The 121,896-nt window shown below is 35.5% G+C and overlaps 10 protein-coding genes and 1 long non-coding RNA gene across 13 annotated transcripts; 3 read left to right on the forward strand and 8 right to left on the reverse strand.

Moving 5' to 3' along the window:
• Positions 1-12,166: 12,166 nt before the first annotated feature.
• LOC118436943 (zinc finger protein OZF-like) lies at positions 12,167-17,030 on the reverse strand. The gene is made up of 7 exons (XM_035855656.1): positions 16,507-17,030; positions 15,838-16,005; positions 15,668-15,769; positions 15,486-15,587; positions 14,813-15,046; positions 13,420-14,043; positions 12,167-12,769 (listed from the first exon to the last, which is right to left on the reverse strand). Exons 1-6 carry the CDS (start codon positions 16,746-16,748, stop codon positions 13,920-13,922), a joined length of 972 nt encoding a protein of 323 aa, XP_035711549.1. The 5' UTR covers positions 16,749-17,030; the 3' UTR covers positions 12,167-12,769; positions 13,420-13,919.
• An 8,941-nt stretch (positions 17,031-25,971) lies between these two features.
• Positions 25,972-28,034, reverse strand: LOC110855143 (receptor-like tyrosine-protein kinase kin-16). The gene is made up of 6 exons (XM_035855655.1): positions 27,355-28,034; positions 27,158-27,290; positions 26,828-26,939; positions 26,634-26,759; positions 26,358-26,572; positions 25,972-26,238 (listed from the first exon to the last, which is right to left on the reverse strand). Exons 1-6 carry the CDS (start codon positions 27,656-27,658, stop codon positions 26,130-26,132), a joined length of 999 nt encoding a protein of 332 aa, XP_035711548.1. The 5' UTR covers positions 27,659-28,034; the 3' UTR covers positions 25,972-26,129.
• A 55-nt stretch (positions 28,035-28,089) lies between these two features.
• Positions 28,090-29,454, reverse strand: LOC118437050. Its single transcript, XM_035855821.1, has 5 exons — positions 29,359-29,454; positions 29,025-29,130; positions 28,863-28,948; positions 28,206-28,494; positions 28,090-28,112 (listed from the first exon to the last, which is right to left on the reverse strand). The coding sequence occupies exons 1-5, from the start codon at positions 29,452-29,454 to the stop codon at positions 28,090-28,092; spliced, it is 600 nt and encodes a 199-aa protein (XP_035711714.1).
• Positions 29,455-38,439: 8,985 nt separating this feature from the next.
• Positions 38,440-40,692, reverse strand: LOC110854994. Its single transcript, XR_002548396.2, has 4 exons — positions 40,420-40,692; positions 40,018-40,073; positions 38,781-38,807; positions 38,440-38,696 (listed from the first exon to the last, which is right to left on the reverse strand). It is a non-coding gene; the product is annotated as an uncharacterized LOC110854994 (long non-coding RNA).
• A 5,595-nt stretch (positions 40,693-46,287) lies between these two features.
• Positions 46,288-47,351, reverse strand: LOC118437051. The gene is made up of 3 exons (XM_035855822.1): positions 47,024-47,351; positions 46,869-46,963; positions 46,288-46,528 (listed from the first exon to the last, which is right to left on the reverse strand). Exons 1-3 carry the CDS (start codon positions 47,349-47,351, stop codon positions 46,310-46,312), a joined length of 642 nt encoding a protein of 213 aa, XP_035711715.1. The 3' UTR covers positions 46,288-46,309.
• Positions 47,352-61,861: 14,510 nt separating this feature from the next.
• Positions 61,862-76,592, reverse strand: LOC110855084. Of its 2 annotated transcripts, none has more exons than XM_035855622.1 (7): positions 76,226-76,592; positions 75,601-75,776; positions 74,955-75,142; positions 64,620-64,728; positions 63,128-64,076; positions 62,962-63,056; positions 61,862-62,621 (listed from the first exon to the last, which is right to left on the reverse strand). In XM_035855622.1, the coding sequence occupies exons 4-7, from the start codon at positions 64,704-64,706 to the stop codon at positions 62,589-62,591; spliced, it is 1,164 nt and encodes a 387-aa protein (XP_035711515.1). In that variant the 5' UTR covers positions 64,707-64,728; positions 74,955-75,142; positions 75,601-75,776; positions 76,226-76,592; the 3' UTR covers positions 61,862-62,588. The 2 variants fall into 2 exon arrangements, with proteins under 2 accessions (XP_035711515.1, XP_035711516.1); XM_035855623.1 differs by having other exon boundaries at positions 75,597-75,776.
• Positions 76,593-80,140: 3,548 nt separating this feature from the next.
• Positions 80,141-83,206, forward strand: LOC118436900. The gene is made up of 3 exons (XM_035855560.1): positions 80,141-80,408; positions 81,079-81,158; positions 81,910-83,206. Exons 2-3 carry the CDS (start codon positions 81,108-81,110, stop codon positions 82,696-82,698), a joined length of 840 nt encoding a protein of 279 aa, XP_035711453.1. The 5' UTR covers positions 80,141-80,408; positions 81,079-81,107; the 3' UTR covers positions 82,699-83,206.
• Positions 83,207-86,152: 2,946 nt separating this feature from the next.
• Positions 86,153-88,228, forward strand: LOC118436984. Its single transcript, XM_035855708.1, has 2 exons — positions 86,153-86,242; positions 86,727-88,228. Exons 1-2 carry the CDS (start codon positions 86,192-86,194, stop codon positions 88,182-88,184), a joined length of 1,509 nt encoding a protein of 502 aa, XP_035711601.1. The 5' UTR covers positions 86,153-86,191; the 3' UTR covers positions 88,185-88,228.
• Positions 88,229-96,114: 7,886 nt separating this feature from the next.
• On the reverse strand, positions 96,115-97,152 carry LOC110854964. Its single transcript, XM_022103391.2, has 3 exons — positions 96,756-97,152; positions 96,299-96,477; positions 96,115-96,223 (listed from the first exon to the last, which is right to left on the reverse strand). The coding sequence occupies exons 1-3, from the start codon at positions 97,077-97,079 to the stop codon at positions 96,184-96,186; spliced, it is 543 nt and encodes a 180-aa protein (XP_021959083.1). The 5' UTR covers positions 97,080-97,152; the 3' UTR covers positions 96,115-96,183.
• A 3,299-nt stretch (positions 97,153-100,451) lies between these two features.
• Positions 100,452-106,294, forward strand: LOC110854984. Its single transcript, XM_022103411.2, has 3 exons — positions 100,452-101,062; positions 104,765-105,063; positions 105,562-106,294. The coding sequence occupies exons 1-3, from the start codon at positions 100,904-100,906 to the stop codon at positions 105,872-105,874; spliced, it is 771 nt and encodes a 256-aa protein (XP_021959103.1). The 5' UTR covers positions 100,452-100,903; the 3' UTR covers positions 105,875-106,294.
• A 13,251-nt stretch (positions 106,295-119,545) lies between these two features.
• On the reverse strand, positions 119,546-121,638 carry LOC110855077. 2 transcript variants are annotated; one of them, XM_035855664.1, is made up of 4 exons: positions 121,578-121,638; positions 120,895-121,165; positions 119,792-120,037; positions 119,546-119,572 (listed from the first exon to the last, which is right to left on the reverse strand). In XM_035855664.1, the coding sequence occupies exons 2-4, from the start codon at positions 121,153-121,155 to the stop codon at positions 119,561-119,563; spliced, it is 519 nt and encodes a 172-aa protein (XP_035711557.1). In that variant the 5' UTR covers positions 121,156-121,165; positions 121,578-121,638; the 3' UTR covers positions 119,546-119,560. The 2 variants fall into 2 exon arrangements, with proteins under 2 accessions (XP_035711557.1, XP_021959198.1); XM_022103506.2 differs by lacking the exon at positions 119,546-119,572 and having other exon boundaries at positions 119,589-120,037.
• Positions 121,639-121,896: the final 258 nt, after the last annotated feature.

The following is a 121,896-nucleotide window of genomic DNA, read 5'->3' on the forward strand; positions in this document are numbered from 1 at the left end:
GATTTTTTCATTGGAAACATTTTTGCATTCTCTCTGTGAACGTATACTAAATACACAAGCATCTGAGCTGGTCTAAAGACATTTTTTCGATTTTACATAAGCTGGAATTAATCCTTATTTTATTTTGTCGATTTCAAATTACTGGAATAAGTATAAGATATATTTCACCGTATCGATTGTATTTAATGGCTTCTTGTGAAAACTAATTTTCTGCGGCTCATTTCTCGCAACTAATAAACATTTAATAGACGGGATTACATGTGCATATACGGTTTTACATAACAGTAATGTGGGCTAGGTTATTTATTATTCCGACTTATGGGAATATCTGATGCCGTGTTAACACCTCAATTCGTCGCCCATGTTTGTACCATGTTGTTTCGTTCAAATTTCACTTTATTTAACTAACCAATTTACCAGATTCTTTCCTGAAAGGGGAGATCCCTAAAATAATCGGGCGAAGATGTCGGTCCGTATGTGTATCTGCGTTTTTGAACCTCTTACACACTGTCTCACTCTGCCTCCACGTGAATTGCGTGCACATTTCACATTAAACTCAACCTGTCTATTGGAAATACGGAGACATAATATAATATTTACCATTATTAGAGAATTTTTATTGTAATGAACAATGAAGAGCAATACAATAATGCTCTGACTCAGAAATCATGTGTGTGTAGCCTGCAGATGTAAACAAATCAGCCACCATCAATACTTTTGCCACGCGGATTTATGATGTTTGGGCAATTCTTTCTTAATTTTCCCCCGAAGGAGTCCATTCTCCAATTCTTTTTGAAGTATTTTGTAGCCCATTAGTTTTGACATAAAGCAAGGCCGAAATAATTAGTTCATAGTTATCTTTTATTGAGAAATCTTAGAAGGTACCGAGCGCAAAATGGACAACCAACACTTTTGACAACCCACTGTACGTACAATGGACATGTATGTATGTACAGTGGTTATGTACGTACGTAGGAAAAATGTTGTTAATGCGTATTTATTCATACATATTCATAACGCCACACGTGCTTAACTAAAAATTAGCAAAACTCACAAAGATTACCATTACGCGAAGATAACAATTGCGCTGTCGCATCACTATTAAACAATTCATTATTAAACAATATCTACAAGATACGAGGTACTTAGACGTCAAAAAACGAAACACTGGTACACAAACCTACTTGATTGTTTCTACCCTTTTTTGATATCTTAAGCTTCTACGAAATTTCAAGCACTTGAAATACGCAAGGCGAATTGCTACTTTAATTGTATTATGAATAATTTGCCTGAGTTCAAGCGCAAACGCAGGTAAACTCATAGCTATTGCGATACTCCAAACTATGAAAAACGTTGAAAAAGCGCCAGCCAATCCAACCTCGCCTGACTCAACGGCCTTAATTTTTCTCTCATAATCTGGGATGGCCGGTTTCCGAAACAAATTCATTCGACTGCTCAATTCCTCCTCGATGCGACTATTAATTCCAGTCTCAACTAGACCTTTGTAGTAATGTGGTAGCCTTGAATTTCCCGTAAATCTAAATACTACTCCATACATTGATTCCTGTAAAACCTCTTTTCCTTTGTGAAAATTATTCCACGGGTAATTCTTCGAAAGAAACTTGAATTCTGCTTCAGTATAATCAGAACGAGCAATGAAAACAGCTTTTCCACAGTCAACAATATCCATTTCAATATGTCGACGCAAGTCATTTACATCTAAGTTTGGCGTGGAATTAAAGTTTCTAGGGAGGTATGGATGAATTGGCAGAAATAGACTTGCTACGAGGTTAAACTGCTTTCTAAGGTGCAAAGTCTCAAGCCAGTTTACATTAATGTCACTATATGTGTTTACCGCATCGTAAAGATAGCCAAGGAACTCGGGGTAGTCACTCAATTTTGTAAAGGGTGTCATTGGAGGGACAGAATAAAGTTTAAAGCAGTTGAGATCTTGGCTCGGATTTCCTTGAGTCAAAACATATGTGCGAAGCCAACGGAAATGCCATAAAAGTTTTTTTGATATTCTGTTGCTGGCCACAGTATCAGGATTGCGGAAGCGGCGAATCTCGCTGGACAAGAAGTCTGTGTCATTAAGATACAATTTATTGCAAATGAGATCACTGAATGTCTTAGGAATGAAAGTGTGAAGGGGAGCATTCAATTCAGTGATCATTAAACCGTTGTAACAGTTGGTATCAATTGATGTGCTAGGAGAGAAAATTGCTCTCCATTGCGAATCCTATTATTTCTTGTCACAATTGATAGATCGGAGTTTGCCAAATCCTGAAACATTTCCGGAACGCGAGGAGTACTTGGTGCGGACAGAATTGAAAATATTGATCCTGTGTACAGGTTATCCGTTGTGAGAGAACATCCACAAAGCAGCCATACCGTGATGATACACACACCAGCTCGTTTACTTTTGAAATTGCTTAACCAGTAACCCCCTGTCTGACGAAGGAGGTTGGTGTTGACACTGATGAGATTCCATGCAGCGAGTGTCAGAATCCCTGGTGAAATTGTTGTATCATGGGAAAGCGGTATTATTAATGCAATTATGACACTGAAAACAAGTAAAGCACACCAAACCTCACTTTCAAATGGGGTAAGGAAGGCATCCATGCTATTGAAAGTCGTCGGATATTGCCTTACGATGAACTTGACCACATGAAACGAAAGCGAAAAGGGGAAACGATCCCTTTCTAAAACTCTATAGACACGCGGATAATTTAGCACGTCGGAATACTCATGCTTGAATAGTGCATTATGCCACTCTAGGGTGAAGTTGAAGTGGTCAGAGGCTAATTTAATTCGACACTCCTTAGCCACCGTTAATTTTCTGGTCCAAGAGGAATCCAAATCACAGTGAAGGCTCCTGTCCTTCAACAAGTAATTAGGATATACTGACACGCCCACCAGGTTTTTGTTGGCAGCTAACCACTCTTCATCAAGCGATTTAACACTGGTTATGAGCCGTTTTCGCGGTGACGAAGTGCTGCATGGTATACACGGGACGAATATGCAGTTAGGATAGTTGAGATTGAATAAAAATAACTTTGTGGCTCCCATATAGTGCCCTGCGAAAGGTTTGAAATCCTGCCGGCCCAATGGATGAGGAATATGCTCAAATAGGAAGGTAGGATTCCATTTCATAATTGCAACATGGTGCATGTTGTTAACAATTCTTTCGTACCGGTACTCCATATCATGGAAAGGGTGTAGTATGAGGAATGATTCATAACCGGAATGCCCTCTCGGGGCTGAAACACGGAGATTAGAAATGTTGTGGTTGTAATAACCAACCCAAAATGCATAGATCATGGTGGGACAGTTTGCTTGGTTGCTGCGTAGATAGCTGAAATATATGGGTTCACTAATGTCGGAACTGCGGCGTACTTTAGTTGCTGCTACCACGAGGTATAAATCGTTTTGAGATGAAGGTAAGGAGAAAAGGTTAAACAATTTACTGGCATCCACGAAATTTGAGATTAGGAGAATTGTGATCAGTCCTATTAGTTGGGCCATAATGTATGCTACGTATTTATTATGGATTATCTAAACTTACAGTATTTTTGGTTTAAAACTCCGATCTTGAAAAATGAACGTGAAGTAAATATTTATTAAAGTAGATTTCACACTCTAATATGGCTTGCTGCTTCTTCCGTTTGCCAACAAACTCTTGAGCTGGGGGAGGCCCTTTTATTATTTAACAACCAATGAAGATTTTACAGTGATAAAATCCCCAAAAATTCCAGGATACAACCCCTAATTGAAACCCACTAAATATTGTGTGTCGTTATTTTTAAAATCAAAACCTTAGCTTTTTCAGAACCCAAGTTGGCTTGGTAGACGTAATTCCAAATAATGGTGTCCGAGGTGTGGCCACTGGAGGACCTTACCTTACGCCGTTACAAAAGCCCAGCCAGATGCATAAAACACAAGCATGCAAAGGTACATATCTAAATTTACAAAAATAAAACAGGAAAGTAAGATAGAAGATAATGCTTCAGATATGTCTACAGGGTTATTTTCTATATTGTTATTTTAGCATTTAAGTTCTTGTAAATAAATAAATGACTTCAACACACGCAACACTTCGTGAATTTCATTAGCATAAATGTCGAAAGTGCGCTGATATTTGTTTGATAGAGAAATAAATGGATTCTTGGCACGAAATGTGACGCTTAAAAATAAATAGCTGGTATCTACAGGTACTCCTCATCCCCTATTCTTTAAAATTCTTTCTGCATTTATGCTAATGAAATTCTCCAAGTGTTGCGTGCGTAAGTCCACTTATTTATTTACAAGAAAGTAAGTAGGTACATATGTAAGGGGCCTGGTGGGCGGAGGCAATTGGTACTGAAAATGAATCTAATTCCATCCTTTGTGCAAAAGTTTGAAAACAACAGAAAATTATCAAAGTTGAGCTTCAGGTTAAGTGATTTGTCGATATTGAGCATGCTATCCTAAATATACAGAAGTTGCTTATCTCCATTATAAAGTCTCAGTCTGTGACACACGCCAATAGTACTTTTTGCGTGGAGGGTACATTTTCTGAAAGACAGATGAAAAATCGGATGAGAACTTGGTTGGGAAATTAATACTTATAAATTTAATTTTGAACGAAATGTGAAAACAAATGACCTGGCGAAGAGAAGCGCAGGAGAAAATCGGAAAGTGGAGTCGTGAGCTCCATATAGTTTCGCATGGTGAAAATGCGCATTTTTACCAACTTAAGACCTTCGCCATTTCGCGAATTCTGCAGAAGAGCTCAGGTTTAACACCAAATGTTGTTTGTGTTTAGTTCCTTGATATTTAAGTGCTAGTTAGAAGAAGATCTGTGAGAAACATATCTGACATGTGCATTGTAAGTAATACCTGAATAAACCGTAGTAACGTTAGAAGTAGCTCACCCTGTAATATTAATTAGGATAAACATATAAGTCTGCCCCAATGGTGCCGAATAAGCGCACGAAATAACTATGACTTAGACCGAAAGTTGCACCAAAGGTGCTGAATGAGCCTTAAAAAAAGTGCACAATTGTTGTACAATATCTCACCAGAATACTCCGACAGAGATCTGTAATCCATATTATAATCTGGAAATGTTTGTTGGCAACGGAAGTGAAAGTAAATGTTCCGCAACGGAAGTGAAAGTAGAGAAAGTTAACGTTGACTTAGGTGACTCATCGCCTGTGACGTCACCGATGTAAAAATCTGAATGTTTTTACTCATTTCTCGGCTCTGGGGATGTATTTTTAAATTCCATCGGGTCATTTTGTAGAGCAGGTCAGGACCAATTTATTGAAAATATGCACTCTAGATTTTGACAAGTTTTGACGGAGGAGAACCAAAAAGAGTGAAGGCCTTGAGAAAAATTGGTTCTCCTCCTTCAAAACTTGCCAAAATCTAGAGTGCATATTTTTAATAAATTGGTACTGACCTGCTCTACAAAATGACCCGATGGAATTTAAAAATACGTTCTCAGAGCCGAGAAATGAGTAAAAATGTGCAGATTTTTACATCTGTGACGTCACAAGCGATGAGTCACCTAAGTCAACGTTAAGTTTCTAATGGCGCGAAACAGACATTTCCGGCTAATAATATATGTACAAAGCAAAATTCATTCTGTGGAATTATGAACAATCCCACTCAATTTTCATGATAATCAAATACATAAGCTCTCGCCCGGCGGAAGATGGGCTTATATGCTAGTCTATATTAAGCTGGAAATGTCTATCGGCAATGGAAGTGGGAGAAAGTATTCCGCAACGGAAGTGAATTTCGAATCCTGGGGTGGTTAGCTTGGGACATTTAACAATGGGACGTAAAACACTAAATTTATTTTAGTTTTCGCGCTATTAGAAAATTGACTTCCTTCCTTTGTCATTAGCAGCTTATACTTCTCGCTCGCCCGGGGGGAGAGGGCTTCTACGCTAAATATGTGCCAATTTATTTGCGACGGTGTTAATGTTCTATTGATCTTTTGGTTTGGACACGATTTGGACAGGGCGATTTTTATTGTATTCCTGGTGCATTTACTCCCCGTGTTCGTGAAATACAATGTTAACTCCAAAATTCTAACAGAGAACCAAATTATCAAGATTTCAGAGGTTTCTAAATAAATTGGAAAACTGAATTTCGAGACAACTCAAACAAGCTGTCTAGGTATAAGGTTCAAGAATCCAAAACACTTGCAATTTTGAAGAACCCACGAGTTTTTTTGTTGAGAACTTTCTCTTACAACTCTCATAGAAGGCCGATATGACAATAAAATGACTAAACTGATTAAACTGACACCAAAACAATGGTGTCAACCAACAACCTTTTGCGTCTAGTGTGACTTATTAAAAAGTATTCTGAAAGTTTACATCAAAAATAGTCTTTGGACGTCTTTGTAGAATCCTATAATTCTTACTTAATACCATGTCAATGGTGTCACAATATCTTGTTATTTTATTTTAAAATTTGAATACATATTTAATTGTAAAACACGAGCCTTAACTATCTAATAATTCTTTCTTCCTTGATACACATCGGAAACAATAGCTAAATATAGGTATTGCAGTATTAGATACAATTTTTCTAAACTTCTGATGTTTAAATACAATTAAGCGATACATGTTTCCAATTAACAGACCAATCCGCCGTCTGAATTCCATAATAAACACAGGAATAGTTACACTAATCAGACCACCCACTAAAATAAACACTGTTGGCCACGTTCCACTAAGGGTAGCAATATCTGTCGGACTGAAATCCTTGCTTTTTCGCATTATAACCGCTGGGGTGCGATTAAAGTTTTTCGTACTTAAATCCCGCCCTTCAGTCCATGTCCAAACCCCTGCCTCTGTTAAAGTTTTGAAGCTTTTGACAAGACGCGACCTCCACGCGTATCGGAACGAGATACCACTTGGATAACTTTGCACTGTCTTTGTGCCCATAAAAAACTTTATATTTGGATATTTTTGTGCTAAAAACTCGTACTCCATTTTGAGTTCTGATGATTTTCCTATGAACACTGTCTTCCCGCATTGTACAACTTCTCGTTCAATTTTTTCCTGCAAAGATGAATATGTGAAGGTCTCGCCCAAATAGCTGAATTCTCTCGGATAAAAAGCATGCCGAGGGGAAAATAGGTTCAAACACCTAGACGCAGGGTGGTTACTAAACACATTGACTCCGGAGTTAGCCAAACTAGGAGCCAAGTTTAGTAAAGCAGTCAAAAATTCGGGCAGAACTTTCCCTTGGATTGGATCGAATGATGATAGAAGTCGGTAACACTCACTATCCACATTCGTATTATCAATGTCATGGGTTGAAACTCCCAACGACTTAAACTGCACTAATCGAGAAAGGCGCATCACCTCTAACGAGAATGACAAATGCTCCAAATACCTAGCCCTCAAATCAGACTTAGTTTTTTGCTGGCCGATTTACGCTGGTTAAATTTGTTTGTGTTTGCGACTTTATTTTTGCACTCTAGTTGGTCAAAAGATTCTGGATGAATTTGTCTCCTTGGTGAGTTTAAATGTGAGATCATAATTCCGTTGTACCCATTTGTCAGCACTACCGACATCATGCTCCATATCCCAAGCAAGATACGGAAAAAGGTGTGCTTTTCAATCCGACTGGGCATGAAGCCTTCCTCTTCAAATAGCGATGCCAGCACATACATCCAGGAGGAGAAGGGTTGCATCTTGAATGGAAGGATGTGCTGACCCACTGTTGTCAAAGTGATAATTGTAAGAACGGCTGTCCCCAAGGCGAGCCAAAGTCCTGGTTGGAATGGAGTTAAATAAAAGTCTAAAGTAAGATAGGGTTCGGTGTAACATGTCAAACACTGATATCCAGCAAAATCGGTTTGGATTATTGTAACGTCAAGATCTTCAGGGGATGTTCAGCGTTAAATTTTAGCTGAACATGTCTACTACTTCTAAATAAGCATCGTGGATACTTTGCAAGACTAACGTTAGCTGTAGAGAAAATTTGCAAAGCTAACTGCTTTATAAATGGACCAACTAGGTTTTTCTGAATAGCGGGTAAAAGAATCTCGAACTTCTCAAAATTTGGGACACACCATTCCTCCCACTGCGATGTCTCTTTGTCAACTAAGGACGCATAATTTCTTTCAATAAGATTTATTTCAGATATGCATCTCATTGGCCCCAATGAGACTCCCGTCACCTTTACTAATTGGGGGAAACATACATCGAAACTTTTATCTTGCGAAGAAACAATTACCGCGAAATGGTAAAACATTGGCTGTTGAAATTTGATCCTCATTAATTCTGGTAAGTCTGACCTATTTATGACTACTGTAATAATTGCGTTGGTATTTGGTATTTTTTTCTTTTCTCGAAATGTGGTACAGTAAAGATTATAGTTTAATGCAATTTTAACCCAGTGATTTACAAGATCATAGAATGGACGGCGAGAGTTTTTAGTTATATCGCCCAAAAAGATAAAACCCAGCCGACAAGGAGAAGCACGAGCTTTAAGGATGTCAAGGGCAGAAAGCCTATATAATTCCGAGCCGACAGATAATCTTCGAGATTCGTACTCCGTCCTTGATATCGTGGTGGTTGCCATGTATAAATCACTGAACGACAATTGGTTTCGGTAATCCGTCGAATGTATAATTTGTAAGTCGCATCCACTTCAATTACTGAGCAAATCGCGATAACTTGATTGTGTGATCGGATGAAGGACATGACCAAGTTGGACTAAAATAAAGGTTAACCATGGGTGGAGAGAGAATAAGTTTTTTGGAAACATTTTATGTCTTAAAGTAAAAAATCAAAATGCCTGATGAAAAATATAAAAAGTACACAGGAATGTATGATTGTGATATTTTGTCTTGTAAAACTTTTATAATCTATTTTCCGTTAATCTGGAGTTACTTCGTTGCATAAAATAACAATTGTACGATTCTTACAAATAAGAAATAATTAAAGGAATTGCTTAAAAATTATCTATCTATTATTATAAAGATAACGTCATGGGAAAAGAGTGCTAGAATAATTCATATGTATATTTAGGAGAAAGCTATACTTAAATAATTTAATCCTTCTCTGCTTTTTGCTTCAAGTTGGAACACAATTTTATAGTTGCTAGCCGAAACAGGCACGACTTGGGTGGTAATTAATTAAAGTGCGAACTTTTGAATAATTCTTGTGGTTGTTTGAAACATTTAATTTTGTTAATTCATTTTCTATTGAAGTACAATTTCATTATGCATGTACTTATGTAACATCTACAACACGCAGTAAACAAGTTTCGTGGTCATGAAATACAAAAGCGAATCTCGTACACTTATCCTCAAGTTGATATAGATACTTATACATATCTACATATGTATATGTAGTGTACATGAATTATCTGGCCACCACAAAACATGGGCCCACCCGACATCGGAAGTTGCTGAAACTTTTGTTTTGATTATGTTCCCGGTGCTATTTTTCTGATATTGTCCCAAAACGTTTACCTTCATTTGTGGAAAGAAATTGTAAAAAAATAACTTGAGATGACATGGGGGTTGTTGTTCACTAATGTGGTGCTCCAAACTATCCAAAGGGCATCGAGATCTGTGTTTGGCAAGTAGTGAGGTTCCCCTCCTTAGTTTTTATCTAAGTTGTCCATAGCTCAGATCGTGGCAGTAATACCTGAACCCGGCAAGTCCGTCAAGATTGGATTTCTTTTCATCCCTGAAGAAGATCATATGTCTGTCTGTGTCTCAGGAAGAACGTTATCGAGCAAAATCAGGTCTCGCCAGCTTATACGTATTGGCTGGTGCTGGATGACCAACCTATTTGCACCACTGAAGGCAAAGAAAGTTCCATAAAACGCATCGAAATGTGCTAAAGGAAAGTTTGTCATTGAAAATTTGCACTATATCTCGGGTTAATGTCTATTGGCCGCTAGCAAACTTCACAATTTACCGTTTGTCACTTCCAGGTGTGGTTTCTGGACACGTACCAATTTTTCTGGTCCCCTAATTTGCGCCTTGTTTGATATATATAATCATGAATTGCCGTTTTAGATTGGGAAAAAAGTCTTCAAATCTCTCTTCCGGTTTTTTCCTGGACGTCAAGTTCCATAAATGATTTCACCTTTCCATCGTGGAATTGATTTAGTTTGACCGTCTGAACTAATGCAGGAATGAGTGAGAATTAAAATTCTAAGGTGGTCTCATCATTTTGGCTCAACTATGTCATATCCTCTGTAATTCCCAATTTATTCAGCCCGAACTTACCACCAGAACTGGTAATGACGTCACTTATCACCATGCATAATATCATTCGACCAGGAACTGAGCTCCTTAAAAAAATCATACTGTTCTTAAGATTAAAAATCATACCCTCAGTAAAATCAATTCAGCAGCTGTTACTTCAAATAATTAGGTAATTGCATGCTGCATATGATATGCAAGGATGGGTCACGTACAAGAAGTAAAATTAAAATATTAAACGATTTTAGTCTTCTAACTTATTGCTTCCTCGGTTGATTTATTGCTTTCTCGGTTGTACTTTTCGAGTCGAAAGTTGAAAAATATGGAGATTAAAGTTTGAAAATTATTCGAATTTATTTCATCCTAATTCTAACCATCATTTCGTTAACGTTCGCATCCGTCCCGTTCCTTTGATTGGTGCTACCAAACGTTGTCCCCCAAATTCTCAATTCTTTGAAAAAGCTTTTGAAATTTACAAGAGGTAAGTGTTTAAAGGTTTAGGTTTAGATTTAGGTTTTTTTTTATTAGGTATCCATAGTTGGGGTTATAAAAATATACATTTAAAAGCTTTAAAAGTAGGAAAATATTATGAAAAATCCAATTATCTCGAAATTTGAATTTCAAAATTTTTTGCCAGTTTTTGAAATTCATTAAAATTATAAACTCTTTCAAATTTTTAATTGTTCAAAAAATAATGCAATTTGATTTTTAACTAGTCAAGTAAGTCATTCTGAAGAGACAAGTTTTCGAATTTTTGGATTCGCGCTAAAATTCGAAAATTTAAAGAATTTTTGAAAACCGAGATTTTGGCTGGAAAACAGTTTAAAATTCGCGCCTCGCGCTCAAATTAGCGCACTAGGAAAAATGCAAAAATACGGGTATGCTTATTTTTTGTGGTGAACAAAATAAAATTGGTCCCATTGAGATCTGAGTTGTACACGTAAAAGACTTGCATTGTAAGTATTAGTTTGAAAATCGAACAACTCGCATTAGAAAAAACACAAAGCCTCGTGCCTCACTTCTGGTTATTTTCGAGTGTGGAACATTAAAAAATTACTCCAGTCGAAATCAGAATAAACCAATTCATATTTTTAGTACCTTATGTGCTTATATTTTGTTGAAATGTGTGCGGCATGTTGCAAGGTTCATATTGCGTCGGAAAAGTTATGAACCGGTATGTAACATACTTAATGCAAAACGAACAAAATGGATGTTACCTAAACAAAATAATTATTATAAATCCCTATGTTTTATATATTCACTGCAGAATAACGAAATTCCATTCCTGGAAGGTTTTATTAAAAAATGCATGACTTTTTACAGATATCCAACCTGAACCGCGCTTAATTTGAGAGGTTACTTCTGTCCAAAAAACATAATCGGCGAGAAAAGTATGCATTTTCACCCTGTTAGTGCATGGAATGCCCTCCCGATAAAGATAATATAAGAAATTGTACGGATAGGAAGATGTTCAGAGCTAAACTAAGAAACCACATTTTAATCAAACGACACGATTACATTTCAACTATACTCGTTGTACATAATTGCAAAACCTATACATAAATGTATGACACTAAAGTGTAATAAGTTTCTGATTATATCTAACTTATTCAATTATTTGACAAATTTACACCAAACTCACGTGCTGTGAAATTCAAATATGTCAGGCATAACGAACATTGTAAAGAAACAAGCTTGCTCCATAAATAACAATAATGAGGGTATTCGTTATTTCTTCGTATCCATCGTATCGTAAAATAGTTTACGAAGATAAAACAAGGGGTCAGGTTTCGTAAAAATCGTAAGCGTAGTAACGTGATTTTCGATGACAAAATCTTACGACGCTTAAAAAATCTCGTAAGCTTCGTAAGTTATTTTACGATACGAAGAATACTAAGGATACGAAGAAATAATGAATACCCTCAATATATTTAATAGGTCCTTAATACAAATTATAGAATTCAAATGGTAATTATAAAATTTGGCCTGGCCTTAAGAAATTCCCAGGGACGGAACAGGCTAGTTTAGGCACTGAAATACTTCCCAATAAAATAAAATAATGCACTCAGGACATAACCCAATGAACATATTTACATAATGCGTTCCGTCCACAAAATATTAATCCGCAATTTCTTTATGAGTTTTGTTCTTGTGTGATTCCAGCCTTCTCTGGGATACGAATCCTATCGAACATTCGTCACATTTGAACTTCATCTTCTTTTGCCTGAATTTATCATATTGTTTTCTTCGTTTTTCCATCATTTCCTTCTTCGCCTCCTCGTCATCTGCGCAAACCAGGGTGGAGTGAAGTTTCAAGTTCCATCCTTGTCGAAACCGCTTGCCACACTTGGGACAGAGATGAGGCTTGGGTTCCTTATGCAAAAATTAGTGCAGGTCCAGGGCGGCTTGGGTGGTAAATTTGTTTGTACAAAAGTTGCAGTCCAATATTTTATGGGAATGGAGATGGTGGGATAGTCGAAGAAGCTGGTTGCGAAATATGTCCCCACAGAAGAAGTAACGAGCTCGCGAATTTTCGGTCTGAAATATTTTAAATTTTGTATGAAGTGGGGTTTTATATATCTCGAGTATGTAAATTATGTACATCTAGCAGAATCTGGGTGATATGAATCACTTGGCGAGACTTAATAAAATTTATTGATACATATCAAACATCTCAATCGTGCCTTGGTGAGAAATATGAAAAATACTGAAGTACTCTAAATCCACGCAAGATTGAACTTTTACAGAAATTGAGAAGTCTGAGAAACTACGCCCCTGCCAGTCTCACAGTTCCCTGTCAATATGATTTGAGGGAATTTGAGACTGACAGGGGCGTTGTTTCTCAATTTCTGTCAAAGTTCAATCTTGCGTGGATTTAGAGTATTAAACCTCATTATTTAAGTATACCTAAGATATACTTGTGGTGCATAACGACGTCCGCTAGAAGGCGCTACAACACGTTTCAGAAATCTGTTAATTTCTCAAATCTCACTATTGCTCATTATATCTCACGTTCCAAGGCGCCAGTCGAGTCCTAGGTCCTAACCCTGGACTCGACGGGCACCTTAGAAGGTTTCCTTGTGAGATTAAGATTTCTACATCCCTGAGCAGAATGTACTCTTTGAAAACTTCATTACAAACGCAGTCTCACAATTAAGCGTATTTGATAAGATAAGAACCCAACTTACAATTTTATCCGAATTGCACGCCTCCAAATGCTTTATCCATTCTTCTTCGGTACTAAATTCCACCTCCGAACAACCATACGGACAAAACCGCTTATCTTGAAAATGTTGGAGTTCTATGTGTCGTTTGAGGTCAGCTTTTGTTGTCCTGCTTTCCAGGCAAACTTCACACTTGAACCGTTCCCTTTTCAACTTTGGATCGATGCTATTATTTTTTGCTTCAGATTTCCCATTCTTCGCTCCGTGACATTTTCTCATATGAATTCTCAAGCCAGAATTATAAGTATATTCCTTATCGCAAAGTTTGCACTTGGAGCGAAATCCTTTGTGGAATGATTTCACGTGTTTCTGCCTACTGCGAAAGTCTGTGAATCTTTTTGTGCATAACTTGCAACCATAAGCTTTCTCTTCGTTAGGAATGAATCTAAATATTATAAAAGTAAATGTAATTATTATTGCTGCGATTAGTTATCTACTTCGGAGGGAATGCTTCGTCAATTCATCTAAAGTCTCGCAATGTTTCGCACATGTTCCGCAAACGAAAGCTCGATCATGAACATCTCTAATGTGTCTTTCAAGTTTTGTATCCGAGGGGTATTTTTACCGCACTTGTCGCACTGGAATTTCCTAAATACAGGGTGGTTTAAATGTCAGGTTACAATGGAAAAATTTTCAATGGGAAACATTCGTAAATTTCCATTAGTTACGGATTTGGGATTGAGATTTTAATTAATTTTTATCAAAACTTATGGAACACTGCACTATAAGAAACCCGGTAAGTAAGTTATTACCAGACGGAGTATCTATGTGACTCTACCGCATGGTGATTAATTTATTATTGCGTGGTAGAAATTTAGTTACCGACTGGTAATATTTTCAAATTTCGAGACCGGGGTTATCACCGGTTTGGTAACAAAATGTCTACCACTCACTAATAAGTTAATTATAATGCGGTAGAGTAACATAGATACTCCGTCTGGTAATAACTTACTTACCGGGTTTCTTAGAGTGTGATGACAAAATTCGTAAAATATTGAATTTCAGAGCCAAAATTCCCGTAACTTGTGGAGATTTGCGAATTTTTCCCATTGAAAAATTTCCCATTGCAACCTGACACTTAAACCACCCTGTATGAACTAATGAAATATTAAAAAATTGCGACATTTAAACTGCGCATATAAAGTCTTGATACCCTGAAAGAATTCCGGTGTCTCAAAAATTAAAATCTCAAGGAGGTCATGGGCTTCGACCTTTTTTTTAAATTTAAATAATTTGCAATTCTTTCTGGACTAGTGTTCAGTCAGCAAAATGTTGAAGTATTGAATCCATTAGTTTCTGAGTTATTGGAATTTTTTAAGGGAAACAAGACTTTGTGTGCACACTATGTAGGACATACATTGTTGTTTCCAGCTTTTCAACCGCATCATCTCCCGCTGCGATGGCATGCAGACGTGTTTGCAAATGGATTTTGTAGGCACGTGTCCTTGAGAACGACTTGTCACAAATCTGACAGAATTTTTCGTTTACGAAATGCACCGATTTCTTGTGTTGTCGAAGTTGCGGGAAATCCGTAAATTCTTGGTCAGGACATTGGTCGCATGTAAAAATTATGCTCCCTTGTGAATCCACTCTGAATTTCAAAAATATATAATTTCATAAATGTTGCCATAAGGGTTTTTAATTAAACTAATTTCACCGAGCTTTCTAATTCATTGGCAAATCTAATTAGTTACTAGATTAAATATTTAAAGCATGACATTTAATTAATATTTAGCATCGCGGAACCTAATTCAAGTTACTAATTAATTAGTTAACAAGAATCCTAAGTAAGGAATTACAGTTCTATGTAATTAGCAAAGAATTGTCAATTACTTGATCATTGTGTTAATACATAATGAAGTTAGTTAATTAATATAGTCGACGACTTCAGCCAAATTAATAGTTATTTAAGAAAAAAATGTTTCTTTCGGCTTTCCAATTACTAACTAATTGCAGTTAAAATTATCAGTTACATTTAGAAAAAGTGACTAATTAGAAAGCTCTGATTATGAAAGTAACAATTTTCATACATTTGATCCTTGATTGCCGAGCGATGTCGATAACTTTGCGAATGCATGACTTCTTGTGAACACGGGTATCTCGCAGAACAAATTTCGCAATGTTTTATCGATCTAAAAATACATGGAGAAATATTTAGTTAACAAAAACACAGTGGTTTCACATATTTGGAGGTCAACGCTACCGATCATACATTTTTGTTTGACCCTCCGTACGACGACAAGCTTTTTTCCTAAAGCTTAGTTTTGCTGAAGGGGCCTCCTCATATTCTTCTGATAGCTCCTGATCTGATAAACTATTAATAAATAGAATAAATTGTTATGCACATATTTTTGCATAAGTATTTTTGTTGATTGCACGTACCCAGAATTATTACTTGAATCGGATTCCGTCTCATGTGTAATTATTTTTGTTTTGTTAAGTTCATGCTTTGCTATTTTGTTGATCAATTGTTCTGCCCGGAGTCGACTTTGGTGTGACCGTTTCAAGACTGGTTCTTCTAAGGAATGTACTAATTCATCCGCAGGTCTTCTATAATGCCCAAAAAGAAAGATATAGTATTAGCTTAATCGTGCATAAAAAGAAACATGTCGTTGATAATTATAAAAATTCCAGTCTCTGCTTAATTTTAAAATGTGTTAAGTGCAATCTCTTATTAATTCTGGCCAAACTGCATAATAAAAAATACGTGATATTTGAATGTATGTATGAACAATATTGCAGTAGAGAAGTAGTCATGGAGAAATATTATACCAGGTGGAGGCCAATTGGTATATTTCTCCATAACTACTTGTCCTTTAAATTTTAAAAATTAATTTTTTTTTAAATTTTACATATCATGTAAAATTTTATAATATTGCAATTGCACTTGTGCGTTTTCCTTAATGGGGGAAATACCTAACAACGAAAAAAAAAGTATTTGTGTATTACGCACATATGTAAGTAGGACTTTTCAAAATTAAGCGACTAATTCACTTAGGACTTTTCAGAATTAGTTCGTGTCTTCAATCTTGTATATACATATAAGTACACCTGCTTTTCTTCCTTCTTCCCGAAGTTTCACCCATCCATGGATTATTTTCGTGGCGACGTAGCTTCCAAAGTTTGTCGAACACGACGCCACAACCGTGACATTTTAAATTCAAGGAATCATTAGTTGCCTCGACATTATTAGACTGTAAATCAGTGTGGCTTAAAATTGATTTCAAATCGTCTTGATTCTCGTCATGTGGAAGCTCTGCAGCGAACATTTTTACATCCATGTCGTCCTCCATAGATTCGTCGTGGAATTCAACCTCCTCCAACTTAATTTCTTTAATTTCGAAACCACTAATGCCTTCCACTTCTGTAGCACATTTTTCGCCATCTGGTAAAGTTTCTCGTTCCAAATCCACAAATTCCTGCCTTCTTGTTCCACCACAAATTGATTTAAAGGACGCATTGTTATCCCCAGCTGCGGATTCATTTCCTGCGCTAATGTGTACAAATATTATTTTTCAAACATTTGCTTACTTTTGTTGACTAATGTTTTTTTACAATGCTTACTATTTTTGGCTTCATACAGCACCAGGGCATAAATTTAAACCCACTCGTATGCTGCGCGCCCCGATGGCTCAAGCTTATCAGTAGATTTTATTCAGCCGTCGGGTTTAGGTTTATGTTGTACAGAATTTAACTGGCTTTCCAACGGTACTACATTTGATTATGAAAAAACTAACGGGTATGCGTAATTAATCATACCAAAAAAAACACAAAAAAATTTAGCTGCAAAAGTTTAAACCCGCTCCTTATTAAAAATTACTTCGCAATGAAGGGGGGTTAAGGCAAGGGTTTAGCAATTATTTACATTCATCCTAGGTACTCTACTTGCAGAAAAAGCTAAGAAATGGGAAAAAATCAGGAGTTGATCATTGCGATAACAAATTATTTTTAAATCTCCACGAGCGAGACCTGGGGCACATAAAAATTAGTGCTACTACCAAATTTAACAAAAATTCAATTAAAAAAATGATTAGGAAATAGAACAATATAGCTACTGTACCAAATAAGCCTAAATCGGGACGGCCAGCAGTCAAATTTAAGCGAATTGACTTAAATATTGCTTCAAAGGAAATCCAAAATCGTGGGATGGCACTCCAAAATTTGACCTCCGACAGCAAGGGGAATTGTGAGATCCAAATTAGCCGATTAATTGTGAAGGGGAGACCCAATAAACAAAACTTCAGGCGATGATGAGCTCGAAAAAAAAATGTGCCTACCTGTGAAAAGCTTAACCCGAAGCCTGAAATGGGCCAATAAGCATTCTGAAATGTCTTTAACGTGGAAAATGAATGTATTGTCCGTTGCGTACAAGTCATTGCTGTTTAAGACCTTCCCCAGGTCTCCCCCAAACATAATTCACCCCTTTATTCACCAAAATATCAAGTTTTATTTTTGTCGACCATGATACCTTGATCCAGTTTTGGGTGGTTTATCCAGAATGCTTATTGGCCCATTTCGAGCTTCGGGTTAAGCTTTTCACAGGTAGGCACATTTTTTTTCGAGCTCATCATCGCCTGAAGTTTTGTTTATTGGGTCTCCCCTTCACAATTAATCGGCTAATTTGGATCTCACAATTCCCCTTGCTGTCGGAGGTCAAATTTTGGAGTGCCATCCCACGATTTTGGATTTCCTTTGAAGCAATATTTAAGTCAATTCGCTTAAATTTGACTGCTGGCCGTCCCGATTTAGGCTTATTTGGTACAGTAGCTATATTGTTCTCTTTCCTAATCATTGTTTTAATTGAATTTTTGTTAAATTTGGTAGTAGCACTAATTTTTATGTGCCCCAGGTCTCGCTCGTGGAGATTTCAAATAATTTGTTATCGCAATGATCAACTCCTGATTTTTTTCCATTTCTTAGCTTTTTCTGCAAGTAGAGTACCTAGGATGAATGTAAATAATTGCTAAACCCTTGCCTTAACCCCCCTTCATTGTGAAGTAATTTTTAATAAGGAGCGGGTTTAAACTTTTGCAGCTAAATTTTTTTGTGTTTTTTTTGGTATGATTAATTACGCATACCCGTTAGTTTTTTCATAATCAAATGTAGTACCGTTGGAAAGCCAGTTAAATTCTGTGCAACATAAACCTAAACCCGACGGCTGAATAAAATCTACTGATAAGCTTGAGCCATCGGGGCGCGCAGCATACGAGTGGGTTTAAATTTATGCCCTGGTGCTGTAACTTATTTTAATCACGGTTTTAAGGCAGGTAGTTATCCGTTCGAGTTGTTGCTTTAAGTCGACTACTTTTTTCAATGTGGCGGAACAAAATTCACAAATTGAGGCAGGATTGTCGTAAATGAATTTATCGAAGGAACTGACCGCGACGCTGTGAAATATTTCCACCTCTTTTTCACATAATGGACGAAGTATACCGGAAATGGAACAAATTGAACAATATGATAAGTCTTGAGCTTCATGGTTTTGAGAAATAGTACTGGGAGGAGGAACAACTGTTGATTTTTTCAACTTTTTCGTAAAAACGACACAAGAGAGTAAATCTTGTAGCAAATTTCCGGTACCTTTTCTAATATAATCGGTCATACTAAATAATTAGACAACTTTTATATATATGTAGCACTGGAACAATGCGAAATTAATGCTAGAACTAATAAATCCGTAGTAAAATGAGTATCAGATAAAATACATAATACGATTAATTCGTCTAAAAATAAGTGAACATGTGTTGATTTTGTGCTCACTTTTTTCTCTCACTCTTTGTCCAACCCGTTATTTGCATGAAGAAGCATAATAATATGTAAGCATTTGTTTTCTCACAATGTTGAAATCTCACATTTGACGCGTTATTATTTTTAATGGAATTGTTGAAGGATTTATGTATCCTAAATTTTGCAATACAAATTGTTTAACATACAGTAAATTATTTCGAGCTAAGCATAATTGAATTTACAATTTTGACGTAAAAGTTTGAATAGTTATGTTATGATATAATTTTTAATTATATAGTTTTTTAAACGGATATTAATTAGCAGACTATTTTTTAATGTATGGAAAATAATTTGGATGTGTAGAGAACATGTGCAACGACTCAAGTGTATTTTCCTATCAATTTGGCTCAATTACCATAATTGGTTTCTTACTGATGAATACAAAGCAATTCTATTACAAAATTTAAAACTCTATCCAGCGATGTGAAAATTAGGCCTTTATCCACGAAGAAAAAAGGACTCGCCAATTCCAGTTTAATTGGTCTGAGAGATCTACAAATTTTACGAAATGCAGTCTTTCTCCAGATCTGGGGTTTAGAGCGGGCCAATTTTTCCGTAAATGATGCCGAAACTTGGTACACCCAGGAGGGTTAAAATCCCCAGAAGTTTCTGATTCTACTTTTGTATTCTCAATTTTTTCCCCATTTTCTTGAACCACAGGGGCATCCACGGTTGGCGTTATCATTACCAACCAGACGAATGCCGACCATAAATAGATGAATAGCGACAGAATTATTATGCTCAGAGGGGTGATCACATTGAGCAGAAAACATACAAAAATTAGCGATAATGGGAGAAATTTTAACTCCATTTTTGGTTTGATGGCAAACAACGCTTCTAAAAATCGATGCGTTGGTTCAATCTCTTCAAAGAGTAGGAGACCAAAGCCAGGCAACATTCCGGTAAACATGGAAAAATTCCACATCGCGGGGACTAAGATGTGCAAAATTTTGTTGAGTTTGATGAGTTTGTGAGAAGTTGGAATGACATGGGTGAGGCGTCCTGTGTAAAAAAAAATTGAAATTGTAAATATTTTTTCGGTACTACGTGCATGACTCTATAGATATGAAATATGTGATAGTGTTATTATTGCTTTTCAAAAATAAGTTGCAACAAACTATTTTTTTTTCTAAGTTTTTACAAAATATCTCTTAGAAAATAATTAAGGTTAGCAGAAGGTGATTAATTATTCTGCAAAATGAATTACAAATTGTGCATTCTATGATTATTTCTACGGTATTTTGTGGGAAATTCGATGGTAAAAAGTGAATTTTTTCTGACATTTTCCTTCTGAAACTTTGGAATTTTCCCTATACCGACCAATGTTAAAAAGCTGTTTTTTCGTGTTTTTCGTCAAAAAACTCGAAAGTTGGAAATTGGTTGAAAAATTTAATTGGTGCTAGCAGATGGAATTATGTAATCAATATCGTACCGAAGGGAAATATTGTTTAAAAATCAGTAGTACGAAAGAGGTTAAGTGATATTTAGACTATATAAATTTTATGGATTATGTAGGTAGAATTACCTTAAAATTATCTAGACACATTTCATCATGGCGATACATATGATAAATAAATTGATCCTATAATTGCTTACTTTGCAACAAATCGTCCAAATCCAGCATTCCGTTGAACCATGAAATCATAGCGTCCCTCTTCAAAATGAAGAGGAAGGAGATAATTGTGGCAATCTGATTTATCCCGGAGTGTAAGATGTCCACCAATAAAAATAAAGTATTCCGATCTGACGAATTGGATTGTTTCAATTTAGGCAAAAGTAGAGAAATTTCGAGCAGGGTGTAAATTAAGAGCACCACGGCCCAAAAGTATGCCCCACAGAGTCGCCTTCGGTCTGCTCGTTGAAGTCGATTTTTTGCAAAATTCCAAGCGATCGGACTCGAAGAGATGATTTCGTTGACACGGATTCGCAGTCCGAACAACTTGATGGCAATTTTTGTAATCATTTTCAAATTGCGGAGGATATATTGGCTCGTCTGTGTTTCTGGGGATACTAATCGCGATTCAGGGTTATATTTTGTAAAAATAATGTTTAAGTAAGGGTTGGTTTATGTATGTCCTTCGGTTCTTGGATATTCCGATGACTTATGTATATAAATAAGACATATTTCTATTTTTGAAATCGATGGGTTATATCTTGAATTATGTTTAGAAAATTACATTAGCGACCTTTAAGAATGGCTTTTGTCCTAAGCCTAAGTTGCAAATATGTAATTTTTGTATTTTTGCCAATATTTGATCCCCAACTTATAAAACTAGTAAGTGATGAATATTTCAGTATAATTGCCCACGTGTAAATAGCTTAAAAACTTAGTTCAACTTAAAAATTAAGATGTCAAATACGCATACATACAAGACACTGTGGGTAAGTAGGTTTTATAAAATATTTACATTCAAGCAATAATATCACAAAATCGAGGATTTCACCAAGACAATAAGTATTTGTAAATAAATAAGCAAGTTCATTAGAGAAAGCAAGCTACGTTATTAATATCGCAACTTGAATAAGGAAATCTAGTTATTTTATACGTTTTGAATTTTACCTCATTGTTTGGCGAGGTTGGAGTCGCTTGGAATTGGAAATATGTAACCTGTTTTGAAGTTAAGTTTTGTTATTGATGGTTATATAAATGAAATGGATGAACATGTTCATTTTCAAATATTATTTATACATAGAGTGGATCCTATAGGAACCCGTTCACTAAGATGTTTAGTAGCGGCGTCGTCAAAAATAGGTTTAGACATCTGAAATTCTTGCAGAATATGCTAAATATATCTCACTATGCGTCCTCAAAATTTCATAAAGTTTCAATGGAAAATAAATTTCCTACGCTACTTAAAAGTCAAGAACTCGGGAATCGAGCTTTTTGTAAGTACCAAAATTTGAGTGACAACCACTCGAAGAAAACTTGACTGAATTTCAACTGAGAAGGGCGTGGCCGTGCAAAAATTAAGACTGACATAAAAAAGTATGGAGAATTCGAAAATATCAACCTTAAATACGCACCATGAGAAAAAACCATCATAGTGACCCCCGTTAAATTAAAAACGATTTAATTTATTTTTGGAAAATGTCGCTCGACGTCCGTGCCTGATGTAGCCACAAAGTCGGAAATCAATTCAAACTACTTTTATCATACTAAAGCCCATAAATTGTGGTTCAAAGTATATGCACAAAAATCTGCACCAAAACACACGAAAGGTCAAGAAAAAATGATAAACGCAAGACCTCCCAAGCTTTACAACAAAAGTTTACCAAAAAAGTTGTTCATTCACGATGAGTCCTACGTGATTAAAAACCTGACAGAAACTCTGGGAAGGCAATTTTTCATGGGAAATATATCTCTCAACTGAAAACCAAACAGAAATTAAAATGTTTTTAGAAACTTCTCCAAAAATCTCAGGTTTGGCAGGCGTTGGGCCAATTTTGGCATGTTTCGCACCCTTCTGTTCAAAATGGCGGTGAGGACGCACAAGTTTTTTTTTACGAAAAATGTGATAGGCCGTCTGATTCCTTTCATCAATGAGTACAATAAAATATAAAATGTAATTTTTGGTCGTACCTTGAACCAATCCATAATGCAACAACTATCAAGGAAAAAATCGAGAAAAAAATCATTTTCATGATGAGAAATGATAATCCAACATACCTAGTGGGCCCAGGCTAAGTGTTAGTAGCTAATAACTTAAAACTTAATAAAACCGCTGGAGATAATGAAAATCTGATAAGTGCGTTGGATTCCTCGTGCGATTTTGCCTAAATGCCATATATCAGTTTTTAATTGCTTGCAAAGCATATTGGGTGTGTATATCCAGAAAGGACGCGGGCGACCATAATTTTTCACCAAAAAAATGGGACGAGAAATGGCGGATTTGACAAATGTGAAAGGAGACGAACGTGTACTTTAATTTAGTTCAACTGACTATAAAACCTTCATGGAGACCGGATGGACTAAAAACAGTCGAAGAAAATTTTTTTGAAACCCTCCAAGGACCACACCCATCATGAAACCGCTTAAGGATAGAATCCGAAGGAATGCACGAAATTCCAGCGGAAAATAGCCCTACAGCTGACAATGTCGATGCACATTATCCAACGAGTGCTCAAACTGAACCTTAGGCTTTGAAACGCAGTACTTGCCACCTCCTGATCAATCCCTTAAAGAAAGCCATACTAAAGAAATGAAGGGCTCTCCTCAAGCGGTATGCTCCAAAAAAGTGAACAGGATTCTTTTTGCAGATGAGGAGATGTTCACACTGGAAAATTTTTTTAACAAACGAGTTGACCTTATCTACGCCAAATCGGTCAAAGACATCCCCCAATATAGACAAAAGGTCAAAAAGTCACATTACCCAGGTTTTGTCATCGTTTTGGTAGGTGGGAGCAAATTGGGGTAATTTCCCTACATTTTGTTGAAATTGGGGGGAATGTGGGGGGATCAAATTTCTTAAAATATGTTTTCGAGTCCGTGGTACATCCACTAAGTGAGATCCAATTCAATGGAATCGATTAGACCTCTTAAAACAACTCAGCACGAGCTTATAGTGGAAAAAATGGCCGAAGCGTGCTTAAAAAAACAAATTCCGGACATGATCTCTAATTGGGAATGGTCATCCTCCTTTCTGGATTTGAACGCCCGGATTATGAAAAATGACCAAAGTTGGGGGCAAAGGTCTGTTCTAAGCCTCATAGAAGTCTGACAGCTTTAAACAAATTTTTGACCACGAAATGGAGCAACTTGTCCACGAATTCCGAGCGTGCTCCAATCGAGGGCGGTAGGCCGCATCCTCAGCTCTGCATGAATTTTGGCGAAGGAAATTTCGGAAACCAAAAATTGTTTTCTACTTAAAAATTAACTGGCTTTACATTAAAATTTACTAGAAATTTGTAGCACAAAAACTGTTGAAGCTACAGCGTTTCAATCTACTAACACTTTACTTGGGCCACCTAGTACATCCACTATCTTAGGTCAACTAAAAAAATGGGCTATATCTAAGAAGGCATACTCCCAGCATTGTGAAACAGTCGATACTTAACGGAAATTTTGGTTAGGGGGGGGGGAGAAAATTAACAATGAAGTTGGAAAAAAAGCTCTTCGGGAAAAGCATAAATGGCGGGCGCGACGAAAAATGCTAAACACTAAGTGGATAATGGATAAAGGTATCCTTTCTGCGCAGATGCCTAACGTCAGTAATGTTTGTAATATACTCAGGGTTTCGATTGGTAAAAACCAAATTGACCAGGGCAGCGGGAAAAAGTGGGAAAAAGGCATTTTTACCACCCACCCAAAATGGGTGGGAAATGGGAAAAATGGAAGAAATGGGAAAAACTCTGGTTTTGGGGCAATCCGAAACAACTTTTTTTAAACTTCAGATTTTCGAATTTTGACTTTAAATTCGTATTCTCCATCAAATTCTGAGAAAATTAGTTAGTAATACGGTTCAATTCGAACAATCTCTAAAATTAACATGTATTCATATGGGAAAATTGGAAAAATAATTAAAACTGATCAAAAGTGCCCGTATTACATATCAAAATTTTCAAAAATTCGTGGAGATCACGAATATGAAGTCCAATTCCGGAAATATTGATTATTAAAGAAGTTAGCTTCCCCATAACTAAATACATGGGCAGCCATATTTCCCATTTTGGACGGTAAAAACCGTTTTTCCCGGTTTTTACCACTTTTTCCCTGCTGCCGTGGTAAAAAATCGTTTTTGACGGGAAAAACGAAACCCTGAATATCATACAAAAATTTGACATGTGAAAAATCATTTTTGACCATTTTGAGGCCAAATTTCCTAGTTATGGGGTTCCTATTGGATCCACTCTAGCTTATATTGCTAAATTATCTACGTATCTTGAGCTAAATAAATGTGTAGCAAGTAGGGCGTCCAGAATTGGAAAGTTTTGAAGAACTGGTTTTTCGATTGCTCAGATTTTTGAAATTTTTCTAATACCGATTTTCGATTAATCGGAAAATATTTGAAAATTTGGAAATATTGAAGATTTAGAAAGAGGATGACACAACTTCTGCCAAATTTTGCAAAATTGTCGAGTAAATTTTACCTTTTGGTTGTGTCATCCTCTTTTTTACTCAACGAGTAAAATTTGTTTATTTTTATTTAGAGCGTACCAATTTTGCGTAAATGAAAATTAAATAAATGAGTTCAATTACACATAAATAAAAGCAATTCAGTTGTGGAATTTGAGTATTTTAGTATGTATGTTTTTCTCATGTTTCCCAATAATTTTGAATATGCCGGTCTAAAGCCTACGTGCGAGGGGACTGTTATATTTTTTAGTCTAGTCTTGTTGCTGAGAGTGAGAGAGAATGAACAAGTTTTGATAATTGATCTTTATAATTAATTTGTTGAGTGTGATCAATTTAATTGTTGCAATAAATAGTTTGAGTAAATGAATAAACATTATTGATAACTTAGTTCGCATTAAATTCTCTTCTCAATTAAAGTTTAGTTATCTTTTCCTTCCACCCTTCACTTCATTTTCGTGGTACGGTGAACGACGGGTAGTTTTTGACGTCTGACCCAACATCAGTAGCAATTGCTAGGCGGTTACTTCAAATAATTAATTACATGTGCAGGGATGCGTCACGAACACGATGTGTACATATTTGGCATTCAAAATCATTACACACTGAAATTGTTTTAATTCATTTACTTCATACATAAACAGGAACAATAACTTTAATTATGCATCGCTAAAATTTAAGTTTTTATTAACATGATGTATATGTTAAATAAATATTTACGTAGGCTTTAAATCATTAATAAATTAGTGCCTTAGGTATTTAGCAACAATAAAACAACATTTCTCCAGTAGGAACTTTTCCCCCTTTCCGACAGAAATCAGATTCGTATCTCGTCGTTATACATTTTCAGAAAAATCGACTTTAATTCGGTAAATGATAGCCTCAGTCTTCTATCCAACTTCCAGCACTGCATCATTACTTGATACCTTTAAAATCAACCAGGAGAAGACGATATAAAAAAATTTGTGATAATGCAGACAATAATTTCACGTAAATATTCTAACATAATACTCCTAACATGCATGTTTTGTACGGCAACACTTACACATCTTTCCCGCCAATTGTTGGCTCTTCTGGAAACAAATCGCCACATTTCAACCGATCCAAAAACTCTTTGCCATAGTTCCACTCAGAAAATGGGATTTCTCCGTAGGAAAACAGCTCCCAAAGTGTAATTCCAAACGCGTAGACGTCCGACGAAGTGGAAAAGTTCATATCCGAAAGAGCTTCTGGTGCCATCCATTTCCAAGGAATTGGACCCTATTCGAGTTTTAGAAATATTTTAAAATTCTAGAAACTTTACCAGCCATATATTACGTACATCACTCTTCTTGACGTATAAACTGCTATTGTAAACCAGTTGGCGTGACAGTCCAAAATCGGAAACCTTGATGTCTTTCGTTCCAGTTAGTAGTAGATTTCGTGCAGACAAGTCACCATGAATTATCTAAAGAGGTACAAGCCAATCAAAATGAAGAAGGTTCCAATACATAACTCAAATTTTGAACTACCCACTCTTTTCTCTCCTAAGAATTCCATCCCACTGGCAGTTTGTATTGACCATTTTAACAGATCTGAATATAAAACGGAAGTAACTTTCTCGTCTCCATTAGAAAAAGTGACGTATCTAAGCAATATCAAAGATTACCATTAGTAAGGACACCTGTGGTTTGAGAAGAATGAGCACGTTACTATGTAGATCTGATAAACATTGTAAAATTTTATAAGTACAAAAATTCGCGTTAATAAACATATGATCCAACGGCCTTTTTTTTCATAAACTATTTACGATACTAAGGATCTGAATCACGGAAATGCATATAATCTCAATCTTTAGCAACTCACTCTGACTTAAAATTGTTTCCCACAACGTTCAATTGCTCAGCTAGCTGGTCGGATTTCATCTTTTCGCGACAATTTTGCAAATACGATGAAACATTTCCTAGCTCACAAAATTCCATGACCATCCAAAGTTTTCCTATTTAGGGATAAGTTTGCAAACGTATATTATGCAAGTACAAAAAAATATGTGTAGCACTCACTGTTTTCAATATTCGATGTAACCGCTCCCACCAAGTTTACGATGTTTGGATGAACTCCGAGATTTGTCATTACCCTCAATTCGGACAGGAGAACTTTAAAATAAGACACGTCCACCGTGTTGACTACGGTTTTTATGGCTACGACGGTAGGACCGTCTGGCTTTGTTAGAATCCCTTTATACACTATGCCAAAAGCTCCTTTGCCCAAAATATGTCGTTCGTCCAAGAACAGGTTTTCCATACTGATTTCTAAGCGTTTATTGTATTTCTTGCCTAAGTGTGAAATAAATGAAGGCACACTCATGTGTTACAGTATCAGCTAGATAAATAGGTAGGTAGCTTTTGCTCGGTCTACATATGTCGTGTTAAGCTTAGCGTCACCAAAATAAGGAAGTTGTGGGTAGGTGGTTTAAAAATCTGTGTTTCTAGAGATATATATGTATCTTTCCGAAATGGGGCATTAGAAAGCTTTCGCAAGAGTGATTATTGTGATTGTGATTGTAATTTTACTTCTAAGTGGATTACTTATGACGCGTGTATTCAGAATCAAAATTACAGTCAAAATGACGAGAAATTTCTCTAGCACAACCTATTCAATAGATGGGCTAAGCAGTAGTAATTTTTGGATTGTAGTTTAGATTGTACATAGATGAATTACCTACATAAATATGTAGATAATTATTTTAAATACAAATTACTACCACAATTAGAAAACATTTCTCTCGCGCAATCTGACTAATGCTCCCAGATGAAGGAAACTTTTTAAAATAATTCAAAAAACCCTTTTCAAATACAGGAAATCTAACTGCCAATCTCGACGAATTATATATTTCTTTAAGAATTAATCTTACCTTTATCACTCCCCTCGGATGGATTACTTCCATAATAAAATTCTTCAATTTCCTCATCCGACAACTGTCTCAATGCCGGATTTAATAGTCCACTACGATTTATGTCTCTGAAGTAACTAATGGTCACCCAGAAGAAGTAAAACTTGTAAAAGATATATCCTAAAAATGCTGTCATAACGGCGGGTTGTGACCATTTCACGAAAACTGTGTAAAGCCCAAAGTTAAGGATGCAGCCAATATGCATAATTCCGGGAATCGTGATGCAGAAATAGACCCCGCGTGTATTTCGCTACATAGATTTGAAAAATTTACACTCTTTTGACTATTTGGACACTTTTGCAATATGCAATAGTATCCCGAAATAACATATACAGGGTGGTTCAAATGTCTCGCTACAATGGAAAATTTTACAATGGGAGAAGCAACTAAATCTCCATTAGTTACGGATTTGGGATTGAGATTTTGATTAATTATTATCAAAACTAATCGAACACTGATGACAAAATTCTTAAAATGTTGAATTTCGCAAGCAAAATTTCGGGAACTAATGGAAATTTACGAGTTATTTCTATAGCAAAATTGTCCACTCTAGCATGACATTGAAACCAACCTGCATGTCGTCATTTTAAAGTTTAATTTTATGGATCTAATAAATACCTGCGACGCATAAGAGAACAATCTGTGCGAAAGGGTAATACATGTAAACGCATAAAAATACGAGTATCCCCAACTAATAATCCTTGCTGTTTCAAAAAACGGAATAATTTATCGCAAAAAATATATGCGATTCCCCCCCAAAAAATTATTGATCCAAGTCACCATAAAATTTCCAAGATCCAGCCTCCATCTCGTTTTGAAATTCGGTCCGCAATATGACCAAAAATATGGCAATCGTTCCCACTATCATCAACAAAACGTCGACACCCTGAATAAAAGGTGGTTAGAAAATCGTTTAACTATTAATTTAGATCATAATGGGGGTATTCATTACAACTTCTCATGGAAACATTGCAAGAAAAAATTCGAACTTCGGTACATAAACACTAGCTTTTCAAGTTTGCAAATTAACTTCAAACCAAATTATGTGTCTTGCATGCTTCCGGACGTTGTTTTTTTGCGAAATTCGTAACGAATACCCTTAATATCTATTTACCGCTTCCACGACAGATAACGCCTTCACCCCACCCTGCAAAAATAATCCCATGCAGGGCTTACTAATGGTCATAGATTCGTTCTTAATTCTTGCCATGGCGAGAATATACTGAAAATATGCAAGGCTTAGAACGTAAAATTGATTGAATTTAAGTGGAATTACGTCCTTATCACCAAATTGATAAGCAGTTAAATAAGTGATACGATAGTTCCGAACTATGCGTATGCAGATCTTGATCGTGCAAACGTTTCTTTAAAAGTAATTATTTTATCGTGTTATATTAACAAATCAGGATCATGTTTACATATTTGTCAGATAAGCACTATTTTCGTTGAAACTTTGCTAAAGATAAGCGACCCAATTCCGATATCTATTTAATTGAATTGACACTACGACAACGCACGGTGTGGCTTACAGGTCAGTCATATAATTCGCAATAAAACCAGAGTACTTAGAACGGAACCTTTGCACCGGTATTGCATAGCGAGTTATATCAAAAAATCAAGCCACAAATTATTCATCACGTGGCACTGGTGTGTTCGTTGTCTCTGAAGAAAACTATTGGGGGCAAAGTTCAAAGTCCGCCCTGGTTTTCGTCCTAGATCCCAATTGTTTCCCTATTTTTTGATAAGTCGCTAGACAATCCCAGCGTATGTTTGTAGGTTGAAAGAAGGTTCCATTGTTAGGAATAAAATAGCGGGCACACGTGGATTCGAGCTCAGTTTGATAATGTGTAAATAATGTTTCGTTTGGGCGTTCAAAACCATTTTTGCGCTGGACACCGTCCAATTGTGGTCAAAGCGGTGGAAAATAATTTATTTCGTTCATAATGTCATAGATTATAAAATGGGCACCATGCTACAGGAATTTTATTAAGTTTGGAAAAATTATATATTTATGATGTGTGCCCAATTAAATAAGAAGTTCGTGTACAACAGTGAGGGTATTCATGGTTGACTAACAATGGAGGTCTCCCAACGTATGCTCACAGATTTGGACCAAACTAGCGTCAATGGATCACAAATTTAAGTAGTATGAAATTTGCAAATGGCACTATCTGCCAATGCTCAGGTTTGGCGGAGATATTTGCATTCAAAACAGAAAAATGCGCAGGAAATTTGGAAAGTGAAAAATATGCCAGCCTTTTGGTGCGTTTTCTCCTCTTTTTATGCAAATATCTCCGCCAAACCTGCGCAGATAGTTACCATTGGCAGATAGTTCCATTTGCAAATTTCATACTAATTACATTTGTGATCGATTGACGCTAGTTTGATCCAAATCTGTGAGCATACGTTGGGAGACCTCCATTGTTAGTGTCGGAAAATATTCGTTTACGTGGCAAAAGAAGGACCAATTTCCGTAATCAAATCTTTAGTACAAAATTTCACTATGACGCTTACCAAATATCGTAGCCGTCGTACATGCATACATGCATGCATGCATGCATTTGATTGTCAACGTTGCATAGATTACTAAAGTATTCGGTTCAATAATCAGAAATCTAAAGATCGGAATTGATAAGAAAACCTTATCCAATCGAATATGTATATTGCTTACATGCCATAGCTCGCTATTTATTTTTAACCATGACATTTCGTGTTCAAAGTCTGTGTTCCTGGAGAACAAACGTCAACCCACTTTAACATTTATGCTAATGAAATTCACCAACTTTTGCGTGCATTGGAGGCTACTCATTTATTTCCAACCCTAAAAGCTTGAAAAAGAATTTACCAATTTGACGCTATCCAGAAAAAGGTATACTCTCTCTTAACAAGTTACTTTCTCCCTAGCTATACAAAAAATTAAGGAGGTCGAATAAGCGTTGTAAATTCAAAAATGTTTATAGTGCCCTAAATTACAACGAGTTACTAACCAAATGTGACCTTTTGACGGTGCAGGAGAGGCGAGATATGTATGTATTTAAGTATGCTTTCTGCAACCTCAAGCATCTGCAAAGCTCAACTTCAGGTCAGCGTTCTTGGCCACTTCTTGTAGTGCCCAGGGTTCGCACGACATTGGCTCTTAATAATATTGCCTATAGAGCTACGAAATTATGGAATACGCTGCCACGATCATGGGATTTTAATGTATCTTACACCCAATTTGTTATTTTATGTCGCGACTTTATAATTAATCAAAGGACAAATGAATGATATATATATGATTTTCATGAATTATTTAGTTGCCCTACTTAATTAATTAGATTAGTTTTAGATGCTTATAAAAAATATATGCTACTTGTGTCATGGTGTGTAAACCAATTTGTAATGAATTGATCTCTGTTGACACGTGAATAAAGGATTAACAACAACAACAACAACAACAAACAATGTGTCAGTAAATATCCTATTTTCTTGTTTTATTTTGATAAATATGCATATGTACATAGATACATATGTACATACATTTGAATGCGTGTTTTCTCTGTACATACATATATTGGGGACGTCCATATATTTCGTCATCACTTTAGTTAGTGGGTGGTTTAGGTCTTCATTCACATATTAAAATTCCCTACCGCTTCATGTTTACGTTGGGTGGGTGGGTGGTAAAATCGAAAATTCTTAATGACGTAAGACATAAATGACCCCAAACAGAGTTGGGTATTGGCAGCAACGTAAATAAGGTTCTTTAAGTAAACAGACCTCAACGTCCACGTCGATCTAATCCCATGAAAATGAACTCAAGAGGATTTACAAAGTTTAAGAAAAATAGAGTAGCTTATCTGATAACGGTAGTAAACAATTATCATGATAATTCTTCTCACCTCCACATTGAAAAACATTGCAACTGTGAGGATTACTAAATTCGGACGAGATGACAATTTTCGTTGCAGACAGTTTTTAAGCTTTTATAATTAACAGAATGGATTCCAGTGCACTGGAATATCCTCATTTATACACTGTAAAAAAAGTTGAGTAAAATTGCCATCAATACATACAACTGTTGGATAAAATTCGCGCGAGATTGCACGACTAATAAGTAAAAGTTGACAAATGTTAGTAACGTTAATCCAACTTGTTGCTTTGGTGGCAATTTTGTTCAACCTTGAGTAAATTTCGGTGAATTTTTTAGTGTGTACTATGTACATATTCCATAAATTTACCAGGCCACTAGTAATAGTTGTACGTACCCGCTACGATTCTCTATATACGCCACTGCATCACATTCTAAAATCGTGGAGAAAGACAAATCGACCTATTGAATAATAACACGCAAGGGATAGTCAAGAATATAATGGTAATGAAATAAACCGTCGCAAACGCGCATACGGAAGTAGCTTCAGACGTACTTCACCCCAAACGGTCCCACCACAACTCGGGAACACTTAATTTCACTCTATTTCACCTATAGATTAATTTTTTGTAAAAATCTCATTTTGCCCCAACCACACCCCTGGCGCCTAGGGGGTGTGGCACAACTCCGGAACACATAATTTTACTCTATTTCACCTATAGATTAAATTGCACTAAAAATCTCATTTTGCCCCAACCACACCCGCTGGCGCCGAAGGGGTGCGGCAAAATCGGGGAAACACTCAATTTCACTTAATTTCACTTAATTTCATTTAATTTCACTCAATTTCACTTAATTTTACCCATAGAATAAATTGCACTAAAAATCTCATTTTGCCCCAACCACACCCCCTGGGGCCGAGGGGGTGTGGCACAATCGGGGAAGCACTTAATTTCACTTAATTTCATTTAATTTCACTCAATTTCACCTAATTTTACCCATAGATTAAATTGCACTAAAAATCTCATTTTGCCCCAACCACACCCCCTGGCGCCGAGGGGGTGTGGCACAACTCCGGAACACATAATTTTACTCTATTTCACCTATAGATTAAATTGCACTAAAAATCTCATTTTGCCCCGACCACACCCCATGTCGCCAAAGGGGGTGTGGTCCGGTTGCCCCCAAAAGTTGATAGGATCCTCCCCCTGGGGTCCTATGTATGATGGCGAAAACCGATTTCGATTATCTCGATCCGTTCTCCTGATATCCTGCTGACAGACAGACGGACAGACAGACAGACAGACAGACAGACAGACAGACAAAGTCTTCACATAAAGTAGCTGAAGCTACTTAATAAACCACCGTGAACGAATATAAAGAAGTAGCTTCAGTCTTACTTCATCCCAAGCACTCCCATGAAGTCACAGGAACACTCAATTTCAATTTATTTCGTCTGTAGATTAAATTTCTGTCAAAATCTCATTTTATCCGTACGACACCCCCTTGTCCACCCGGTGAGGGTGGACCAATTGATCCCAAACGTTGACAGGATCCACCCCCTGATGTACCTATGATGCCTTAAAGCGATTTCGATTATCTTGATCCGCTCTGCCGCTCAGACGGATAAACAAACAAAGTCTTCGCATAAAGCAGCTGAAGCTTCATAATAAATGTAATGGAGACACGAAACAATAAATTTAGCCCTCCTATGTATGATACCTAACAAGTTTCTAAATATGTAGTTGCTTACTTTAAGTAGAAGTCTGTTATACTCTGCATATAAATATTCCGTTATTGTTTCTCTTAAGAACTGGAACTTTATCCCGTCGTGTTAATTTTAACCATTTTATCCCTTGGAATGGTCAGTAGTGTAAGGATGGATAGTAATTCTGACGCCATCGGGTTAGCCACACACACCAGCGCAGCCTACCGGTGACTACTCGGTCAATTTTAATCTAACAATGGGGTCAAATTTGCATTAAGTTAAGTGCCGAAAAGCTAGCTTCAGTTGAAATCTCTCCATGTTCGAAAATTTATTCCAATTCGCTTCCTTGCTTTTTGTCAGAGCAAATGTACCTAAACAATCTTCGTGGAACGGGTAGCACCCACCCCTGCGTCCCGCATTAAAATGTATTTTTTTAATTTCAATCTAACGAGCATTACTACTGTGCTTGCAATGTTAAGAGACTATTTACATATATAGTGCGTAAGAGCAAATATGTCATATTTGTTTTGTTAAGCACCCTACATAAGTAAATTATTAAAACCTTCGGATAAATCTTCGGAAATGTAAAGATCGGAATTATCAATAATTCCAAATGTATCATTGACGCAGACTTTTTCCAATCGAATATGTGCATAGGTATATTGCCTACGTGCCATGACCAACTAGGTATGTATTTATTTTTAAATGTGGCATTTTATGCATGTTAAAAATTTACTTATATGTATAGTTGGCTGGAAAACAAGTATCAGCCCACTTTCAACCTTTATGCTAATGAAGTATTAAAGGCTATTTATTTATTTATTTGCAAAGACTTAAACGCTGAAAAATTGGACAAAAAACCAATTAAATATTTACAAGTGAGGCAATATACATACATATGCTTTCTTTTACATAGATGAAGTGGATACAAAATAATAAATTTGTCTGTATGCTGATCCATATCTCACCGACGAGTATATATGAAGTACGAAGTTTCCAGCAAGATTTGTCGAAATTTGGGGCATTCTCTAAAAAATCTAATTATTCCCTCTGGTTTAAAAACTAAGATGCCGAAGCTTTATGTGTTAATTCTAATTATCCTGGCCCAAAGAATGGTCAGTAGTGCAAAGAAAGATAACAATTACAGCGTTGGCATCCCAATTAATTTTCTTCAAGGCGTGGAAAACTGCGACATCCAAATTTTGTATGATGTAATCCACTCAAACTACTTTGCCTTCCTTTACGATTCTTTATTACCTAGGACTATCTTATTCACAAAAATTTATAAAATACAAAACGTTTCCAGAATTGAAAATTCTATCTTAAATATTTTCAAAAGCCGCCCTTCGTATTACAAAATTAGCATTTGGATTTCAAAGAGATTAAGTCATACAGAAGAGAAGCATGGATTCGACGGGTCAGCGAAATTTACAGGGTGGCTGGAAGTTTGTACCAGCTTCCATTACGGGTTCCGATGCGATACATGCGAACATAACAAAATGTATGGATACAATTGGAATTTTTTAGGTTCAACAAAAAATGTTTATCCGATTGTCCCCACGAACATGAAGTTGGTCGAGGTATTGACGACTTTGGGTATATACGATAACCGGCCTGAAAATTTCATGGTTGCCATAATCTCTGAAGGAAAGCGTGAAGCTTTTGCGAAGCTGTGCATAAAACGCAACGGACTCGAAATTAAAAAGGCAGGGAACTATAAATGCTTCAATAAAAATAAAGACAATATTTCATTTCACTTACACATTTCATTTACATTCATTTACACATGCAAATGAACTTAAGATATTTTTCTCACTATTTTTTCTACTACCTGAATTCTATTATTATTCCCAGGAATAATAAACAAGGTCCCTAAAAAGGGGAAATTTTAGTGAGGGAGTGCAATCACAACTAATAAATAAAATTAGATTTGAGAATTTTTGCATCACCGCTCTCGGTACCATTTTTACTGGATGCAGTATAAATTTTTCTTTGCATACGCATGAATTCTTAGTTTTATTGAATAAATTGAGGAAGGAATACATTTTTACTGTGTAGTGAACGAGAAGTGGGTTAAATTAACTGAGGTAGATATGTAAGATATGATGGCTAAATAATTATGAGCTACGTATTTGTTTAAAAAAATATACAAATTTCAATTTGATATATTAATTTGGCTACTCTATGCAAAATCATCGAACCTTTTGAGGGAGCAAGTGTTCTATTTAAACGATTAATGCTTCCAGTAATAAAAATGGTACCGAGAGCGGTGATGCAAAAATTCTCCAATCTAATTTTATTTATTAGTTGTGATTGCACTCCCTCACTAAGATTTCCCCTTTTTAGGGACCTTGTTTATTTATAACTTTTAATTGGGGAATTAGATTGTCCATTGGATGACTGCATTGCACTACCCCTTTTCAGTAGTTTGATCCGGAATAATTTTATTAAATTCTGGGTGTTTAAAATTGAATAAATCCGTTATTTCTTAACCGATTTATATCATTTTGGTCAAAATGTCCGGCCTAGATTACTAAACACCAAAAGACCTGATCTGGAGGTGCAAAACCAACAACAATTTCACGCAGTTTACCAAGCATGTTACAGAAACAATTAGTTATGCTGTTTACAGTTTTGAATGTAATTTGTTTTCAATTTATTAGTCTTGCGTCGTTGTCAATGGCAATGATTCGTAGCACGAGCAGGAATTTCTGAACTTCAAATTGGAATAACTAAGCCAATTCTTAACGGATTTTGATATATTTATACTTAAAATTTTCGGGATAAACTGCCCTACAATTCGTGAGTATCAAACTTTTGATAAAGTTTGCTAGTAACTAGCAATAATTACAAATGTGTTTCTAAGGCTACATTTTTGCCCATAATTCCGGTCAAGATCACGTAATCCCTTAGTCGGATCAGATCCCGTTTCTATATTATGTAACAATAATCGGTGCAAAATTTCATCAAAATCGGTTGAAAAATGACTGAGATATCGCAGATGGTCACTTTTTTGGGGTGGGTCAAATGCATACTTAGTAATTTTTTCGTTGTTAGGTATTTCCCTCACTAAGAATAATGCTTATGTGGAGACGCGATTGCTCTATCTTCCACTCTCTTGACTACATAAGTGGGGATATTTATTTAATTACATAATTAAGAAAATAATTGCTTAGAAATTTTGTGAAATGCTAGTGTGTTGACCCTGTACTAGTAAACTATTGTTAGTGACATTTGCAACTGCAAAAAAATTGTCGAACTTTTTACACGAAACTTAGATTTTGGTGAGTAATTTATCACTTGAAGAACAGTGAATAAATTGAATATTCTTATATGAATCTTTGTAATTGTAACAGAAAGTTTTTATTATAATTGTTATATTGCGAAAACGAATTACAAACTATATATATATACATTTCTAATTAGTCTAATTAGTTTCGGTAATTTATACTAATCCTACCCTTACATCTTGTCTTTCGATCTTGTCGTGAATTTATAATTAATAAGCGTTCTGACGACTATTATTATTATCTATGAAGTAAGAGTTAGAAAAAAATGTAGTTAGGTATTTATTATGCTTCTTATATAGTTATAGCATTTTGTGTCATGGTTTGCAAACCAGTTATTGTTAACTGATATCCATTTACACGTGAATAAAAGTTGAAATGAAATGAAATCGACTTTGTGTTAATTTTCGTAAATTTGTGTCAGGTCGCCAGAAAGCAATCAAAGGGGCGAATTAAATAAACACCCTTTAATTCAGAATTATCCATTTTGTTCTTAATGTGTTTCAAATTAGTCGGTATTGTAGCAACGATTACGACCATTCCTGGACAATCATTGCGGACAATCTGTCTTTTTCGAATACACCATGGAGGCGTTTTCCAATAATTAAAGTTTCCTAAAATGTGTACAATTTACACCTATGTAAAGACCGGGCTCGATACACTCGCTGAGAGAAGGTGGAGTTTGGATAACATCGAAACATGACACATAACAGAAAAACATACTTAACTATTTATGTCTATTATAGCAGTTATGTATGTGGACACATGGCACACTGAACAAACCCCTGCGAAAAATCGTCCCTGTGCACGCATATGTAGCATCACTAAATGGTAATAATGTTGGTCACAGGATGGTGTTAAATTGTCAAAGCGCGGTGATAAATTGTATGACCGCAAGATGATAAGTAAGTAAAGGAAATGATGGAAGAAATCTGAAAAAACGGATGGTCAGGCAGCCTGCCTGACCATCCGTTTTTTCTGGAAATCTGGAAATCAACGCCTGCCTGAGGCAGGCGTTGATTTCTCGGTATTATAGCTGATACCGCTGGATACTAAGGATAAGATCATACCGGCCAGTAAAAATTTGCTACCGATACATATGTCAGAAGTTTACTACCGAGCTATTATCAAAGGGTAATACTTATCAACACCATTGTAGCAGAGTAATATGCTAGAGTTCTTATGTACATTAATATGTACGAAATTGAGCGACCAAAATTAAATGGATTGACGTTCAAGGAACAATAAACTAGGAGCACTTACCGTACGACTTTTCAATATAATCTCCTGAGAGGTGGTCAGCCTGGATACTTTTGAAAGCTTAGAATTATGATGGAATCGTCGAAGATATACAATGGTTTTCACATATTTATTGATGTACATATACATATACATAAACCATAAGTTTTTGTATTCATGTATATGATTAAACAAACAAATTTTATAATTCGTATTTTTACAAATCTATTAAAATTTATAAAAAACAATTTTGTCGTCAAATTACCTAGCCTAGCAAAGTTTCAAAAGTAATGGGTAAATTGTCTTAATCTTAGGTGATTTTATTTGTAAATATAATATTACTAAATTTCACCCACGATATCCTCGTCCTAAAAAATTTACAATATATTTGAATAATAAATTTGTAACTTATGCAAATACCTTAAAAATTTTTATATTAAATTAAGACATACCCCGTCCTAAGCTGGAAACACCGTAACCTTCATGACAGAAAAAGGTGACAATTACAGTATTTATTAAATGTAGGATCCGATTTTATGAGTCGAGGCATTAAAATTAAAGACATTTTTACATGCATTTCTTATGTAAAAATGTCTTTAATTATAATTCCTTTTTCATAAATTAATGTGTAAGATTGTGGGGATTGGGGATTCCACCCGACGATCCCACCACTCGGCACACGGAAGCCAACGTGGCCGAGTTCGACTGTAAAAAGGAAGAACCTCTCTCCAGTCCAGACAGACCGGCCCGAGTGTTCCCAGCGTGAACACCTCCACTCTTCTCTCCACATTTTTCCCTGCACCACGCCGTCTGCGTGGCTGCCATCTTTAAAATAAATTCTCCTACCTAAATTAAGTTCCTAAAATTCATTTTGTAAGAGTAATAATTGCTAATGTGAGTAGTAAAGATTCTGAAACTCTTGTCAAGTGAAAATTACGAAGTATACCGCTATTGAACAGTTTATTCGGGTCATTGTTCATAAAAAATCGTACATTGAGTCGTGCTAGGTGCAGTTTAGTATAGAAACGGTGCATAAGTGGAAATCGGAGTAAAAAACAAGACAGTATTTCTAATTGCCAAGCGAGAGACAATTCATCCTCCTCCCCGTGCGTCGTAGCTCCCATCCGGCTACCCCCCTGTGGCCAGTGAAGGTGTCCCGTGATCAGAAGCGTGTCGCATCCGTCCCCCAAGGACCCTGACGTCCGGTACTCGATGAGACTCGCCCATATTCCCCTACCGAGCCCACGGCATCATCCTCTCCGCCCACAAGATGCGAATATGCGTGGTTAACAATGCGATAGATTAACATACATATGTATTAAGTTGGTAATAACTTGCTACCGGATAGGTAGTAGTTTGTTGCTGAGTGGTAAATTTTTCATTACCACAACACTACATTCAAAACTGTACTGTTCTTTATTACCGTGTCGGTATACATGTAGTCATGTAGTATGTACTAGAGCCAGCAACAATTTAATACCAGGTTTGCAAGAGTGTAGGAATTCGCCTTTATACCGCAACATTACTAAACGGTAATTCCCGTTATTACCATGCTTGTAAGTAGTGCATGTATTTAGGACACATAGGAACCACAAACTTACATATGTATGTACATACATATACCAATCCGTAGTAATTTAATAAAAGTTTTCTAAGAGTGTATAAATACTGTAAAATTTGTGATTTTACCTCTATTCCCACGCTCCCTCCGTCCCCAAGTATTCCGCCACTGGTTCCCCGATTACCTTAAAACGTTAATAATTCATTACATTTATTTCGTACTATTAGTCTTTTACATACAATTTGATAAAACTGATAAAATGTGGTTGAACTCTTCGTTTTCACATAAGAAGTAGAATATTTCAACTGGTTTCTGTTTTATCGATGAAAAAGACGAGAAGCCAAATTTTCAACCTGACCAGAATTATACTACATACGAAATTAAATTACAAACTTAGTAAAAAAAGAGTAAAAATGTAGGGAAATGACTTTCTGTGATTTCTAGTTACATACATATTTACTTGTTTAAACTGATATCTATGCCATTGAATTAAAAGATGACTTGATTTGATTAATAAAATTTCAACTTACGCGGTGCACGCTTTTCCCTGCGTAGAACGAGGTCTTGGTCATATCCGGTAATGAAATCTTCACTACCCGTCATACCTCCACCCTGAAGAAGAAGAAGTTGAGAGTCCTCCTCGTCTTTTTTGAAGGTTTCCCTCTCCAACGAAGCAACAGATAGCGATACCACCCCCAAAATTAAAAACGTCGTCAAATTTATTTTATTCATTTTCCTCCGTTTAGACGAAAATATGAAAAACAAGACTGGTACAAATATTTAGAAATGAAATTAATGTGTGCAATTTTGTGAAAAGATGCAGCTATTTATATGAATGGATTGATGTCTGCAGTGCGAAATGTCGTTAAAGGAACCTGCATATATTACGTGGTCAAGAAAAATGCAGATTTTTGAGCATCCACCTAATTCCTATCCTACTCAGATTAAAAGTATTTTAAATAGTCGATCCGAAACCATCCACCCATATGATTTTGATGACGTTATGCATGGATGTATAATTTTCAGAGCACGTGGCGTTACCGGGTAATCGTGACGGTGATTTTCTGCACACTCTAAATAAAAGTTGTGTAAAGTTTCTTCAAGGTTTAGCCAAATAGAGGATGACACGACAACTTAGACAGCGTATTGTATATACATTATCCAATTGTGGGGTCATATTTTTCTTAAATGGAGCGATAGTTACTGCAGAAAAAAATCATCTAAGTTAGGAGTCACAACAGTTTTGAAAAGCTTAATTTTTTTAGTGTGCGTACTTGGCTGCACGACTTTTTACTCGTGAAGAATTAATGAACACTGGAATACCTGGAATTTAGTAACCATGCAGTATTCCATTCAATTGAAGTTCTTACTACGAATTGTGAACCGGTTTGTTTGTACGTATCTACAGATTTACATAAACAAACTTCTACACAATATGTAAATCGTGAAGAAGTGACGGCCTGTCCAGAATTTAAATGAAGCTATCATCTCATTAAACTTATATATGTATTACCAGCGGGTGTACAAACCAAATTACGACTAAAAGTTGAAATCATTACGGAAAACTGTGAAACATTTGTTGTCTCAATTTGTTAGCTAAAATTGTACTCAGAGTTATGAAAGGTGTGGATTTAATTCGTTCCGATTTCTCTTGACAGTATTGGCAAAGTAGTAACTTTAAAAGTGTGAAAACTTTGTTTATCAGAGATACATTGCTAATTAGTCTTTCGGCAATTTATAGTAATCATGCCCTTAATTCTGGTCATTTGAGTTTGTGCTAATTTTCGGCAGGTTGCCAAAAAATCGGGACGAATTAAATAAAGACCCTTTAATTCAGCATAATGCATTCTTTTCACAATTTGCTTCTATTTAGTCGGTATTACAGTAATGATTATGACCATTTCCTGCCCATGTTGGACGGACAATCTGGCGTTTTTGAGTAGACCATGGAGACGTTTTCCAATAATTTATGTTTCCTAAAATGTGTACAATTTAGAACTATGTCAATACTATCCTCAATACGCGCGCTGGGAGAAAGTGGAGTTTGGACTACATCGAAATATGACACATAACAGGAATACATACTTAACTATTTATGTCTATTAGCAGTTATGTTACACATGGCACTCTTAAAAAATCCGGTTCATACACATGTGTGTAAGATCATCTAACGGTAATAATGTGTGTCACCGCATGGTGTTAAATTTTCAAAATGCGGTGATAAATTGTGTGGTCGCATGATGATATAAGCCAATGCAATGCAGGTACACTTTGAAATCTGGAAAAATACCAATGGTCAGACATGCGTTGATTTCTTGGGACATATTATACATAGCTGCTACCGATGGATACGAAGAACCGGTCATTAAAAATTTGCCACGGACACAAATGGCAGAAGTTTATTACCTAGCTATTTATCACCACAGGTTATTACTTATCAACACCACTTTGGTAGAGTCATCAATATGTATGTAAATGAATACTACCTAATACTGTTTCAATAATATGTAGATTCCTAAGAGTGCACTCTTTTTGCCCTTCATGAAGAGAACAAATAATTCGTAAACAGTATTACGCATTCCAAAGAAAAGATCCTTTTCAGATTACGGATTATTTAATTGTGGTAACCCCTCCTATTCGAACGACTGAAAACAAAAACAAATGTCTGGATAAGTACATAATTGCTACATTAATATCTTGGATGTCCTTTAGGCAACTCGGGCTTAAATTGAGGTTATCAGCTTTTCCGTTTCCACTAAACTATTATTTACATACCCCTTTTAGCAGGACATATATTTTAATTGGTATGAAATAAGACGTACAAATCGAGCGGATATGTATCATTTCTATGTTCATAATATTAAGCTTGTGCCTGTCCCTTCCACGTGGGACGAGTACATAATGACCGACGAGTAATTAACTGACAGATTGTACCATGAACATTGGCATTAATTGGACCCATTTCCTTTCTTTAGAATGGATAGAAATCTTTACAACTTCTTTGAAAATGTTAATTCGTTCTGCTTCTGGGTCCTTGTGCACTCTTAAAAATAATGTTATACTTTTGAGAAGTAATTATAAGTATGTACATTCTGAATGCTAAATATTGTTAAGAAAACTACATTAACACTAAATCCAGAGTAGCGTAAACTTGATAAATGGTATCATTTATGAATATAAATTTGGTATAATTTTCTTAATATGTATACATTTCTGAGCGTATTTAACTAGGTATTTACTTTGCAAGAGGTAACATTATTTTTAAGAGTGCATAATCACTCGGGTTAATTTTGAATATAAGTAGCTGTAAGTCGTATCAAATTTCTAGGTTCCTATTCGAACATTTGAGAGACGCAGTTTGCCTACAAACCAATTACCAATTTTATTATATCCAGTTTTTCAAAAATTTCATTCAAAAATGTACACGACGCAATTTTACACTTTGATGGTACGTCATCTCGGTCTTTGTCGTCTCCTTAAATGCGTTCCGGCCAAGTATGACGCAAATTTGAAGAAAATTGTGCCCATCGATAACCCCCGAGATATCAAAATCTTTCGAATTCAATGCATCATTTCGCTAGTGTACACGACTGCAATGTTTCTGAATTTGTGCGTTGGACCGCTCACGATTCCGAAAAAGTTTCAAGGCGTGAGTTTCTTCGGAATTTATTTCCTTTTGTTATTCTGCAAGTGGAATTATCACCTGGACATCGCACCGATTCAGGTGCTCAATTCGTTCGTCCAGTTTGAGAAAGGGCTTGTAAAAGGTGGGTAACATACATATAGCTGATTAAAAAATATTTACTCAGGTTAAGAATTTGACAAAAATTATTCATACGTTATGCATTTATTCAAAGTTTTAAAACAAATCAGTCATCATTTTTTATACATTTAATATCAAATTTTCCTTATTAATATTTAGTATGAAAAATGAGTCATGAATAAAATTTTGTAATCATTCTTAATGAATACGAAATGAAGAAATATTTATGCAAAATTCATTCATTCAAAACTTGTGACAAAAATTATTCATGCAGTACATATTCATTAGTTTATTGAATAATGAATGACGCATGAATTCAGTATCTATTGAGTAAATAAGTTTGAACAGGTTAGCCAATAGCTGCTCCTGGGGCTTATTAATATGGACATTTTTAAAGTTTCTTAAAATTTTTTGTCAGGTCATGAAACTTTCAAAGTTTCCACACAATCTCAACTCATGGTGTACTTCATGGAAATCCTTCACTATTCGGTTATGGCCTTTGCGGCTGGCGTGTTCTGCCTCCTCCTCTTGGATCCATGTTTCCCGCCCTTCCTTCTATCCATGTCGAGGCAGTGTGAGATCATCAGATGGACGAACTTTGGCCCAGAAATTCTCATCCTCGTGTTCGAAACATGGATGGCGGCGCAAGCCATGTACTCTGGGTCGATGTGGGCCTTCTACATCCTATTCGTGGGGATCTCTTGTATTCTAAATTATCTCCAAATTCTGAACAGGTAATGAAATAGGCAGGTTGAAAAACTGTGGTTGTACATATGTAAACTAGTTTCACAAGTCAATACTGATTTGGTCATATTTTTCCCGTCAAATTTTTAAATGTGTGGAAATCCTTCGTCTGATAATCTTTGGAAATTTCTAAGGATTTTCTATAAATTACAACACAGAGGATTTCGACAAATTGTGCATATTTCCTCAAATTCTACAAAATTATGTTTACAAATACTACGTTTGTTCTACATGCAAATTTTATAAAAATTTTACCAATTATTTTTTTTGGAAATTTAGTAAATTTCCTACAAATTCAACGTACTAATCGTCAAAAGATTTTGTAAAAAATGTTACCGATATCTTTTTCTTAGTTCTGCATTTTTTTCTACAAATTTAACCTATTTTCCGCACGTTTCCTAAAAATTGTACCTATGTATTTACTTAAAAAAACTTTGGAAGGGACCTCATTCTCTAAAAATTATGTGCTAATTCATTTTTCTCCATCTTCCCCTAGTATTAACCGAGCAAAACAAGTATTGCTAGGTAATTATGTTTAATATATGTCTTTTACTAGTAAAATGACCCACGCAAAAAACCTGGTGGAGCATAAACTGTGCATCCGAACGTATCGACAGGTGCACATTTTGGAGAAAATGTTCAACGGATTCCTTATGGCGAGAATCTCCCCCGTTGTGGTCACAGTCATACCGGCGATTCAAATTATCGCGCAATACGTGTCCGTAACGATGCATGACCAAATCGCGATGCCGGGCTTTCTCATATTTCCCCTCTTCATGGTGGACGGATTTACGAATGATGTGCTCGTCTTCACTCTCGCTTCGTGGATCAATTCCAGGTCCAAGGAGCTTTTGGAGAAGTATGGGGGGAATATGAGACACATGGCGGGAGGGAAGGGGAGGACATATCTGAGGAAAGAAATGAGGTCATTGAACTGTCTTAAATTAAAGTTTGGGTCAAATTTTATCGATCGTGGGACTCCTCTGATCATTCAAAATTTCTGTTTGGCACAAACCATGCAATTAATTATGATAAGGTCATCGCGATAAGAGCAAGTTGGAATAAAATACATAATTAGAATAATTATTTAATCCAATTTTTAATTTTAAGTAATTTCTAATCTAATCTAAGTTTAACATTGACTAATTTCATTTAATTACCAATAAAAAATTGAATTAAAAAATTAAAATTATTAAAATGTATTAAAGACTTACGTCTTCATTCAAAATTCATTGATTTGCTAAACAAAAAATTCATTCATTATTCATTTAGTGTGAACATGAAAAGTAACATTTATTCGTTATTAATTTTTCTTAATCGTTTGATCGCACATTCGCCTTTTTACAAAAATATAAGAGTTTCTAAGCATAACCTATACATGTATTATGCATAATGTGAAAATTAACTAATGAATAAACTTTTTCTTCAATTATGCATGCAAAGGAATAAATATTTATTGAACAGTCTATAAATTTAGCTTATTCATACAAATTTAAACAGTTGTACATAAATTTATGCATATTTGTATAAATAAATTGCATCACAATTTTAGCATGCAAATTTGCCGATTACAGACTAATTAAACTCCAATCTAGGGAATTAAGTATCTAACAATCCCATACCTGTTTATTTTCATTCATGTGATTGATTATGTATGATAGGGCATGAAAATAAATTTCCTGTGATTTTAATGAAAATGAGTGAAAGATTCGAAATAAATGAAATGAATGAAATGAAATGAATTTGATAGAAAATAACTGAATGTGAACGATGTAACTGATTTTTTAATGAAAAAATTATTTTAAACAGGTATGTATGACCATTTTATAATTATTTCATACAAATTATTACATTATTCTTAATGTATTCTTTTGCCTATATTTCTTGCTAAATTTAAGTGAGGATTATGAACGTTAGGAAAAAGTTTGGCTAACTTGATAGTCAATTGGATTGGATGGATAGGTAATATCCAATTTGACAATTTTTGAAATTGGCGTGTCACAATTCGGAAATATTATATTGTATAATTCAACGCCGTAGGCATTCTCATACGGTTCTGCGTATAACCTCGAGAACATGCTGTATTCGAAGTGGCGAAGCTGAGGGAGGTAGACGTGCAAATTTTTGGGTGCCTGAAAAAGAAAGGTGAAATGAATTTATGATTTACGTCCCAAAATTACTTTAAATTGCAAAAGTTCGATGTACAATAGAATCCTCCTTGAAGCTACACCTGGATTTTGTAGGAGCGAGTTATATCAAAAAATCAAGTAAAAAATTAGCAACCGAGTTCTCACGTTCGTCTTGATTGGGAGAAAAATACTCAAAATTGAGCTTTCCCGCCCAAAGTTTTCTTAAAAACGGAAACACATGTAAGTGCCACGTGGATCCAGATCTTTGGCTGGATTTTTTTATATAACTCGCTCCTACAAAATCCCGTTGTAGTTTGAAAAAAGGTCCCTTGTCAGTTTATACCTTAAACAAGTCTCCAATTTCGAATAAGTTGATTGTTATCTTAAATTTTCCCAGATGCTCAAATTCCTTTCTACGGTACTCCTTTTCTTCATGGGCTGTCACAAAAATTGTTACTTAATATGCCAAAAATTCATAAAATTTCTTTAATCTCTTACTTGTCACTTGGTCTCGAACCGAAAGCATCTTCAGTCTCGGAAGTGGTGGGAGTTTAAAATCTGGACCGTACGCGATGAGCCACACGATCTCCAATGTTTCTTTAAACTTGTCTAAAATTAGTAGCTCAACATCGCCCACGACACGTAGCGACACTTTTTTGAGCTTTATATTTAATCTCAGATTAGTCCGGTTTTTCTCTTCCGTGATTTTACATTGATTCACAGGAAATCCTGGGCATCCAAGTTGGTCCAAATTGGATAAAGCTTTTCCGCTAGGATCACTCGTAGCGAGGCTTAAGGTGAGCTTCGATGAGTTATTCCCGCGCATCTTATTCCGCCCCATGTGTCATGTTTCCTTAGGAAGAACTCGAAATTAACTTTCCGGCATTAATAATCAATGAAATTTAAATATTATTACTTAAAAATATTCTATATTTTTGACTTGACAAAAATGTAGGTTAAATTTGGAAAAAAATTCCCTTCCTGTGAGGGGCAGTAACCTACTTAGGAAGGAATATGTTTTCCAAAAATCTAATCTACAATTTTTTTAAGTTAAAAATATAGAATATTTTAAAGTAATAATATTTAAATTTCATTGAATGCTAACGCAGAAAGTCAATTTCAAGTTCTCTGTAAGGAAACATGACACATGGGGCGGAATAAGACGCATGGGAATGACTCATCGAAACTTACCTTAATCCCTCCATAAAGTCTTCGATGGGACCACTATTCGTAAGGTTTTTTAGGTTAACAGCTTTTCTAAAGATGGTGGGCAGCACGTGGGAAAACTTGTTGGTTGTAATATCGTATCCATATGGACCCAGATTCACGTGGAATTCTCGAACACATGACCAATTTACGAGACTCGTAACTGGGAAAGAGTCCACGTCAAAGTCATCTTCCACAAAAAAACTCATGTGCATGTGAAGCGACGTAAGATTGATTGTGGTAGTTAGTAAATTACGAAAAAATGACCAGATTTGGCTTTGGGGTGTTTCATTAGTTACACGCCACATGTGATTAAGAGCTAGTCGGTCACAATGGAAGCCATGGTTTTGAAAAAAATTGGCAATATTTCTCAAAAAAGCTTGAAACAAGTCGTACGACCATGTCTCACTCGTCCCGTGCGAGATAGTAGTGAAAATTTTAAAGTTTCGGTGCAGGTAGTGCGGATAGGATGCAATGTATGAGGATAGTTCGGGCCCATTACATCGTTTAGATGAGTCAAATTTAATGACAGCCAGACTTCGAAAACGTGGACCGGACAACTTGACCCAGTCGTGGTTAACTTGCCGAGCGATTTTTAGGTCCGAGAGGTTTAAATATGTGAATATGTGGTCGATTATCTATAAAGGATCATTAAGTGTCGTCGAGAGATTTACATAATTATTTTTTATGAATATATGACCTCTTAAATGATAATGAATTTGCATGACATGATAATACGATTTTATGTATTGATTTGAGACTGGTTCAAGTAGGGAAATTTAAACCAGGCTCCAGCCAGTCTCGCCTTAATTGAAAGTTGTCCGTATTTATCTCTCATTTTTTGTATTTTTATTTCAATTTCTGACCTCTCCTTCCCTCCTCTTTTAATTAAATTAAAGTTCAAGGTGTTTTCTGTCATTGGTCAAGAGGAGGAGAGGAGGGTGTTCCTTTTGTAAAAGAAGCGTTCTTTTTTGGTAATATTCTCTGGAACAATTGTGCAAAGTGAACAGTGTCACTCCAGCTACGAGAACAACAACACATATTTTCCCCTCGTCCTCTACACTCTAAATTTGTAATTGGCTTTTGTGTAATAATAAATGACACCACCACAGTAACTATTGTGACCACACCGCCGCCTTATTTACGCCTCACACGGTCACGTTTCGCCCATCGCCAGTTACACAAAATTCACACCACACGCACAGAAACATACATTTCTCTTGTTTAAAAAACTACATTAAGCAAGAAAGAAATTGTTCGAGTTAAATGAGCTACAATATGAATATGATCACAATTAGATTTGTATTCTAATATATTACTAACACTGAAACCTTTTTTCATGCAACACCAGGCTTGTTCAACAAGTTATATCAAAAAATCAAGCCAAAAATTCAGAATCAAATGGATGCCCTGATCATTTCGTTGAAAGGCCAATTTAAAGAAAAATATTGGCAGCAAAGTTCAATTTCTTAGTAAATTTTCTCCTCTTCCTTTACCCTTGGGTAGTTTGACCACCAATAATTTTCTTCAAAGCGATGATAAGCGCTATATGCTTCCTACTTTTTGCCTTGATTTTTCGATATAACTCGTTACCAAATCCCTGTCTAACTTGAAAAAAAAACTTCAAATGTTAGAAATCCTCAATGAGTTACCGTAAAACCTCTATTTATAGCCCTATTCTAATTATAGCCGGTCTCCAAATATAGCCGGGTCTAGAGACCAAGATTTCAAAATTTTAGCCGGGTCTCTAATTATAGCCGGATCCCTAATTATGGCCGGGTATCTAATTATGGCCTGTCTTGCCCGCTGTGTCTTCGTTCATAGCCCATTCAAGAAAAATGTTACACATTATGCTAATCAAAGAATAATTGGAACAACTAATTTTTACCTATTAATTTCAAGTTAATAATGGATATAATAATAAAAGAAATTAAAAAAAAACTGTTAAATTTCGTTTAAAGATGTAGATTTAAAGTGATTGGGTCACTGCTGGCATGTCTGGCTAAATTAGAAAACTCAAATTGAGTCAACATGAATTATACGTTATTTTATAACATCTAAAATTTTGGGCGTAACAAAATTTAGCCGGGTCTCTAATTATAGCCGGTCTCTAATTGTAGCCGGGTCCGTGACCCTCAGTTTTGGAGTTTAGCCCCGGCTATAAATAGAGTATTTACGGTACCCTAAAAACTAATGTGAACTGAATGTCTTCTCTAGCAAAAATAATAAATGGCTCATCTAAAGAGTCAATTCCATCTCATAAATACACGTACATAGTAGTATATATTATGTACATACATGCATGTGCATATTATGACTACAGACTTTTGTTTTCATGAAAATGAATTGATGAGAAATGACCTCAAAACAAAAATTTGTCAAATCAACACCGCCGGTGTCACTATATATATAACTCAACCGCCTTGGTTACAATTGTGATTCCGAGTGGTAATGAAATTTTTTCGTCCGGTCATAACATTATAACTACCGGTATCAAAACCATCATAACTCGAATTCAACATTTTAACCAATGCGGTTAAGTCATATATGTAGTGACACCGGCGGTGTTGATTTGACAAATTTTTGTTTTGAGTGTGGAAAGAAAATTAGGAAATCCACCCCAAATATCTACGTAACTCCACTGAAGACACATAGTAATAATGTGGCTTATATGTAAAACGTAGCTAACCTCAGGGGGAAGAATGCTGAAGGTGTCTCCGGGCTGAAGAATTTCTTCACAAAGTTGTATTTCATTTCCGTTTTCCATTTGTTGGTTAGTTTCCATTTTAGTTTCCCCTTATCGTATCCTGTGGACCAATATTTTCAGAATATATAGCAAACGAGATGACTAGCACAAATACATATGTAATTTCATTACACATATATTGAACTACTCTTCTGGGGTCGGGCATGAAGAATGTGACAATTTCTGCCTTACAAATAAATATTGTGTAACATTTACAACCTGTGCAAATATTTAGTTAATATCTTATCTGTTCAGATTTATTCGTCAGTGCGATTATGAAGATGAGTGACGACGAACTTTTGCCTAGCAAATGAATTTATTAATTTGATCTTAATTTGATTTGACAGGTATGTATGCCGGAATACAGTTAAATTAAGTATCACGATTAAATAATTTTAAGGGTTAAATTTAACGCCCCACTTATTAAGATGAAATTTGCCACTTGATAAGATGATACCTCCCACTGGCTGAAATTTGCCCCATTTATGATTTTAGAGCCACTTAATTAGCTAGTGGTTGATACTTAATTAGATGAATCCCCACTTCGACTAAAGTATTCGAAAATTTCGTCCAAGGTATATACAACATCTTATTATTGATAAGTCCAGACATGTAAAATGAAATTAAAGCAAATATATTACATAACAATTAGATCTTTTCGAGCTCTGGCAACTCTACCCCTTTTGCGTTTTTGCCCCAGGGGTACTGTTTTAGCTTCAGGACGAAGTTCATAAAGCTTCTCCTGAATTGCAAGCCGCAAGATGTGCTTGCATGTATACTCTTTTAAGTAAATAGGGCAGGTGCAAGTCGATTGGGTCCAATCAGCAAGGCTGAGCTTCACCATCCACAATCCTGTAACATAACTGTGATAAGTGTCAAACGATCTCCACGAAGTATTCTCATTTAGCCTGAAATACTTTTTTATATCCTCTTCCTTTAGGGGTGGTTGATTAGAGGCAGAAATAAGTAAACACGAATATTGTTGTCCTCTTTTCGGTAGCTGCTGCTAAATCCAAAACCTGTATTGCACAACGACAATTACTTTTGAAGGTAGACTCACTAATAGTGAAACTCCACGGTACAATGTCAAACCTCGTAAAGGCACACTTATTTATTTAAAATGTATGACCTGTGTGCGAATTATATTTGTAAAAGTTTTGACACGAACACTAAGAATCAAATCATGGAAATTATGAGAAGTTAATAAACCAAAGAAAGAATTTAAAAAATTTTCCAATACTCCATTCACAACGCTAAAGAGAGAGACTAATGCCTTTAATTGGACACAATTAAAAGACTATGGACTACATACATACGTAAACAAATAACAATTAATAATTTAAAGGAGAATTCTCGGACAACATGATTGAAGGAATAAAATTGATTTATTTTCGAGCTTTCGACACAGCACTCGTGTCATCATCAGGGATAAAATTATCTGGAAATCAAAACATGACATGCTTCACAAATGAGAGTCACAATAATTGTTGTTTATAATTGTTATAACAATTAAGAAATATAGGACATATAATTTTTTGAGCTGGTATTTTATTTATTTATGTATGTGCAAAAAATTCACATTTGCATACATATACATATTTACATTACATTCGGCTGGTGGCTCATTTTGACGAATATATATTTTTGTTAACCATGATACAAAAGTTAAACGTATAAATATACACGTCACCATATTTAAATAAATACGTATTTTATAATAAACAACTAATAAATAGTAGCAGATACGTATCATAAATATTGAAATAATTTGAATTTTGTATTACACTAAAAATAAATATTATCTAAATAAATAAGTTTTTATTTATTACTTTAAAGAAGTATTTAAACTAAAATTAGAATGTAACTCTAAATAAATATGTGCCAAGCCCTAGAAAAGTTAGGCAATAAATAAATCAAACATACAAATAATTGAGTTATATACGCTATGGGCCTTGGAGGACTTAAAGAGGTGCAAAAACAAATGATAATTTGCAGATAACTAAATACATAAAGAGAATCCACTAAGGTTTTTGACTGCCCCGTAAAAGGCGCGCTAGGCGGGAACCCAGCCAAATTAAATTTCGAAAAAATTATTTTTGAATAGACCAAGTTATAAGCTTTCCATTGACATATGTCACCAATTACTGAGTCATGGCTAAGACTAGAAAAACTTGGGTTGAAAGGCAAGAGTTGAAAAAAGTGTGATTGAGTTTCACAAAAATCGAACAAACTATGATTCTAAAATCACTTGGCAATTTTTCAAGCAAGAAGGTATTCCTCATTCAAATGTCAACTCTTACATAAAAAAGTACGAGGAATCCAATGAACTCAAATTCAAAGTCCCTACTGGTCGACCTGCAAAGCTAGCAACGACAAAAGTCAAAAATTGCATTAAAAAAATCAATAAAAATCGTCCATCAACGACAATGGCTGCAGCGGAAAGGAAGGTCAACATTTCAAAAAGCTATCTAAGCAAAATCAAAGTCCATAAACTAGGGATTGTAGCCAGGGAAAAAAAACCAGCACCAAATTACAAACCAATACAAAATGAAATGATTCATATGTGATGCAAGAAATAGTTGAAGAAAATTCGGGGAAACGTGGTCATCATGGACGATGAGCCCTACGTCACAGCTGACCCTTCAAATCTTCCAGGAAGGCATTTTTTCCATACATTCAACCCCTGTGAAGTAAAATATGAAGACAAAGTCCAAAAGGAAGACCAATTCCCAAAAAAAGAAGACTTTGGCAACGCATTTCTAGAATTGGTCATGTTTCCGATCCCGTCATTTTGGAGGGTACTGTAAATCAGGGGGTTTATCTTAAATCATGAATTAACGTGAGACTCCATGAGTCAAAGCCTACGTCATAACAATGACGTCATAACGCCAAAAATCAGCACATTTTAAATTATTTCTCAGCTACCAGAAGGAATTTGAAAATTCTGCCCATTGATATTATAGATAATATTATTGTTGTCCTACTCGAACAAAAAATTCAATATTTCAGTGGTTTTTGAAAGCTGAGGTACAAAAAGTATGTAAAAAGCATAAGACCACCTTTTATATTAAATTTGTACCTCAGCAAAATTGGCTTGTAGAAATGGAAAAATTTCAACAGGATCTCATTAATCAGCTTATTGTCTATAACTTCACTGGGCAGAATTTCAAAATTCGATTTCTAAGTCTCGATAAATTAGTTTGAAATTAATGAAAATGGCTGTGAATTTAATGTATGTAAAAGTATGGGAGAACTGTGAAGATTTCTGCTGTGTGGAGTTTGTCCAACTTGAAGGACGTACGTCCGCGATTACATTACCCGAATGAGCCGAATTATTTTATTATTTAGCATCAGTTATTTTTACTTTGGCGTTCAAATTATTCAATTTCGTATGATTTCTACGCCAAAATAAAAATAACTAGTGCTAAATAATAAAATGATTCGGCTAATCGGCTAATGTAACTCAAAGTCCAAAGCGGGATGCAAATTTTGCCCAGTTTAATTTACTCTATGATTTTTTGAGACAACTACGTCTTCGAACGTAACCTTAACTATTTATGTCTATTATAGCAAATATGTAGATACACACATAGCACACTGAAAAAACCGCTGTGTAAATCATCGCATATGTAGCATCATCAATAATGGTAATAATGTTGGTCACAGCATGGTGTTAAATTGTCAAAACGCGGTGATAAATTGTATGACCGCATGATGAAAAGTAAAGGTAGAAATCTGGAAGGCGTTTATTTCTCGGTATTATAGTTGCTACCGCTGGATACTAAGATTATACCGGTCAGTAAAAATTTACTACCGATGCATATGGCAGAAGTTTACTACCAACATGTTACCATGGGGTATTACTTATCAATACCATTTTGGTCAAATATTATTTCGATAATATGTAGACTCCTAAGAGTGCACTCTTTATTCACTTCATGAAGTGAACTTGAGCAATATTACGAATTCCGTAGAAAAGATCGTTTTCAGATTACGGATTATTTAGTAATCCCTCCTGAAACTGGGTATTCAAACGACTGAAAACAAAAACAAATGTCTGGATAAGTATATAATTACTACATCTTGGATTTGTAGATGCCTTTAAACAACTCGGGCTTAAATTGAGCTTATGTGCTTTTCCGTTTCCACTAAACTATTATTTACATACGCCTTTTAGCAGGACATATATTTTAATTGGTCTGAAATAAGACGTACAAATCGAGCGGATATCATTATTATGTTCATAATATTAAGCTTGTGCGTGCCCCATCCACGTGGGACGCGTACATATGTAATTAACAGACGAGTAATTAAGACACAGATTGTGCGGTGAACATTGGTTTTAATTGGACCCATTTCCTTTCTTTAGAATGGATAGAAATCTTTACAACTTCTTAAGAAAATGTTAATTCTTTCTGCTTTTGAGTCCTTGTGCACTCTTAAAAATAATGTTATAATTTTGAAAATAGAAATATGTACACTTTGAATTCTAAATATTGTTAAGGAAACTACGTACACTAAATCCTAAATCCTTGATAAATTGTATCATTTATGAAATGAATTTTGTGTAATTTTCTTAATACTTATGTATATATTTCTGAGCGTACTTTTTTAGTTTCCAAAAGGTGACATTAGTTTTAAGAGTGCGCAGTCACTTCGGTAAGTTTTGAATATAAGTAGTTGTAAGCTCCTATTCGAACATTTGCACAACACAGTTGCCTACAAACCAATTACAAATTTTATTGTATCAAGTTTTTCAAAAATTTCGTACAAAAATGTACACGACCCAATTTCATAATTTGATGGTACGTCATCTCGGTCTTTGCCGTCTCCTTAAATGCGTTCCAGCCAAGTATGACGCAAATTTGAAGAAAATTGTGCCCATCGATAACCCCCGAGATATCAAAATCTTTCGAATTCAATGCATCATTTCGCTGGTGTACACGACTGCAATGTTTCTGAATTTGTGCGTTGGACCGCTCACGATTCCGAAAAAGTTTCAGGGCGTCAGTTTCTTTGGAATTTATTTTCTTTTGTTATTCTGCAAGTGGAACTATCGCCTGGATATCGCACCAATTCAGGTGATCAATTCGTTCGTCCTGTTTGAGAAGTCGTTGGAAAAAGGTGGGTAACATTTCTAGATGTGTCAAAATTTTCAAAAACATATGACTTACATATAGCTGTTCAAAAAATAGTTCAAAATTCAGTTTATGAATTTGACAAAAAATATATATTATGCACTTACTCAAAGTTTTAAAACAAGTAATTTCTCATTTTTTATACATTTAATCTCAAAACTTCCTTATTAAATATGTAGCATGAAAAATGAGTTATGAATAAAATTGTGTACTCATTCTTAATGAATACGAAATGAATAAATATTTATTCTAAATTCATTCATTCAAAACTTTTGAAAAAATTACTCATGCACCACATATTCATTACTTCATTGAACAATGAATGCCTCATGAATTCAATATCTATTGAGTAAATAAATTTGAACAGGAGGTTAGCCAATAGCTGCTCCTGGGGCTTATTAATATGTACATTTTTAAAGTTTCTTAAAATTTGTTTTCAGGTCATGAAACTCTGAAAGTTTCTACACAATCAAAACTGATGGTGTACTTCATGGAAATCCTTCACTCTAAATAACTTTGATTAAAATTTACTCAATTTTTAGTAAAATTGCCACCAAAGCAACTATTGAGTAAAATTTACCCTGAGAAAGGTAAAATTTGTTCAAGGTTGAAAGATTTTTGCTCAACCTTGAGTAAATTTTACCTTTCTCGGGGTAAATTTTACTCAATAGTTGCTTTGGTGGCAATTTTGCTCAACTTTATTTACAGTGTTCACTATTCCGTAATGGCCTTTGCTGCTGGCGTGTTCTGCCTCCTCCTCCTGGATCCGTGCTTCCCGCCCTTTATCCTCTCCATGTCAAGGCAGTGTGAGACTATCAAATGGATGAATTTCGGTCCAGAAATTCTAATCCTCGTTTTCGAAACATGGATGGCGGCGCAAGCCATGTACTCTGGGTCGATGTGGGCCTTCTACATCCTCTTCGTGCGGATCTCTTGTATTCTAAATTATCTCCAAATTCTAAGCAGGTAATAAAATAGGTAGATTTTAAAAAATGAGGTTGTAAATAACGCACACTTCTCCACACTCTAAAAAACCCGGCAGCTACTTAAATTATTACCAGGCGGAGTATCTATAGATACTGGAATTTAGATATCAGGTTTCTTAGAGTATATTTTCACAGCTCGATTCTGATTTGTTAATATTTTTCCCGTCAAATTATTAAATGTGTGTAAATCCTATTTTTAAGGATTTTTTACCATTACATACGTATTAGAGGCTTTCGACAAATTGTGCATATTTCATAAAAATGCAACTAATTGATCTTTACAAACACTACGTTTGTTCTACATTTTTCTAAAAATTTTATCAATGTATTTTTTTTACAAATTTGGTATATTTACTATAAATTCATCATCGAAAGATTTTCTAAAAATGTTAGTAATGTATTTTTTAGGACTTCTGCATATTTGCTGCACGTTTTCTAAATATTGTACATATTTTCCTCAAAAAACTGTACAGCGAACCCCAAAAAAGTATGATAATTCCTCTTTCTCAACCTTCCCCAAGTATTACCCGAGCAAAACAGGACATTACTAATTATGTCTAATATATCCGTCTTTTACTAGCAAAATGGCCCACGCAAAGACCCTGGTTGAACACAAACTCTGCATCCGAACGTATCGACAGGTGCACATTTTGGAGAAAATGTTCAACGGATTCCTTATGGCGAGAATCTCCCCCGTTGTGGTCACAGTCATACCAGCGATTCAAATTATCGCGCAATACGTGTCCGTAACGATGCATGACCAAATCGCGATGCCGGGCTTTCTGATCTTTCCCGTGTTCATGGTGGACGGATTTACGAATGATGTTCTCGTCTTTACTCTCGCTTCGTGGATCAATTCGAGGTCAATGGAGCTGTTGGAGAAGTATGGGGGGAATATGAGACACATGGCGGGAGGGAAGGGCATATCTGAGGAAGGAAATGAGGTCATTGAACTGTCTCAAACTAAAATTTGGGTCGAATTTTATCGATCGTGGGACTCCGCTGATCATTCAAAATTTCTGTTTGGCACAAACCATGCAATTAATTATGATAAGGTCGTCGCGAATCGCGGCGTAGCCAAGGGGGGGGCTAGGGGGGCTTGAGCCACCCCCAGAGCCCGGAAAATTAAAAAAAAAATACTTAAAAAATTGCAAAAAATTAAAAAAAATTAAAAAATTAAAAAATAAGTTACGTAGAAGTTATATGCTACACATTAGCGGAGTTCGTTATTACTTTGTACCCTTACTATCTTTTGGGTCGAAAAATATGTTAGGACAACTGAGAGATTTTGGAAGCGTCGTAAAACTGTACTAAAAAACCTACAGTGCAGACTAAGTCAGAACCCGCTTCATGTGCTATCCAGCAGTGGTTTTCACTTTTGCAGCCTCCATATCAAATTTCAGCTCGATATAACGATTTTGAAAAATCAGTATGGGTCACCCCATAGGGTCACTCTGGTTGCACTTTGCTCACTTTTAACTTCATATTCTTTAATTAGAAGGCATTAAGTATCATTGTGACGGATTTCATCTTTTTAAAGCAATTTCTAAAAATCGGTATGGATCACCCCATAGGGTCTCTCCAGATAAAAATTTTACCAATATCATATCATATTCTTTCATTAAAGCCCATAAGCAACCTCTCCACCAAATTTCAGTTCGATATGATGATTTTTAAAAATCAGTATGGGTCACCCCATAGGGTCACTCAAGATGAAAATTTTTCCCACTTGAAGTCATTTTTATCTAGTAGAAGCCATTAGCAACCTCTGTACCAAATTTCAACTCTCTACAACAATTTTGAAATTTTGGTGCATACTACCCCACCCACTCCTATGACCCCCACCGGTCAACCACTGGACCAATTTCGCCCATCTTCGAACTCGTTTCCTAACTTTGTCAAATATGCATATGGTAAAAATTTCAAGTCAATCGGTTCAGCCGTTTTGGCTCAATCGTGCCGGACAGACAGACAGACAGACGGACGGACGGACATGACGGTTCCATAAGCCCTGACTCGGGCTAAAAATCAAGCTACAATATCTGTAGTATGTACACGTGTATGTAAGCACCAAATGGGTTTCTCCAATTTTAATCTGGCGAATTATATTTGTAAATTGTTAGCGCACGAAAATTAAAATATCTACAAATTTGTATTTTAGTCGATGCACGTATTTGCCTTATAGCGGAATTTTTAACCAAAGTCAGAATCATTCAAAATTCTATAACTTTTTCAATTTTAAACTGATATTAAGAATGACTGATATTCAGCTATTACAGAAAATTAATTAGAAAAATTACCTCGAAAAATTAAAATTATTTTAAAAAGTTTGATATTCTTTGCATTTTTCAAACTTCCAAGGTAGCATGCAAGTTTTAAATTTTAAAAGTTTATTTTAGAGTATTTTGTTCTTTAATGTTTTTAATCGGGTTAAAATTGAAATAGTTACAGGGTTTTGAAAAATCCTGATTTTCGTTTAAAATTAGGTTAAAAAATAAGGGAAACTACGCGCATTCCGGAAAGATCATTTACTTCTGAGCACGAATTTTTAAATTTGTCCGGTCAAAATCGGAGAAAACCACTTCAGGTCTCCAGATTGTAAGTTCACGGTTTTTATGAAGCTTGATGCTTCGTTTTTAATTTCCATGCTATTTTCCGATACTAAGGAATCCTTAGTAAGGATGCGAAGAGAAATCTGGATATCGGTTCTGAATATGATGTGTGTCCATTTAAATAATTCGTCGTTGAATTTTTCATTCAAATGTTCGTCACTTTTTTCAGTAAAAAATATTTTAAGCTTCGTCACCAGAATTTCTATTAGATATGCAATGGGTGTAAATTGACATACTCCGGTAACATTATTCACTGCAAAGAAAATGTTTATTTTTCGTAGGTATTACTCGCTTTCATAATTTGGACAAGAACTTTAAGTTACTAAAACTAACTAGTTGAAGTATGTAAGTATTTCATGAAATTTTAGAATAGTCAGTCTTTTTCTAGTGGGTGAAACAAATTTGGATTAGTGGTGAGCCAAATGCTAAGGTAAACCGAGCCTGTCGGTGAGCCCGACTTTAACTGACAATGGAGGTCTCCCAACGTATGCTCACAGATTTGGACTAAACTAGTGCCAATCGATCACAAATATAATTAGTCTGAAATATACAAATGAAACTATCTGCGAATGCTTAAATTTTGCGGAGATATTTGCATAAAAAGAGGAGAAAACGCACCCCCATGGCTAGCAAATTTTTCATTTTCCGAATTTGCTGTACAATTTTCCAGCTTTGGATGCAAATATCTCAGCAAAACTTGCGCATTAGCAGATATTTTCATTTGCATATTTCATACTAATTATGTTTGTGATCGATTGACACCGGTTTGTTCCAAATCTGTGTGCATATGTTGGGAGACCTCCATTGTGAGCTTGAGCGAGCCGAGCCTTTCCTGAACCGACCTTGAGCGAGCCGAGCCTTTCGTGAACCGACCTTTAGCGAGCCGAGCCTTTCCTGAACCGACCTTTAGCGAGCCGAGATTTTTTGAGCCTTTCCTGAGTCGAGCTAGAGCGAGCCAGGCTTTTTTTTGGTCGAACCGAACTTTTCAAAAGCTCGTTGTTTTCTAAAATTTCAAGTGTGGTGAAGTAAAAAATTTGTATCCGTGTAGTTCAAACTACTCTTCCCCTCTTCACCTTAATATTTAACCTGTTTACACGAAAACTGAATAATATAGCTTGTAAAATATTTCCTTCATCTGCAAACCATTTATTTAACAATTTATTTCTGGGTTGTTAAAATTTTAGTTAAATAGTTATATATCCAGCAGGAAACCCAAAGTTCTAAATTTATGGATAACTTAATTACCTTATTACAACGATAAATATTCACTTAGAATTTAATTAAGGGGCATGGAGTATGCCACAAGAAGCGCTCAATTTGGCAGAGCTTGATCATGCTCGGCTCGGTTCAACTGAGCTGAACGAGCCAAAATTTCTTCAAGTAAAGCTTGAACGAGCCGAGCTTGCTCGAGTTTTTCCTGCGTCGAGCTTGTTTTGAGCTTTCGCGATCCGAGCTTTTGAAAACTGCTGCTCGACGCATCTCTATTTTGAATTGTTCAGGTCATTTTACATCCTTGGAAAAATTATTCTTCACGCATTGCTACGAACTTTTCCCCGCACATCTGAATTTTGGATGATTTTAATTTTTAATTAGAATTTCCCGCTCCTAGGACCTGCATCTCAAAGCTATGGTGATTTTAATTAGCACTTATCTTCATTCTACCCATGGTAAAAATGTCAACGAAAAACATTAACGGGATCAATAGTTACAGCTGATATTGTCTCTAGCGAAGGCCAAAAAATGAATGTTACCGGAATAAATTTACACCCTCTATATTAGTCTTTACTCTTTATTCCCATCATGCTCCTGGATGATGACTTTTTGCAAATTTTTCTCAATTAGAGACTGGTTTGATATTTGAGTAATCTTTAAAATTTTGTTATCAATACCTTCATGTTGCCCGGATTTTTCCGTACAATTTTTGTTTGAATGCACAACAGGTTTTCTATCCAAGGAACACAAGGTTTATTTTTTAACTGACCACTACCTGAGATGTCACGATTTGCGTGAAAGCAACTTGGTACTTTAGCCCAAATTTGGAGACCCTCGTTAATGTTTGGTTCGATTTTTTTGGCATAAGAAAACCACTGGGATGAGTTATATATATCACCATATTTCCTACACATAAAATACATGTTTGAGGAGTTGATTGGTCAGGTGAATATGGCATGCTAAAGCTAGTGGTTTTTAATACTTAAAGTGTACCTATGTATCTACGGTGTGAGTGAAATTTTAAACCCAAAAGGGTAATCTAATTTTTTTTGGCTGGGCCCCCCCCAAGGCCCTATCCTGGCTACGCCGCTGGTCGCGATAGGTGCAAGTTGGAATAAAATAAATAATTTCAATAATTATTTAATCCAATTTTTAATTTAAGTAATTCCTAATCTAATCTAAATTTAACATTTACTAATTTTATAAATTTATTTCTTCATTCAAAATTCATTTAATTTAAAAGCTAAACAAAACATTCATTCATTATTCATTTAGTTCAAACTTGAAAAGTAACATTTCCATATTCGTTCTTAATTTTTTTTTTATTCGTTTGATCCCACATTCGCCTTTTTACAAAAATGTAAAAAAAATTTCATAACCTATACATATATTATACATAATGTGAAAAATAACTAATGAATAAAATTATTCTTCCATTCTTCATGCAAAAGAATAAATATTTGTTGAACAGTATTTAAATTTAGCTTATTCATACAAATGCCTAGTTTAGTTGTACATTAATTTATGTAGGTATGTATATATTTTTATAAATTGCATCACAATTTTAGCATGCAAATTTATCGATTACCGACTTATTAAACTCTAAGTTAGCAAATCTAACAATCTAACAATCCCATACCTGTTTACTTTCGTTCATGTGACTGATTATGATGGAGAATGATAGTGCATGAAAATTAATTTCCCGTGATTTTAATGAAAATGAGTGAAGGATTCGAAATGAATGAAATGAATTTGATAGAAAATAACTGAATGTATGTAAACGAAAATCTTCAGTCAGAAAACATAACTGACTTTTGAATGAAAAAAAATACTCAAAACAAGTATGTATGACCATTTTATGATTGTTTCATATTAATTATGACATATTTCAAGTATGACACATTATTCTTAAACTATTCATTTGCTTATATTTCTTGCATAATTTAAGTGAGGATTGTGAACGTTAGGAAAAAGTTTGACTAACTGGACAGTGATCAGTTGATAGTTAATTGGATTGGATGGATAGGTGATATTCAATTTGACAATTCTGTAAATTGGCGTATCACAGTTCGGAAATATTATATTGTATAATTCAACGCCGTAGTCATTCTCATTCAGTTCTGTGTATAACCTCGAGAACATGGTGTATTCGAAGTGGCGAAGCTAAGGGAGGTATACGTTTAAATTTTGGGGTGCCTGAAAAAGAAAGGTGAAATGGAATTTAATGAAATTTACAGCCCAAAACAAGTTTAAATTGTAAAGGTGCGACGTACTCGGGAACCCTTTTTGAAGCGAGTTATATCAAAAAATCAAGGCAAAAACCGGCAACCAAGTATTCACGTTCGCCTTGATTTTCGCCCCGTGGTGAAAAATACTGCAAAATTGAAGTTTCCCGCCAAAAATTTTTCTTCAACGGAAACATATATAAGTGCCACGTGGTTCCTGATCTCTGGCTTGATTTTTTTTGTATAAGTCGCTCCTACAAAATCCCGGTATAGGTTGAAAAAAGGTGCCCTTTTTAGCTTATGTACTATACCTTAAACAAGTCTCCAATTTCGAATAAGTTCATTGTTATCTTAAATTTTTTCAGATATTTCCATTCATTTCTACGGTACTGACTTTCTTCATGGGCTAAATATGTTACAAAAATTGTTACTTAGATAATATGCCGATTTATAAAATTTCTTCGATGTCTTACATACTTGTCACTTGGTCTTGAACGGAAAGCCTCTTCAGTCGCGGAAGTGGTGGGAGTTTAAAATCTGGACCGTACGCGATGAGCCACACGACTTCCAAAGTTTCTTTAAACTTGTGCAGAATTTGTAGCTCAACATTCCCAACGACACGTAGAGACACTTTTTTAAGCTTTATATTTAATCTCAGAATAGTCCGGTTTTCCTCCTCCGTGATTTTACATTGATTCAAAGGAAATCCTGGGCATCCAAGTTGGTCCAAATTGCGTAAAGTTTTTCCGCCAGTATCACTCGTAGCGAGGCTTAAACCCTCCATAGAGTCTTCGATGGGACCACTGTTCGTAAGGTTTGTTAGATTAACAGCTTTTCTGAAAATGGTGGGCAGCACGTGGGAAAACTTGTTTGTTTTGGTAATATCGTACCCATATGGACACAGATTTACGTGGAGTTCTCGAACACGTGACCAATTTACGAGACTCATAATTGGGAAAGAGTCCACGTGGAAGTCATCTTCCACAAAAAAATTCATGTGCACGTGAAGGGACGTCAAATTTAGAGTGGTGCTTAGTAAATTACAAAAAAATGACCAGATTTGGCTTTGAGGTGTTTCATTAGGGACACGCCCAATATGATGGAATGCTAGTCGGTCACAATGGGAGCCATGGTTTTGAAAAAAATTGCCAATATTTCGCAAAAAAGCTTGATACGAGTGGTACGACCATGTCTCACTCGTCCCGTGCGGGACAGTGGTGAAGATCTCAAAGTTGCGGTGCAGGTAGTGCGGGTAGGATGCAATGTATTCGGATAGTTCGGGTCCATTACATCGTGCAGATGAGTCAAATTTAATGACAGCCAAGCTTCTGTAGCGTTGACGGGATAAGTTGAACCAGTCGTGGTTAACTTGCCGAGCGGTTTTTAGGTCCGAGAGGGTTAAATAGGTGAATATCTGGTCGATAATCTGTAATTAATTTAATAAAGGTTATTTAAACAAGAAAGAAATTGTTCGAGTTAAACGAGCAAGTATGCCAATATGAATATGATGACAATTATATTTGTATTCTAATATATTACAAACAGGGTTCAGGAAACCTCGGGGTTTTTCTAGAAAACCCCAACCCTGAAAGTTTTTCCGGGTTTTTTGTAGGTTTTGTGGGTTTTTGTAGGATATGGAGCCGGTTGAAACAAAATTTTTAAAATGAAATATTAAAGTAAAACTAATTCAATATTCAATAGAATAACATTTTCAATATTTTCATTGACTTTAATTTTTAAGTCAAAAGTTCGTGTTTAACAAGTAGATAAGCCAGAAATAGAACTAGGAATATGCAATGATACTTGGAAATTCAAGTGGTTCATAAAATCCTCAAAATTTCATGTTGAATCTGAAATGGGACATATATGAAATGATCAAAATTATGATCGTATATCTATAGATAAAGTGTAGACTTTAAAATTTAAATTTGTAGAAGATTTAAACTCTTATATGTAAAATGTAGCTAACCTCAGGGGGAAGAATGCTGAAGGTGTTTTCGGGCTGATGAATTTCGTAACATTCATTTGCGTTTTCCATTTCTTGGTTAGTTTTCATTTTAGTTTCTCCTTATGGAATCCTGTGGAGCATTATTTTCAGAATACAGGGTGGTTTAAATGTCACGCTACAATGGAAAATTTTTCAATGAGAAAAATCCCTAAATCTCCATTAGTTACAAGATTTTTGGTTGAGATTTTTATAATTATATCAAAACTGATCGAACATTGATGACAAAATTCTGAAATGATGAATTTGGGAGACAAAATTTCAGTAACTAATGGAAGTTTACGAATTTTTCGCATCGAAAAAATTTTCCATTGTAGCGTGACATTTTAACCACCCTGTTTACATATAGCACACAAGATGACTAGCACAAGTATGTAATTTCATCTACTCTTGTAGGGCCGGGCATGAAGAATGTGACAATTTCTGCCTTAAAAATATTGTGTAACATGTACGACCTGTGTAAATATTTATTTACTTAAGATCTTATATGTTCAGATTTATTCGTCAGTGCCATTATGAAGATGAGTGACGACGAACTTTTGTCTCGTTAAGGTCTCGCAAATGAATTTCTTAATTTGATCTTAATTTGACAGGTATGTATGCAGGAATACAGTTAAATTATCACGATTAAATAATTTTATGTAAATCAAAAGACTATGGACGCAAACAAATAAAAATTTTTAAATTTTTAAGACACATAATTTTTTGAGCTGGTATTTTATTTATTTATGAAGTCTGTATACGCAAAAAACTCACATCTACATATGTTTACATACATTCAGGGGTGGTTTCTAATTTTGACGAATATTTGTTAACCATAATACAAAAGTTAAAATATTTACGTCACTATATTTAATTATATTAAATAAATATGTACATATTTTATAATAAATAACTAATAAATAGTAGCACATACATATTTAAATAATTTGAATTTGGCATTACACTACTAATAAATATTATCTAAATAACAGATAAATAAATAAGGTTTTAGTTTTTACTTGAAACAAGTATTTTAACTAAAATTAGAATGTACCTCTAAATATGTGCCATGCCCTAGAAAAGTTAGACAATACGTAAATCAAACATACAAATAATTGAGTTACAAGTTATGCTTTGGAGGAAATAGAGGTGCAAAAACAAGTGATAATTTGCAAATAACTACATAAGTGCATAAGTGCATAAATGAAAATTTATAGAAAAGCGGGTAAATTAAAATTAATGGCGGATTTATCTAAATTCATTTCATATTAATGTCACACCCGAGTGGATTTAGTCGGTTTGTGCAAAATTCATCTCGATGTATTTTTAATACGAAAACGAAAGTATGACGAGAAAATAGCTGCAAGTCGAGCGCCTACATTAGTGAACGGACGGATTAGAAAAGCAACCTAACTAATTAATTTACGCAAATTGAGTTGTTCAAGTCGACTAAAAGGACAAGTTTAGTACATTTTAAACTTTGTCTTAAGTTTTAGTTTGTATTGAGTTTCAAATATTTGAACCTCTTAACGTCACTACAAAGACGAAATAAAGGTGTTAACACGTATACGTAACGTCCTTTCTGGCAATCCCGAGCTTTGTTCAGGCAAAAAATCTAGCTTGAACCTAACTATTTATGAGAGTTCTAAATCCCAAAAAAATAATTGTGGTGGTGGGATAGCACACATTTTTACAGATTCGATTAAACTGTTCCTTTAAGAAATTACGATTTTCATAAAGGATAAAATTCTGAAGTGACGAAATAAATATTTATGTAGGCAAATATATAAATATACATTAAGGGCGAAATCATGATTTTTATGACGATACTAATCAGAATTCTTGACTGTAAGCATGATTTCTATATGTTTTCGCACTTTCCCTAACTATCTTCGCGAATTCTTCAGAAGTGCTCAAATGTGACACCAACAATTATTTGTGCTTAGTTCCTTGATTTAATGCTGGTTTCAAGATTATCCGTGCGAAACATGTCGGACATGTGCATTGTAAGTCTTGACGAGATCTGTAGTATATGTAATTGTACAACACAACGCTTCATTTTGCTGGTCTGCATGATTTGTTTTCAAAAATAAATTACCAATTGCAAATTGCCGGTCAGATGACAAGTTTTGTGCGAATGGAAGCTTTTGCACTTCAATAAAATCATGACAAAAGCACGAATAAGTCGAGCGCCTACATAAGTGAACGGACGGATTAAAAAAGCAACCTAACTAATTAATTAGCTAAAAATGATTAAGTAAATAACTGTGAAGTAATAAAATAAATGTGAAGTTATATTTAAACAAATTTCATGGAGAATGGACCGATTATGCATTATGGACCTTTGCAAATTAAGTTTTTCAACTCGACTATAACGTAATTATTACGTTTGTCGAAGTTTGTGTACATATGGAAGCTTTTATTTTTAAATATTTCAAACATCTCTAAATACGTTACTACAAATACGTTTTATATGTAACCTCCTTTCTGGCAATCCCGAGCTTTGTTCAGGCAAAAAATCTAGCTTGAACCTAAATATTTATGAAAATTTTAAATGCCAAAAAAGTAATTGGCAAATATTTTTCAATATTTGTTTAAACTGGTCCATTAAGAAATTACAATTTTCATAAAGGAGAAAATTCTGAAATAGATGCATATTTATGTCGGCAAATATTTAAATATTCATTTAGGGCGAAACGATCATTTCTATGGCAATACTACGTAAATAGCATTCTTGACTTCAAGCAAGATTTCTATGTGCAGAAATTAATTTTGGTAACTGGATTTATGTAGATCTTAAATCAATTCCGAAGATCATAACCACAAATAACTTCATTTCATTACATAAATATGTAGTTATGTAGATATGATTAAAGAAATTGATTTATGTATCACTTATTTCTTGTATTAGAGAATGCAGGTATCTTCGACTAGAGACAGAACCCGAGGTAGGTACTTCTATATTGGTAGAAGGCCTATTCATTACAGTTTCCAAACGCTAATGCATAAATGAAGTTGTGCGATAATATTGTTAAATACATTGTTCCCTTAAAAAATTACAGTTTTCAAAAAGGAAAAGAAGTTGTAGAAGGAAGACATATTTAAGAATTTTAGATAGATTTTCCTTTTGTACCAGTAAATTTCAAAGAGCGGCGAGTAAAATCTCCTGAATCAAATTCAACAAGGTGTGAATAAATTATAATAAAGGTGTTTTTACATAACCGAAATAAAAGTGTTTATACGTAACCTCGCTTCTGGCAATCCCGAGCTTTGTTCAGGCAAAAAATCTATCTTGAACCTAAATACTTATGAAAGTTATAAATCCCCCAAAAAAATAATCGTGGTTGTGCGATGACGCATGTTTTTCAATATTCGAATAAACTGTTCCCCTTTAGAAATTACAATTATCATAAAGGGGAAAATACTGTAGTGAAGACATAGATTTACAAAGCATTTTTTCTCGTAGTCACAAATCCGAAAACGTTAGGAGTAAAATTAACTGAATCAAATTCTTCACTACTCTACAATTGAACATATTACATATTTATTTTTTGAAATTGTTAGATTAATATGATCGATTTAGTCTTAATGAACGATCTAATTGTAAAGGATTAGATTACCTTCGAGATGTTTGTTGGAAAAAATATATATCCTACGTAAGAAGAAAAAGTCGAAGTACGTATCTACGTTCAGCTAAATTGGGCAGCAAAATTGCCGGAATTCGTCTAAATAGCGTCACCACCCACAATTTCTGGGTTTGTTAAAGAACCGAGTCAGTGCAAAAACGTAGTCCAGCAATCATGAAATATCTCGACAATCTCCGTGAAAATCTTACTTATTTGAGTTGCTCTACCAGGAGCTACATATATACCTGGTTAAAATTTTTGGTTTAGTCTTTTTCAGATAAATATTATGCCTTCTATGCATTTACAATACGTGTTTGATGGGGCACCCTTCGCAGACATATTGGTATCTAACAGTGTTTTTATCTTAGGAGCCTTGATCACGTGGAAAACTCATCGAAAACTCATGGCCCACGTGCATTTACGTGCACTAGGCCAGGTCGAACAAAGATCATTTACGCGACGGACATATCATCTATGATGATTCCCGTGTGAAAGTAAACTATTTTGTCTTGCATACATGTAGTAAGCTGAGTTTTCGTTAAAGCTTTGGAAACTTAAAGTTTCAAAAGAAGTTTTTTTTTTTTAATTTCCAAGAATTGTTTTTTTAGATTTGCACCTCAGAGATGGAAATCGTCATTAAAATACTAACATCGTCAATGAGTGCAAGGACGCAGGCTGGAAAACTAACTTCCCAAGGCTGTAGGGGAACCCGCTGGCGAAAAATGTCTGAATGAAATCTTGACACCATAGGAGATCCATCTTTCAACCTCAGAATTGAATCTGGCCGACTATTGGTCCGTCAATACAAAACTGCGAAAGGTGCACGAGCAATAAAAATCATAAAATTTAAAAGTTTGAAAAATTCTTAACGGTTTTCTATCAATCCTTAGTACATTGACAACATTGGACACTTAACCTTAATTTATGCTATATTCATGATGCAGAAGTCAATACATTATGACATTCATTAATTATGTAGGTAGATGTTTTGCATATATTTATGTATTTCCCAAAAAATTTCGACTTATGTACGGTTCTACGCCAAATTATGTAACACGCTTCACGGATGTAGCTTTGTTCTCTATCATTCATTATATGAGAATTTTAAATAAAGCAAAACAATGGGGTGGTGTAGTTCTGATGAAAATTAACTCAAAACCAAAATTTGTCAAATCAACACCGCCGGTGTCAATATATGACTTAACCGCCTTGGTTACAATTGTGATTCCGAGCGGTAATGAAGTTTCTCCGTCCGGTCATAACATTATAACTCTCGGTATAAAAATCATTATAACTCGGATTCAACATTTTAACCAAGGCCGTTATATATTGACACCGGCGGTGTTGATTTGACAAATTTTGGTGTCGAGTGTATGATTCGTCGACCATTCCAAGTTGTAAATTTTAAACGAGGCTGGCCAACTCATGGATGATTGCAAGGTTGCAACATTTTTGATAGACGTGTTGGAGCATGAAAATGAGCCATATCTGACCACCGAGGGTGCCGCGTCAAAGCCGGTGGGGGCTAGACAGTGTCCTAAGCAACCTGGTATATTTGCAACGAAATTACTAATGGAAATAGAATATGAACTTTCCTCCATTAGAAAAGAATTCAACAAAGTTGCACCTAACCCGTTCGGTTTCGCAGTTATTCTTAAAGGACAAATTTGCTTTTCAAAAAAAGTTGATGGTCGAATTGTCGAATAAATTATTCGCCTGTTAGACACACAATTCCAAATCCTTAGCTTTTATGATTTGTTTTGTAAAATGAACCAAAACATTGAGCAAATGATACTTAAGTAAAGAATGATGCTTCAGGGAACATTTTGAAGTGAAGTACACATTTATTATTTCCTAAAACAATAGAGACAACTTCAACCTCCAAGCGAAGGTAAAGTATAATTTTCAAAAATTCTAGTTTTTTTAGGCCGATTAATTATCCACATACCTGCGTAATTAAGGCCACGATAGTGTAATTTTTAAGTGAATCGTTTACATATGCACGGCTTATCGATACAGTGGAAATAACCGTTATGAATTATTGTAAACCATAACATGTAATTATCTTGCGTTGATTATGATATCGGCAAATATGCATATTTGCTGATAGCCAGTCCCTCTTATAGTTTATCAAATTCGCGAAGAAGCTCGTAAATAGTCGAATAAATTATTCGCTCTAGACATACAAATACAAAGCCTTAACTCTTATTATTTTATTTCTGAAATGCACGAATAATTGTGTAATCTTATATGTAGATTAAATCTATTGGATACGGCTTATCCATACAAGGGATAAAACCGCATTAAATTATTGTTTTACTGTGCACCGTAACATTGATTATTTAATTATGTACTTATCCTGCTGTTGCATATGTACATATCAGTATATATTTCCCAATAGCGCTTAACTTGAAAATTAATATTCAAAGATCAAATTTGCACAAATTCTTGTAAATAGTCAACAAATTATTCGCTCTATTTAGACATTCCAATACAAATCCATACTTTTTATAAAATTCATTCAAACCGTAAAATATCCAACTTCCCTTCAGAACCATGCTTCACGAATTATCCTCACGAAAAAATGTGACAGGGGGTCTGAGTTTTCTGCTGGGGGTCAAAAAAATCTTCCGCGGCCCGACCAAGTCGGACAGCGATCATATGTATCAACCCTATGCTTCAGCGATGCATATAAAATCACATTATGTAATTTTCCCATTTTCTCCTCATCTTGCTCATACATGTGCGGAACGTCACCTTTAAGTCCAGACATATGCAAATAATAGTATTATACATACTTTATGAGTTAGTATTCAAAGACCTCATATAACATTTTATCTGCAATGCGGATTTTGCAAGGCTGCAGAGCAGGGCAAAAACGAGGCCGCGCTGTCCTCTGACTATTTTCAGAATACATTCAAAATTAATTTGTCGATTTAAAAAACTGTGTGTTTCGAATTAGCGAACTTAATGGAAACCTCATTGACGGAACAACACCAAACGAATTCCTAGAAATACAGGTAACCGAAGTGTCGAATAAATTATTCGCCTACTAGACATACAAATCCACATCCTAACTATTATGATATATTTAATAAAATGAATACGAATATTGCCCAAATACATGTGTACGTGCAGAATAGTATAATTTTTGATGAATTCTTGTAGATATGTCGGCTTATCGATACAATTGATATAACCGTTATGAATTATGGGGCATTAAATGTGACATTTAATAATGTTTGCATAGGATCCGATGTATATTTTTCCATAGTCAGTCTCTCTTGTAATTTATAATCAAAGATCAAATGTACACGCGTAGAAGCTGGTAAATAGTCGAATAAATTCTTCGCTCTAGACATGCTCATACACATCCTTAATTTTTAGATTTCGAAAATGTATGTATTGCTGATGAAATGGGTAAAAAAATTTGTAATTTGAGATTAAATTTCTTGAACACGGCTTTCCAATACAAATGATAAAACCGCTTTAAATTATTGTGTTCACACTATAAAATTTACTGTATAATAATGTGCATACTGTTGTGTGCATGATTTATGTATTAGCAAATGCCCCGTTATTTTAAAATTTCTATCCAAAAATCAAATTTTCGCGAAAGCTGGTACATAAATAGTCGAACAAATTCTTTGCTCTAGACATGCAAATATGCATCCTTAACTTTAATGATTTAGTGTCTGAAACGTATAAATTGGTGATGCAATGGGCAAACAATTGTGTGAACCTAGATTTAATTTCTTGAATACGGCTTATCCATACAATTGATAAAACCGCGTTAAATTATTATATGTTTGCGCAAGATAACATTTACTACAAAATAATGTGCATATTGTTGTGCGTATAATTTATATATATACGAGCAAAAAACCCGTCAGTTTAAAATTTCTATCTAAAGATCATATTTGCGCAAAATAGTCGAACAAATTATTCGCTCTAGACATACAAATACACGGCCTTAATTTATAACTGGTTTTCTAGAACGAACATTATCGGTGATGAAATTGTGTAATTTTCTATTAAACTTTTTATCTACATAAGTTAATGGCATATCGATACAACTGATATAACCGATAAAGATAGGTTCTGGGACTGGTACTGGGATCAAAATTGGTACGGTCGTGATATCCCAATAAATACTACGCCAACTATAACAAGTTTGCCGTAATACAATATTTCGCTGTCGCTAACATGGGGGAAACAATTTCTCCTGTAATGAATGTTTTAATTTCCATCTATGAAAATCAACCAGACCTGTGTGGTACTCTTGAAGTATCCAACGTTTTCAGGCTCATGTACATATTTAGACTTATTTTTTTGATGATCAAATACATTTATGATCCATCAAATAATCTTAAAAATAAGCATTATAAATAGTGACCAAAGTTGAATTACGCTGTGCAAAATTGTACGAATAGCTCTGAAAAAATGAAATATTTGTAAAGCTTTTCAATCTAAACGACAGCTCAGTACATGCGGGATATATCAATGCACTTGTCACACCTATTCATCCCTAATTCAACTTGGTGTATGTCGTTTCTTAAACAATTTTTCTTAAGAAATATATGTAATTTGTAGTTATATCCCACAAAAACAATACGGTCGTCGATGCGGGCGTTTTGGGAGGTAAATTCCTTTAGACAGCTAAGAAATTATGGATAATCTTCCGATCGGATCGTCTTATCCGAGATTATCCAATCATTTATGTATTTTAACCAAAATTCGATCAAGTGCGATCCGGAAATCGGATCAGATTGGGGTATAAAAAATTTGACGGATCCGATATTTTGCAACGGATCCATCACCCTAGACGGAATTATTTCAAATTTGTGCAAAGACTATGTGTAGTGCAAAAAAACAAAATATAAAATTTGCTCTTGCATTTTCGTTAATTTTTCATAAGAATTTTGTTGAAATTTTAAAAGTACAGAAATTTTGGCCTTGCTTTGAATTTTCTAGGGATTTCATTCTATCAAGAATTTGGAAACGAGTACATTTTTTAACATAGTAGTTTTAGTTTGTTGGCTGGTGATAGAGAGTAAAAATATTGGAAGAAAGGAAAAAATTGAATTGTTTTCTGAATAACATGTGACTATTTATGATAATTGCTGAAATCCACTTCCTGAAAAACTCGAGCCAGACACTTGGGACAATGCACTTCAGGAAATTCAGATGTTCGGAATTTATTATTTCCGAAAACGTGGCAATTGTGGACAGGAAGTATAAATACTCGTACACGATATATATAATGCAACACCTAATAAACCTTGCTGCTTTGTTGATTGCTTCAAAATCTGGGTGTTCGATGCAAACTCTGGATTAGGATTCCGGTAAAAATTGTTAAAATGAAAATTGCACTGTTAAATTATTCATTTTGCTCAAATTATTTAAAAGATTTAAAGATTAAAAGCCAATAACTCAAGTTTTTCTTCAATTTCTAATGCAAAATTGTTAGAATTGCATGAAATGTATGATTTTCAAAAGTATGGAAGATTTCAATTTTACAGGTTTTAAATTGAATTATTTAGATAAAAGACAGGTTATGAGATTGCAATATATTTATGTAGTTATGTAATTTCAATTAAAAGTCTGGTGGATTAAAAATAACCCATTTTGTTAACCACTGTGGACAAGGATCATTAACTAATAAAACATCGGCGATACACTCTAAAAAACCCGGTAACTAAGTTATTACCAGGCGGAGTATGTATGTGACTCTACCGCGTGGTAATTAATTTATTATTGAGTGGTAGACATTTTGTTATCAAACCGGTAATAACCCCGGTCGCGAAATTTGAAAATATTACCAGTTGGTAATTAATTTTCTACCACTAAATAATAAATTAATTACCACGCGGTAGAGTCACATATGTAGATACTCCGCCTGGTAATAACTTAGTTACCGGGTTTCTTAGAGCGTATAGAATCTAGAAAAGGTAGACTCGATTCCAGAGGATCTTTCGTCTCAATATGTCTCACGAGCTAGATGAAAGATTACGTTAATTACATACATTCGTAATTAGACAATTTTTCTTAATTAATATGCAACTTGAAGATATGCATATCCCACAACGACACAACAGTCGTCGGTATGAGTGATTTTTCTGGAACCAAATTTCTTTTGACAAGGATGAAAGTATTTACAACTGGGGAAACAATAGTTGCCAAAGAATTTAAAACGCTCTTGCATTTTTTTGTCAATAAATATTTGTAAGTGCAGAAATCTTAATTTTTTAACTTCTTAAAATTGTTTTCCGTCAAGTTCAAATTATGTCTATAATAGAAAATGTAGTAAAAACTTATCGAAAAGTTACTCAAAAAATTCGAGGGAGGGCAAATTTTACTGCAAAATAATTTTATAAATTAACTTCTGCTTTATTTGAGCAAATCTAAACGATTTTAAGACAAAGGTCGAAATTGCCAAAAAATTGGTACATTTCTCAAAAACTTGCTACCGCCCATAATATTCTGATGGATTAGTGATCTACCTAACATTACGCAAATTTAAGGTTGTAATACGACAAAATCGGAGAAGATCGCTATCTAATTGTATACCTCTGTGTACTAGTAATTATGCATAATTTGTGCATAAATATTTGCATCCGTACATGTACATATTTCATATTTTTAGGATAGATTAAGCAAAAAAAGATAAAAATGGGCGACGAGAATTTACTTGGTGTCGAATTAACTGGAGAATGTGTGATCTTGAACTTCATGCTTCAGCAGGGGCGGTGCAAAGATGATGGTGACGATAGTGGCGAAGACTGGTTGTGGTGATGGTGGTTGATACATTTTGTGGTGAAGGTCCTTTATGTCCAAAATGTCCCTTAGCCTGTCCTGGAGCCCAGGGTTCCTTAAAATCTGTGGAATAGATAAACAATTAAAATGTTATGAAAATTGCATATACAAAAATTGCGACTAATTCACACAGTAAATTATAAGAAAATGTTTGAAAAGTGTAAAATTTCATTTTACAAAATTATGATTAAAGTAGGAATAAATAGACCTTTAAAATTTAACAGGGAAATTATGGTGTATAAAAATTATGGAAAATTCACACATTCAACTGAAAAAAAATATATTGTAAAGTATGAAATTTTCAAATTTCATGTTACAAAATTCTGTCCAAAGTTGGAATAAATGGACCTTTAAAATTTGACAGAGAAATTATGGTGTACAAAAATTGTGATTAATTTATATAGTCAATTGTTACAAAATTTTTGAAAAGTATATAATTTTGAAATTTTAAAATTTCATTATACAAAATTGTGGCCAAAGTTGTAGGCGAGAAACAAGTATAGTGAAAAACACGCACATACTTTAAGAATGTCCCTTCATTTAGAGTGGGAATGTATCCTTTGTTAAACTTGGGTAAGTGGAACCCTTTATTAATTGGACTCCATTTTTGCCACGTGTGACAAATTTCACGGCGTTCCTACGCCGTGAAAACGTGGTGGGCACAAATAACTTCATGAAGGTGAAAGTCTTTGATTTCCTGGAATATAAAAAAATGCAATGAATTTATGTATATCGAAATTTTAGTGGGCTTCACAATTTTGAAAATTTCATTTTTTTAAATTATGGATTTAAACTAATTTTAATGTTTAATTTTTCATGTTAATATATTTATAATTGTTACATAGTGAGATCAGGGGAAGTCGCAGTAATTCAACTTGAATTTAAATATGTGTATAAAATGTTGCTAATTAAACTAAAAATAAAGTATTAAGGTTGGTCGAAATATTTCGCAATTTATATCAGTAAATTACACGAATAACAAAATTTTAAAACTTAAAAAAGTCACAATATATCTTACTTTACCGAGTAAATTTTCAATAAAAAAACTTATGTTTTTAAATTTATATACAAAGTAAGATTTCACAATCACCAAAATTATTGGTTATTAATCCCCAAGAAGAAATTACAATTTGATTATTTACTTACTTTTCTGACGAATTGCTACAGAAATTATGTATTGTTTCCGGTCCAGTTTAGAATTTCGAAAATTTATTTTAAACAGATTAAGTGGTCGAACTCGTTAATATCGGCGAACGTGGATGAAATTATTTGATTTCTTTAAACAAGTTAAATTGAAAAAATTTAGTTTAATACACTTGTATGAAGAGTTTAATTGTTCAAGTAATATTTTCAAGCAGGAGATTATGCTGGCGAAGATTGTAATGTGGATTAAAGGACAATGTCGGGTCGTTTTATATGAAGGGCATCGTCCCTCCAGGAGGGTACTCACACAAAGGGAAGCCCAACGTTACTGAAAATAGAGGGATAAATTTAACTGCAGAGCTCAACTTCTCCGAAGGACGAGTCCACTCTCGTATCAAGCCGGCTCTATTAAGCCCGTCCTGTTCATGAATTACGTCAAAATATGGTTAGTTTAAATAATTTTGGGAAAAATTGTGTAAAATAATGTTCTATTTTTGGATAATGAAATTTTATCACTGAGGAAAGTATAGGGTGGTTAAAATGCCAAAATGGAAAATTTTTGAGTTTTTGAAAATTTTCGATAGGAAAAATTCGTAAATTTCCAGTAGTTCTCGAAATTTTTTCTCTGAAATTCAACATTTTAAGAATTTTGTCTTCAGTGTTCGATCAGTTTTGATTCAAATTAATAAAAATGTCAATCCCAAATCTTATTGCAATGGAGATTTAGGGACTTTCCTTTATTTTCCTGTCAAATTTTCCAGTGTAGCGTGACATTTAACCCACTCTGTCGATATGAAAGTCAAAAACCAAGCATGCAACACACTGATATCATTATTTTAAAAAATAAGTAATTTTATTATACAATATAAGATTTGCTTGCATGAAGGTATTTTTTTAATCTTGTCATAAATATTTTAGTCTTTTAATGTTTTAGTTTTTACCTACGTCCATACATATTTTCCGTTGTCAACAAAACGTTTGCATAATCGTTACCCAAAAATAGAGTACATACTCTCCATTTTTCGTATTGTTTTACGAATGTTTATCCTCCAAAGAATTTTCCACTGATTTTTGATGACGTAATGATTGGACGGCAGCTCTCGTATACTTGCGTACTTTAAGAGCGCATGGTTTAGATGGATTTATCCCATCATACATACGTATCACTTGCGATCCACACCGTGTTAATCGCATAAACATGAGGAAATTAAGTATCTGATGTACATACATTCATCGGAAAATGGTATTGAATCATCTCTGAATTGAGTGCACATTCACGTGGATGGTAATAAACATGTACAGGCACAGCGCATATTATACATATTTATTATGAAGTTTACCGTTGTGGTAATGAAAATTTACTGTTCGGAAACAAGCTATTATGAAACAGGGACAGACATATGTACATACGCAAATATTTATGTACAAGAACGAATATGTGACTTCGCTACATTATTAACACTGCAGAAATGTATTTATTGTGTGTCTGAGTTTACTAATTTAAACAAGCTTAGCTCTTCCATGCAGAAATTTAAGAATTTACATACCGTAAAAACTCAAATAGTAGCCGGGGGCTACTATTTATAAAATTGGTGGCTAGGACCCGGCTACTATTTGAGCAAGGCTACTATTTGGGCAAGGTCACTATTTATAAAACTATGAAGAGAGACACGGCTAGTATTTGCATACGACTATTATTTTTATTTCCTGAATCAAACTCAAGTTAAATTTTAATAACAACGTCAATTTTGCCCTTAGAGTCGTAGTTCATATTATTCTGCTCAACCTGCTCTTCAATGATTTTTTCGATGAGATAAATTCGTGTTTTGTCATCAACCCATCGTTTGGATAGTGTGTAATTGCGATTATATTGAATTATAATTTAATTAGCTTAATGAATTGTCAAGAAGTGTGGTTGTATGGAAATAGAGATGCGTCTATTCGACTAAGGCTACTATTTTGGCAAGGCTACTATTTGAGCACGGTCACTATTTACAAAATTATGAAAATAGACCCGGCTACTATTTGAGCACGGCTACTATTTGAGCAACGGCTACTATTTGAGTTTTTACGGTACGTATGTATGCATTTGGGCAAGCAGAACCTGATTTTTCTAGCAATTTGTTCGGACATTTGTGCATTAAATACCTAGGTATACCTAGGTATGACATAGCCACACATAAATATGCAAATTACAACTGGCATGGTAAATACATATTTTAAATACATTTTATGTATGTATGTACCTTGCAAATTTACCGAGTACACATGTGCCTATGCTACCACGTGGTGTAAATTAAGTGTGTTTTCTCAGTAAAAGCACGAACTTTTTGTTGAAATATTTGTCCACATGATGTCTAATCTATGCATAACAAATATTTTTACCTTTTTGGAAACCAAATCACCCTTAAATTTTGTATCAAGTAAAATATACTAAACCCAGAGTAACTTACGATTAGTTTGACCAAGAACATATTTTACGTTGGGTTTAAATGGTATATGTAGATGTAAAAAGTGTACTTAAGGGCCCGGGGGAAGTTGCTTAGAAATTACGTCAACTTTGACAATAAAATTCAGCAATGCACAAGAGAACACATTTTCCAAATTATGTTTAATTTGTTAATCATATCTTTAGATTTCACTTAATTTTTTTTGAAAATGTGTCCTCTTGTGCAGTGGAGATATTTGGTCATAAAGAGAGCACAAATTGGCTAAGAATCTCAAAATTGATGGCATGAATTGCATTTTGAGTATCCATGGAACAAAAGAAAGCAATTTTTCAAAAACTTGAGGGCAAAGGGATCAAATCAAAGTTTTTGAACGTGAGTTGTGAATGAAATACCTAGCAATAATTGTTGCTAACATAAAATCAAGTAAATCTTCCCCCGGGCCCTTAATGTAAAATTTAGGGTGAGTCTGCTTTTCTAAATGGTAACATTATTTGTAAGAGTGTAGGGTATATAATTCGCTTACCTAAAGGAATATGTATATGTATTTGCAGAGACATAAATGTAAATATGTATATATTCCCCATTCGCACACACTTGAACTTTCACAGAAATTTATAGTTCTGAGAAACTATGCCACTGCCAGTGTCAATGTCCTCCATCAGCTTAATTCGAGGGAATTTGAGACTGGAAGTGGCGTAGTTTCTCAGAATTCTCAATTTTTCTGAAAGTTCAACAGTGTGCGAAAGGAGAGAACGTATGTAAAACGTAGGAAAGAATGTATTTTTATCATTTAACAGAGGTCATTATTTCGAAAAAGGTAAACGACTATGACTGTACATAAATATCATATATTTAAGCTTACTTAATAAAAAAAAAATTATACTAACAATGCGATAATGTGAAGTGTAACTCTCCGATTTGGTCGAAATTTTAAAATTATGTGGTCTAAGTGAATACATCCAACGTTTCCTGATGCAGTTTGTGCGATGATTGGAATCTGTCAACATATTGTAGGTTAAAGTTGGAAAAATTGGCGACCTTTACCAAGCAAAACTAATTCCCATTCCGCCCGAAGGGAAAAATCGCACATTTTTCAACTTAGACTCAAAGATTTTGACACATTCCCACAATCGCACAAACTGCCTCAAGAAACGTAGGTTTTATTCACTTGGACTACATAATTTCAAAATTTCGACCAAATCGGAGGGTTACACTTGACACCATCGCCTTGTAAGGATTTTCTTACACATACTTATTTAGACTTTATAAATTTTAAAGAAACGTCATTGTCGATTCTTTCGTTGTGCATAAAATGCAAACATTTCTTGCAGCCCATGCCATGCCGGAGGGGACGCCAAACCCTGAGAAACGTTTCCTCAAATTGTAAAATCCAATGCGCATCCATTGCAGTAAGCAAGATGTTGCCACGACCCACGGTTTATGTAGCCCCGGGGTCCTTCTAGGTTATTAAAGAGAGATGGGAACATCCATATATTGCGTTCATCAAGAAACGCATACACCAATTTTTTTCAGTACCCACCCACTAGTTCCTTATCATACTGATGCTTATACCTCATAATGCACGAGCAAGATAGGAGCCACCAATTAAATTTTTGATGGCGTAATATATGCACGTTCCGTAACCTCGTTGTCACTCCATATTTGAGTACAGTTTTGTCTCGACGATGGAAAGTTCAACTGCTGTTCGAGTTTCTCCAATTCTCTAAAATTACAAGGTAACGAGTTAAACTTATAGGTTATAATTTTTTAATACTAAATAAATACATTGTACATAGTAAAAGCAATAGCTTGGTGCTAAATTTTTACCATATCGGTAGCAAATTTGTACGGACCGGTACTGCAATTGTAATCCCAGCTGCCTGAGTCACGCAGCGTGACTACGAATACATATTCCAGATTTCTGAGTGTAAAGGGTTGTGATTTAATTTCTCTCCACTCACTTTTCACTACTCGTGCATAGAGAAATTCAACTGCAATTCCTGAACCTGTGAATACTTAATTTTGAAGATCTTATCATATCTAAGTAGCCCAATACCAAAGGTCGATCGTGACCATCGTAGAGTTTCGACAAAAACTTCAGGTGCGCAGAAATTAAAAATAGAAGAAAAATCGGAGAATTTATGATGTTGCGGGAAAACGGTAAGGCTACAGACCAGTAGAAATTCTGTCATATACAAAACACTGTCTCAGCGACGTAGGAAGATGTCACCTACTACAACCACATCAATTCAGTCAAGATTCATCAAGAAACGGAAGTTCGGTACTAATTTTGGCAAAAGAGTGAATTTTCGAAGTTTACGAATACAAATTGCATTGTGGAAATTTATTTTTCAGGACTTGCTACACAACTGGTTCGAATTCTAAAAAAATGTGTTTCTTGTATAGGTCGTGGTTAGCATACCTTTCCGTAAATTATGGACGTTGAGGAGAAACCCATTCTGCATTTGGCCGTATCCCTACCTGAGGTTTGTTTGTATCAAACGTATTTCTCTACACTCTTAAAAATAATCTTTCCATTTCCAAGTAAATTCACTCCGAATTCTAAATTAAATAAACTGTTTAAACTAAATCCGGAGTAAACTTTACTCCTTACTTAGCTAACGTTACGCTAGATTTAGTCCAATCAATTATATACATATGTATACCTACTAGAATCCTACACTCAAAACAAAAATTTGTCAAATCAACACCACCAGTGTCAATATATGACTTAACCGCCTTGGTTACAATGTTGTATCCGAGTTATGATGATTTTGATAACGGTAGTTATAATGTTATGACCGGACGGAAAAATTTCACTACCACTCGGAATTATAATTGTAACCAGGGCAGTTAAGTCATATCTTGACACCGGAGGTTTTGATTTGACAAATTTGTGTTTTTAGTGTAAGTAAAGGGTATTGATTTAATTGGTCCCCATTTCCCCTCTCCATTATACTTTAAATATTGCACCTCAAAAACTGAAAACTTCGAGGTAACCTTTGTTTCTAAAGGCGCATTACTAATTAGTTTTCGGCAATTTATTTTTATCAGGGCCAGAGCTCTGTTCTTTTGACTTTGTGCTAATTTTTGAAAATTTATTTCGGGTTAAAAAAAACAGAGACAAATTCAATCAACACCCTTTATCTAGAATGCAGTTTGCATTAAATTTCATAAAGGGTAAAATTATCTTTAAGAGTTCACATCTTACTCAAACGTTCAAATTTACTCTTACAGATTGTCGGAAAGATCACGGCATTCCTCCCAAACTCAGACCTGCTCACGTGCACCCGGCTTAATTCTGTATGGGAGGGCGCGGCCCGGAAACACCTCCGTGCCCGAATATCCATCTCTATGAAACATCTTCCCCCCTACCTGGAAACCATGCTTGTCCGATCCAACCATCACGAAAGGATGGAATTTTGCTACACTAGCGCCCCTGAGTTTGTCACCTTTTTACAAAATGCCGGAAAATTGGACCACTCATTCCTCTCGATAACCCTCGATAAGGACTTATCTTGCTGGGATGGCGTCTTCTCCAGTCTAAAACTTGCCGGGACAAGTTTGACCTCCCTAATGTTACGGCCGATTTGCTTTAAATCACATACCCCCCACCCTTCCTCCGTCCTGGCAGTTTTGACCCCGGAAAAAAATTTGACCCTTCCCGCCATCACGAGGTTGTCCTTAGTTTCCTTACCCGCCCAGACATATCCCGCCCTAGGAAACATCTATTCTCGGCTTGCCCCCCTTCTCCCAAACGTGGACACACTACGGCACCAACTTTGTGAACAGAGCGAGCTTGACTTCCTACTTGGCACGAGGCCCGCCCCATTTCCAAAATTGACCTCATTATCCGTCACCCACTGTAATTTAGATCGTACATTAATCGACTCCTTCCAAATAGCCGTAACGCCATCTTGGGCCCTTACCCGGCTTGAGTTTGATATTCGGAACGACAAAAAAAAACATTGGTCCGATTTTGCTCCGAATTTATTCCGCCGGTTTGGAATACGTGCATATTTGTAAGGTTAGAAATTCCGTATTACCCGAAGGTACCGAACCTACCGTTCTGCACGTCCCGGTCATGCCGAAACTTCGGGTTTTCAAAGTGACGAGGAACCCTGGCCCGTGCGAGGCCGGGGGCGGGATCAGGTTTAAATTCGAAACGGAGGATCCTGCTGAAGGGGGTAAAAAGATTAACTATGGAAAGCAGTTTCCCGCCTTGCAAGCGATTAGAATTGGGTGTGCCGGGAAAGTGAGGGAGGCTGAGGCGGACACGTGGTTTGAGTACGTGGCCCATTTTCTCTATGAAGTATTCGCCCCGGGAAATGGGGTAGTGTGTGAAACGCTACAGGACCTGGATGTCCCCCTTCCGGCGGGGGAGAGGTTCAAGTTAATGGGGGCGAAGGGTACGAGGTGTGGGATAAAACAGGGAGTTTGTGACTGTTGGGAGTGGGAGAGGTCGGACGTCTTCTTGGGTCGGCTGACTGCAACTTTTCCCAATTTGAGGGCTCCGCGTTTGGCCGAGAGGGGGCGGAAGTTGAGGGAAGATGGGGTTAAGGCTTGGGTGCGGAGGGGGGTGGAGCTCGGTCTGTTGGAAAGAAGGGGGATCAGTGATGGGATGTGGGTAGATTTGAAGGATGGAGGTAAAGAGGAAATATGTAAGATTTTCAAGTAACCAAATTCGTTCGGAGAAAGTGTAATTGTAAAATTTAATTGTATGTGTGTCGTCTGAATTACATATAACATTTCTCAATTTTAATTGGATGTATGTATGGAAATATTTTGTGAATGAACGTACATTCATATTTGCCTGGGGAAAAAATTTCAAAATCAGAGCATTGTCTTAAAAGTTGTGCTAAGAGTAAAATTAGCATTTTGCATCCATATATGTATATTTACATATACAATTTTTATTGTGAAACGTTATTAGTTGTGATGTATTGTTTTTTTTCTTCGCGATGTTTGTAATTCTGCGTGTGAACCGTTTAAAATACTTCTTCTTACGAAATTTACACATATGTACATATCATCGTTTAAGAAACTAGTTTAATAAAATTTTTTGCAAAATAATTAATCCAGGCCTAAATTAATTTCAAACCCAGGAAAATTATAAGAAAATATTTATATCCTAATCTCGCACTAAATTCAATCCTTATATCCTAATTTGTAATCCTAAAATTTCGAAATTAATGCTTAAATAAAAACCTAATCAATCAAAGAAATAGGTATGCCAATTTGTTTTACTAAATATGCTTAAATAATGTGCAGAAAGTTTGGAAGATAAATTTGCATGCTGTTGCGTACAAATGGGAACAGTTTCTGCTGATTTTTACCGTTATAAAGAGCGGACTAAACTTTTACATAGTTTGTATGCATGTAAACCCAACTCCTCTCTGTGTTGAAATTGCAATCAACAATTATTTACAAACTGTTTAAATGGAGACTGTTTATCATGAGAAGAAAGATACGATTTAGCACGGTGGAGGTGCAAGAACTTAATTTTTGTGCACAAAGATGGCACACTCATCTGATCGTGGCGGAAATTTGTATGATCGTCAGATTGGTTCGATTGATGGCGCTGTCAGTTTTTGTACATTTTAATTTCGTTCCATGTATTTATGTATTACACGATATGAATGATAAGTTACACTCTACACAATATTGTGTAAAATTTATTGAACGTGCAGTAAAATAGAGCAATTGGGTACAATTTACAATTTGGGTACATTTTCGCTACCCGCGGTAACCCTAGAATGCACATACATAAACCCTTATAAATGGGGTTACGATTAAATAAAACCAAAAAGTAAACGTATTTGAATCCACCGACGTGGTCATGAATTTGTCACCAACTGGTTATAAATTCCTTAGCTCTTGTGACAATTTAATACCAAGTCGGTGAAACTTTATAATTAGTCGGTGACAATTGTAACCACTCGGTGACAAATTTATAACCACGGCGGTAGAGTCAAATATATACGTTTACTTTTTGGTTATAATCGTAACCCCATTTCTAAGAGTGTACATACATTTGAATGTGTCTGGAAAGTACGAAAGATTGTATATTTTCATACATTTAAAAATATCATTATTTGAAAAAAGGTCAATGACCAAGGGTGGGAAGTATGCCTTCTTGACAATCAATTTGAACCAAATGTGGTAGCCGATTCCTTTATTTTGTGCTTAAAAACCAAATATTTCGTACCGCTTTGTCCTGCTGCAAGAGACCCAAAAATATGTGCAACGTTTCCTCGCTGCATTCCTTTGCAGCAGGAGGCAAGATATTCCATAGCCCTCGGGTTCTTCTAAATCTTATATTATAAGCTGGAAATGTTTGTCTGCAACGGAAGTGAAAGTAGTTTTCCGTGACGGAAGTGAAAGTGGAGAAAATTTCACTTCCCTTGCCGACACACATCTCCAGCTAATTATATAAATAAAATAAGAAACTAATTCGCTGGAATTATGAACAATCCCACTTAATTTTCACGAAAATCAAATAAGCACTTGCCCGGCAGGAGACGGGCTTTTACTCTAGTATGTTATAGAATAGAGAGATAGGAACGTCCATGTATGTATGCATTACATCATCAAGAAAGGTAAACCCCGATTTTTTAAGTACCCACCCACCCACCCCTTACTTATCCTAATAATGTTAAGCTTAGACACGAGTAAGATAGGCGACCCAAAACCACCCATCCAAATTTTGGATGAGATAATATACCGATGTTCCCTTGCATGCGTCAACCTCGTTGTCAGACCATAGGTAGTTGACGACAATGTTGGTATTGTCTCGTCGGTGGAAACTTCAACTACTTAATTACTGTCCGAGTTGCTATCATTCTCTAAAGTTTAAAAGGTAAAAAGAAAATTTGAATAAAATAACAAATACTAAAGCGAAACAACACCCGACCCGCCCGATATCCAAGTATGTTCGGGAGGGTCGGATACAAAAATTGTCTGGGTTTCGGGGTTGTGTTTTCGAAATGTTTGACCCTACTCACCTCTAAGAGGTGAGGCGGGTCGCGGGTCAACCCGGGTAAAACCGTGCCCCCTCGGAACACGATTCTGTTTTTGGACGGAAATTTCGGGCTGAGAAATTGCCCGAGTTTTAAAATGTTAGACCCGACTTAGCTCTGCATCATAAATAAGTTTCGTTTATCGTAATTAAAGAAGAAAGTACTTTTAAAATAGTACAGCATTTTAGTGAAATTTTACACTTCCAAAATATTTTATGTAGACCTTATTTTGACATTTTTAAATACCTATCCTAAATAAAGCAGATTGATATTTAATCCTATAATATATGCACCCTTCCTTAATATACTATCTATATTATCCTATGTATAATATAATATAGTACTAATTTCCTATATGTTTTTATATAATTTAATTTATTTAATCTATTTATTTTCGCGTCTTTAAATGCCGAAGATCATTTTCTTAAATTTAATTTATTATCAATAAATTTTAAGGCATATTTAGATACACTCTGGTTCGCATACTTTCCTAGTAGATTATGGACATCAATGAGAGGACAATTCTACATTTGGCCCTGTCCTTACCAGAGGTTTGTTTATACATATGTTTATCTGCACTCTTAAAAATAATGTCCCCCTTTCGAAGAGGAAAAACAACATTTTATAAAAGTAAACTACACTAAATCCAGTGGAAACTTTTCTCTTGATCATATTCCCGTAACGCTGGATTAAGGCTATTGAGTTAAATACATACCTAGTAGAATCCTACGTAAAGCGTGTTGATTTAATTCGTCCCATATTTAAAAACTGGAACCTTAAAAAGGGTGAAACCTTGAAGGTAAATTTTTATAAGAGACAAATTGCTGATTAGTCTTTCAGCAATTTATTTTAATCATGCCCTTAAATCTTTTCTTGTAATAATTTTCACAAATTTGCGTCGGGTTGCAAAAAGAATATCGGGAATAATTAAATCAACACCCTTTAGAATCCAGTGTGCCTTAAACTTCAAACGGGTAACATTACTTTTAAGAGTGCATATGTAACTTACTTAAACCTTCGAATTTATGCCCACAGATTATCGGACGGGTTACAGGATTCCTCCCAAACTCAGACCTGCTCACGTGCACCCGGCTTAATTCTGTATGGGAGGGCGCGGCCCGGAAACACCTCCGTGCCCGGATAACCATCACTACGGAACATCTTCTCCGCTACCTGGAAACTATCCTCGTCCGATCCAACCATCACAAAAGGATGGAATTTTGCTACAATGGCGGCCCCGAGTTTGTCAAGTTTTTACAAAATGCCGGAAAATTGGACCACTTAATCCTCACAATTACCCTCGATAAGGACTTATCTTGTTGGGATGGCATCTTCTCCAGCTTAAAACTTGCCGGGACAAGTTTAACATCCCTGTTGTTACGGCCGGTTTGCCTTAAACCGTATACCCCCCACCCTTCCTCCATCCTGCGAGTTTTAACCCGGGAAAAGAATTTGACCCTTCCCGCCATCACGAGATTGTCCATGGTTCCGTTTCCCCTCAGGAAATATCCCGCCTTAGGAAACATCTATTCCCGTCTTGCCCCCCTTCTCCCAAACGTGGACACAATACGTCTCCAATTTTGTGAACAGAGCGAGCTTGAATTCCTACTTTGCGCGAGGTCCGCGCCCGCGCCCGCGCCCGCCCCTTTCCCAAAATTGACTTCGTTATCCGTCACCCACTGTTTTTCGGAGCGTATATTAATCGACGCATTCGAAACAGCAGTAGCGCCACCTTGGGCCCTTACCCGGCTTGAGTTTGATGTTCGGAACGACAAAAAAATCATTGGTCCGATTTTGCTCCGAAACTATTCCGCCGGTCTGGAATATGTGCATATCTGTAAAGTTAGAAATTTAGTGTTACCCGAAGGTAGGGACCCGACCGTCCTGCACGTCCCGGTCATGCGGAACCTTAAGGTTTTTAAAGTGACGAGGAACCGTGGCACGTGTGAGGCCGGGGGCGGGGTGAAGTTTCAATTCGAAACGGAGGATCCCGCCGACGGGGGAAAAAAGATTAACTATGCAAAACAGTTTCCTGTCTTGCAAACGATTAGAATTGGGTGTGCCGGCAAAGTGAGGGAGACTGAGGCGGACACGTGGTTCGAGTCAGTGGCGCATTTTTTGTACGAAGTATTCGCCCCGGGAAATGGGGTGGTTTGTGAAACTCTGGAAGATTTGGATGTCCCCCTTCCGCTGGGGGAGAAGTTCAAGTTACGGGGGGCTAAGGGTACAAGGTGTGGGATAAAGCAGGGAGTTTGTGACTGTTGGGAGTGGGAGAGGTCGGATGTCTTCTTGGGTCGGCTGACTGCAACTTTTCCTAATTTGAGGGTTCCGCGTTTGGCCGAGAGGGGGCGGAAGTTGAGGGAAGATGGGGTTAAGGCATGGGTGCGGAGGGGGATGGAGCTTGGTCTGTTGGAAAGAAGGGGGATCCGTGATGGGATGTGGGTAGATTTAAAGGATGGAGGTAAAGAGGAAATATACAGGATTTTCGAGTAGCTCTGTAAGAATGCGATGGTGTGATGTGTAACGCTCGGATTAGGTTCAAATTTTAGAATTATGTGATTTACGTCAATACGATCAACGTTTCTTGAGACAGTCCGTACGATGGTGGGAATTTGTCAAAATATTTGAGGTCAAGGTTTAACAATTTACGATTTATCCTAGGAGGATAATGTTAGTGGAGTTTTCTTCTACTGCTTGGCAAGAATCGCTTCTTTTTCAAATTTTACATACCTCAAATATTTGGGCAAATTCCGCCCATCGCACAAACTACCTCAAGAATCATTGGTTGTATTGACTTGGACATCATATTTACAAAATTTCCACCAAATCTGCGCATTACACTTCACACCATCGCATTGTAAATAAATTTGTTTGTAGGGAAGTGTGTTGAAGAGTTGAAATGTATGCGTATACACAATGTCTGAATTCTGATATGTCGAAATTTTCAGTCAGCAATGTACGTTGATACATATTTACATAGATGTGCATAAAAGATTCCTTCAAAAATCAGAGAATTACGATAAAAAGACTTATTGTTAGTACCAAGAGTAAAATTAGAATTTTGTTACATAATTTTGAGTGCTAAAAAACGTTTAGATATTTACGATCTAATAACTGGTTCACCTAAAGATGAATGTAATTCTGCACGTGAAATGTGAATATTTTAAATATTTATTATTTCGCACTTTATATGTATGTACATTAGCTTAATGATTTTCAAAGTCGTGCGTAATAAAATTGAAATCAAAGCAATTAATCCAATTCTTAATTGATTTCTAGTCGGGGAAAGCGACCCAAAATTTAATACAAAGTTTAATACTAAATTTAAAATTTAGTACTCACGTCAACCTCCGCATATCTGACAAATTGAGCATAGCAACATATTCATACTGCGTGATCTGCAAGATTTCGCAACACTATTACTGGAACACTGTTGGATTATTTAGCAAAGTTACCCAGCAATTGGGCATGTTCTTGTATATTTCGCAAAATTATTTCGCAAACCCGTCCTCACCATCACGAGAAAGGGAAATTACAGAAATCCAATCAAACAATATCAAAAACTGGTGTTTTTAGTGGATTTGCGAGATTTACGAAGTGATGTACATACATTACATTCGAGCTCATATGAATAAAAATAGTCCCAAAAAAACCAAATTTTCTCGGCCCTTGCAAACACCAGGAGAAATAAAGTTGCTGCCTCTCTGCAGAATCCATGGATGTTTTATTATAATAAAAAGCATGAACGTCAAATTACCATGAGAACAGAGATAATATTGCAAAAGATGGATGTGCACAAGCCTCATTTTTCTGCAGATAGATGGCACATCCATCTGAGCGAGAAACATATATTTATAACGGGCAGATTAATTCGATGGATTGCATTGTCAGTATTTTGCCTTTATACCAACTCATTATATTCATCGCATTTATTACGCGAGATGAATGATCAGTTACACTCTAAACAAGGTTGTGCAAAATTTTCTCCAGGGTTGAGAAAAATAGAAGACGACGCAAAAATTGGGCAACGTTTGTCCAACTTTGTATAAAATGTATGCAACTGACAGACAAATTGTATACAACGTTGGGAAAATTTGACAGAATTGTTGTGTCGTGCTCTATTTTCTTGAGGGATTTTTGCACAACTTTATTTAGTGTTTAAATACGTGCACACTACATACTTAATTACTAAATGATAATGTAAAATGATAATACACTCTGCAATACAATTTACACATGTTCCAATTTATTTGCACTTATTTTATGAATACAAAAGCTGAGGTTAATTATCGTCAAAATACTTTCGGGTGTCTTCTTACAATAATTAGAATTACAAAAAACCATCCTCATCTTTGAAGCAAAAATGTCTCATAAGTTAATCACTTTGCTTTTTTTATTTTTGAGTAAAGGTCTCAATTAAACTTAAGAATAGAAATCTGTACTATAAGTTTTCATAAAAATTGCTAAATTGGCATCTTTCATATTTTTATTCATCTTATTATTTGTTGAAAGTAGCAAATTCGTATTTGCTTAGCTTTTATCAAAACAAGTCGACGCGGCATTAACAAATTTTTGAACTATTAACAAAATTTTCTACTGTTTACAAAATTTAGAATTAAAAACAGGTTATCGACTGAATCGTAAACGAGATATATTCTGACAGGCATGTAGCTATGTCCTAAAAGACATATATAGTTCCAGAATGTCATGCCTGCTTTTGTAATACCCAGCGATGTATTAAATAAATAGCACATAAATAACCTATACAATAACCCATATTTCGATCGTGGAAAATTAATATGGAATATGCAATTATTTTGCAAACTTCAACACATAAGAAAAGTGGGTTCCGAAATCGAGGCAGCGGCCAAATTCTAGTCCAAAATAGTTTTTAAAAATTATTTGCGCTGATATTTGACCAAGTTTGAACGATTTTGACATAAAACTCAAAATTAGGCAAAAAATTCGCACATTTTCGCTCGTATCGCAAAAACTGACCATGCACCCCCCCCCCCAATATTATTTCAGATTCTTTATGTACACAAAATTACGCAAATTTTAAGCCATCAAACTCGAAAATCGTTCGAATCCGAAAAAACACGATCTCATTGTATATATCTATCTTAATAAATGGTGTGGTAAATTTTCATCTGTTTAAAATGATTCAATGTACCTATCTGTGCATCGGAAATATTTATTAGAAAAATGTGTATATAAATATGAACGCAAACTTAATTAAAGTCAATTAATTATGAGAAAAGTTCGTTAATCTCGAATTTGTCATGTATATAACATACGTACATAGTTCAAACGTGTCCCCAAAAACCAAAATTCGTCATGCTTATGATGTATCATAAATATCCGTTGCATACCAAATTTATCACATGATGTGCCATGATGACTACCCCTTGAAGACCAAATATGTTATATCCTGTAGAAAAACGTTTACCGTCAAGATTTCTCCAAAATTCTCAAAACTGGGAATATTCGTTTGTTATTTATTTTGAGAAAGATTAAAATTGTAAAAAGTTTCTTTGTGTGACTTTTTCGCCCATATTTTGGTGTATATTTATCCCAGTCAATGTCAAAAAGCATTTTTGTTTTTAGTTTTTCATAAAAAACTCAAAATCGAAACCTCAAAATTGGAAACTGATTGAATAATATTTCATTTTTTGCTACGAGATGAAGTTATCTTTGAAATCAATTTCTTACTCAAGGCAGGTTTTTTTTCTAGAATTATGGTCACACCTAATTAAGTATTTTACATGGTGCATACTAATGATTAGTCACTTGAGACAAGTTGAGAAACACGTGATTTATGTTAATGAGGCAAGTTGAGACGGGAACGCTGGGTGATTAGTTTGCGTCAGCATTATAATTGCTTATCTGGTTCATTATTAGCTCTTGCATAAATCACCTCGGGCTTATCTGGCTGGAAAGCTTGGCATAATCCTTTGGCAAATGCTTATGTACATATGCAGATCACGGTTTAATTTACTTGGATCATGAGAATTTTGCACGCAGCACTTGTCTCTGCTTGAGCACGTCCACCTTCGCCCTTTTCATGAAGTAGATACATAGATAAACAAATAGTCATGCATACATACGTTGGTCAACCACGTTGTATAATAAAATAACGAAAAAGAGAGGTCTCCCAACGTGTGCCTCAGATTTGAGGCAAATCGATCGCAGGCTTAATTAGTATGAAATTTTAAAAATGACACAATTTCCCAATCAACACACTCTAAGAAATTTTATCGCCGGTGGTGACTATATATGTGACTCTACCGGAATGGGTATCACACGCCACCGCTCGGTGACAGCTAGTTTACCGCATGGAAACAACTCACCACCAGCTTGGTGGTACTCAATCACCACACCATCACCAACAAGGTAAAAACCTCGATCACCAGAGCTAACACTTATCACCGGATTTCTAGAGGGCACGTTTGGCGGAGAAATTTGCAAGGAAAGAGGAGAAAACCCGCAATAAATTTTATACTGTGGAAAGCATGTCAACTTGAAAGCCATTTTTGCAAATGTCTCTGCGCATTAGGAGACCAGTGCCTTTTGACAAAAATTCAAAAAAATTAGGTAACTTCTTCATCGATTGGCACCACTTAGTTTGTTCAAAATGTGAGAGGGCATACGATTGACAATCTCAATTGTTGCTTATTATACAACGTTGTTGACCAGTATGTGCGACAGCTTGTTTATGTATCTACTTCATGAACAGGATGAAGTGGGACGTATTTTGCAACCGTTTGTGTAAACCTGTCCATATTAAGTGTGAAGTTCCGTTTATGGGGGGTTGACTGCAGTGATGTTGGTGATGAGGAAGATGAGACGATCGTCGTCGTCGTTGTGGTGTGTGCGTAATAATTGGGAGGCGAGATGAGACTTGGTTGCACTTTTCTTAGAGAGGTTTTATTTATTACTTGTACAAACAGGCAGAACTCTGCCTCTCCAAATAATATTGGGAGAGGTAACCTGCAGTAACACAAAATACTTCCTCGACCGTCCTCCACCGTTCCCCGTCTGGTGGCTGCGCTTTCGCTTATATATCCTAGCAATACCTATTGATACCTATGTGTTGACCGATTATGAACCGGTTGGCCACGCTGAATAGAGATATCTCAGATGAGGTTGTGACGAAGCTGGTTTGCAACATTGTCTCTTGTTTGTAAGAGATGATGGAGGTGAGTGGCATACTAATTAGGGGGTTTGGCATTAATGAAGTTGACCAAACCTGCTCTTTCACATAAGCTTACATATTGTTCGAGATGACGAACGAGCCAGATAAGCAATGTGTCATGAACCACCGATAATATCCAACTGCTCCAAGCATTCTGCCAGTCTCGACGTTTATTTCTCATTTTTCCTACAATGTCGAATCATTTTTATGCATGGTTTAAATATATTTAATGAGCTGTTACCATGATTAATTGAACGATTGATAGAGCTTGCATACACGTACATACATACATAGATGGATTCTAAAAATATGTAAAAGGATATATGATTCCGAATTGATGAAAAATTTAATAGAGCATTTATTTAAGATAACGGTGAATTGATGCTGATTCGGGCGAAATATGATTTGGAACAGTAATGTGTGCAGCTATTTTTTTTGATCAGTTTAAATTTTTTGCACAACAATACAGCAAACTTTTCACGATTTTTTAAAAATTGCATAAATTGAGTACCAGCAGTCCGTTTCATATTGAAGTATTATTTCATTTCTTATTTTATAAGAGATAGTTTGATTCGGGTGGAAGATGCTTCCTTGGACCAAGTCCACCAAGGGAGGTCCTTGCCTTTCACCATTTTATCTGCCAAAAAGGGGGTTCATACCGCTGCGCTGACGGATTTCCCTATACCGACAAAATGTTACCTCGTAAATTTTTGTGTTTCCGTGCCTAAAACTTTGTAATTTCTTAATATAGCGAAACGTTAAAGTATGGATCGTTTAGCTTTATTAAGACGACTGAACTCCCCCCCTTTCCCCGCACCATGACCTCGGCAAGCTTATAAAGTCTTCGAATTAATTCATTTTCGTTTAGTTAGAAAGCCCACTTCTAAAATTGTAAAGCTATAAATAGGTGGCCTTTTGCTTAGAAATAAAAATACATAGGTAGCAACGGTACATAAGTGACCATTTCGGGTGTTTTTCATCCGGTGTATTTGTGTACCCCTTACAGGTCGGTTAGACACATTTAAAATAATTAACATTCCAATTTTTATATTTTTTTAGCTTTGTTACAAATTAAAATGTGTCATTAGGAGAAATATTTATATCCATGTTTTGCTCATTTCCGGTTCACTAGATAAATTTATAGCAAATTAAATATTTGGCAAATTTCGGAAAGAAACATGTTGCTGAGACATTTTATACATAAATATGTTAACGTCGAAAAATGTATTTATTCCGTGCAATCGCACCAAGCTGTTGGTAAATATTTCACACTTTTCTCAGTTTCTTTTACATCTCTGCTGGTAAATATTCTCATATGTAAATATTGATAGAAATACGACCCAATATGCATGAGGTTTACTACGCATCCACATAATCCTTTATAGCTAAATAAAATGAACCCAAATTTTAACACTGTCAAACATTTGTCAGCAATATTTACTAAAGAAAACAAAAACAAAAACTTGTTTTTCTGAAAACTCGACCGATTTGAAATAAATAACCAATTTGTCATGGATTTTATTCATTTTCTTAATTATAATAAAATCTTCAACTAAAAAAACAGGAGCAAATGTACTTTATACGCATACACGTATCAAATCAGGGATATTTTTAAACTAGCCATATTCTAATGGTAAAAAGTAAATAAAATTGCTATAAAATTGCTATTGTCTATAAAATTGCTTTCTGCAAAACATTTTTTATGTGCATATGTATGTGTGTATTTTCGACTTTTTTAAAGTACATATCACAAGTATCTATGTACATAATATGTATATACCTACATATTATGTACATATTTTGACGAATGTAAATAAGTACATACATATCCGCCCTACGTTCACGACTCATGAGTAAAATCTGCATGGACTGTTATACTTGAATGTGGGCAGCATGGCTCATCTTGCCTCATGAACCTCATGAGTACACTCTTAAAAAACACCACCATTTTGAAACACATGTAGCTGCACTCTCAATTTTATATTAACCAAATTACATTAAATCTGGTTTAAAATTGTACTCTTTATCAACCTTATACTGAATTTGGTATATGCACTTTCTTTAAAATAGAATCGGGTGTGCATTTACTTTTGAGAAGGGCTACATTATTTTTAAGAGTGTAGAATGGAGCTTAGACAATAACTAGGACTTATTTCGCCTCCAATGGTCACATGCATGCATGCATGCGTGACGTGATGAATATTTAACAAGGTGTTTAATTACGAACATAAACTGAGTTGGGATAATTACGCAAAATTAACCAACTGCGTTTAAGTCTGATTTGCATTGTACTCAGAATTTCTCGCAGCTCAAATTACGTTCTAAAAATCATTCCAATTTTCCGTTCGACCTAAATAAATCTGATTTAAGGGTGACTAATCGACCCAAAGTGACACAATCCTATCACCTCGTGCATACGTTTGTGCAAATTTCATAGTAATTAAAAAGGATTTTGCACTGTAAAATTGTTACGTGACGTGATTAATAACTTCCTTGTAAATGGGTCCGCCTGACGAGATGTAAATTCCTTATCTATATATCACTTCCACGTAAGCTTACATATGTATGCAGAGGGGACGTTCAGTAATTATGTGTAAATAGAACGGGGAGGGGGAGATCGTGGGTCAAATCTTCAACAATATTGTGACCAAATTAAGTAACTAATCTTTGAGATTAGACGAGTCGAGAAAATCTGAATTTGACCACTTCATAATATACGCACGTCCCACTTAATTCATATTTATGGGAAAGTTTATCATCCATTTATTGAACCATGAGCTCCATCCTTATCAATATGGAAAAGTACAATCGGTTGGAAAATACGAAGATCGTTGGCCAATCGACAGCCGCCAGGTCAATTTGCAGTGTGAATTTTGCACAAAGTGCTTACGTCCTGTGCATGAGGAGATAAGCCAGCATGTCAAGCTATCTACCGCAGTGTACATAATAATGGCAAATATGTTGCTGTAAATAATTATTTGGAAATGCATGATAAAAATTTATTGTTCCAAACTCATGAGACGTGTGTCAGCCAGAATCCACCCATCATTAAACAATTTTATGTGACATCACACAAATACTGAAACATATATAAAAAAACTCGATTGGCTTTGTTACGCTATCAAAATGATTTTATTTATTTTCGTAAAATAAATAAAATTATAGCTTATAAAAAATATATAAAATGGTAGATTTAAATGTTTTCTGAAAATAATGAATTAAATTAAATTAAAAAAAACACCCCATCGTAAAAATGAGTTTTATTGGAAAAACGTTTTTATTAAGGTGCCCATGCAGTCATGGATTTTTGTTGTGTTTTTGGTACAATATTAAAATCCTGAAAATTAAAAAATTTGTTGCATGATTAATTTTAATTTTAATGCATATACAATCAGAAATATTTGTAACTAACTTTTCCTTTGGAAGGGATTCAGGTAGAGATGTTGATAAAGATTCGTTAAACTCTTCAAAAATATTGTCCGCATTGCCAGGCATGTATCTATCTACCGCGGCAACACCCAAGGAATCCAAGTTCACGAGGTGTGACCTATAGTTTCTCAACTTCTCGGCACATTTCCTTAATTTTGCAGTCTGAAAGTTTTCCATAGTTAAATTGCATGCAATTTAACTAAAATCCTAACTAATAATGCATTATTAGTTAGGATTTTTAATGAGTAGTTAAGTTTTTAAGTTGTGCCCTTCACAAGGGTTTTCAGAGGGGTGCTAGTAATATTTGGACCCGAACCGGAAGTAAAATCTTTATTACAAGGCAGCAAGGCCAGATTTAAAAAAAATCGTGAGAAATCGTACTCCTGGTTGTAACGCCCAACTTTAAAAATTCTGGCTGTCCCCATGAAGCCCTTACTAACCGTGTCCTCGTCCCAGTTTTGCACTTTGAAGGAAATCACCAACACGTCTGACAACTCGAAACATGGCTTGTCCTTGAGTGTTCGGGTACTCAAGAGGTTATCAAGCTGGTCTGCATCTAGATCTAAATCAACAGATTGGACGTCGTTCTCCTCTTCATCCTCATCTTCGGAGGAGGTTGGGATCTCCTCGGTCTTATTGGGTGGGGCAGAACTGATTGTGGTGAATAATTTTGAAACGTAAGGATGATCCTGAACATCATTTGTGGTGTAGGCCAAGCTTGGGGCAGACTTAAAATGAGATGTTTTTCGTAATGTGAGGGCCATATTTGGTATCGAAATAAGCAGGGTGGAATGCAAATTTTTATTTTAAGGTTTCCAACTGCGACGGAGTTAATGTACGTGCGTCCTTTTTATATCGAATATTTTCGTCACATGAGGCCGTGCATGAGTTATGTAACTCAGTTCCGCAGTATAAGATCCTAGGTATTTAAAATAAAATCATGATCGTGTTTCATGATGGGTTCATGATCTTATCAGGATGGGGAGCATGAGCGTGAACTTATTTCCACAATATGAGTAGTATAGATAAGTTGTCATTTGCAAATTTAGACACATATACAACACATATGTAAGGTTGGTGATGTGGATAACGCAGAACTTCGTTCATGACCAGATACGCAAACAGTTGTCCACGTAGTCTACGTGGTTTGATTGATCACCTCTACGTGACGTAGAGGTGATCAGTTAAACCATAAGAGCAAATAAGAATGCTTTCGCGAATAATAATTTCTTGCAAAGTAAACTGTAGCAATCGCACATGAAGAAGTAAATAGCTTCAGTCTCACCTTATCCCAAACCCACATAGGACTACGCGGGAACACTCAGTTTCAGTATGTTTCATGTGATTCAATTTCAGCGGAAAAGTCATTTTGCCTCGACCACATCCACTTAATGCAAAGGGGTTGTGGCACAGCGCGGGAACACGTAATTTCATTCCATTTCATCCATAGTTACTCAATTTCGGTAAAAATTGATTATTCCCCCAAGCCACACCCCATTATCTTAGGGAGTGGTCCTATTGACCCGAGCAATATGCATGTACGATTCTGAAAACCGATTTGGATTATCTAGATCTTATCTCTCGTTATTCTGTTGATGGACGGATAGACTGCCAGAGAGTCGGACGGACATAATCACTAACAGACGGACAAAGTCTTCGCATAAAGTAGTTGAGGCTATTTAATAACTATGTAAAGATTCGCGATTCCTATGTAAGTTTTTTTTACGCATGTGGAAATTAAGATGAACACATTTCAGGCTCCATGCTATTAACCTCCTGTTTTTATGTCTCCCACATATTATGAACTCGCAATCTCCTCATTAGTGTTAATTGATGCAAACCAGTCATATGTAGAATTCTACTGTTGAAGAAATAACATGTGAACAAGTGGCCAAATTACTGGAAGTCAATTCTAAATTACAGGTTACTCAAGAAATCTCAATTAAAAAATGCTTGATTGAATTTCAACATAAACAACTATTTCGTATATCAGACTAGCTATTTTCAACTCACTTGTCCAATCGGTGCTTTTATATTGCGGTTAAGGTTTTACATTGTCAGTGTCAACGGAAAAAATGTCGTGTCATGTCAATTTGTCAATTTTTTGTCATAAATGTCACAGCTTCAAAATGTATGACATTTATGACAAATATGACGGACATTTTACATAATTGGCAATCTCAATATGCCCCGTGACCTGGTAATCTAGGTAGCAGCTATTAAAACTCTTCTTTCACTCATTGAAATTCAATGAGTCAGCAAATTTTCTTGTTTGATCGCCATTCACTCTTATTTACAGATATATGTATATATGTACATATACATATGTATAAGTACAAGTCAAATTTAATTACGACCGCTCACAGTTTCATTCAAGAACTAGGAATTTCCTCTTTTCCGCCTGCTTCAATTTTATCTATGGTTCTCTTAGTTTGATTGCCAAGTAATATTCAGTCTATAGTAAATATTCAGTAAATATTTAAATATTGTAAGCATTAGTTGCAGTTAACTCTAACAAGTTGGTCGTAACTAGAAACTTTTAGAAAATATGCACCGAGCCTTCTGCAACTTCCTGTATATCCTGCTGGACCAATTATGTATCGAGTGAATGAATATATGACCTTACTAAACTGCAGACTACCAATGGTCCAAGCTTCATACTGCTCTAATGTTTACCGAAAAACATTTTATGTTATCGGAAAAGACAGACTTCAGGTCAGTATAATTGGAAGAAACATGTCTGGAATCGGCCAACTCTCCTAAATAGATGCTCCAAATAAAACTAATGATCAGAGACAAACAGAATAAGTTGTAATTTTAAGAGCGAATGCCGTCAGGATAATATGTTCAGTGTCATTCGTAGTAAATAATTATATGAGAGGAAAGATGTGTATGTATGTACCTGAGAAACAAAATATAACGCCTACGATGATTTTTTATTTGGAGAAAATGCGATACAAAAATGAAAATGTCATAATTGTCAATGACAAGTTGACAGAAAATTTGACAATTTCGAATTTGACGAACTTTCATAAATGTCATAATTGTCAGTAAAAATTAATGTCTGACATTTTTGACATTTATGACATTTATGACATGTCAAAATGTCATGACAAGGTGACAATGTAAAACCCTAATTGCGGTCCACTATGGGGGTCAAAACAGTGCTGAAAATTTGAGACTCTACGGTCAAATTTTCTTAAGCGAGTACTACAACTCCCAAAATATACGCCGAGATAGTTTGTCAGATTAGAGACTAATGCTACTCCCATGCAAGTTTACTTTCTCAAAACAGTAGTAAAATTTTTGATTCGTATTAAATGTCAGTCAGATGAAAATATTAGTAATATTGCATTTAAAGAGTTAATTTCGTTATACAATAAAGTTTATTGAATAAACCAGCCTCTGCTAAGTCTATAAACTGGTTCTCGTCGGTAATTCTACTTTGTCAAGATATAGAGGTGGATCATATTTTGAAACTAGACAATATTTTGAGTCAGGAAGTAATTGAGGTTTACGATAATATGAGTCAAGCTATTCATTCTGGGATTCATTGTAGAGTCTGATGTTGCTTTCATCACGAGTAAGGAATTCAATAGTTATGTACAACAAAATAAAAACGCGTGCGAAATGCAAGGAATATTTAAATTTGGACGTTCCATGGGGTTGGGCTAGACAATTGACTAGCAATGAAGGTCTCCCAACGTATGCTCACAAATTTTGACCAAACAGGTGTCAATCCATCACAACTTTAACTACACTCAAAGCAAAAATTTGTCAAATCAACACCGCCAGTGTCAACATAAGACTTAACCGCGTTGGTTACAATTGTAATTCCGAGTGGTAATGAAGTGTTTCCGTCCGGTCATAACATTATAACTACCGGTATCAGAATCATCATAACTCGGAATCAACATGTTAACCAAGGCGGTTAAGTCGCATATTGACACCGGCGGTGTTGATTTGATAATTTTTTTTTCAGTGTAGCGTGTATGGTTCCGAACAGATATTTGGTGCTAACTTGATTAACATTGAATCTGATATCTGGTCAATGTTAATCAAGTTACCACCAGATATCTGTTCAGAACCATAGTAGCATGAACTTTGTAAATGACATGATCTGCCAATGCGCAGGTTTGGCGGAGGTTGGGGGAGATATTTGCATCTAAAGCCAGAGAAATGCACTGCAAATTTAGAAAGTGTAAAAGTTGTCAACCCTTTCTCCTCTTTTAATGGAAATACCTGCCTCTGACAAGCTTAACCATTGTGTAATCGTGTCGTATGCAAATTTCAGATTAATTAATTTTGTGATCGACCGACGTTAGTTTGGTCTAAACCCGTGAGCATACTTTGGGATACCTCCACTGTGATTATATGTTTAAAGTAATTCAGTAATCAGTGATATGCCGGCTTCTGGCAAGCTACTAATTCACAAGATATGGTAATCTTATCATGCATACATAGATATCACAATGCTAAAAAATATATATGCATAAGCATTTATACTTCAAATACATGAAATGTGTGGTGACTACGGAATGCGTTGGCATTGAGGTAGTTACAATCAAAAGAGTGGAGAGTAATAAAAATGGCTTCAAACATATTCCTTGAAGATACTTGTCAAGTAAGATATTATGGGGTATCAGGAGACAAAAAAACCAGTCTCGACCAGCTTTTTTCTCACGCTAACCCAGAAAAGGATACTGTCATCGTTCTGGTGGATCCACACATTTGGAACCTTATGCAGGTATGGTTGACTATTATTAGAAGCTGTCCATTAGAAAGGGTTACCGATATCCTAATTTTTAAGGATGTAGGGATCTTTTGGAGAAATAAATGAGTAAACGTTTATTAAGGGAGAGGAGATTGTAATGTTTTTATTCTTTTCTGGATAACTTTTTTTTTAAAATGGCACAACAATTTTTTTGAATTAATTTGCGAACATATAATTATGAATGTGAGAGCTGATGGGGTTTGTGTTGTTTGGAAATTTTGCTATAAATAGTTTGGGAGAAATCTATCCTCCAACTAATACACTATCGAAAATGCTATGATATTATTTTTAACATTTATGATGGTAAAGGCTAATGCTATATCAATCTTTGAATAACAACCTCTATCTATCTATTTTTAACATTTAGTTCCTCCGTTTTAGGCATAAGTCAGCTATTTAGGCAACCACCTAAGGCGCAAAGTTCTTGGGGGCGCGAGTGGGCGACCATATACACTAGATACATAAAAACAACTTTATGGAGTTTTATAATTTATCATGCAAAGTAGCGTATGAAAAATTTCTAAAAGTATTAAATTTTGTAAGACATTGTGGGTATTCACGTAAATTTAAAAACGTCGCTTCGCAACACATCTTCGCAACTTTGGGGTGTTTGTGAAACCGGTGTCGTGAACGACCTACATATTTTACATGAACAATTTAAAAAAAATAACTCATATGAGAGCAAGAATTATGCGATTCGACAACGACAAACAACGAGAATTTTTATGGTGTACTTTCAGTATATGGATAAGTCAAACTGGTCGAAAAACGTTGTTGAGACATAATTTTTCGGGTGTCAGGTCACCCCAATTTGGTGTAATAGCCATATCAGCCTTCGATGAGGGTCGTACGGGGAAATTCATAGAAAATGAACCGCTGGGTACTTTTTCAAAATTAGAGGTGTTTTGGATTCATGAATGCCATGCCTCGACAGCTTTTTCGAGTTGTCTCGAAATTTCAGTTTTTCAATTTTTTCTAAATCACTGAAATTTTGATAATTTGGTTCTGACAAGAAAAAAATTGCGCTAACCTATTCTTCGGTTTCTGGGTATCAAGGAGTGGTCATGCACCCCACAAAGTATATAAATATATTCTGAATCCTCTCTCCAAGGCCTTTCCTTTTGGAACAAGTTAAATTACCATTAAGGTCGAAATCAACCTGCGTGACCTTTTTAGCGGGCCGAAAGTTCAATAGGTCATGGTCTCACAACACCCTATAAATGGGGTATCGTTGGAAAGGCCTTGGAGAGAGGATTCAGAATATATATACTTTGTGGGGTGCATGACCACTCCTTGATACCCAGAAACCGAAGAATAGGTTAGCGCAATTTTTTTTTGGTGAGAACCAAATTATCAAAATTTCAGTGATTTAGAAAAAATTAAAAAACTGAAATTTCGAGACAACTCTAAAATGCTGTCGAGGAATGGCATTCATGAATCCAAAACACCTCTAATTTTGAAAAAGTACCCAGCGGTTCATTTTCTATGAATTTCCCCGTACGACCCTCATCGAAGGCTGATATGGCTATTACACCCACTGGGGTGACCTGACACTCGAAAAATTATGTCTCAACAACGTTCTTCGACCAGTTTGACTTAAAAGAGGTCCACTATCGTCGCGGACTGCCCCGTCAAAGGCGCGCTGGGCGGGAACACAGCGAAATTAAATTTCGGAAAAATTATTTTTGAATAGACCAAGTTATAAGCTTTCCATTGATATATGTCACCAATTATTGAGTCATGGCTAAGACTAGAAAAACTTGGATTGAAAGTTAAGAGTTGAAAAAAGAGTGATTGAGTTTCACAAAAATCGAACAAACTATGATTCTAAACTCACTTGACACTTTTTCGAGTAAAAAGGTATTCCTGATTCAAATGTCAACTCTTACATAAAAAAGTACGAGGAATCCAATGAACTCAAATTTAAAGTCCCCACTGGTCGACCTGCAAAGCTAGCGACGACTAAACTCAAAAATCGCATAAATAAAATCTTCAAAAATTATCCATCAACGACAATGGCTGCCGCGGAAAGTAAGGTCAAGATTTCAAAAAGCTATCTGAGCAAAATCGAAGTCCAGAAACTAGGGATTACAGCAACGGCAGAAAAAAACAGCACCGAATTACAAACCAACGCAACAGGAAAGGATTCATGCGTTCTGCAAGAAATTGTTGAAGAAGATTCGGGGAAACGTGGTCATCATGGACAATGAGCCCCACGTCACAGCCGACCCTTCAAATCTTCCAGGAAGGCATTTTTTCCATAGTTCCAACCCCTGTGAAGTAAAATATGAAGACAAAGTCCAAAAGAAAGACCAATTCCCCAAAAAATGAAGAATTTGGCAACGCATGTCTAGCATTGATCATGTTTCCGATCCCGTTATTTTGGAATGCACTATAAACCAGGGGGTTTATCTTAAATCATGCATTAAAGGGGGATTGGAATCGTTTATTACCAAAGATCATAAAAAATAAACTTTTGCTTTGGCCTGACCTCGCAACTTCCCATGACGCCAAAAAGGTCACGGGGTACCGACATCTGAAAAAAATTGAGTTTGTGCCAAAATATGGAAACCCACCAAATTTCCTCAACTGCGACCAATTGAGAAATTCTGGGCGCTGACTAAGTCCAAATATTCTAAGCTTTCAGAAACGCCAGACACCTTACGAAAATTTAAGAACAGTTGGAAGAAAATCAGCTTGGAAGTAGGTGCAGTCTCTGCGCAGAATTTGATGCGAAATGTGAAGAAGAAAATACAATCTGTAGCAGATAGCGGAATTGAATCATTAAAATTTTAGCTGTGTAGCAATCCAAACACTTTGGCAGTAAACATATGCAATTTTTTTGAAATTGCATTAACTGTGTATAAAGTTCTGAGCACTTTATTACATCAGTCCGCGACGTTAGTGGACCTCTTTTATCCATATACTGAAAGTATACCATAAAAATTCTCGTTGTTTGTCGTTGTCGAATTGCATAATTCTTGCTCATGACGAAGTTAGTTTAAGGCTGTCTAGCAACATTGATGAAAATGAGGAGAAATTGAAATTTTTGCAGAAGACGAGTTTGCGATAAATAGTTTACGACGATAATAGATGCCTTTTTGCTTCACATGTTTCGTACAAAGATAAAGCTATCTGATTGGTTGTCGCATCGCAACTCTTCGCAAACATCGCAAAGTTGAGAAGATATTTGGCGAAGCGACGTTTACGGCTTTTACGAAGTTGACGTGAATACCCACATTAAAAACATTTACTTGCATACATTTATGTTAAGTGCTGATTTGTGCAAATGCAATTAGTGCAAAAGGCTAATTTGTGTACTATTAGGTGTATAATAAGAAAAGGGAAAAAATGCGATCGTAGAATATGCTACCATTTTGGAGCGTCATTACCTTTTTGCCTCTGGCGCCAAATTGACTTCAAGGGGCCTGATCTCCTCTAAAGTATTAATAACTCATCACACTGCGATTTAGCAATTTAAGATTTTAACCTTAGATTTTCAACTTTGAAAATTTAGTGTGGCCTAAGTTGTTGATATAGGAAGTGGAAAAAATCGTAATTTCCTAAATATGTTTTAGATCTTAAATCCATTTCCTTTCTTCTTATTATAATTATTTATTGGACAAATCTCGAACTAACCAAGGCATTCCTTAATTTCAACTGTTTTAATTACAGATGCACACCCTGGCAAAATTATTTGAGTGGATGTTTGATAACTCATATAAAAGTTTGAAGTATATTTATCTGATTACGAAGGATCCAGTTCCTCCGAGGGAGTTTGAGTTCAGCAAAACTTATAATCCCGTTCGTCCAACACCGAATCTTCCAATAATTGCGTCCGACGTTTGCACTAATATATACAAGATTGCATGGCAGAGGTTCCTGGATAAGAACAACGAAGATTTTCGCAAATCCGCGACACCAATATCTTTTTCTGTGAAAGCATTCAACAGAGCGCATGATCGCTCAATGACGTAAGATTAACACACGTAAAATACAATCATAAATCATAAGAGACAAAGAAATTTCTGGTAATTTTGCTTGTACTTTACTGTCACTGGAGTAAATGCAATACAAAAATTAGTGCTGGATTCGGAATCCCAGGAGAATTGTCATTATTTTTTGCTTTGGAAAATTGGGCTGTAAAACTACATACGCGAAATATATTTAAGTACAAAATTGAATTGGGTAAAAAATTTGAATTTATGTAGGCTTGTTTTAGCCGTAGAAGTATTTTTGTATTGAGGTTCAAATATTTTGCAGTTTGTATTTGAAATGCATGAGGGTGTCTTGCCCAACCCTGAAAAATATTGTGGAACGGAAAATTTCTCAAAATTTTGCATAATTAGTCTTGCATAATTCGTACAGAAAATTCTAGATCGTTTTCAACATGTAGCTTTAATATCTCAAGTGAACTATCTGCATATTTTGGTGGTAATAATAATACACATTTCTTAAAAAATAAATTTCAGAATTCTGAATACCAATGGCGTGTACCGTTTCGATTTGGGACGTGGGATTGGCATATTTCAAGCACCGTGCACAATATCAGAAGCTCAGCTTATACAGACACCATTGCATGATTTGAAATGTTTCAAGTTTATGGCGGTTATGACCTTCATTAAACCAAAATCGAGTCTTACGGATAAACAAAAACACGCCAAAAAAAGGGATATTTTTGTTAAGTTTTTTAAACATGAACATGTAGAAGCAGCAAGTGAATTCTTCGAAGAGACTAGAGAGCGGAAAACTAAACAGCTCGCACCCGTTAATCCATCTAAATGATTCATCCATCAGATAATAAGAAATTTGTAAATATAACCTACGGATAGACAAAATGTAACGTTGATAAAATGAATATAAACTTTTCTGGGTGTGTATAACCGAATTTGAGGACTTTGAGTTCACAGTTAGAACTTTTTTTCTGCTCATGAGAAACTAGAGATTCCTGATTTTGTGTAAATTTAAATGATGGTGGTGGAGTTTTGTCAAATATTCCAGTGGGGACAAAGAGGTTAATATTTATAACAACACATTTGTGTATAGAGATGAAATTTATTTCCTGATGAATTTACACAAACTTTCAACCACTAAATCTTGTAAAAATTTCCCATCTTCTTGTAAACGTCTTGATAATGAATGGCAGATAGCATTCGAAATATTGACAAAATAAAACAAAACTTTTTCTTCGACTTTTCCACTAAACTCCGTGTAATCCAATTATTTATTCCTGTGTTAAAATCAATACATACCGTCTTCTTGTTTTACCAATAGCTACCGAATTATTTGTTGGGGCACTTTGATACTTGGGTAATTTGATACATTGTGTGCTCACTTCCTCATTTGAGGCAAGTTGAGACATGCGCCACAATCTTGTGCAGAGTGTGTAAGGCTCTGACAAGTTACTACCTATGTAGATGTTATTTGGGGTCTGGGAGTGGCTGCATTTATACAGCAGGTCGGACAAATAAGCACTAATGTATTCTTACACTTCGTTTTGCAACTAAAAATAAATCGATATGCATAAATACAGCTGTTTGTTCAAAATTTGTTTGTAAGAAATACTTGCATGCATTAAATATTACCTGTTTAGCAACTACAAAACTGGACAATTGCATCTGCGTAAGATGAGTTTGGAATCTATGGCAGTGATGCACATTAGCCATGATTTGCACTATTCTGTGCTTACAAACATTGATTTGCCTGCTTCTACTGCGGCACAAATGTAATAACAATGTTAATTTCTTTAAATATGTATCTTAAATGTTAACTGAACCAACAACACAATTTACACATTACAGCACATATTTCTGTATATTAGGAATCCGTAAAAATTTCTTCTATTCGAAGATATCAGAATTATTAGGTGGACAAATTCCATGTAAGTTTATCATTTTTTATGCAATTCATGCATGTCCTGCGTCCTTCATGTTTGGCTTGAAGGAATTATGTAAATTAAAACTATGTAAACACCAACTATGTAAAGCGAAACCTAATACGTGAATGGAGTTTTGACTCGAAACTCATCCAGCATAAGTTAATTAGAGCTAAACGCGAGGGACATGTTTGCGATAATTATGTTTTGAAAGTTACTGTATCCAACAAAGTTTTTTCACTAAAAACTGGCTAAATTATAGTTGTTGATTAGTTTTATGTGCAATCCAGTGAATTATTGTGTCAGGGAAAAGTTCTCAAGTCAACTCAACCACTTTACACAATCCAGGACAACTCAAACTGCGTGGGAATCAGCCTAGCCACACAAGTAATTGAGAAAGTTAGGGAAAATAAAAAGAAAATGTGTCAATTTTCCAGTTGGTGATAAAACTGTTATTATTAAATTTAGAACCTATTAATTACTACCAGACATGCATTCAGATAGGGGAAGTTTATCACGATTTGTTACAAGTCGAATTTCTCGAATTTGTTTATGATTTTCGTGACGAACGCAACGCATCTATCCTGCTGCTGGTGTTATGGGAATTCTCTGCACCCGGGTGCAGAGAAACGAGTTTTGATGGAGGGAGGAGTGGGGTTCCTCCCTCCATCAAAACTCGTTTGCCAACAATATAAAGCAATTTTCGTTTTCTGAAGGAGACGAAACAACGTTTCGATGATAATAAAACCCATCTGTCGGGCTGTCTCAGTACGTCGACTGACTTGAATTCAGTCCAAAAGCGTCGTGGGGTATTGCTGAGTAAATCTAAGCAAAAATGAAATAAACCTTAGTAACGTTAGAAGTAGCTCATCCTGCAAAAATGATTTGATATAACTTTGCACTAAAGGTACTTTGCACTAAACTTGCACTAAAGCCGACAAAATAAACCGTAGTAACGTTAGAAGTAGCTCACCCTGTCATAATTATTTAGACAGAAGTTAGCACTGAAGGTGCAAAATAAGCCGACAAAATAGATCATGACTCTTATACATTCTTGCACCGATGGTGCAATACAAACGGGAAAATATATAAAATGTCGGAATTACTTTCATTTAACTTTAGACCAAATGTGCTGAATAACCGCAAGTATAAAATTTATATATTTTGGCGTCAATGGTGCAGAATAATGGAGCAAATAGATTAGAATAGAATTTTCAAATATTTTTGCATTAATGGTGCAGGATAATCGAACAAATAGAACAGAATTCTGACATGATTTTTGGGGGGAAATAGATGGCCCACTTGTTACGCATCATTGATTTTTGGGGGGAAATAGATGGCCCACTTGTTACGCATCATTTTTAATAACCAATTGCTCGGTACTAACGGTGCTACTTATTCCATAATTATAGTCCTATCTCGATCTATTTGCTGAATTAACTTGCACCATTTGCGCTCGGATTGTTCTATACCAATGGTGGGGCTAAACAAGTCTATAATGGACAAGGGGATTTTTAATCAGCATCAATTGATGCAAAAAACTCGCGGACGGACGGACGGACGGACGGACGAACAGACAAGAGGAATTCAATAGCTCCCGTGCTATGCAGGGTGAGCTAATAATTGCATAAGTGTTATACAATTTTGCACCATTAGTGCAGAATAATCAGGGAAATTAAATATACTATAATTATATAATTTTGCACCAATAGTGTAGGATAACGCGAGAAAATAAATTTTTGCTTTTGACATAATTTGCGTTAATTCGGCGTTTGGCACGAATGAAATCGTGATGTCAAATTTTTGCAATTATTTCTTCCAGTTACATATTCTACACTTTTGGTGAATTTTTCATCGAGTGTCCCAATTGTTTCGCATCATTTTGGACAACCGATTCTTCGATACTAACGGTGCGACTTATTCTACAATTGGTGTTCTCCGTCGATCAATTTCCCCAACTGATTCGCACCATTTGCATACTGATTGGCCAAAATTGTGTAATTATTTCTTAGTTATTCTGCACTTTTGGTGCGTTTTACATAGATGATCCCAATTATTTCGCATCATTTTCGATCACCGATTATTTGACCCCAAAGGTGCTAGTAATTCCAACATTGTTGGCTTTTCCCCAATTAATTTTCTGAATTGATTCGCAGCAATTGCGTCATGGATTGTTCGATACCAATGGTGCGATTAAGATGCTCAATAATGGACATGGGGATTTTTAATTAAGCACCAATTGATGCAAAAAAAACTCGTGAACACAAACAGACGGACGGACGGACGGACGGACGGACAAGAGGAATTCAATAGCTCTCATGCTACGCAGGGTGAGCTAATAAATGTGACGGTAATAATCAATTGAAACAATAAATTTCGCGGTGCAGGAAGAAATTGGAGAACTAACTTTTCGGAAGCTTTTTGACTTCATGCTGAACACAATTTATGAATTTACTTCGAAGAATTCAAGGGTAACCAATTACTGGTTGACGAGCCTATATGTATGTTCGTCAATAAAATCGTGAACAAATTGATGAAATCCGTCCTAAACTGAACACATAAATTTAATACCCAAATTTTTAAAGTGGCTGTAAAGTTTTGCACCCTATTTGTACATTTAGCAGGAAAAATATAGAATGCGGCATATTTCGACTTTACGGCTCATGCCAGTTGTGTAGGATAGTATTCCACACATTATGGCTAAATTTCGTAATTTATTGAAGACGCAACCAAAATTGGTGACGATAATCAGGGTGGCTGTAAAGATTTGCACCTTACTGTATGTATCTATCATAGATACTCATAATGCATCATGAAGACTTCAGATAACCACCGAATTTCAGAAGAGGAACCACCTCCATGGAGAGGTGAAATAAGTCAAGGGTTTCGAAGACTTCGATTTTGTCGAACCTAACAAGTCTGTTCAGGCTTTACTTTATAATCAATTAAATTGTCTCAACCATTCCTTCTGTTTAGGTCGATATATCTGCGATTCTGAAATCTGTGGCCGCTAAACGATACTACGAGAGATTTTTCTTAAGTTTACAAATTTGGTCTGCCACTGTTTAGAATTACAAAAAATCAGTTATGCAAAATTACAAGAAATTTTTTAAACATGCTGACAAAACCAATTTATTTACTTTTATATATTTAATTTTTTTTACAATGTGTATATGAACTACAGATAGATATTTATTATATTTTCTAACCCATCGACAAAATTAAGGCCACAATGTAATCAAATTTTTGATTATCGACAATGCGTGAAATCCCACCATTGTGCCGGATCCTGAGGGTTATACGGGGCCAAATGTACATCAATCCCATATTCGTTTGGGATACTGCCCCAACGAAATAGGTAATTATCATAAATAAATTACCTGGTTAATTAAAAAAAAAAATTGCGTAATTGTTACCCCGTGTAACTCATCGTATTATTGGAAGTATATCCAGTAGTATTCGTTATTGTCCAATACTTCGTTCCTGGAACTTGGCTAATTCTCCAATAGCATAAAGCCCCAGCACAATCATTCTGATAAAAATTCGATAAATATTCAGAATTTCAATAATAAGGGAATTCATTATGTAGCAAAGTTATTGAAAAAAGTATGCACGTCACAAATTATTATATTCTACTGAATTATAATGTGTTTAGAAGAATGTGGATACATTTAGCGGAAAATTATACATACATAATTGGCAATATAGAACTTTTTCGCCAAGATTTTCCAAGCCAAAAATGTTTGATAACTGACAATTTTTGCGACAAGATTTTTCGTCGTAATTTGTTTCCTGTGTTTCATTATCCAATGATAATTACGCCACTAATTTTTTACTCATATCTATGTAAAAATCAGGACAACTTAAGGCACCTGCGACATACTATAATATACCGTTGGTAGTCATACCTGCTCACATTCATTCATGCGACTGAGAATGAAAATGAATTTCCTGTGCTTTGAATAAAAATGTCGCGTCATTTCAGATGAATGATTGGGAATGAAAGGATTTCTCACTCCTTTCATTTTTCACCCCATGCATAATACATGGGGCGAAGTAAGAAATGAAGTCAGATGAAGTGAAGTGAAATGAATTTGAGTGAAAATGACTGAACGAAAATAAATGAAAATCTTCAATTCCAAGTCGGGATGACTGAAGTTTGAACGAAAAAAGTTTTTTTTTAACAGGTATGGTCGCAGGTGCCTTACATACAGGGTGGTTTAAATGTCAGGTTACAATGGAAAATTTTTCAATAGGAAAAATTCGCAAATCTCCATTAATTACTGAAATTTTGCCTCTGAAATTCAATATTTTAATAATTTTGTCATCACTGTTCAAGTTTTGATAAAAATTAATAAAAGTTTCAATCCTAAATCCGTAACTAATGGAAATTTATCCATCCAATTCACGCTATGGTGTGAACATTATTTAAAAGAAGAGTTTTTGAGTTTTTGTCAATCTTCATCCCTCCTCCGTCCTCCGTGACCTCGTCGGGTTCAGGTGATCTGAAAATTACGATCAATATACATATCACCTTGCAGGTAGGGCTTAATTAATCGCAAAACTTGTGTCAAACCATCGCCCTCAAAGGTCACTGAGGGAGGTTGATGGTTGACAAAAATTGTACTGTTCTTTCAATGATCGCACCATATATATTTCTTGAATTAGTTCAAACTCAAAACTCGGATAATTCAAATATCAAACCAACAAATAAATCCATAATCAGGCTAAGCGTGAGTATGTAATTCGGATTTAGAATAATATTATTTAAACCATATAAACAATTCAAATTTTGATATACATACATACAAAACTTCCTTGGGAATATTTAGCTCTACAAATGGCATCCAGCAAAAACTTCGAGTGCTTCACATGTTCAAAAACTTTCTCAAAAAAACAACAACTCCAGAGGCATGTCATCACTCATGACCTAGTTGCAAGCGTAAAGTGTGAGGTAAGAGTGGCTTAATTAATGGGTGAGCAGGGATGGGCAAAATACAGCATTTTGAAAATTCAAAAATCAATTTGAAATACAACATTCTTGTTTTGTATCTTGTGTTTAATATCTAGTATTTAAAAAAATGTATTTAATGTAACATCAAAACTGTTTTAAAATGCAAATGCATTTTGAAGGCAATGCGGTGTATTCATATTTTCAGGTTCTCGGAAAGTATTTTTTGGTCGAATTACAAAGATTTTTCTAAGATAAAATTCTCGATATGCTCATGTTGCTTAAAATTTTAGTGTTGAAATTAAACTTAAATTCCGTTTAAAAATGTCTACGTAAATTTTCATAAGTGCATTTTCAAATTTAAAACGTATTTTGCAAAGTATTTTAAAAAGTATTTAAAAAGTATTTTGTATCTTTTATTTAAACACACCAATCTGCAAAAGTACTTCAAAATACAAATGTAGTTTGCCATTTCCAATGTATTTTCATTTTGTATTTTCAACTCATGTATTTTGCCCATCCCTGTGGGCAAAATTTGCCTTGAAAATAATTTCTACCTCAAATATTCACAGATTTGTAGAAAAACCCTTAAAAATTCTGTCGTACTAGAAGCACACATGACCAACCAGCACTCCGGACGTCGAAAGCATTCCTGTGACCTGTGTCTTGGAGAGTTTAGCAGTCCACTAACAAGGGAAGGTCCCCGACTGCTTATCGTGTCCAGGGCACCCACTATGTTTTTTAGAATCTACTTGGACCCCAGACGAAGGATCCATTCATATTTCCGTGTTAATCGCATATTTGGCGCCATGGCGTGGCGCCAAATTCGCCAAATTTGTATGTTTTTATTTTTGAAACCGCCATAACTTTTGAAAACTTGGGCGGATTTTCAAAAAAATTTCCAAAAATCATTAAAAAGAGTTCAACTGTCGTATGCCATGAAATTTTTCAAAAAATTTTTTGTTTGAATTTTTATCAAAATTTGGGAATTTTATTACGCTTGGGGATTCGCCGAAAAAATATCAAAAAATAAAAATATTTCGTTTTTTATTTATTTCTTAAAATTTTGACCTTTGTGGTCATTTTAAGCCCAAAATTTTGAAAATCCCCCGCAAACTAGAAAAGTTATGGAGGTTTGAAATTGGTCGAAAACCCAGATTTTTAAGTTTGGCGCCACGCCATGGCGCCAAATATGGGATTTACACGGAAACATGAATGGATCCTTCGTCTAGGGTTCTAGTGGATTCTAAAAAACATAATGGGTACCCTGGACACGATAAGCAGTCGGGGACCTTCCCTTGTAAGTTTAAGACGGCATAAATCAACTAAGCACAGCAATACCCCACGACCCCGACATCCATGCACATTCCCCAGCTGTAATAAAAACTATGGGGACAAATCCACGATGGTCAAGCACTTTAAGGTGAAACATGCTTCAAATCCTGTCAAATTTCCGTGTGCCCTTTGCCCAAGGGAATTTAAGCTAAAGACTCATCTACACGTGCACATTGCCACCCACACAACAGAGAAAGGTCACAAGTGCCAAATTTGTGGGAAAAGCTTCTCACAATCAGCTACTTTGAAAAGGCACGAGGTATGAATAATATAATTTACAACACTACTTACATATGTGAAATATACTTAAATTACGGTCGTTAAACATGTCCTGTCCACTTGAAATTTTGTACCCATTCGTCAGTGGTGTACGTGGGTGTTTTATTATTAATTTTCAAAAGGTATGTTCCACACTGTTTCTGACCAAACTTTTGATGAAATAACAAACTTCAAATACTTTTAGGATGCTGTGATTTTTTTCAGTTCTGTAGGTTAACATTAACACTAGCAATAACTCATTAAAATTTACCTCGAAAATATGCCAAAATTTACGACTTGATTTCATTATCATCCGAAAACGTTTTCCCCTGATGTTTTTCTTTAAGTTTCGAAACGAATAATAATCACTAAGGGACAAGTCTGGACTGCACGGGGCGTGGTTTGTGCAGGTAAAGCGATTTTCGTCTGCACTAACCCTCGCAAAAAGCCAAGTATTAGGTGGCGCGTTGTCGTCTAAAAAAAGGCCAGCTCTTTATTTTGACCCCACGTTTCTTTTCAACCGGAGGACGCAGCTCCTTCGGGGTTCCTGCATACACGGCCCCATTTATTGCAGTATTACCAGCAATAAATTTTATAAGGAGGGGACCTTTGGTATCCTTGAAAATGGTCATCATCAATTTTTTTTCAGATTTTTGCACTTTTCAATTCACGGGCGGTGGCAACCCCTCGAGCTTCCAATGAGGGAATTATTATTTGGTCACCGGGTCATAATAGTAAACCCAAGTACCATATGCAGCCAATAAAATATAGAGCAGGTTCCAGTTTTCATTTAATAGGTTAAAATTTGCATTGCAAAAGTCGACTCGATCCTGTTTTTGAGATGCCGAAAGCAATTTTGGTACCCAACGGACGGAAACCATTTTCATACCTAAGTCTTCAGTTAACATGGAACAAATTGCTGGTTTTGAAACCCCCATCTCATCTGCTATATAGGACAGTTTCAATCGCGGATCTCTCATTATTGGTTCGTCTAGTTTCCGGAGCCTTTCTGTGGAAGAAGCGGATTTTGAGCGTCCTTGCGACTTTTTGCCCGAGACCTCGTTTCGCCATAATTAAAAATTATTGACCCAATTGAATTTGTGTTTCGTGTTGGGGAGTTTTCATTGTACATTTTAAGCATTCAACTATAAATCTGCGACACGTATTGCCGATCCAGCATTAAAAATTAAATCACACTACGATATTTAATTTGCAAATCTAGCATTTTTTCCGTCGAGGTAAAGTTTGCCGATTTATTGCTAGTGTTGACGTTAACCTTAAGAACTGAAAAAAATCACAGCCTCCTAAATGTATTTGAAGTTTGTTATTTCATCACAATTTTGGTCAGAAACAGTGCGGAACATACCTTTTGAAAATTAATAATAAAACACCTACGTATTAATTCCAAAAAGATATAAGGGGACAAATATTTATAAGCAACAAAAAGACCTATGTGCAAGCATAGGTTATGCAGAATCATGTTTGCGCGATTTTGCATAACTAATTACATGCTTGCATATTCACGCTAGTGCATTTTGGTTGTCTCACCGAACCCGACATGTTCGGTTCGGGGACGGTACGGCATGCCTGGAATTTCTTACCCAACCAACCAGCAATGCTGGGAGAACACTTTTTGGCGGAGGAGAACAGATTACCCAGAACATATTAAATTATCAAACAAAAAATTAACCAAAAAATTACGCATCATCTTGGATTTGGATAAAATAATTTAGAGAACACGGCAAACTTATTTGAAAGTGTCGTTGTTCAATACTTTGAATTTTATAAAATAAAACGGGGAACACTTTTCTGCTTTTTTGCACAGTTTGTAGAATTAGATCGAGAACGCTTTCTCAATATTTTCCACTGCATTGAAAAGCGGAGAAAAGTTTTCCTGCATTTTGCATGGCCAGGGTATTCCGACCCCGGGTTTTACTGGTTTGGGGTTTTGGGGTTTTACTGGGTTTTACCGGGTCCCAAATCAGTAAAACCCAGTGGGTTTTACTATGATAAAGGGGTTTTATTAGGGTTTTACTAAGTGTTATTTTAAATTCAAATAGATAAATCAATAGAATCAGTTTGCAGGTGCATATCTAACTCGGATTAAGTACTCTGATCAATATTCAGTAAATTTCTCTATTTATTTCGAATTTTTGTTTATGATCTAAAAATCATAATTTATAGATTAACTTGGAGTTTCATCAAATTCGTATTTTTCTCGTGTTCCTGGCATTTTTAATTGAAGTTTTTTAATAAATATTGATAAAATTCATTAATCGAACAAATTGACGTAACATTGTAAGCTTTATTACTTCACCCCAAAATTGAGCAAAACCCAGTAAAACCACGGGGTAGTTATTTTCAGAGTAAAACCCCGGGTTTTTCCGAACCCTGTGCATGGCATGATTTGAAGCAAACCAGACAGAATCTTGAATGACAACGTCGTAAATTTCGGCCTGGGTAGGAAAACCTTCTAAAATCCAACCATTATCCATACATATGTAGCTGGAAGAATCAGTTATTTACGTATTCTATGCAAGAAATTTGTGGCTCATCGCGAAAATTATATAAGGGTCTCTAAATGGAAAGATCACATGAAACTGACAATGCAAGTGTTTTACGTGTACAACTCAGATCTGGTTGGGACCAATTTTATTCTGTTCACCACAAGAAATAAGCATACCCGTATTTTTTGCATTTTTCATAATGCGCTAATTTGTGCGCGAGGCGCGAATTTTAAAACATTTTTCAGCCAAAACCACGGTTTTTAAAATTCTGTAAATTTTCGAATTTTGTTATGCGAATTTATTTTTAATTACCTCGTTCTCACTCCCGTCTTCGAGCGCCCAACCTCCCATTTCTAAGTGTAGTATTACTAAGAGTCAAGATAGAAATGTGTAAGGATTAAAAATTTCAGTCAAAGTTGTGTAATTTCAGTCAAAGAAGTATTAAATTGGAGATGCAAGATTCAAATGGAATGGAAAAACTTGCAATTTCAAAATGTATATTTTTTGCGCAAATGACAATTTCTATAAATATATGAATAGCTATTTGTCATACTTGAAAGCAAATAAAAAATATACAGGTTCTAGATCTCCATATAAGGCATGTATCCTATACATATCGTTATATCCGATCTGTTGTAAGTACTGCTTGAAATTTATAGAAGGATGCTGTAACGTTTAAAATTGAGTTCATTTCCATAGCTTTCGACAATAAAAAGAATACTGAGGCCTATTAATGCACGAATACGTGAAACAATAAATTACTAATTACAATCACATTTTTTTGACATGTGATAATAATAAAGAGAAAGTTGTTCATTATTTCGTCATAACACCGTGGTGCAACAAAAATCTGTAAAAAAAATAGGGTTTCTACATATGTTTCCTGAGAACACTTCAAAAATTTGCTGGGAGAACACTTCGAAATTCTTGTAAGAAATCCCAGGTATGCGGTACGGTTCGGGGACGGTACGGTTCGGATTTTTTCCGTACCCAAAAGTTCGCCGTACCTCAAATTCACAAGTGTGTCAATACATACATATTGGTCTACTTATATCATTTTTTCTTCATCTATGTATTTCCAGGCGGTGCACCAAGACCAATGTGTCCGACCTGTATTCGCATGTACACTGTGTCCAGACTCATTCTTATCTGATCCCGGGAGGTGGAACCACATGAGAAATTACCACCGCGAGGAAGACTACGTATGCAAAATATGTGACAAAAGACTAGAATCAGCGGAGGTTTGAGATATCATATGACAGCGAAACATTCCAGTAAATCCGAGCTAGTTTATTCCTGTGACAAATGTGAATACCGAAGTTTGTTCAAACAACTTCTCAAAGGTCATGTGAAGCGAACGCATCAAGGAGAGAAGTCGAGTGTGTGCTACTTCTGTGGAAAAAAGTTTTGCAATTTTTCCAACTTGGCGAAACACTGCGGTCGAATTCATCTTCTGGAAAAATAATTGTGAATTTCGAACACACTGGGCAGGAAATTGTTATTTATTTGCTTAACTACTACACAATTAAGTACTCTGTTAAATATAAATGCGTGATCTACAATCAGGGTAAGGAAATCCCCGGGATTTTCCTATTGAAAACCTAGACCGATGGGTTTTACCTGGGTTTTGCGGGTAGTTGGGGTCTTTGGGGTAAATTGAGTAACGTCTCATGTATTAAGTTGTGAAAAAACTGTTTTTCAGTAATTTCACAACAAAACAGCATGCTTATTAATTATTTATTCATAAGTAATTCATTTGTAGAATTGCTAGTAATGCCATGTTATCATATCTTCAAGAAAACCCCGACTACCCCGAATACTCATTGGTATTGCTCAAATGTGCCAGATTATTTCGCGAATTTAAATTTAAAACTAGATATAACTTGTTAAAAGGAACCATATTGGTGTAACTACTTATACACGAAATAAATATTAATGTAATAATGATTATAAAAGGGCAACTAATTAATTTTGTTAATTTTGTTTTTTAATTTAGTTTAATAATCGAATCTTCATATTGTTTATCAATAAAACCATGCAAAATATGAAATTCCCGCTTTGTTTTCTAAATACTGCCGTCATGTTGAATAATATGTACATTTCCGGAGAGGCAGGTCAATACATATTTTTTTAAACGGGCTTCGCCAAAAGTTTCCTATTTTTTTCCTTAAACACTTTTCATATTAATGAGGCCAGTCGAGACGATACGTGCGCATGGAAAAGTTCAATCATAATGATGATTGATCGGTTTGTCTTATCATTAATATTGGTAGTTTAGCCTATCATCAGCACTTGTTTAGATAAATCACTTAAAATAATTAGCTTATCAATTACGATGGACAGGTTCACATACATCATCAATTGCAAACTGCGAGCATCTATGTACCTATGCTGCATTTATATTTTGTGTTTTACATTTTTTATGAAGATGGTACGTATGAAAATCACGACCCACTCTGCAAACACCATGGAAATTTGCAAGCACCACTTGCCACTGTTTGTGTACATCGACCTTCGTCCTGCTCATGAAGTATGTGTGTAGATACACGTAGGTTAGATAAACAAGTAGTCATGTGCCGGTCAACTACGTTGTCCTATTTGCTTATAACGAACACGAGAGGTCTCCATGGACATTTTTCGCACATCATCTCGTTTGATCCACGTGCTAATGAAACGTCGATTTTGTTAAACTCGACGTATTCGAGGGACGCGAGGCAATCGTTTAAAATTCGTCCAGACTCGGATACAGCGTACTGTCTGAGTAGGGAACATTCCCAGCTGTATTCGTTGAACATGGGGACACGTGACTTTACCGGGCTTGGATATCAACTACCTTGAAGATTTAGCCGAGCAATCGAATTTGGCGGGAGTGCTTACCTTTTTGGAGATAATGTTAATTGCAATTGCACGACAGCTGAGTCCAGAGTTCCACCAGCTGATGATTCACAGTCAGTCTGTAAACTTGACTTGGATACGCTTGAGGACCATCGAATTTCCCGAAAATTTCCGAACTTTGCAGTTAATTGTCGGATGGAGATATTATCTATGTGATTGGAGGTTTCTCAGAAAACGTTTCAAGATCGGATGGCTCATCCTTCAGACTGCTCACAATTCATCATTTGGTATGAACAAGTAGCTCAAATCTTTCAGTGTCCACCACCCTTGCTCTTCAATCCGGTCACGAAGGCGTGCAGTTCACCAAACACGGTGACCTGTGTCTCCAAACCGGACGGAAACTACCCGCATCCCCACGACTGCTCCTTGTTCCTCGTGTGTTATGATGAGATCATGGAAATCTACAAGTGCCCACCTCCTCTTTTGTTCGATCCGATTAATCGTAATTGCAATCTTCCACAATTGGTGGATTGCGGATTTGAGTAGATAATTTCTAAATTTTGCAATCCAAATTATTTGTTTTTTGCGTTATTATTCTATACTTGCAAGCTAATTCGACCAACATTAAAATGACCAATTCATTGGACAACCAATTCGACCAATGTACACAAAATTTCCAATAATAAGCGCAAATACCGACTTGATTATTTTCATTTATTAACCTGTAATTAGCCAAACACAATTAAATTATTTTTTTTATTTATTTATTGATTTGAGCCATGTTAAATTTATATATTCATACATATTACTACAATTGAGACACATCAAATTTCATTTGTAACAATGATCGATGTTTACAGTGAAATATCACAAAACTATTAAACAGTGAATTATATTGCTTTTAAATTTTAAGCAAAAACCTGCTTCAGAAAGCCACTCACCGTTTTAAAAATGTCGGCTAGAACCTTTTTCACAATTTTGAAACCCTGCTTGATTTTGTCTAAAACCTCCAAAAATGCAGCTTCCAACCACTTGAGCACGTCCATAAAGAAGACGGATGCATGTTCCCAGAAAGTGAGGACTTGTCGTTGTTGGGCTCCCGGTAATTGACGCATTTCTCGGATCGCGGAAACCTCATGGGCTTGAATGGCGTCACGCATTTTGGCAAAGTGTGCCCTCAGTTTTCTCTATGGGAATGGTAAGAAAATATTTTTGAATGCACTCTTAAAAATAATGTTACCCTTTTGAATTACTCGAGTGCATTCAGAGTGCACTCTGAATTCAAAATTATACAAACTATATTAAATCCAGAGGAAGCTTTAATGTTAAACAAGTTAATCCTGAATTTATGTAGAATTGCTTACTTAATTTAGAATTCAGATTGCATTCACTTTGCAAAAGGATGACATTATTTTTAAGAGTGGGACAATAATTAAAATCTAAATTTCGAAGATTCACAAGAAAAACACGAACGTTTCGAGGAAGATAAACATAAATTTATTTATAAAAAGATGGAATGAAAATCAACCCGATTTGGACATCCGCATTATTACATTTACTGTAACATAACAACCAGTCTCCATTGTTAGTCATAATTGTGATCTTCATGATTTGTGCATTCTCATAATATCGGTGTATCTTAAACTACATTTTTACCACCTCCCCTGATGAAGACAAAAGTTTATTGTCGAAATATTGGGAAAATAAAGTGTTCTTAAAATAACGTCAACACACAATGTCCGTCTCAACGTCATCTAAATAAATTTATATATAGGGTTACACAATTTAATTGATTTTTAAGAGTGTAACAGTATTAATAATTTGGTTCTATTTCGCCCTTAACCTGACGGGAGAGGGGCTGATAACCGGAAAACCCGAAAAAATGCCAGCGTATTTCCCAATGATAAAACCAGATATTGAAATTAAAGGATTCTCTACAATTTTACATTCTACCCCAGCATTGATCAAAATCCGGAAAAATCCTTCGAAGAGATTTAATGGTTTAATTTTTTTTAATTTTTTAATAGTTATTAGTTTTTTGTACCAAGTTTTCCTCAGTCTCTGCCTCCGTTGTTACCCCTTCAGGCTCCGTTCCAAGCTCTATTTGCTCCGCCCAAGGTGCAGTTGGGAGCAAGTTGAAAAAACTTTGCCGCCACGTTTGCTGAATTCCTAGATCGTTGAGTTGTTCTCGGTTGCGGTGAAGATCGCTGGCACGATTCGTGAGGCGGAGTCGAAGCACGGTCGTAGTTTCTGGCTCGGCAGGTGGAGCGGTTGACAGGTCGGCGAAGGTGGTGAAAGTGGCCATTTTGGTGGATCTGAAAAATTTAAATTTATGATATTTTTTTAGTAGTTTAGGACTCGATGAAGTATCATAAAAATCAGCACTTTTCTAATCATTTTTCGGCTCTGGGAATTAATTTTAAAATTCTGGAAGATGGCACAAATTTATCTACTGCTGGACTGGTGAATTTCGATGAGTTTTTATGAGTTCCAAATTTTCTGAAGGTGTTAAACTTAAACTTTACATCCACTCCTCCAAAAACGGTCGAAATCTGGAGTGTACATATATTTGTAAAAACACGTCAAATTTGCAGACCAGATTTTTAAAATAAATTCCCCGAGCTAAGAAATAATAAATATTGAATGAATGAATGTTGAATTTCACGATGTTGGCGATACTTCATGAAAATTTTTAATTAAAAATTAATTGTCGATTCTTGTACGTACTTAAAAATATCAAGATTATCGATGAAGTAAGTGGAGTCGCGTTACGGAGCAAAGTAGTAATGCGAGACAAACCGATAAAATTTTGTATTTATGTAAAACTTAATGCCTTTTTGCAGTGCGATATGGATGGATGGGTGACGCACCAGACTTGTCTTATAATTCACGCTTTCCTTTATTTTTGCCTGTCCATCGTGTCACTTGATTGTGCCGACACTGGTGTAGGATTAATTGCTTATTGATTCTATGTAAATACACACTAAATAATTTGGATACCAATCGGCACCGCCGGCGGAACTACATAAAATAGTGCATAGATGCG

This window comes from Folsomia candida, unplaced genomic scaffold (genome assembly GCF_002217175.1).
Source record: "Folsomia candida strain VU population unplaced genomic scaffold, ASM221717v1 Fcan01_Sc011, whole genome shotgun sequence".
In the NCBI taxonomy this organism is placed as follows: Eukaryota; Metazoa; Arthropoda; class Collembola; order Entomobryomorpha; family Isotomidae; genus Folsomia; species Folsomia candida.

What these genes read in the sequence shown, in the direction of transcription:
- LOC118437051 (XM_035855822.1), bottom strand. Translation starts at nt 47,351, where the DNA reads ATGCGCGGGAATAACTCATCGAAGCTCACCTTAAGCCTCGCTACGAGT. An exon ending in GGTTCGAGACCAAGTGACAA is followed by an intron (nt 46,964 to 47,023) that starts GTAAGAGATTAA and finishes TTTTTGTGACAG; the next exon opens with CCCATGAAGAAAAGGAGTAC. An exon ending in AAATTGGAGACTTGTTTAAG is followed by an intron (nt 46,529 to 46,868) that starts GTATAAACTGAC and finishes TTTCTTTTTCAG; the next exon opens with GCACCCAAAAATTTGCACGT.
- LOC110854964 (XM_022103391.2), bottom strand. Translation starts at nt 97,079, where the DNA reads ATGGCCCTCACATTACGAAAAACATCTCATTTTAAGTCTGCCCCAAGC. An exon ending in AAAACTGGGACGAGGACACG is followed by an intron (nt 96,478 to 96,755) that starts GTTAGTAAGGGC and finishes GAAAACTTTCAG; the next exon opens with ACTGCAAAATTAAGGAAATG. An exon ending in GAATCCCTTCCAAAGGAAAA is followed by an intron (nt 96,224 to 96,298) that starts GTTAGTTACAAA and finishes TTTAATTTTCAG; the next exon opens with GATTTTAATATTGTACCAAA.
- LOC110855143 (XM_035855655.1), bottom strand. Translation starts at nt 27,658, where the DNA reads ATGAGTGTGCCTTCATTTATTTCACACTTAGGCAAGAAATACAATAAA. An exon ending in TACATCGAATATTGAAAACA is followed by an intron (nt 27,291 to 27,354) that starts GTGAGTGCTACA and finishes ATCCCTAAATAG; the next exon opens with GAAAACTTTGGATGGTCATG. An exon ending in TATACGTCAAGAAGAGTGAT is followed by an intron (nt 26,573 to 26,633) that starts GTACGTAATATA and finishes AAACTCGAATAG; the next exon opens with GGTCCAATTCCTTGGAAATG.
- LOC118436900 (XM_035855560.1), top strand. Translation starts at nt 81,108, where the DNA reads ATGGACGTTGAGGAGAAACCCATTCTGCATTTGGCCGTATCCCTACCT. An exon ending in TGGCCGTATCCCTACCTGAG is followed by an intron (nt 81,159 to 81,909) that starts GTTTGTTTGTAT and finishes TTACTCTTACAG; the next exon opens with ATTGTCGGAAAGATCACGGC.
- LOC110855084 (XM_035855622.1), bottom strand. Translation starts at nt 64,706, where the DNA reads ATGAAAACTAACCAAGAAATGGAAAACGCAAATGAATGTTACGAAATT. An exon ending in CGTTCAAGACCAAGTGACAA is followed by an intron (nt 63,057 to 63,127) that starts GTATGTAAGACA and finishes TAACATATTTAG; the next exon opens with CCCATGAAGAAAGTCAGTAC. An exon ending in AAATTGGAGACTTGTTTAAG is followed by an intron (nt 62,622 to 62,961) that starts GTATAGTACATA and finishes TTTCTTTTTCAG; the next exon opens with GCACCCCAAAATTTAAACGT.
- LOC118436984 (XM_035855708.1), top strand. Translation starts at nt 86,192, where the DNA reads ATGGACATCAATGAGAGGACAATTCTACATTTGGCCCTGTCCTTACCA. An exon ending in TGGCCCTGTCCTTACCAGAG is followed by an intron (nt 86,243 to 86,726) that starts GTTTGTTTATAC and finishes TTATGCCCACAG; the next exon opens with ATTATCGGACGGGTTACAGG.
- LOC110855077 (XM_022103506.2), bottom strand. Translation starts at nt 121,155, where the DNA reads ATGGCCACTTTCACCACCTTCGCCGACCTGTCAACCGCTCCACCTGCC. An exon ending in CAGAGACTGAGGAAAACTTG is followed by an intron (nt 120,038 to 120,894) that starts GTACAAAAAACT and finishes CCATTCCCATAG; the next exon opens with AGAAAACTGAGGGCACACTT.
- LOC110854984 (XM_022103411.2), top strand. Translation starts at nt 100,904, where the DNA reads ATGGCTTCAAACATATTCCTTGAAGATACTTGTCAAGTAAGATATTAT. An exon ending in ACATTTGGAACCTTATGCAG is followed by an intron (nt 101,063 to 104,764) that starts GTATGGTTGACT and finishes TTTTAATTACAG; the next exon opens with ATGCACACCCTGGCAAAATT. An exon ending in GCGCATGATCGCTCAATGAC is followed by an intron (nt 105,064 to 105,561) that starts GTAAGATTAACA and finishes AATAAATTTCAG; the next exon opens with AATTCTGAATACCAATGGCG.
- LOC118437050 (XM_035855821.1), bottom strand. Translation starts at nt 29,454, where the DNA reads ATGGCAAGAATTAAGAACGAATCTATGACCATTAGTAAGCCCTGCATG. An exon ending in CGTTATCTGTCGTGGAAGCG is followed by an intron (nt 29,131 to 29,358) that starts GTAAATAGATAT and finishes CCTTTTATTCAG; the next exon opens with GGTGTCGACGTTTTGTTGAT. An exon ending in TGTTCTCTTATGCGTCGCAG is followed by an intron (nt 28,495 to 28,862) that starts GTATTTATTAGA and finishes AAATCTATGTAG; the next exon opens with CGAAATACACGCGGGGTCTA.
- LOC118436943 (XM_035855656.1), bottom strand. Translation starts at nt 16,748, where the DNA reads ATGGAGGACGACATGGATGTAAAAATGTTCGCTGCAGAGCTTCCACAT. An exon ending in GGAAGAAGGAAGAAAAGCAG is followed by an intron (nt 16,006 to 16,506) that starts GTGTACTTATAT and finishes TGGGCATTATAG; the next exon opens with AAGACCTGCGGATGAATTAG. An exon ending in GAAAAGCTGGAAACAACAAT is followed by an intron (nt 14,044 to 14,812) that starts GTATGTCCTACA and finishes CCCTGTATTTAG; the next exon opens with GAAATTCCAGTGCGACAAGT.